The sequence below is a fragment of the Lepisma saccharinum genome, chromosome 26 (assembly GCF_977018435.1).
Source record: "Lepisma saccharinum chromosome 26, izLepSacc3.1, whole genome shotgun sequence".
Classification (NCBI taxonomy): domain Eukaryota; kingdom Metazoa; phylum Arthropoda; class Insecta; order Zygentoma; family Lepismatidae; genus Lepisma; species Lepisma saccharinum.
The window spans coordinates 29,961,240-30,104,724 of record NC_139254.1 but is presented as its reverse complement, the minus strand read 5'-3'; the positions used below and the strand labels follow the sequence as shown (position 1 = coordinate 30,104,724).

Genomic DNA, 143,485 nt, shown 5'->3' with positions numbered 1-143,485 from the left:
GCTTATGAGTAGTATGCAACGGTAGGTTCTGGCGCCCTCCTTTTCCCTTAAACTTGGCAACGCTGCAAATGCTAAATTATTGTAAGGCGAAATCACCGTAGCCTTTCTTGCTTTAGTTAAACCTAAAGTCTTACTGCTAAATTATTGTATGACAAAATCACCGTAGCCTTTCTTGCTTTTAGTTAAACCTAAACAATTTATGAGATGCTACTACTATATCTTAAAGATGAAGATCTTAAAGATTAAGATTTTCTCGGGCTCCTAATTAAGCTTGCTGCAAGAGATCAGCATAGCATGTCTTGGGGCTTAGTTAAACCTGAACAATTTTAGGAGTTTGGGCAATACTGTTGTGCAACTTATACTATATATAAATTTATGAGGCTGGGGGTTTTTATTGGCAACGTTGCTAAGTTTACTGCATTTCCCAATATTTTACTCGAAAAATCACCAAGCTTTGTTTTTGGGTCTAACCTAACCTCAAGCAAGGAGCTGGCAATCTTGCTTGAGGCTTGAGGCTTGCTTTAATTAATTGCATAAATCAAGGTTGCCAACCTACTGGTATTTCTACCATGGTTTTTTTTTACAAAAAAAAAAAAAAGAGAGAGGGGGAAGAGTTAAACAACCGACAATGCTGCCAACACCTACCTACAGTTTTTCTTACTTGATAAGGGTTTAGCCAATTTATACACTGGCGTAACATACACACACTGTGCAATAGAGCCGGCAACAAATATATACTGCCGTAAAAGAGAGATGGCAACACAGTATGTGTGTGCGTGTGTGCGTGTATAATATGTAGCATTATTAACTAGAGTGTGTTGGCAACCCACCTGCAACTAAAAAAAGATAGAGATGCCAATATTGCTGTAAGATAAAGAGACAGACTAAGCTGACAATAGTGGTGAGTGAATATGCCTTATCGTAAATTTTTTCCAAGTCCCGAGTGCCAACGTATCTAACCTAACCTAACCTAACCTAACCGACAACAAACACACACAGCCGTAAAAGCGAGAGAGATGAATGGATGGTAACACAGTATGTGTGTGCGTGTGTGTGTATAATATGTAGCATTATTAACTAGAGTGTGTTGGCAACCCACCTGCAACTAAAAAAATAGAGATGCCAATATTGCTGTAAGATAAAGAGAGAGACTAAGCTGACAATAGTGGTGAGCAAATATGCCTTATTTCTAAGTCCCCGGCGCCAATGTATCTAACCTAACCTAACCTAACCTAACCTAACCGACAACAAACACACACTGCCGTAAAAGAGAGAGATGAATGGATGGTAACACAGTATGTGTGTGCGTGTGTGTGTATAATATGTAGCATTATTAACTAGAGTGTGTTGGCAACCCACCTGCAACTAAAAAAAAGATAGAGATACCAACATTGCTGTAAGATAAAGAGGGAGAGACCTAGGTCGCGTCCGAATCGACAGCAGATGTCACCTAGAGCACTGTTCTATCTGGGGACTCAGCCAACCTCTGTTATCCGAATTTGCGACAGACGTGGTGTCGGAGGGGAGAGCAGAGAGGTACGACAGATGCACGCTTGAACTCGCTGTGACCCTGCGCTTGGCAGCCATATTCTAACTTTTACTTTGTACAGACAATATTTACTGATTAGACGATGTAAAACTCAGTGATATTTTAATATTTTATCGATAATACTGAATGTAGAAAAATTGTAAATGATGAAATAGCATGTTATATTTTTAATATGAGTAGTAAATAGGTGGAAATTATTGTGATGTTTGTTTGGCGTCTGCCTTCTGCTTTCGTGCAGTGCGCCTGCGCCTTAGAGTGCGGTGGGTGAAGTTCGGGCTGACATCTGGCGGGAAAAGTGACAACCGTACTACAAGGGGACATGTAGATTCGGACGACTTGGACGTGACTTCGACGGCACGCGAGAGCAACGGGAGAGAACGGGACGGAGCTCTTGCCAATCCGGACACGGCCCTAGAGCTGGCAACAGTGGTGAGCGAATACGTATTATTTCCAAGTCCCGGGCGCCAATGTAAACCTCTCTCGGGGGAACACGATCTGCCACACGCGCGCGCGTGCCTCTTATTATTTCCGTATTGTGACGCAAGCAAACAAATAATAATTGTTGTTTTTTAGGATTTCTTAGGTTGTATGCTTTGTTCTGGCGCAGTTTTTTGACATATTTTTTATTTTACGATGTTTTACGGAATAAACTAACCTACAATGAGAGAAAAGTGGACAGAAAAAAAAAGCTCTGACATTACTTTTTAAGCTATTTTTTTACCTCTTGCAAAATTTTGCTCTTATGCTAACTTGTTTTTTGACCTACACTTTTGAAATGACTTACGATATTTTTCTATAAGGAGGCTGTCTCCTCTCACTGTAAGGTCTCTTAGTGTAATCTACTACGACCTGCTAATATAGGCTTCTGCTTTCAGTGTAATCTGTTTTACGGACTAAACTAATCTACAATGAGAGAAAAGTGGACAGAAGAAAAGCTCTGGCTTCACTTTTTAAGCTATTTTTTACCTTCTGCAAAATTTTGCTCTTATGCTAACTTGTTTTTTTGACCTACACTTTTGAAATGACTTACGATATTTTCTTATAAGGAGGCTGTTTTTTTTACTGTAAGGATCCTCAGTGTAATCTACCACGATTTTGTGCTCTCAGCGTAATCTGCCACAACCTAATACGATGTTTTTTAAACTCATGTGTGATTTTTTACAATGTGTGGCCCCCTGCTACGACCTAACGGGACCTCTCCTACGATGTTTTGGGCCCTCTGCTACGATGTTTTTCTCCTCATGTTGCAAAAATTGTATTGTAGTGGTATTTGAAATCGACTGTGCTGTGTAATAGACCAATCAACCCGGTTCTACGCCCGAAAGTGGGGGGCCAGTGGGGCTCAACCCACCCTAAGAAAATTTCACTATGTGATTTTTCACAGGCGAAGCTAACCTACCAATAGGAGTTGGCAACACTGACTAGTTGCTTCACAAACCTTTTGTTTTTTAAACATATGATATTTTCACAGGCGAGGCTAACCTACAAGTTACAAGTTGACGGCGTAATCTTCTATAAGATGAAGAAGAGGCTAACTGGCAATAGCGGTGTTAATGTTTCTAGCTTTCTACCCCTACCCCATAGGGTGCAATGGTATTCAAGGGTTCGATACTTGCACATGTGGTTCTTGAAACTGTAGGTCCAGCCAATATTTTGAACTTACGGCTTAATTAATCTGCATGAATGCTTAATATTTGATTTTTTTATTATTTTCTAGTTCGACATGAGATACACACAATTTTATTTTTGAAGTGCAGTTAATATTACCTAGTTTGGGTTAAGCTGTAACATACAACTAGCGATCGACACGACACACAGACAGAGAGAGTGTGAGCAAATTCAAAGTGTGATCTATTGTGAACTAAACTAACCTCACTCACCCACCGACTTATAGTTTTACAGCTAACTCAAAAAGCAGAAAGTAGTACATAGCATGACAGGTCGATCTATCGTAAACTAAACTAACCTCACTCGCCCACCCACATATAGCCTTACAGGTGACTCAAAGGCAGAAAGGCAGCTATATCACTTGTAAGGGTCAACACACAAGATCTATTGCAAACTAAATTAACCTACGACATAAGCTATGGACACATCTTCTAGATAGGGTATAAGCAACTCACCTCTTGCAATTGTATAACGGGGAAAATTAACCTACAGCTGGCAACACTGTTTGAGTTGCTTTCGACGAGCAAAACTTACACTTATTTTGCAAATAGGCTCTACAGCTAGAAGCTTGAAACATATACTCTCGTAGAGTATGCTAACTTACCTTATGTAAAAATATTACCTAGTACGGTTAAGCTGTGACATACAACTAACGATCGACACGACCACCTGACACACATACGGAGAGAGTGAGACAGCTTATACGTATTATATTCCTACACATGTACTGGGTTTAAAAGGTAACTTGTAACAACTATTTCACTCACTCCCTATCAAAATCTCCTAATCACATGTTTTTGATACTTGCTGCATGATGCTTGCATTTGGAATATTTAATTCTTGGCATACGGTATTTTTGCGTGCTCCAGTAACTTTGTGCTCGATTCACGGAAGCTATGACGTGTATTTCCTGTTTCGCGAACATGCGAGAATTTTTCACAATAGATAATATATTGCAAAAGCGAGTTGTTTGTGTATATAAATCTAGTTTTGGAAATGGACATGAATATAATGTCAAAAATTATTGCACAACTTAAAAATATTGATATTTATTGTACTAGCAAAGGTAAATGTGGAATGCCCTGGCCCCTCAGCTGTTAGGTTAAACAGCATAAAAATTTCATTACTGATAGCAAGCATTGTCATATGGACAAAATAGATCTAGTAATGAGCTGTCTTGCAAGTTTCTCGAGTGAAGGAATATGATGCCACTATAAACTGTAAACAAGATATGCAGTCGCTGGCATGAGATGCACGAGGCTAATGAACCTCAACCTATAGAGTTGTACAATGGATGTTTTTTTTTTTTTAAGCATAGCGGTGTGTTTTCGCTTATTTCAATGTCATCGAGTGTGTATGTAAAGAAGGGGAGAGAAAAAAAAAGAGGAGGAGGGGTTATAACGGATAATTTATATTTCGATTTCAATATTTTTGCTAGTCACGATTTACCTGCTATCTAGAAGGACACTGGACGATGGCTAAAAGCGGGGGAAGGAGAGAAATGTTATTTTTTACTTTTTTGATTGTGTGTGATGAAATAGTTTTAGATAATAACAGCAGGCTAATAGAATTGTAGAAAACGGCTGTATTGTGATGCGAGGCTGAAAGCAATTTCGAAAGCAGTCTCGGGCATCTTCGCGTTCAGCCAACAAGGAAAATGCACATGGAGGGCGCAACGGTATTGTCTATGGATAGTTTTTCTGAATAAACATACATATAAGTTTTTGCAGTCTCCAGATGGGACCGGAGCTTTTGTTTTGCTTGGACAAGGGGGTTCGGATAAATGCATGGACATCAAAATAAAAGAAAAAAAAATTACTCTACTGCTCACATGTATTGAGTCTTCCAATAACACACCTCGCGGGGCGTACCTACATGTATGCAAAATATAGTTAATGTCTTTTTTCTCGAACCTGTGGTCTGTAGATTTGCTTTTGTTGGCAACAGAAACAGAAAAATGGCACTATGTTATTGTATACTGATATGGGTGTACTGTAATCATAACAATTTTCTAGTTAAAAATCTATGTCGAAAAGCAAATGTTGGGCTGTCTTGTCTGTGTTGGGTCTTATTAACAACTTCACAGCTGTACCTGCACAACTCATCGACTACAAGGCAACAATGTTAGGAAATGTGTGCATGGCTCCGAGAATACAATTTAAAATCACTAATGTGGCATGAACCCCCTTCACTTGTGTGTATTTGAATATGCGAAAATTAGATACTTTGAATAATCGAGGAGAACAATCACAAAAACAGCTTGCACCGGTATGACGTGTTCAAACTTCAGACAATTTTTGTTAATCTACAAAAGCCAAGTGCGAACGGAGATCACTACGAAAATTGTGAAAAAAAAAGAAGCTAGGCTATTTTGGCTAATGGCAATGATGAGAATGAATAATAGTTGTTTTGATAAAATTGACGAAGTGGGGCATGTTGAATATGCCTAGCCTAATATAAAATTCAACAATTAATGTTAAACATTTGCCACTCTGAAATGGCAACGGTTATTATCATAACATCACTTGTTTCTAACCTGTCCATATTGACCCTCTCTCTACCCCTCCATAAATTTGATTCGAAAGGCACAATTATTCCAATTCTTGAATAAGACTTGCATATGCCCTCAGAAAAAAAGAGAAAAAATAAATAAATCAAGTCATGTATATTCTTCATCCCCGAACTTTCTTCCACAACACCGCACAAAGCCTCGAGTTTCGGATATGTTGTTGTGCGACAGGATAGGATAGATGAACCGTATGTTTACCGAGGACCAGACGTAATCAAACATTTTTTTTGAAAAGATAGTTGAAGAGGTTGAAACCATTGGCAGCCTCTTACGCAAATCGAAACCAAATGCTTCTATTATCCAGCGATGAACTTCAATCTCGCAATAACATTGAAACGTGTCTGGTGTGCGATCAAAAATTTCACTGACGAGAACCGGAAAATTATTTCACTATAATCACTTCACCGGAAACTACATAGGTGGAATTTGTAACATAATGTATTCATGTATGTGTTTGACAATCATATATCACTTATTAGAACAATTTTCATATTGTTTTCACTACGTGAGATGATATTTTATTTATATTTACGATAAAATAGAGGTTTTGGGTGTAATAACAGTTTTTATTAATTAATTTAGAGATGAATTTTTATTTGTTGAGTTAATGATTAGGTTAATTTGTTATTTCTCGCGAAAAAGAGAACCACAGCTGAAAGAAAATACACAACTTGTATTATTGAGGTCAAGAGTTTGTTTTAACATTATTTTTTTTGCACACATAGGCTAATCACGACTCGGGATATGTTTAAAAAATGGAATCTGAAACATTATGCGACCTGACTGGAACTCGGAATAGAACACACTGATTACAAGACGCTGATACATTACCACTTGGTTTCATATTTTAATATTTCTCTGTCCATCTTATTATCCTACTTAGGAACTAGTTAGTATTGTAGAAGTCATATTGAAAAGAAATCTCACGTGACAATGACGAGAAATTTTAGATTTTGTGGAATAAATAGTTTTTATATTTTTAAAACCTCGAAGGGTTTATTTTTAACTGGCAACGAGGTGACCTTGGTCAGCACGACGAACCCTCAGCTGTTATAGAAGATATCTGAAACCAGCTTACACCAGTCACTCGTAGCTCCCCCAATTTTCTCACGATGGTGGGTTGCTACCGGCCCTATACGTAGGCCGAATAAATTCCGACCAGAGTCGGATTCGAACCTATGCCGTCTCGCAGCGAACAATCTCAAGACGAGTGAACGCCGTAACTCGTTCAGCTACGAGGAGGACTCTCTCTCTCTCTCTCTACTTTTTCTTCTAATTTTCATCATCATAGTTAAAATTAATCCAAGAGAAAATATATATTTTCTGTTGACATGGGAAATATGCAATAAAAAAATGCATGATTAATAGTTAAGGTTAAAATCTGAATAAACAGTGAGGGTGATACACGCAAACTTCCAGGCATGTGATTTGCACAGAATTAAATATAGAAATGAGAGATGGAAGGCTTTTGTTACTATTAGAATTTAAGGACGGAAAATATGAACTGCGAATGAATACTACGTTTGACTAATCGAGAAGGTGAGTATCACAGTACGTTTTTATTGTTTAACGTTTCAACGTTTCGGTAAACGTTCTTATACGTTTAAAAACGTTGAAACGTTGAAACGTTGAACATTCAACGTTTCAACGTTTCAACGTTTTTAAACGTATAAGAACGTTTACCGAAACGTTGAAACGTTAAACAATAAAAACGTACTGTGATACTCACCTTCACGATTAGTCAAACGTAGTATTCATTCGCAGTTCATATTTTCCGTCCTTAAATTCTAATAGTAACAAAAGCCTTCCATCTCTCATTTCTATATTTAATTCTGTGCAAATCACATGCCTGGAAGTTTGCGTGTATCACCCTCACTGTTTATTCAGATTTTAACCTTAACTATTAATCATGCATTTTTTTATTGCATATTTCCCATGTCAACAGAAAATATATATTTTCTCTTGGATTAATTTTAACTATGATGATGAAAATTAGAGAAAAAGTAGAGAGAGAGAGTCCTCCTCGTAGCTGAGCAAGTTACGGCGTTCACTCGTCTTGAGATTGTTCGCTGCAAGACGGCATAGGTTCGAATCCGACTCTGGTCGGAATTTATTCGGCCTACGTATAGGGCCGGTAGCAACCCACCATCGTGAGAAAATTGGGGGAGCTACAAGTGACTGGTGTAAGCTGGTTTCAGATATCTTCTATAACAGCTGGGGGTTCGTCGTGCTGACCAAGGTCACCTCGTTGCCAGTTAAAGATAAACCCTTCGAGGTTTTAAAAATATAAAAACTATTTATTCCACAAAATCTAAAATTTCTCGTCATTGTCACGTGAGATTTCTTTTCAATATGACTTCTACAATACTAACTAGTTCCTAAGTAGGATAATAAGATGGGCAGAGAAATATTAAAATATGAAACCAAGTGGTAATGTATCGACGTCTTGTAATCAGTATGTTCTATTCCGAGTTCCAGTCAGGTCACATAATGTTTCAGATTCCATTTTTTAAACATATCCCGAGTCGTAATTAGCCTATGTATGCAAAAAAAAATGATGTTAAAACAAACTCTTGACCTCAATAATACAAGTTGTGTATTTTCTTTCAGCTGTGGTTCTTTTTTTCGCAAGAAATAACAAATTAACCTAATCATTAACTCATCAAATAAAAATGCATCTCTAAATTAATTAATGAAAACTGTTATTATACCCAAAACCTCTATTTTATCGTAAATATAAATAAAATATCATCTCACGTAGTGAAAACAATATGAAAATTGTTCTAATAAGTGATATATGATTGTCAAACACATACATGAATACATTATGTTACAGATTCCACCTATGTAGTTTCCGGTGAAGTGATTATAGTGAAATAATTTTCCAGTTCTCGTCGGTGAAATTTTTGATCGCACACCGGACACGTTTCAATGTTATTGCAAGATTGAAGTTCATCGCTGGATAATAGAAGCATTTGGTTTCGATTTGCATAAGAGAGTGCCAATGGTTTCAACCTCTTCAACTATCTTTTCAAAAAAAAATGTTTGATTACGTCTGGTCCTCGGTAAACATACGGTTCATCTATCCTATCCTGTCGCACAACAACATATCCGAAACTCGAGGCTTTGTGCGATGTTGTGGAAGAAAGTTCGGGGATGAAGAATATACATGACTTGATTTATTTATTTTTTCTCTTTTTTTTCTGAGGGCATATGCAAGTCTTATTCAAGAATTGGAATAATTGTGCCTTTCGAATCAAATTTATGGAGGGGGTAGAGAGAGGGTCAATATGGACAGGTTAGAAACAAGTCATGTTATGATAATAACCGTTGCCATTTCAGAGTGGCAAATGTTTAACATTAATTGTTGAATTTTATATTAGGCTAGGCATATTCAACATGCCCCACTTCGTCAATTTTATCAAAATAACTATTATTCATTCTCATCGTTGCCATTAGCCAAAATAGCCTAGCTTCTTTTTTTTTCACAATTTTCGTAGTGATCTCTGTTCGCACTTGGCTTTTGTAGATTAACAAAAAATTGTCTGAAGTTTGAACACGTCATACCAGTGCAAGCTGTTTTTGTGATTGTTCTCCTCGATTATTCAAAGTGTCTAATTTTCGCATATTCAAATACACACAAGTGAAGGGGGTTCATGCCACATTAGTAATTTTAAATTGTATTCTCGGAGCCATGCACACATTTCCTAACATTGTTGCCTTGTAGTCGATGAGTTGTGCAGGTACAGCTGTGAAGTTGTTAATAAGACCCAACACAGACAAGACACCCCAACATTTGCTTTTCGACATAGATTTTTAACTAGAAAATTGTTATGATTACAATACACCCATATCAGTATACAATAACATAGTGCCATTTTTTTGTTTCTGTTGCCAACAAAAGCAAATCTACAGACCACAGGTTCGAGAAATAAGACATTAACTATATTTTGTATACATGTAGCTACGTCCCGCGAGGTGTGTTATTGGAAGACTCATTACATGTGAGCAGTGAAGTAATTTTTTTTTCTTTTATTTTGATGTCCATGCATTTATCCGAACCCCCTTGTCCAAGCAAAACAAAAGCTCCGGTCCCATCTGGAGACTGCAAAAACTTATATGTATGTTTATTCAGAAAAACTATCGATAGACAATACCGTTGCATTCTCCATGTGCATTTTCCTTGTTGGCCGAACACAAAGATGTCCGAGACTGCTTTCGAAAATTGTTTTCAGCCTCGCATCACAATACAGCCGTTTTCTACAATTCTATTAGCCTACTGTTATTATCTAAAACTATTTCATCACACACAATCAAAAAAAGTAAAAAATAACATTTCTCTCCTTCCCTCGCTTTTAGCCATCGTCCAGTGTCCTTCTAGATAGCAGGTAAATCATGACTAGCAAAAATATTGAAAACAAAATATAAATTATCCGTTATAACCCCTCCTCCTTTTTTTTTCTCTCCCCTTCTTTACATGCACGCTCGATGCCATTAAAATAAGCAAAAACACACCGCTATGCTTAAAAAAAAATATCCATTGTTCAACTCTATAGGTCGAGGTTCATTAGCCTCGTGCATCTCATGCCAGCGACTGCATATCTTGTTTACAGTTTATAGTGGCATCATATTCCTTCACTCGAGAAACTTGCAAGACAGCTCATTACTAGATCTGTTTTGTGTATATGACAATGCTTGCTATCAGTAATAAAATTTTTATGCTGTTTAACCTAACAGCTGAGGGGCCGGGGCATTCTACATTTACCTTTGCTAGTGCAATAAATATCAATATTTTTAAGTTGTGCAATAATTTTTGACATTATATTCATGTCCATTTGCAAAACTAGATTTATATACACAAACAACTCGCTCTTGCAATATATTATCTATTGTGAAAAATTCTCGCATGTTCGCAAAACAAGAAATACACGTCATAGCTTCCGTGAATCGAGCACAAGGTTATTGGAGCATGCAAAAATACCGTATGCCAAGAATTAAATATTCCAAATGCAAGCATCATGCAGCAAGTATCAAAAACATGTGATTAGGAGATTTTGATAGGGAGTGAGTGAAATAGTTGTTACAAGTTACTTTTTAAACCTAGTACATGTGTAGGAATATAATACATATAAGCTGTCTCACTCTCTCCCTATGTGTGTCAGGTGGTCGTGTCGATCGTTAGTTGTATGTCACAGCTTAACCGTACTAGGTAATATTTTTATATGAGGTAAGTTGGCATATTCTGCGAGGGTATATGTTTCAAGCTTCTAGCTGTAGAGCGTATTTGCAAAGTAAGTGTAAGTTTTGCTCGTCGAAAGCAACTCAAACAGTATTGCCAGCTGTAGGTTAATTTTCCCCATTATACAATTGCAAGAGGTGAGTTTCTTATACCCTATCTAGAAGATGTGTCCATAGCTTATGTCGTAGGTTAATTTAGTTTGCAATAGATCTTGTGTGTTGACCGTTACAAGTGATATAGCTGCCTTTCTGCCTTTGAATCACCTGTAAGGCTATATGTGGGTGGGCAAGAGAGGTTAATTTAGTTTACGATAGATCAACCTGTCATGCTATGTACTACTTTCTGCTTTTTGAGTTAGCTGTAAAACTATAAGTCGGTGGGTGAGTGAGGTTAGTTTAGTTCACAATAGATCACACTTTGAATTTGCTCACACTCTCTCTGTCTGTGTGTCGTGTCGATCGCTAATTGTATGTTACAGCTTAACCCAAACTAAGTAATATTAACTGCACTTCAAAAATAAAATTGTGTGTATCTCATATCGAAGTAGAAAATAATAAAAAAATCAAATATTAAGCATTCATGCAGATTAATTAAGCCGTAAGTTCAAAATATTGGCTGGACCTACAATTTCAAGAACCACTTGTGCAAGTATCGAAGCCTTGAATACCACTGCACCATATGGGGTAGGGGTAGAGAGCTAGAAACATTAACACCGCTATTGCCAATTAGCATCTTCTTCATCTTATAGAAGGTTACGCCGTCAACTTGTAACTTGTAGGTTAGCCTCGCCTGTGAAAATATCATAAGTTTAAAAAAACAAAAGGTTTGTGAAGCAACTAATCAGTGTTGCCAACTCCTATTGGTAGGTTAGCTTCGCCTGTGAAAAATCACATAGTGAAATTTTCTTAGGGTGGGTTGAGCCCGACTGGCCCCCACTTTCGGGCGTAGAACCGGGTTGATTGGTCTATTACACAGCACAGTCGATTTCAAATACCGCTACAATACAATTTTTGCAACATGAGGAGAAAAACATCGTAGCAGAGGGCCCAAAACATCGTAAGAAAAATCCCGTTAGGTCGTAGCAAGGGGCCACACATTGTAGAAGATCACACATGAATTTAAAAAACATCGTATTAAGTTGTGGCAGATTACGCTGAGAGCACAAAATCGTGGTAGATTACACTGAGGATCCTTACAATAAAAAAAAACAGCCTCCTTATAAGAAAATATCATAAATCATTTCAAAAGTGTAGGTCAAAAAAAACAAGTTGGCATAAGAGCAAAATTTTGCAGAAGATAAAAAATAGCTTAAAAAAGTGAAGCCAGAGCTTTTCTTCTGTCCACTTTTCTCTCATTGTAGATTATTTAGTCCGTAAAACAGATTACACTGAAAGCAGAAGCCTATATTAGCAGGTCGTAGTAGATTACACTAAGAGACCTTACAGTGAGAGGAGACAGCCTCCTTATAGAAAAATATCGTAAGTCATTTCAAAAGTGTAGGTCAAAAAAACAAGTTAGCATAAGAGCAAAATTTTGCAGGAGGTAAAAAAATAGCTTAAAAAGTAATGCCAGAGCTTTTTTTCTGTCCACTTTTCTCTCATTGTAGGTTAGTTTATTCCGTAAAACATCGTAAAATAAAAAATATGTCAAAAAACTGCGCCAGAACAAAGCATACAACCTAAGAAATCCTAAAAAACAACAATTATTATTTGTTTGCTTGCATCACAATACGGAAATAATAAGAGGCACGCGCGCGCGTGTGGCACATCGTGTTCCCCCGAGAGAGGTTTACATTGGCACCGGGGACTTGGAAATAATACGTATTCGCTCACCACTGTTGCCAGCTCTAGGGCCGTGTCCGGATTGGCAAGAGCTCCATCCCGTTCTCTCCCGTTGCTCTCGCGTGCCGTCGAAGTCACGTCCAAGTCGTCCGAATCTACATGTCCCCTTGTAGTACGGTTGTCACTTTTCCCGCCAGATGTCAGCCCGAACTTCACCCACCGCACTCTAAGGCGCAGGCACACTGCACGAAAGCAGAAGGCAGACGCCAAACAAACATCACAATAATTTCCACCTATTTACTACTCATATTAAAAATATAACATGCTATTTCATCATTTACAATTTTTCTACATTCAGTATTATCGATAAAATATTAAAATATCACTGAGTTTTACATCGTCTAATCAGTAAATGTTGTCTGTACAAAATGAAAGTTAGAATATGGCTGCCAAGCGCAGGGTCACAGCAAGTTCAAGCATGCATCTGTTGTACCTCTCTGCTCTCCCCTCCGACTTCACGTCTGTCGCAAATTCGGATAACAGAGGTTGGCTAAGTCCCCAGATAGAACAGTGCTCTAGGTGACATCTGCTGTCGATTCGGACGCAACCTAGGTCTCTCCCTCTTTATCTTACAGCAATGTTGGTATCTCTATCTTTTTTTTAGTTGCAGGTAGGTTGCCAACACACTCTAGTTAATAATGCTACATATTATACACACACACGCACACACATACTGTGTTAGCATCCATTCATCTCTCTCTCTTTTACGGCAGTGTATGTTTGTTGTCGGTTAGGTTAGGTTAGGTTAGGTTAGGTTAGGTTAGGTTAGGTTAGATACATTGGCACCGGGGACTTGGAAATAAGGCATATTCACTCACCACTGTTGCCGGCTTAGTCTCTCTCTTTATCTTACAGCAACATTGGCATCTTTATTTTTTTTAGTTGTAGGTGGGTTGCCAACGCACTCTAGTTAATAAAGCTACATATTATACACGCACACACATACTGTGATGCTATCTATCTATCTATCCCTCTCTCTTTTACGGCAATATATGTTTGTTGCCGACTCTTCTTGCTCAGTGTGTGTATGTTACGTCAGTATATAAATTAGTTAAGCCTCAAGTAAGATAGCTCTTGCCAAGTAAAAAAAAAAGCTGTAGGTAAATATTAGCAACACTATCGGTTGTTTAAATTTTTCCCTCTCTCTTTTTTGTAAAAAGCTATGGCAAACCAGTAGGTTGGCAAATTGCTTTATGCACTGTAAGGCCTCAAGCAGTATTGCCAGCTCCTTGCTTTAGGTTAGGTTAGACCAAATAAAAACCTTGGTGATTTTTTTCGAGTAAGATGTTGGCAACGCTGCGAGAAAAACCTCAAGCAATGTTGCCAGCTCCTTGCTTTAGGTTAGACCCAAAAAACCTTGATGATTTTTTCGAGTAAGAAGCTAACAACACTGCGAGCCTCACCGAGCCCCATTTTCGGTTGGCAACACTGCGAGAAAAGCCTCAAGCAAGGTTGCCAGCTCCTTGTTTGAGGTTAGGTTATACCCAAAAACAAAAACCTTGGTGATTTTTTCGAGTGAGGAGTTGGCAACACTCTCGGTTAACTCGTCCTCCTCTCTCACTCTTCCTTCCTCTCTCCTTTTTTGTAATAGGGTAAAAAATAGCTTAAAAAGTGATGTCAGAGCTTTTTCTGGCCATTTTTTTTTTCATTGTAGGTTAGTTTAGTGCATAAAACATCGTAAAAAAAAAAGTAGGTCAAAGGACGTCGCCAGAACGTAGCATTCCACCTACTGCCCCCTACAACACTTTTTTAGCCGAAACAAAAAAACACGTATTTCTTACTCTATACACCTGCCAAGTTTCATGCAAACGGAGGGGGACACTTAAATAACCTCCCTTGTTAGTCTTACACTTTGTAATTATATAACACTGCATATATTATAATGTTTTATTTTAATTTTTAAAACTGTAACTGTAGAACAATTGTATAATTTTTGTATAACATTTCTATCTTTAAAGGTTTCATCCTGGAATGGAATGTCTCACATTTATGTGTGTTTCCATTTCCAATACATTCGAATGAATACGTATTCGTTTCAATGGAATTTACAAAATCACCTCTGACATTTTATGTTAAACAAGTAATATTATTTTTGTGCACGAGTGTGTTAGCCGATGAGTAGCAAATTATTTTAGGAACAACACTTGAAAAAAAAATCTTGTAGGACTAACAAATGAAAAATTTATTTGTAATTGAAGATCATAATACCTTTTAAGGTGTGGTAATATTATAATGGGATTGAGATACGAAACTATCGGATCCAGATCCGGTATTTTGGACCCGGATTCGGAACTTTTGGATCCGGATCCGGAACCCGAACTTTTGGATTCGGATCCGGATTTTTCGGATCCGGATCCGTTTGGCCATCCCTACTTCACACTCGACTTTTTACTAGCGATGTACGAAAACTATATCACGTAGGGTATTATGGCGCAAGTTGCGCCATCGAGATTTTGGGGGGGGGGGGGATTTGTTCCCTTCAAATAATATAAAATTCAACATTTATATCTTTTTCCAAAATATGTGTAAAGATTTTACACCTTAAGTGCACCATATTTAATCCATTAGATCAGGCATGTCCAACTTCAATCAAGTAGTGATTTACTTTTTATTGTCACGACAGGCAGTGAGCTACTATTAATCGTTAAGCACCGTAGGGTAAATATACAAATGACACAATAAATAATACAATAAAAGTAATATGTACTGGAACCAGCCTGGATAACGATAGTCGACTGGGAGCGCGGTCGTCGGAGAAACGCCATCTGATTGGCTGCCACCTACGACGGACCCCTTCCACATCTACGCTCTGACTTATCTCTGCACTTCATTCCCTGAAGATGAGAGTGACGTTAGCTCTCGAAAGCTCGGAAGCCTTTCCGGAAATCACCTGACTGATTGCCCGAGAAAACCTCTTTAATATTCGCCGCCAGGAACGCTTCAAGAATTATTTAAAAATAATATGTGTTGAAATGAAATGGCTTAACTTTTGGTTAGTGAGACGTCTGAGCCTGCATGTCGCAGTCAAACAGACGTACTCTAAACCCGCGAGCACAGCAAGGCGACTGGCAATCAGCGCGAATCCTTGCCTGCACGGCTGAGTCATACCTGCTGGCGCCGGTAAGGGAACAAAAGACGATGGGGTTCAAAACTGCACCACTTAAAAAAGGGAAAGAATAGCAGTGATAAATATTCAGAATCTCAAATTTGCATTAAAAATGGATCAATCAATTATACATTATAGAAGTCGAATTCAAATAACGTATATTCGTATAATTAGAATAGATAACTGCTATCGACCAAAAAACGTCCCACGATCGACCGGTCGATCGACATGCCTGCATTAGATGAAGAAAAGAAAGTGTTTAAGGGTATTATCGAAGGGGGGGGGGAGAGATCAAACTTTTACATATTAGGTCTTAATTCACATGTTGGTTCTGGGGGGATTCTGAATTAAATTTTTTGGGGGGGACAGTATCAAACTCTAGGTCTTATATTATGGCGGGTATTTTAGTTAGAGGGGGATTGAGCATTAAATTGATGGAATATCCAATTCTTGTATATTGCTATTGTCTGAGACTGTTGAGGAAATTCTGGTGTGGAGACTGAAAATTAATTTTTTGGAGGATATAATATCCGCTCTCCAATATCAACAGTAAGTCTAAAATTGATTGAGTATTAAATTTAAAGGGGGAGATATGAAGCTCTTGATAAAGTGTTAAATCTTAGATTGTCAAGGGATTTCTGTAGAGAAGAGAGAGTTCGAACATTAAATTTTGGAGACTTTATTTAGCGATCCACACGCTTTCGACTCCGAACGTGCCAAAGGAGAAGCTGGAAAAGACTAAGAAAGTATTGACATGCTATTAAATTAATATTCTTCAAAGCGTGGAAAGAAATGGATGTAAAACATTTCTTGCTCGCTTTGCTCGCAATAATGAGTTGCTAGGATGCGTGTTTGGTGCTTTAATGAGTTGAATGTGAAGTTTTAAAACTATAGCTGGATTACAAGATAAGCGACATTCTCGATTATGATGAACAATTTTAGGGGGTGGGGGTGTTGACTGATGGTGATGGGCCCCCTGTTATCGTAATTAAATCGTGCGGATTGCGATATGGTTTGAGGGAGCGAATGATATGATTTGGGGGGGGGGGTGGGCGCCCCTGATATCACGTATACTAAGTGATTCTACCCTCTCGCGTTTACAGAAACTATGTAACAACGAATTACTCGAGGACCACCAAACCCCTACTTCACGATAGTGAACAATTGTCCAGAATCGGGTAAAAAGCGGGAGAGATTTCTTGGAAAATGCGTGGAAACTTTCTGAGGAACGATGGGAAGTCAGAACATTACAAAGGGTTATTACTTTGCCTCAGTGGAAGAAATAAAACTCCAACACCCATGGCTTGTGAATGAACCTGGAAGAACTGCATAAAACGGCTTGTCTCGTTGCTATCAAGAGTTTCGTCTCTTGACATTTCAATAGCAATGGTCCTTACCGAACCATAAAATAATTAACCCACAGAGTTCTAGCGGCGTATCCGTAATCCACGTTTTCAAAGATCCTCCGAAGAAGTGAGTGCGATCTCTCAAGAGAATATGGACAGCTGTTACCAGTTAACTGGTAGCCAGGAAGAGATAGTGCATATTCAAAAGGTCTCCGACATCCCTGAGCGGGCTGAGCCATAAAACTACTACAAATGCATCTATTTTTGTATTGGACGAGTAAGATACAGGGAAATGTGGGGCACAAAGAAGTGGTTTGCTTGCAGGTCATGCAGGAGAACAATTCAAGAACAGTGTTTCAAACTGTAAGCAAAACGTACTGAACTATTTTGCACTATTTATCACCGAATTCAAATTTCCAGTATAATATGACAACAAATTTGCCGGGGCAACGTAGAAGTTTGCGGGGGGCCGTGCCGCCCTTGGCCCCACCCTAACGACGTCCCTTGAAAGCAAATATAAAGAATAAATACCAAGTTCTAAATAATATACCTTTTCTTAAAGAAAGACATTAAATAAAACAATCCTGCAGGGAGAAAATATATAAAACTAAACTTAAATTAGAAATGAATATAATGGATGTTAATATCGAGATCTACAAATCGATATACAGGGTGGTCCATCTATGTTCATTACTCTGGTGGAAGGGTTAACACGATATTTTTCAAAGTAGTCCTCCCTAAACTTGAATGCACTTATGACAATGTTTCTGCCAATCTGCAAGCACGTGGTATAAGTAATTCTTTGCGAGATCCTCGATAATCGCCTCACATTCTTCAGCACTGCTTGAGTGTTCACAAAACGATGCTTTCATTTGAGTGCTGGAACAGAAAAAAGTCACAGGGGCCTACGTCTGGGATATGAGGTGGATGACATACACAGGCGATGTTGAATTTCGCCAAATACGTATGCCATGACATGATTTGTCACATGAGGTTGTACACATGGATGTCCGCAGGATTTTTTCCAGGGAGGGGCAAGGAAGGTATTTTTTTCCAGGTGGGGCAAACAAGGCACATTTTCTCCAAAAATAGTGTTGTTCCCTAAAAAACATTGCTTAAATTTTAATTTATGATGTTCATGCAATAATTAACACATATTATTGTGGCTAAAATGAAATTATATGTGTGAAATACATAATTTTTTGTTGACTTTCATTTTCCAGGGGGGGGGGGGACGGCCCCCCTTGCTCCCCCTTCCGGACGCCCATGGTTGTACATTGTCATGATGAAGTCGCCATCCATTCCGATGAAGTTGTGGTCGGTCGGCCAACACTGACGTGTAGTATTCTACTGTAATGGTAGTGTGTGCGAGGGAACTGTGTGATGGTAAAGCATTCATTCCCTTACAGTCAAGGAAAGTGATCACCATCACCTAAACAACTTTCGCCTTTTTCAGTGTTGGAGACCATGGCGATTTTCAGACAGCGATGGCTTGTTTTTCCTTCTTGGTCGTAGTGGTGCACCCATGACTCAGCCACCACTGGTGATAACTGATTCCAGAAAAACATCACCAAAGAGACATAGCACCTCACATGTGTCCACTTCATTGCTGCATACTGCTCCTCACCTCCATTGTGTGTTACGCGAAACACACACAGTGCCTAGAACAAAGAGTATTACCACACAAAGGATCCGATGGGGCTGCGATCTCTGGGTATTACGTATGAAATCACACTCTTGTCCACTATGCAAACTTATCACGACACATGATGCTGTGGAGAAGAAAAAATAAAACTCTCTTTGTTGATAAAACCTCGAAAGTTGAGATATGTATAACCCAGCCATGCTGCAAATATAGATCTATAGGCAAGAATTATTTCATAATTAATGAGCAGTCTAGTTCTCTGGTAGTATTGGTGCAGGTGTAATGCATTAATGTAGACCAAAATATACAATTTTTATGATAATTTCCAAAATTTTAGTGCATATAAATCTTGCCGCAGTTACTATAAACAACTACAGTTTTGTTTAAGTTTGTGGAGATAAGGCAAGGGTAGACACACTTATAAGAGGTTTAATCTAGGAACTGTCTTACGAGAAATTTAACCACTGTTACACAGTGGCAACTCGTGGCTTGCTCGGGGTGTAGGAAGAAGTTATGGTAAACGGAGGAAGGTTTGAATAGTGTGTTCAATTACAGTCACATGTATCACTTGTACTATCCTTTAATTGTGCTAGGATTTTTTTTCCCGGATAAATGTAATTCTGCATCTACTTTTCTAGAGTTTTGAACTTGCCTTAGTTATTCTTAACAGTTATGTAATAGTGTAAATTTTCTCCCAAAATTGTTAGAAATGGTGCAACAAACGACATGAGTTCAACATAGAACTTAAAAAGGTTTGAGAAAATTGTTTACACCCAACTTTCTACCCATTTCCTACCATAAAATTTCCTGGCAGGATGAAGAAAATATAGATGATGGATCGTGGCATGGTTGAAAAAAGCTTACTGCTGAATCGGCATACTCCCTTTCGTTTTACGTCTGCTGGTGAAGTAGAAATAATATTTGGTCATAATTTTATTTCTATTTCCTGAAAACATATTCCGATTAATTTGATTTCCCTCTCCCAGGGACTGGCGTTTGCAGATTATGCTTAATTTTACCATTATGCCAAAAGGTAGGATGCTAACTGTCAACAAAGATCAAACTTTGCTTGGTTTAGTACCATTTTGCTGGGGTTGGCATTGCTGATTGAAGAAAAACTTGCTGGTTCCTCAGCCCTCACCAATCTTCGCAACCTCCTATCGCCTCCATTCACTGTCCCTTCCACCCCTCACCCATCTGTCTGTAGGATGGGCACCTATGTTCCGCAGCGAGCGGCAGCAAGCCTGTAACCATCATGTTTGGGCAGCTGAAGGAGCGAGCGAAAGCAGTCAACTTTTGACAGTAGCTAACCTAGGCAATTGTACATACATGGCGCTCATAATTTTATAACACGCGTTAAAGTCCTAAAAGGTAGAGAACTCGAAATAAATACAAATGAACTGTAGGAAGTTCCTCACTTCCTACATGGAGGAATCGCCCCTGCTGTTACATGAAGTCAAAACAAGAAAGACTGATAGATTGATTTGGTTTATTTTACTCTTCTGACACTTTTGGCTAATTGTAAAGATGAGGTTATATGATGAAATTGATAACGGAACTCTCACAAAGAACACCCATGCCCAGGCTGGTATTCGACCTTGGGACCTCTGGAGTGAAATGTGAAAAAGTGTGTGTTAACAAATATTTCACCATCTATGAACAGTTATTGCTCGGAGTTTATATTACAATTGTATTATTTTCTTCACTTTATTTCTCTTTTCAATAATGGAAATACTTTCTTTTGAAGGAATGACCATCACAAGCAGGCAAAACAATATAAATACTAATCTTAACAACTTTATTTTTAATTTAATATATATGACACTATACACGAGATTTAAAGATGCTGCCTTACACATGACAAAAACGAAAAGCTAAATTTAACACTTGCAACTAAAAGTTATTGTCATTTCGTTTTGTCAGATACTACAGTATAATTTCAATAACCTATATGCTTCTCTTATTATTATTTTATTATTGCTATTGATATTATATTTCTAGACAAATGAAGAAAAAAGCTGAATTTGAAATTAAAAGATTCAAAATATCCTCCTTGAAATGTCAAACATTAAAAATAATATATATATATATAAAAGAGTTTTACAATTTTACATTAGTGATTTACATATTTATGCTTCTCAATACTCCATTGAATTAATTATCTAGAATATACTTGCTATACTGTGGATAACAGCAACTCTACTTTTATTTGTAATTTATTTATGATCTTTCTCCTTCTATAAGTTTTCAAACTGCAAGAGAATGATTAAACATTACATAAATAATATAAAGTATGACATCAATGCAATGTTGGATAAAAATATACACAGTACAGATGTACTAACTGATACGCCTTACAGAAGTCTTTTCTTCATGTATTTACACACTAACTGTATCACCAGAATCTCTCTCTCTAATATTGCACTTAAGAAAGAGTTTAACCCTTAAACGCCAGATCAGGGCAATCAGAATAATCTGGAATTTACTCCAATGCCAGATCAGAACAATTAAGTATATACAACTTTGGGACCATACTGTGGCTCCATTAACGTCCAAGATATCCATGTCTGTATTGATTCATGAGCTTTAAGATAGGTCATAATAATTTTATCACCAGCGTACTCATACAACATACTAGGTAATGGGAAAAGATGCTGACTTTCAAATGCACTGTTTTTAAATAGTATTTAACTGCAACTGGATGACCTCTTGTTCAGTGCAAATATGACCAGCTGATACGTCACTACCGTTTACAACACTAGACTTCTGGCAGTGTCACTATTTTGTAGTGCTGATGTCCTAATTATTAACACGTATGCATTGTTCATTACTATGGCATTATAGCCTGATCTAAATTGAACAAAATGAGGTATCATTCATGACTCTGTTTCCGAGACAAAGTTACAGTAATACATAATTTCAAATTCCACACTGAAAACAGCCTCGGTATTGAGGCTAATATTTGTGGAAAACAGGCTGGCGTTGAAGGGTTAACAAAATAGAAAAACTAAATTTTGATACAGGACAAGCACAACTGAATTTCCAACATTTATTGGAAAAAATATTGCTCTCAAGAGAGTAGGAGTAGCATACATAAAAATTGTGAGCAAAACAAAAAAAATGTAATTAGTGGCTGAAATATCACATGTGCAGTCAATATAATGTAGTTCCTTAATTGAACCTGTTTCCGAGAATCAGGTCATGTATTTTTATATGCATGCAAAAGTTTTACTAAGCTGCAAACTCATTGTGATCATTCAAGAATGAAAATAATGATATTGTGTTGTCTAAGTAGTTCCGACAATATTTTTCACAAAGAAACCAACTTGTGTGTGCTTATGCAGGGCCCCGCAAAAACAATTAAGACAATTTAAAGGGTGCTATGCCTGCAATTTGGTAGGTAACATGCCGGTAAACACGTTCAGTCTTTAGTTGCTATGAGTGTTAGTTTACAGAACAGAAAACATCTGCAGTAGCTGCGTTAAAAAAAATAATACACCATGCATTCCAGCACACTAAACCATACTGAATTGGGTTAAAATTAGCGATGAGCCGACAATGATGTTGATATATTGGTATTAGTTGGAATTCATTCACTGATACTAGCAGATGATTTATGGAACATCTAGTATGTTATAATAAGTTCGTATGTCAATGTTCAATTGTTTTGTTTAGGGCTGAGCCGATACTGATACTGATGTATCAGCCAATACCAGCGGTATTGGCATCGGCAATTATCGGTTGAATTTTTTCCACCGATACCATTCGATAGCAAATATTTTGAGTGGCTAAGAAGAGCGGCCAAATGTAACAACTAAGTCTCGACATTTGTCCTTTTCAAAGTTTCGTTCAATCTTTCTTGCGACAGGTTGGGAGCACAGCACAAGTTCCACAAATATTCATGGAAATGCTGGATAAAGCCCCATCCTCCTGGGAAGCAGATGACAAGATCAAAGGTGTGGATAAAAGTGAAAGCTGAACTCAAGCATAACTGCTTAGTTAACACTGTGGAAATAAAAGAAACAATTCATTGCCACTTCTTGCTTGAAAGCTTGTGGGGGTAAGATAGGTGGACGTTTTCAAACAACATGCCATGCTAATCCTGGGTCAGGTGGTTGCGGAGTTCTTGGAAAAGAGGGATGAGTCATGGTGAAGTATGCTTTGTTTTATTTATGTTCAAGCGTGAAGTGTATTCAGCAATTTCTTGTATTTTTCCCTCCCATGTAAGTCTTTTGTGTTGATGCTGGAATCGACCATTCGATGGTTATTTACTTACACAAAGATTACATTGGGACCATACAGCTTAGAATGATAATACTAAAGAAAACTTACGTACGCTACTACTTATAATAATATACATAACGATATTATAAGGAAATGTACTTTTCATCAACAGGGCCTAAAATTTTTTGGTTGCTCAATAAATATTCAATTTTTACTTTGTGACATTAATTTCCTTGTCAGGATGGTTGTTTTTATACAAATTTTATCAGTCTTAACTACATGTAAGCTAGATGATGTATCTGATCTTATAGCATCTTTTTACTATTCATGTAATAATTGATTGATTGATTTGCTATATTTTACTTCGCTTCTTGTGCCACTTTTGGCTAATTTGCGAAGCTGCGGATGAGTGATGATATGATGAAATTGATGAATGGACACTCACAAACATCCATGCCTAGGCTGGGATTCAAACCTGGAACCCCTGGAGTCGTAGCACGATGTGCTAACCACTCCGCCAGGGGGGCGGCCTTCATGTAATAATAATAATAACAATGACAATATTCATTAATTAATTTACATATTATCATGAATAGATATATGTATTGCATTAACATATTAATTATAAACACCTATATTATTATGATTATTATTATTTCTGAGACACTTGGTTCAGAACACACCACAATTCATATTATAGTGTATCTGGTGATGTGATGAGTTAGTATGACTTAGTAACTTGTTATTTTATACTGGAATTATACAAGTATAGGTATCGGCAAATGGTGGTATTGCTTCAGCCCTAGTTTTGTTCATTTTTGTTGTCAAGTATGAAGTAATTGTGAAGTTGTACCTTTTTTCCAGACAAGGATTAAATTGTTGTTTAAATGCAAAAACAAACCTGCGTACATTATAATACCATGGTTGGAAATACAGCAATACTGGCTGATACTTTTTTGGCATTTGGGTATTTCTGGGGAGTCTGCAAACATGTGTTCCCTGGAAATTACGAAAAATTTGAAGATTTCACATATTTTGCACCAGTATTGTGTGAAAAAAAAAAGGACTTTGTGATTAGATGACACAATGATTAAAATACACTGATTAAACGTTAATATCCCAATGTAAATCTTGAGTATTTTAAATCAAAACTAATTGCGGTAGCATATTTACGTGTTAACATTAATCCATATTTTGAACAAATTTTAATTGTTACAATTTTGAAGAGTCTGTGTCAGCATTGGTGAGAATCAGGAAGAATATTGTCTGTTTTCGTTTTTAAGTCCATTCTATGCACAGAAGGCTAATCGGGACAGGACCTAAATTTTAAAGTGGGATCAGAACCACTATGTGCCTCTACCGGGTATTGAACTTGGGACCCCTTGATTATAAGGTAACGACATTACCAGTATTCCATCAGGGAGGCCCAGCAAGAATACTATCAGCGCAGCTGTAGTCAAATGTTTAAGACTACTGTATCCGTCACCTGGACATCCTGAAACACTACAAAGTCCAGATAATTTGTTATGAGTGACAGACATTACAGTAGAGTTCTCACTGTTCTACTTGTCATCACTCAACCACTTGGAGTTTTGACTAGAACTGCTCCATGCATCTTGCCGACAACAAAAGCAATTCAATCTAGAATAGATTCTCTCGGGCTATCGACCAGGTGAGTTGTGGAAACTATTCCAAGCTTTCGAGAGCTAATGTCACTCTCATCATCACTTCAACCCTGAAGATGAGAGTGACGTTAGATCTTGAAAGCTTGGAATATTTTCCACAACTCACCTGGCCGATAGCCCGAGAGAATCTATTCATCTTTCGTCACCAGGAGAGCTTCAAGCCTTACTTCAATTCAATCTAGTTTAGTGAGTGGAAACCTTGCTATTTCTTTAAGCCCACTTTTATGTTCAGACCAAAGGTCGAAGTGAGGATGCAGGGTAAATGCTATCCAGCACTTAAGAAAATTTTCATGAAGCTCTCCCCCAGATATGATAATTTCAATAAGGAACCCCCCCCCCCATCCACTGTATTGTCTCCCTTCCTATATCAAAACTCGACCAAGAATCTCACCAACCAGCAAGAAATTTTCACTTTGAGCACTGGCTCGGATAGGCTAATTGGGAATGGACCATGTCAGTTTAAAATATGATCTGACCCATTGTGTGCAATGTGCCTCCATCAGGGATCGAACATGTGACACTTTTCTTACAAGGCTTCTTATGCGCTACTACATTAAATGCCGTCTGTTCTCTCAATCAATGCTCCATGATAACTGAAGGCTATGGATCACTCTACACACGTGTGTGTGTGTGTGTGTGTACTGGCATGCCACTTATTAAAAAGCAGGGGAACACCCAATTGAAATCATGCAACTGTTTCTATCCCACCCTGCATAAGTAATTGCTAATCTTTTTTTACTTTGAAATGGGTGGCATAAATACACACACAAAAACTACAACAGTGTGAAATCACCCTGAATCATTTAAATCAAAAGACACCTACTCTCACCTAGCTAGGTCAACATGAAATAATTTTTGTTAACTAATATTATTTTTGGTGTTGGTGTTTCTTACTATTTCACTCTTCTTACAAGGTAGAAAAATTAATGCAAGCTCAGTGGAAAAGTAAATAATTGTGTGCATACATTTAACTAATCTCTCATTACGGTTCTGCGAGATTCATCAGAAATATACTAATGACTGTGTATTTTGTATAGACTAGTGGCAATGAAGAGTCATGTATATTCATGTAGCTGCACTGAAATAGTGTTTCTCTGAAACAATTTCAATCCACGAGGTACACATAACATGTAACCGCAGCACAACAGCTAAATAGATTCCATGCTCTCTCAGCTGAAACATACATCAAGCAATTAAACTCACGGAACACACAAATTTGTCAGAATGGAAAAGAACTTAAGTTATAGTCAGTCATATACAATAATTACACTTGTGACTTAAATCCAAACTATTCCAAAGAATGAACACCACAGCAAAAATACAACAAAGATTCTGCTAATGACTACATAATGACTACTATGTGCCTCAAATTAAATTATTGCTCTATGTTGCACACAAAAAAGCTGGACCAGTTACTTCGTTTCATATGACAGCGACACTTACACTCAACATGAGCACTTTATCAACATTCTCTTTTACACCGAACACTGCACACTGTGTACAGAACACACCAAAGGCACTTTAGTAATGAATTTACCACACAGCTGAACCCTTACATAGATATTATTACAACATAACATCTCCGTTCCACGTCCATGTAATGCCCTTATAATAATGCACACATGATGTACATGCAGATCACAAAATCAAAATCAGCTTCTACACTTCGGGATACAACATAAGTCAACATCTTGCACTGGACAAAAAATACAAACACTGTAAATTATAAATCATGAAACTACAGTGACTCTGCAATCTGGTTTTTGTGCTTTCTTTATACAATGACTAGTGGTATTATATTATGTATAGAATTACACTTCCTTGATCAGAACTTCTCTTGGAGAAATATAGGAACGTATTCTGTACATAGGATCAAATTTCCTATGTATTCCTAGATAAGATTCATTATTATCTATATCACTGTCCTACCTCAATAGCTAGTTTGGTTTATTACATTTTGAAAAAAAAGACCCTATTTTTACATTGTAGAGCTTCAATTTCCTATAATTTCAATTTTTGTGTATAAATACATCAGTCTGAGCACTTTAAAAAAGAGAGAATTAAAATAGTACAAATAATTACATTTCCTAGCTCTATAGTTAATCTTAAAGTATAAGTGAGAGAGAGAGTCATAGACTGACAATGTCTGCACAACTTAATGGATGATATACTCTACATGCTTTTACATGAATGTAAAAATAATGTACCAACATTCAATGTTTTAACAAAACACATGGCACATCCTTTTTGTCAAATATAACAATGATCTATTAATATATTTATAATGAATGTACTATCCTGTAAACATTGAAAACTATAACAATTAGAGACAGTGCTACATTTGCTGCCAACCTTACTTGGAGATTTGTCAAGACTCATTTCTAAAAATGTCAACCATTCACACAGTAAACTTTTGTCTGAGTAATGGTGTTGAAGTGTTAGTGATAATTTATTTTTATTACTGTTTTTTTTTGTAAATCTTGTCACTGTGAAGAAGTTACAAGGTAAACATGACAGACATTGTTACTATAGTGAAATGCAACAAATGATCAAAATTGTATATGGGATTGCAACATATCTTTGAAAGAAGCACAATCATTTTCAATACCTGAAAATACAGGGTTAGCCTAAAAGAAATAGACAGTCTAAACAGTTTATAAATTGAAATTTGTTTGTTACATCAGAAAGCATTCAGTACTGTTGTATAGAGAAAGTCTTCAATTTATGACCTCCGCTTTTGTTTGTCTTCATGACGTCAGCATCATGTGAGCACCCTTGATGTAAGTCGAACAGTATGGCTGCTAGCCAGGTGGAGAAGGATTTCTGCATGTTTGAATTTGCAAAAACAAATTCTGTTACTGTCGTACAGAGTCATTTTAGAACACAGTATGGCAAACAACCACCCACAAGACAGTCCATCTATGATTGGAGCAAGAAATTTGATTAAACTGGTTGCCTGTGCAAGGGGAAAAGTCGTGTCTGGGGAGAAGTGGACTATCGCATTGATATCTGCTGTGTTACAAAAGGGTCAGAGATAGAACACTTGTAACTTACCAATGTAAACTTCAGAACGAACTCTTCAAACCATGTAAGTATTTGAACCCTATTATTAAAACTCCTCTTTCTGTAAAACTTTGAAAGTGTCTATTTCTTTTAGCCTAACCCTGTGTAGTTCTACTTTCTGGGCTACTGTACAATACTATGTATAAATCTTTATATACACATGGTAAGTGAAGTGATGTGCATTTGCATATTAAGAATAACAGCCAATGACATTTTTATTGTATGTGGGGTTATCAGAAAAAATGTTACAAAGACCATAAATTTCAGTGCAATTTAACCTCACACTGTAACGAGTGTTTAGACAGGAACGGAAATTATGTGGAGCAGGAGGGCCATGTACCCACTTTCACCACACATACTCATTTCTACACTATAAACATTAGCCTGTCACTTACATGCTTTGTTACCTTTCTTATTTCTGATCACCCCATGCAGATCAAAATGTTCACTGCAGACTACAAGATTGCCAGCCATTGCTGAAATAGGGAGAAAAACTCTGAAAAGCCATCGGCACCAGGCAAGCCCAGGCATTTGGCCAATTCGTTGAGAATAATGAGGCAAGGAAGATTATTTGCATGTTTCCTGCTCCTCCAAAAATATACATTGATTAGGCTGGATAGTATATAATAGTAACAATTTTCTACCTCATTCAAATAAGGTTACAAAACACATCAACTCAGAAGCAAACCTGTCATTTTCTACAATGAGAGGCACAGACGATAGTGATGGGCAAACATGCTGTTTCTTTAACTACCCTTTTGAAAAGAAATGTTGATACTTTCATGTGAACATTTTTCAAATGGTCAGTCAAAGAGGCCTTTGATCAGTTCATATTTTCAATTAAAACCTACCACATTAAACATACAAATGTAATCAATATCATCTGCTATCAGGCAAGATTTTACGTCCTACCTCAACAATAACTGTGGCCATAATTCTGGGTTCTCACGCATGCTGATTGCTACATTAATTTGCATAATGAAGTTAGTCTGTCAGTGTTTACATAACTGCCAAGATAGGTTTCAATCAAATAGCAATAGAGTATCAGAAATAAAAAGCTACTGAATTGCACATTAATTCCCATTACTTTAAAATTTCCACTCTCTGAAGAGAATTTTTTTTTTCTGTTTTTAATTACAAACGATTTTCACATCACCAAAAAAGAAAACACAGAAGTCCAAATTTCTAACATGTTAATAAAAGCAATGTCTATATATTTAGTATTATTATGCTTACATTATATTTCATCTACTCTACATAGATGACAATTTATCACATGCTACAAGCAGTACCTTCTTTTCCAATAAGAGGTTTCACAATTCACTTTCATCTAAACAATAAGAACTTGCAAGAATGATGCATTTCATTTAAGAAAATGCCAAGGAAGGAGTGTAGTCCCAAGAACTTTTAAGATCCTCTTTTCTATTTGAGGTTGAAGAAGCAAGTTTCTACAAAATAATTAATATACATACTCAGATGAACATACACATATACTCCGAACTTCTCTTCTCCTCATTCATGTGTAGAAAACCAATGGTACTTAATAGGATAAAGATGGTGAAAATTACCTTCAAGTAAAGTGGCCCTGTACTCCCTCTCGCCCTACTTTTGTGCAATTTTCATTGGTCAGTGAGTGTTGTTTTGCTGAGGGTTAAAGAAGCACACTTAAAAATGTGATCTCAAAATTCATTTGCTTCGAAGAAGCAGGAGGTCAGCAAAAAATATGGTTGTGCAGTTTTTCAATTACGCATTGTCAGTGCTCTAGATCTGACTATTTAACATTGTATCCCTTTATTAGGTGTAAAGCACACACACACACACACAATCAGCATATCGCCTCAACTATACTGCAATTAACTGACATGCAATTGCCCTCTAAACTCAAGAATTTTGTCATATTGCATCCTTCATAAAGGTTCTTTACTATTATCAATCTACCATAGTAGTCCTTGTTGAAACAATAAAAATATTCCCCATTTCACTTGTCTCTTCCATTGTCTCAAACAATTACAGTGTGGCGCTTACATTGAATGAAAAGTCCTTCACAGTGACAATGCTAATGTTTATGTTCAAGTGAAGTTAATAAACAGAATATGTGACACTTGTCATCTGATGGCAAGATATAGAACATAATGGAATATTTATTAATCAAATTGCAAAAATTGTCCTTATTGAAATATTTAGTACAGATAAATGCAACTGAATATTTGTGTCCATAATATGTATCTTTTTTTGTTTGTTTGATTGTACAAGTTTTGCAGGTTATGTGGTAGAGTAGTCACAGGCTGAACTTTGCAGATGAATGATTAATTTCCGAAAACTTTGCTTCATACGAGATGATGTCTTGTGCAGAAAAATACATAGCCTTCCTAAATAAAAATGAAAACAGAAATACAAAACACCTGCAGAAAAGACAACTGATGTTTTTGGGATTTCTGAGTAACATTACCAGGATAAAATTCTTAGTCCAAAGAGAATGGGAATTTGCAGAATTGTATTTTGTGTTATGTATCCTGATTTAGTGCAGGTAAGATTATGGACATTTTAAAACATTGTGAAAATCAGATGCTTTCATTATTTAATAATTTAGAATTAATTCCTGTAGACTGGAAGGTTGCAATAGTTAAATTTTAACATTCATTATAAATTCTAAAAAAACATTCTCTCCGATGTTTACTTTAGAATCATTTCAAAACTAATTCAATGTAATTTAAATTTACTTTTGAACAACAAAAGAGAAAATCCTTGATCTCTTGAAAGAAAAAATGAACATTTAATTGCAAATGGCCAACAATCAACATCAGTTGCAGCCGGAACCTGCAATAATACAGCCTGGGGTTGGTTTAGCTTTGGTTAAAATACACGAAGTTAAACAAAGTTTGAATCTCATCCAAATATATACACAGTTATTCCTAAAAAGCAAGTAAAATTTGCATGTCAAAATGTCAGATAATGGTACAATGTTTACAAAAGCAATTTTTATTACTTCCCTGAAGCAATTATCCACAAGTACTGCATCAGTGAAATATTTTGAGTGCTATGACAAATGTGTATCTAACCATAATTAGATTTAGACAGCACCCTGAATAAATCTCAATACTATGTTTGAGATGCATTATGATAATGGAATTAATCTGGACAAAAAATGATGATAATATGCTGGTATGCATCGATTGTAGGTACAACTTTGATAATGTGGATAGTAAGGACTAATGAACAGACTAGATTGTGCTATATGTATGTGTGTGGTAACAATTAAGTAAAGCTCGTAAGAAATGGTACAGACCCTGTTTAGTGTTTTCATTCTCTTTTCTTTCATAACCTGTTTTGTTTGATTGGACGCACATTGTCCTCTGCTAGGTACTTTTTTTTAGTTCAATCAGTCAATTCTTGAACCTAGAATAATGCAAAGAAAATGAATGTGGTGAAGGAACACTATTTCCCAGTATTACATTTACACCAGTACAATTGCAAAAGTAACAAATGTTAAGGAAATCATTAATAAATTACATAATATACATTTTACTACGTCACTGTTTTCAAAAGCTTCCATTAGATTTTGAAGGACAAACAAAATAACAATTAGTTTTGGAAGGTGTTATTCAAAAGCTGATCAATAATTTTTCATAAGGTAATTACTCTTACTCTAGAGAGGTCAGTATAAATATTTAAAGCTGTCTGTCATTTTCTTCTTAAATCTAAAATATAATCATATTACAGTAACAAAATAAAATATTAAATGTGAAAGTAAGAATTCAAAACTGAAAAATCTTACAAAATATTGAATTGTAATAAAATGTGAAAGCAATAGTAGATCCTTTAAATCCAACATATAAAGAAGAAAAAAGGAATGTGAAATATTACGAAATATTTTATCAATATAATTACACAGACAGAACTCACCCTTTGTAAGTATATACTTTTGATTTAGGGAAGACAAATATATCAATAACTTCAAATTACATCTAATGAAACAGAAATAAGTCGGACAGACTTCACAGAAATTAAAACAATTTGAAAATGTTAAGTAATTACTTGAGATCGTCAACTATTGTCACAAATTATCAGCTTCCATTTCAGAAAGCAAATCTTCTCTAATACAAACATTATAGTGCAATAATGAACTGCAATGAACTCCAAATATCATCTGTTTGCCAAAGTTTATGAAATGAGAACAAAATAAATATCTACACAAATATACTTTTCATAAACATCCTAACAATAAACATAAGTAAACACAACCACATGACATCTGTTCACATGTAACCAAGTACAATAATGGCTGCCGTGTTTTTATAGCCTTAACACAAGAGTAATAATGCCAAAAGAAATACAACTTGATGAAAAAAAAATAGCTGAAATTAACAACTAATAAATTCAGAAGTAAGTGGCTTCGTAACTTTTGAAGCAAATAACTTTTATGAGGTAAAAAATCATTTTAAATCTCAAAGTTGCAAGGACTGAAACATATAAGATTTCTGTACCTCATTATATTTTCAATTGAGACAAAAATCAGTATCTTCAATTGTATGAAAATGATCAACTGAGGCATAATATATTTAGTAACTGTGCGCATAAAAATTAAATATCTCCCAGTAAATACATACAGGAAAAATATTGAAAAGAAGCTGCAGAACAACTGCTTTCATTACAGAAATAATACATGGGTTTCATTAACTTTTTTTAACTGACCCATTTATCATAATTTCCACGTTAATTAATAAAAAAATGAAAATATCACATAGCAGGCAGAGTAATCAATACCCTTGAAAATCCATAAAGACGAAAACGTAACTGCTGCCCAACGGAATTATCACAACATTTGTACTAGACTGGAATCATATGCAAGTGTATATACAAACCAGGCTGCAATATGCAGAATATGGAGTTCACAAACTAAAATTAGAGAAATTTGAGGCTCTACAATGTCAAAATTATCTTTCTTCCTTTAAACAGTCAGTTAATTTAATTGGTAAATCTTTGGTATCAATATGAGCAATGTAGTGCTGCATCCTTCCAAAAATTTATCAAGTGCTCCCTTTTCTTTCTTACGTTAATATCATTCAAATTGATCAAGTTACACAAGACTCCTCACTACAAAAATAACCATGTTCATCAGACCTTCTCTTCTGCAGCATTTCTTATTGAGTTTCACATTTGTGAGATTGCGAGTTCCAAAGCAAAGGAAATGTAATGAGCTCCCTTACTGTAGAACCAACCCATTCTGGCTTAATATGTTTCTCTTCTTCAACTGTGGATTGTGTAACACTTGAATCTTCATCCCTGTTTGGCCTGAAATGTAAAGTGCAATAGTGATGGTTCATTTGTTTTCTTCTGCATTAAAGTTTTGCAAAAAATTACGCCTAAAATTTTGATGGTGGAAGCGTGGGTAGTGTCTCATGTGTTGTTTGATGAAATATATCTGCGTTGCATCATGTTAATTCATTGAATAATAAAGAAAAGTTTATGAAGAAATTTAAGTGAAAAATGAAGGCTCAACCAGGACTCAAACCGGAGTCTCTGGTATGCCAATGGTTTACCAACTGAGCTACCAAGCCAGTATTCTGTTGCTTTATATGTTTGATTGATTGACTGATTCAGTTTATTTTACTTCACTTTTGTGCCACTGTTGGCTAATTGCAAAGATGGGGATGAGTGATGATATGATGAAATTGATGAATGGACACTCACAAACAGCCATGCCCAGGCCGGGATTCAAACCCGGACCCCTGGCATCGTAGCGTGATGTGCTAACCACTCTGCCACGGGGGCTGGCGTTGCTTTACGTGTGTGGAGAAAGTCTCCGTCAGTGATACTGCAATGGTGCATGTTGCCTTTGAAACACAGATCCCCACCAGAGATATTGGGGCTCAAATTTTGAAAGAAAGAATTGAAAACGAACATTATCTCTGCTGAAACTTTGGATATACAGTTGAACCTGAGTTATACGTTTGCAAGGTGAAGAGAAAAAAATACGTATAACTGAGAATTACTTACAAATCAGATTTAGATACCATGTCATATCATTATTAAAATGTTGTAATTGTATCTATTTTGAGGAACAAGATACAGTATAATCAAGGACGTATTTAGGGGGGTCCAGGGGGTCAGGACTCCCTCCCCTGAAAGATTTATTAAGTACTAAAATTAAATAATGCAAAATGTATTTCTTTAGCCGTTGTTATATAAATTCCTCTGAACTTTTTGTAAGACAAGGATTATATTGGGATCATACGGCTTTGAAAGACAGGAAGGACGTATTTAGGGGGGGGGGGGGTCCAGGGGTCCAGGCTTCCCGAAAGACTTACCAAGTACTAAATTAAATAATGAAAATATTAGCATTTGTTGCATAGTCGATTGTTATTAATTTCCTCTGAACTTTTTAGAAGGCAAGGATTATATTGGGATCATACGGCTTTGATTTGATTGATTGATTGATTGATTTGGTGTTTTTTAGTCCACTTTATGCACAGTAAGGCTAATCGGGACTGGGCCTACAGTTTAAAGTGGGATCCAAACCACTATGTGCTTCCACCGGGTATCGAACTCGGGACCATGACATTACATAGATGATTTATGTACACTATTACTCAAAATTTTAATCAGAAACTTACTTTTCTCCAACTACATATAACATCATTTTTTTTATTCAATAAATATTCAATTATTCATCTATTTGACATTAATTTCATTGCCATGGCACTTGTTTTTATGTTTTTATTCCGATCTTAACTACACATAAGCTACATAATGAATATGCGCTGTTATATCTCTATTCTTATAGTCTTTTGACCTAATCGTGTGATAATAATATAATTTAAATTTATGTATTGTAATTAGTATTAATTTGATTTAATATAATTACTTTAATTTAAACATTATTATATTTTATTATTATTATTATTCCTGAACACTTGGTTTGGAGCCCCCCCCCCAAAAAAAAAACATATTTCTAGATACGTGCCTGAGTATAATACAGGTTATTTCTGTCACAAAGTGGTAAAATTAGCGAATATAAAAGTTTGATTCTTAAATACATTACATTTGCCATTTTCATAGTTTTCTTTCAAATAGCATCATCGATTTCCTGTATAAATTTTACTTTCTGGTCAAACGTATAACTTCTTCCCTCTTTATTCTCCATACTGACCAGTAGCAACTGAAAATGTTTAATGAAGGAACCACTGTTCTGTTTTTATTATGGAACATGGCAAACTTCAGCTATTGGCATATTTTTAATATATGCACTTTTGTATCACGATTACATACAAAGAAAAATGTGTCTCATGTTCTGAACAACTGCGGCAAATCTTTCTCTTCTGATTTCATGCCACCTCTTCTTGCCTTCTCTGTGATTCAGTCTTTCTTGCAATTAGAGACTGACCGTCTATCCTGTTTCGTATTTGAAACTTGCCTTGTGTTTTTGTAACATCAAGAAATGACATTGTGTAGCTTGGTTACGTACAAATCAACTGTATTTTATGAAAATTAGTACATATAACACAGAATTACGTATAAATGCATTACGTACAAATAAGCTTTAATTAACAAGTTTTTAAACTGTATTTTGCCGGGACAAACAGTAATTTACATATGAAACAGAAATATGCAGAACTGAGTTACGCATAAAACAGTCTGAATTGTATATGTTTCCTGTAAAAAATATATATAGCTCTGATATTGTATTACCTCTATGCTAAATAAAAAATTCTAAACTTTAATTTTTGTTCAACATCAAAAATCAGTTTTGGACCTAAATTTCAGTCATTTGCATTAGAGATGGTAAAAATAGGTACAGAACATAAAATGTAGCTTGAAATGTGCTGAAAACAATGTATTTTACCACAGCTTTCTACCATTTTTCTTACCTGAGTTATTATAATTATCGCAAGTAACTGCAAAGGCCAAAACTGTTTTGATAATCAGTTTCTTACGATCTGATTTCTCTTCACTTAAGAAAACATAAGTGTTTTCTCAAATCAAGTACTTGAGTACTGGAAATTTTTTAATTGATTCTGATAGCCAATATGAGTTTTTTGACACTCTATTGAAACCGATTGTTCAATTGTAATGAATTGTGATCTATTGGAAAGTGTTTTATTGTTTTCAGTGTTAAGTAAGGAAAAATTCTTACCTATACAACTGTAAATGCAATGAAGAAATCAAATAAAGCAACTAAAAGCATGTGGAATTTGCTACTTAGGAATACTTTCATGTACAAAAAAAAATCATATGTATATGAACACGTTTTCTTAAGTCTGCAGCTCCATTGTGTTTAACACACTTAAAAAATTTAACACAAAATCGAAAAACTGTTTCAGTCATAAATACATGCAAAAACAGCAAAAAAAATAAGTTAAACAAAGAATCTGACCCACAACACTTGAAAAAACAAACAAAGCACTGTCAAGGTGGATTAAGTTGATCAAAAGACTTATCATTTTTAAAATTGCATTACACAGATATAAGAAATTCCATATTGAAAACAACAAGAACTAATACGAAGGTTAATTCCAACTACTAGCTGCTTTAAGGTTGGGTTAGATGTTAAAGAGTTATTTTTACTTATTCATTAAGATAAATCTGACTTCAGTAATATGCACTAGAATTCCGAAGTAATTCAGTTCAAATGTGCTGTTTTTCCAATGAACTTCTAAATCACAGAAATGTGGTGTCAAAAATTAAACTACCTATGATTTGAGTCAATAAATTAATTTATAACATATGGAGATACAAACTTACAGGATACAATTCACCAATTGGAAATTGTCCTGCATTTCCAATAGGTTTCAGTTAAGATTGCGATTGAAATCAATTCATTCAATTACTAACCATTGTTATAACTGTATCTTTAGTCAAAATGAAAATAAATGTCTGATGAAAGGAGCGTGTGTTCTCCTGAAACGTCACAAAGAAAAACTGTTTTCTTATGCTTGTAATAACCGTAAACTACAGGAAAATAATTCATTCTGATTCCTGATACTTTCATTAGGCATCCAATTTCATTGAAACCAATTTAATCCAAATGACATTTTAATTGCAACAAACAGATATTTCCAGCTGTGTGTACACAAGAAAGAAACTTTTGCAGGGTGTCTACCAATCAAGAAGAAATCAACAGGTAGGTAAATAAATCAAGAAAAAGTCAAGAAAGTATATTTGTAGAAAATAATTTTTGCTATCACAATCATTGATTTACTTTATTTCACTTTTCTGGCATTTTTGGCTAATCATGAAGATGAGTATGAATGGAGGTTGATGAAGGTATGACTAAGCACAAACATATATGAATAATACAACATGAGCCTCAGAGAGGACTATACTGGCTGCAAGTCCAAATGCCAGAGCCTCACTAGTGTGCAAAATGCACTCCAGAGTGTACTACGTAGAAGGGAGGTTGACATTTAAGTGTCTTCAGAAAGGGTTGCCCTAAAATCTTGCAATCACAAAAATTTCAAGCTGGATTGCTAGACACCATCTTTTGACATTGGAAGCTGCAGCCCTTCCCCCCTCCCCAGATATGGCATGATGGCAATGCAGCAGCGAGCCACTACCTTTGACGAAGGAAGCATGAGCATTGAATTTATATTTATTACAATATCGCAGTGGTTGAATGTAAGGGAATATAAAATAATTACAAAAGTAATCAGAGACATCAAATTTGCATTTTTGCAGATCCAGAATATTCTATTTCATATACGAGAATCACAGTATCGGAGCTTTTCTTCTGATCACATAAAAAATTTTCATTGTTCTACAGTGAATAATAATTTCCTGGTTGTGGAGAAAGGACTTGTCTGCAAGTTCTTCATAGAAAATCATTTCATACCTTACCATTTACAGTCGACTGAAAGTCACCTTTATTAAGTGTACAAAAATGTTAATTTTCTTAATTTCTGGACACATACTATGTAGAATGCAAAAATATTTTTAAGGAACCGAAAAGAAGGCATTACAACAATTACAACATGGGTACTACCTGCGTTGTCATGAAATGGTCAGTAGAATGACAAAAACCCAGATATGAGACACAATTATTATAACTTTCAAGAACAAATATGTCTTAGTTTAAATGTCAAAATTTTTCAAGAAGGCAAGTACAAGGAACACTGATGTTGCCAAAATCATATTTACTATATTGAAGAGTATGACTTACCTTCAATTGTCACTTAAATATTCACAGCCTTTGAGAAATGCAGATAAAGGAAACAAATGAAGATTCTTGAAAGACTAGCATGATCAATGTTTACAAATATGAACTTATTTATTTAATTTTGCATTTTTAAAAAAATCAATATATCTTGTAACATCAGTATTTTACTGCACATATACAGGACAAGGTAAGAAAGTAAAGAAGAATGTACAAATGAATAACATGCACTTGACACAATACAATGTGAAACACAAAGCTAATAATAAATGGATAAATATGTTCTGATGAGGAAACTAAGACTATACCACTAATGGGGATATTTTTGTTGATACTATGTAATTATCTGATCCAATGACAATTTTTTGATACAGTAAAAATATTATGATAAGACTAAAATATGTGCCAAATGTGTTACATGTACCGCAGTGTGTATGCACAATTACAATTTAAAGAAATTGAAAATAAACTGATCTTGGAGGAATTTTTTGTACCTTAAAAAGGAATGGGAAAAAATGTATGAAAATGAATTACCACCCTCTCATATTAGTAGGAAAATGAAATGAAGACACCTGAAAGGCAGATAATTCAGCACTCAATACGAAAACACACTTAAAAAAGCATTTAAGAGTGCATATTGTCACATAACCTTGGTCACATGAGAGTATCTGATCCAGGTCTAATTCTCATTATCATCACTTACCGTTACAATATATTGTACACTAATACACATGGGTAAGTGTATGGGTTAGAATTGTTACAAGAACCCCTTTGTTTGTGTAAAAGAGTTTATAGGGATTGTACTGATTTTGGAACATGATTTGTCATAACAATGTTCTTTGATTTGTAGGGTGGGGTGAATAAAATGCTCTCTATTCTCATATAACAAATTATAAAAATTCAAAGCTCATGTTAGTACCAGGATGGAATATTTTGCAAACTACATTAAGTAATCTTGAATTACTTGTAAAATGTATCCTACTTATACTTACCACCTGCATCTCCTGTTTTCTCCATGCTGACATCAGAAGGTAAATCATCCAGGAAAGGTTTACATGGAGAAGCTTCCCTTGACGATTCATCTTGATTCTGATAAAACAATGGAAATATGCATTACTACGGATCGAAGTTTTAGGTAAATATTTTCTTATCTTTTAGGTATGAGCACATGAATGAGTAACAAATTGTGATCATGATAACTAGATTCTACATAAATTTTATTCAATACAAAAACAAATATTTTCAATTTTTTAACATAATTACTGGGGATAGGATGGGATTCATCAGTATGTGCAGGGGTATCGAGATCCACAAGCCTATGGTCTAATGTGAAATACAGTAAAACCTCGTTAATCTGGACTAATGGGGGGATAATTTGACCTGTTTAACGAAAGTCCGGATTAACTGAAATAACCGAAAAGAACAGTAGAAAGTGTTAAAACTCCGTTTATACAACAAAACATGTTTATTATGGTGTATTTAAAGGGCATAGTTCTAAAATACACTATACAGTACAGTAAAATGTAAAGCAATACTGTACATACAATGCAGTATGTACGATGAATGCGATTGTTGACTTCTACCCACATTTAGAACCTTGCATTCTGCTTTCTTTTTTCTTTTGGTCTTTTGCCTGACCGGATTAAGCGAAGTCCAGCTTAACAAGGTTTTACTGTATTTCACATTTTGTATGTTGGCCATTTTGTTTCTTTAGCAGTTTGGAGAAAAATGCATCAACATGTAGAGTAGAAAAGAAAAAAACATTTTCGGTGTATCAGCTTATCGGGATAATTTTACCAATCTGATGCTGCTATAAATAGCATGTGACTCGGTGCACAAGTCCACCATTTTGTTATTGCTTTTGTGTATAAAGAATAATAATTCATCTACACTGGTTCTGAACAGTAAAATTTCAAAATTCACTATTTTTTAACGCCCTTTTATCTCATTGCAAATAATTAAATAAAATATTACAATGACGGAAAGGGAAGGAACCATTTAGAACCTTTGTGGAATATTTCATACAGTGAAACCCTGATTTTACATTCACGAATTTTACATTTTCTCGCATTATACATTCAATCTTGATGGTCCCAATATAGTAAAAAAATATTGAATTTTCCTCTATTTTACATTTCCTCGCATTTTAAGCCTTTTCAGCTTGGTCTGAAAAACGTAAAACTAAGGTTCCGCTGTATTTACTATGATATCATTAGAATTTTGCTTATCAGTATTTATCAATTTTATATTGGCGATTTATAGGTACTGGTTAAAATTTCATGTCATGCCACTACAAGTAAATATACATTTCTTATTATTTAATTTTGAAAGCATTTTGACACAAAAATTCAAAATATTATTTTAATATTTCGTAAAATCTTTTTGCAAGATTTGCCAGAAAGAAACTGAACTGCCACATTATCTAAGTGAAATAATGTTTCATAGAAGTGATCATGACACAGATGTAACGAACTACATTTGAAGTTCATACCCAGACCTCTCCGAAAACGTGTGTGAATCTCTGTAGGGCACCTGTAATTTTCCTAACACAGTGCTCACAATAAGGCAAATGAGCACAGCTTTAATATGAGGCTCAGACTACCTCCCATAGCAACAATAGGTTAGCAATATGTGAATAAAACAGGTTGGCAATAATAATAATAATACAATCTTGGACATTTTCCATTTCAAGTCATATATCTCAATGTAACAAAAACAGGCAACAAAGAAGCTTTACAAATACCAGTTTTTTTTTTTTTTTTACAAATACAGATAAAACACAATGTGGACATAGCTCCTATTACACTTCCAACATTACAAACTGTATAAGTAAGACTCATGACTGGAAGTTATGAGCAAATCATTCTGTAGGTCTCCCCATGAACAATATTAAGGAGTCTAACATGTAATCAGTATTTCTTTTTTTTAAACTTTTGACCGTTCTGTAAAAATAATATTTTGTCCTTGTATCTTTAATCACACGCCACTATGGTGCAAGGTCACTATCAGATGAAATCACAGAAATTCGGGAATATTGATCAAAAGTAGTTTTCTGTAGTAAAGCACATGCCTCTTACTATCAACTGGTTTCAACTGTTTTGTCTCTATCACTAACAATAATTTCAGAGCCGTTTATGAAAACCATGCACTGGATGTACACTTGCATGCCATACCACCATTACAAGGTGACTGCTCTCTAACCCCCAGATAACATTCATGTATAAGTACAAGTTTTAAAGGTGAATATTCCAAAAATTCTAAGCAATAATAATAATTGTTACAATAAAATTAATTGATATGTATTACCATCTTACACTAAACACTTATGAAAAGTTCCTTATTAGAGTTCTGCATTCGATCACTTTTGCTCGAAAATACTCTATCGAATCTCCCATGCTCGAGCGCGATTCACTCAAATATATAGAATATCAAGTATCATTTCAAGGGGACAATAATCGTACCAATATATTTGTAAAAATTCATAGTGGTAGTGTCAGCCCATAATCATTATTCATTTTCATATATTGCTATGTATTGGTAAGATAGACTAAATTACATTTTAACATGGATATGACGACTATGTTCACATTAGATTCAATTTCACTGTGTTTTTCACTTCACTATCCATATTTGAAGGTCCATTACCACAGAACAAGTCACGGTTATACAGGAACGAGTGTATACCGATCGTCTGCCTGTTCAAGCTTTATTTGCTCGAGCAAAAAGGCCTCGATGCAGCACTCTATTCCTTATACATCTTACTATGTGTATAAATAATATACGAACCTCCTGCCACCCAATACATAAACAATTAACATTAGAGTAAATGACAATCAAAAACCATCTCCTGTACCCATGTAACAACCAAAGTTAAGCAACCACCTCACTCAAATCATCTAAACTATCAAAAGAAAGCCAATGTATGTGTTAATGGCAATCTTCCAGAAGCTGATCACCTCCCTTGAAAATCTAGAATTACTAATTCTTTCCCTCGAGACTTACAAGTGATAATGTAAGAGTAAATAGCAATCATCCCCTTTTTGTCGTCTCAATGTGATTTTATTCAACATCACTTTTCTGACACTTTTGGATAACTGCAATGAAGATGAGTGATGATATGATGAAAATGATGAAGGGACATTAAAAAAGATTCAGGCAAGGGATTCGAACCAGGAACCCTTAGCATTAACACGTTGTGCTAATCACTCCCTTCCCACCTCAAAAAAACTACATTTCAGAGTAATAGTATAAACCTTCACTGTAGCTCAAAAGAAAGAAAGAAAGAAAGAAAGAAAGAAAAAAAAAGAGAGAGAGAGAGAGAGAGAGAGAGAGAGAGAGAGAGAGAGAGAGAGAGAGAGAGAGAGAGAGAATGAGTGAGTGAGTGAGTGAGTGAGTGAGTGAATGAGAGGGAGGGAAAGACACATCTCTCAAGAAAATTCATGAAAAATTCTTTTTCCTAAAAATTCATTCATAGTTTCTGGATCAACACAAAAATTTTGTAACTCCAAGCAGAGATCGAACCTGGAACTGACTGCACCAAAGGCGACAGCACTAACCATTGAGCTCTGAAGGAGTTCTAAATTGTGTCACATACTGGGACATGTATGTGTATGTACAGGGTGTATCAGAAGTTACATGAAATCTGATTTCAGATTTGCCATCCTGACGAAATTCTAGCCTATGGTCACGTATCCCATAACCTACCTATCATTTTAAATAAAAGAGTTGAATTCAAGATGGCAGAACCAAGATGGCGGTTGTCCCCGTGACATACTCCAAAAGGTGTCCCCCTAGGCCTATTTTGTATCGCCCATATCAAATTCCATGAAAATACATCACTGTGGATTTTACAAGGGCTGGTAAGAGAATTCTGATACACCCTGTATATTCTAAAGGGTTTTGGTACAGTGTCTCTCAAAAGTTTTAGGACAACGACATTTTAAACTAGGCAACCCAATTTACACAAGGTGTTGGTGGGTTGCATGTAGAGTTAGGCTCAATTTCAGGGTTGCCACATGCACATTAGGTATTTATAAAATACGCGAAAGAAAGATATCCAAATATTATTGCATAAAACTAGAAAAAAATCAGTATTACATTTGTTGCAATACTCTCAGAAAGAAACAACATCGATTTTATAGTATTTCATTGTTGATGAGTCTACACAAAGAAGAATGTGGAGAGAGGAAACGAAAGGGAACAAAGGAGAGGAGAAAAGAGAAAGCAAAAGGAGAAGAGGAAAAGTAAGGAAGGGAAGAAAATAGAGGACAGAGGAAGTGGATAGGAGAAATAATGAGCAGAAAGGAAAAAGATGCGAGGAGAGATGAGGAAAATGGAGCAAAGAGGAGGGAAGAGAGGAAGGAAAGCGAGGTGATAGAAGAGGAGGAAAGGAGTTTGGAGAGGAGAGGAGTAGACGATAAGAGGGGAGTGGAGAGTAGAGTAAAGGAGAGAAAAAGAGAAGAACGAAAAGAAGAGGAGAAGAGTGCAGTGGAGTCGGAAATATAAGACAGGAGAGGAGATAAGAGGAGTGGAGAAGAGTGGGATGGAGACAAGAGGCGAGAAAAGTAGGGAAGGCGGTATGAGATAAAAATAGAGGAGAAGGATGGGAGAGAAGAAGGAGAAGGAGAAGTTAAGAACAGAAGGGACTGGAGACGAGAGGTGAGAAGGGGTAGTTGCAGAAAATACGTCTTGGCGTCAAGAACTGATGCATTGATAAAATTATCGACATGAAACATTCATTAACATTTTATAATGTATTGGAGAATGTATTAGATCAGTGCGAAATTCCTTTTGGCCGAGTTCAGAGCAAGATAAAATCTTCCACGTAAGATCTTTGATTTTACCTGCGATTATACCACTAAAAACATGAATGTAATTTTCATATTTATCCAATTTTTCTCCTCTTCTCGGTTCGTTGACATTTTGTTATTTAACATTTCCCCTCCCCCCATAGTTAATTCCAATCTGAATCATTCCGTTTCATACGGCGTGGACAATGAACGCAATGGGGCATGTCCAAAACGTACGAAAAGTTTCTGCCACCGAAGGGGTTTGAACCTATGACCATCAGATTATCAATCCTTAACGGTAACCACTACCCCACAAGCTTTCGCTCCTGAACACAGGTAGAAGGAGCTGACCAATGTGAAATGCAGATCCAACCCCCCTCCTACATGTCATGTGCAAAGAATACTTGTTTGGAACAAAGAAAACGAAGGTAATACGACTGGGCGAAAAACATTTAATGGAGAATTGCACATGATGGAAACTTTTCAGTCGATATTTGCAAAGGTATCTTTGCATTGAACTCGAGTGGAAAAAGGGGTAATATTAGTGTGTCCTGAATTGACACAAATATAAATGGTTATTTCATTAATATTTGTCAATGTCTTTGAAGCAGAACACAATTATCGTTAGAGTATCATAATCCAAGATCTGATACGTGAAAATATCCCTTTAATCGTGTGTCAATTCATTTATTTGTTTATTTTTTTTTTAGTAAATTCCAGTTTAAGGACAATCTAGCCACTATACACTATTATTACAAATAATGTTGCCATGCTCTTGTTTAATAGAAGGAGAATTAAATAAAAGAGAACACCTCGTAAGGAGGATCGAACGTGGGACCGCTAGCAGCCTATATCATTTCATTCAATTCTCAATTTCAGGACAGACAATCACAAACATCAATGCCCGAGCCGGGATTCGAACCCGGGACCCCCCCGCGTTGTAGCGCAATGTGCTAACCACTCCACCACGGGGGCCGAAAGCACTACACCACGCCCTTACCTTCCGTTGAATCAACAATGTTTAAGTATTCTGTTCCTCCAATATTGTAAATGTCCTTGGATATACATGTAGTTGAATTTTACTTTAATTTTGAATTGTTTCTTGTGGTATAGCAGCTATCTTCGAGAATATATTTTGGAAGTGATGAAGAAAAACAAGAATATTGGTAGTTGTTGTGAAAATGCTAGTTACTTCTTCTAACTTATTATGTTGATTAGACATTATTAATGAAAAATATCTTGAGCCTTGAACATTGCAGGGCGATGTTCTCTTCTTGTGATACTGCAAAATATGAAATGCTTGTTTTCTGACGCAAGTCTCGTGTCCAGAACAGTCTTATGAAATGTATTTGCTGTTACGTATGGTAACATGAAATTATTACAGTGTTTGCAAAAACGTTTGCGAACTGCTAAATGTGCGAGACGTTATACGTAAATAGGCGGAAAATTGTATTCATAAAATCACATCACATTTGACAGTGTTAGTCAATAGAGAGTCGTGGAACAGTGTGTTAAGGTGTTGGATTAAATCCTTCTTATTTTACTATTTCGAAGAACAACAATTTTTAAGGTAGAACAACAGTCATTCCGTTCCGCTCTTTATTTCTTTTAAATTCTTACACATTCCTTTAATTGATTTAAAGAATAAATAAAAGTATTGCTTGCTTTTCTGTCATTGGCCTAGACAGTGGAATTATGCGTGCAAAGTTCCTGAAAGCTCAGATTGGTTAAACTGTTTATTGGCAATCGTGAACTTTTCGTTTAATAGATAATATTTGGTTTTATACGACGGGAGAACATTGGTTGAATTTCCTTTCTTGCTCTTTTGAGATAATATATATACACTTCTACAGTAGCAATCGCGTTCGGAAAAGGTTAAAAAATGACTTGGTATTCAAAGGCAGATAAGCTTGGTAACCTAGCTTGTTCGCGTTCATGAGTCACGCTTCACAAGGCCGCTTCTTATCGCAAAACAACATTGTGCGTCGATGCCCAGCGTCTACACCCATCCAGCCAATTACAAGTGACCAGAGTCGAATTTTAAAGAAAATCTGAAGAATAATAGATTTCATCAGAGGCGGCTACGTGGGCACTATCTCAACATGCAATAAGTAATGATTCCTGCAAACAAAAATGCTTATTGAATGAGTATTCGGATAGTAATATGTGCTTTATCGTGTAACATGTAAGATACTTATTGGGATTACCGCGTAGTAGGGCAACCGATCCATGAAAAACAAAATAAAATTGAATGGTTGGTTTAATATAGATAAATATTTTTTTATTAATTTTTCCTCATTCCCTTGTTTTTCTTATTTTAATAATAACAATAACGCATGGCTCAAGAACTCTCGAAGGGCCCTGGCCTATCTCCCGACTGCCAGTCTCCCTCACACAATCCTTCCTAGTGATCTTCAACCAGATGGGGTGACGTGGGATCAGCACGTCGAACCCTCAACCATTATGGTGGTTATTCACCTGATGTTTACATTTTCGTTTCTGTTCGGCACGGTCGGGACCCTACTTCTGGTTTTGAAAGAGTAACATGGATTATAAAGATGTAAGGGTAATATCTTGCAGAAAATACAACAATCATTGCGTGGCTGTTGGTTGCAATATGAGGTCCAGAACGAATAATTTTTCTCAAGTATCTGTGAATCTGTTTAATAGAAGGAAAAATATTTTTAAAAAGAAAAAGAAAGAACACCTCGTATGGAGGATCAAACCTCGGACCGCTTACAATGCTCTCAAGAACTCTAACCAATACACTACGTCCTTAATTATTCTTTCGCCTCAATATTGTATACGTTATCTTGCCAAAAAAAAAAAAAAGTTCAATACTCTCATTTGCTCTATACTTCTATAATTACTTTATACACTTAACTAAACCCACAGCGCTACAGCCCTTGAAGGGCCTTGGCTTACCTACCGACTGCTGGTCTCCCTCCCACACTGTTCCTCCGTCACCTGTTATACCGTGGAGTTCTTAGACCTTACTTTATACACATGCATTTGAAATCTTACTCTGAATTACTTTCTTCGTATTAGTATATCTAAGGTTGTGAATATATTTTATTTGTAATTTTATAACGGTTACATGAACATCTACGAAATAGTTCCTTATAACTTGGTATCTGTAAAGAGATACATTCAAGATTTCAAGTGATTTTAGACCACTAGATCCGTGTCCAGTCATCATTGCTCAAACAAATGTTTGAAATCTCTGTGGAATTTTCATTCTGAGATAAGTTGCCTTACTTGCTACATGTATGCGAACTACACTCTGTCCCACTTATCTCTGGAGCAGGTGAACAAAACAAGTATCTGAGCAGTGATGAACACATGAGAGTAACGGAATTGCGTGGAGGGAGGAGATCCACGGCAGTTGCCAGCCTTTCCAGCAGCGTGTACTGCCTCGCTCTTTCCACTCGATCCCCTTCCTCTCCTCCCCATTCTCTTCCCCTATGCGCGGCTTTGCTCCAGGCATGCTGGGACAGGGCACAGTTAATTGTTTTCGCAAGAAGTATCTATGTGTGCCACACATTTAATTCTTACTCACATGAAGAAAGAAAAAAAAACATGTTGTCAATTTGCATTCAGAGGGTAGTTTCACAGTTACAAACTATTTTGGCCTTGATAATAAGTTTAGTGTAAATAGTAATTTTGTTTATATTTTTTTAAAAAAAAAAATTGAGGTCTAAGGTTGAAATCCTCATATTTAGGGCTTGAACTCGTCACCTAAGAGGTTGAAGACCCATCCTGTTTTTTGTGCGTGACCTTCTTTTTATTTTTCTATTCTTTATTCATCCTCATCCTCTCGATTAGCCAAAAGTAAAATAAGAAAATTCCTCCTCCGTGATCGTGCGGTCTAAGGCGCTGTGCTTTGGACTCCGACTGCCGGACGGCATGGGTTCGAGTCCGCCTGGGTTCAGTCTCTGGGTTCTCGGTCTGAATAGCCTATAGGACCGGTGGCAACCCACTATCATGAGGAAATTGGAGAGCTACGAGTGAGTAGCGTAACCCGGTCTCGTAAATCTCCTATGGGGGATGTTCCTGGGTAAACAAAAAATAGTCGATCAGACAATTCGATTGTCGAAAGCGATAAAATAACTTCCGGTTTGACCAAGTTTCCAATATAAGTTAGTGGAATACAGACTGTCTTCGAGCTTACTTTGTTAAAAAGGAGCGGATACAAAATGGATCACTTGAAATTTTTAAGTGACAGAGAATTAAAGATACCTCGAAGAAATTGACCAGTTCCCGGAGTCATTGGATGATGATTTATGGAACAATAGAAATCTTTACTGAGACAATGTTGATCCTCTATACCAATGTTTTTTTTTGTTTTGAGTTGATGTTTTAAGTTCACTTTGTGCACAGTAAGGCTAATCGGGACTGGATCTACAGTTTAAAGTGGAATCCGAACCACTATGTGCTTCCACCGGGTATCGAACCCAATGGTTTCGTTGGTATATACATTAAGCAAGAACGTTCATTCGCCTATAAATTAAGCTACAGATTTTTTTTTATTAAAGAAGAAGTAAATAATAATAAATTCTTAAAGGCAAAAGGAAGATTAAATACACCGATGAAAAACAAAGATATTCTACTTAACCTAATAGTTATAAAGTGCACATTTTATTTCTCATTAATAAAACCACAGATCAATTTTTACATAAACGTGTATTTTAAGTTGGCTCTAATTTATATTTGGCCACTTCTCATTCTTTATAATTATCATTCGAATTAATCATTAACATATATAGCTACGCCAGTTGATTTTTAATTCCACGAAAACGAAAAAAAACAAAAAACAGGCAATTCCACACATGATACGAATATGCAGGAAGTTGGAGGATTCAGCAGGTTGAAATAAAGCTTACATTATTTATAAACATTCAAATACTTCGAAGCCTCTCAATGGCGTAGCTGTAACGTCGCTACCTTGTAACCAAGGTGTTCCAGGATTCGATATCTGGTGGAGGCACTTAAACTCTAGGTCGAGTCCCGAATAGCCTTACTGTGCATAAAGTGTACTTAAAACAAACAAAAAATGAAATGTACTCTGATTATATCAGAACGGATCATTTTTCGACATTGTGTATCTACTAGAACACCGCTCTCTTAATTGTTCTTTCTTCCACAGATAATAACATGCATGGTTATAAAAATTTACGTTTTAAATTTGTTATGCCAACATATGTGCGTTACAAAATTATAATTTAAAAACACTTAAATATTTCATTGGGTTTATTTAACGGCGATGAAGTGACGTGTCTAGGGCGTAGTTTCTCATGTCGTGGTTCGTAGTCTTTTTGCATTACTGCTTGAATCCACTGAGTTTTCGTATCTGGTGTGTCGAAAAAAGATTCACAGATACTTGAGAAAAATTATTCGTTCTGGACCTGGAAAGGCTGGCAACTGCAGTGGATCTCCTCCCTCCACGCAATTCCGTTACTCTCATGTGTTCATCACTGCTCAGATACTTGTTTTGTTCACCTGCTCCAGAGATAAGTGGGACAGAGTGTAGTTCGCATACATGTAGCAAGTAAGGCACCTTATCTCAGAATGAAAATTCCACAGAGATTTCAAACATTTGTTTGAGCAATGATGACTGGACACGGATCTAGTGGTCTAAAATCACTTGAAATCTTGAATGTATCTCTTTACAGATACCAAGTTATAAGGAACTATTTCGTAGATGTTCATGTAACCGTTATAAAATTACAAATAAAATATATTCACAACCTTAGATATACTAATACGAAGAAAGTAATTCAGAGTAAGATTTCAAATGCATGTGTATAAAGTAAGGTCTAAGAACTCCACGGTATAACAGGTGACGGAGGAACAGTGTGGGAGGGAGACCAGCAGTCGGTAGGTACGCCAAGGCCCTTCAAGGGCTGTAGCGCTGTGGGTTTAGTTAAGTGTATAAAGTAATTATAGAAGTATAGAGCAAATGAGAGTATTGAACTTTTTTTTTTTTTTGGCAAGATAACGTATACAATATTGAGGCGAAAGAATAATTAAGGACGTAGTGTATTGGTTAGAGTTCTTGAGAGCATTGTAAGCGGTCCGAGGTTTGATCCTCCATACGAGGTGTTCTTTCTTTTTCTTTTTAAAAATATTTTTCCTTCTATTAAACAGATTCACAGATACTTGAGAAAAATTATTCGTTCTGGACCTCATATTGCAACCAACAGCCACGCAATGATTGTTGTCTTTTCTGCAAGATATTACCCTTACATCTTTATAATCCATGTTACTCTTTCAAAACCAGAAGTAGGGTCCCGACCGTGCCGAACAGAAACGAAAATGTAAACATCAGGTGAATAACCACCATAATGGTTGAGGGTTCGACGTGCTGATCCCACGTCACCCCATCTGGTTGAAGATCACTAGGAAGGATTGTGTGAGGGAGACTGGCAGTCGGGAGATAGGCCAGGGCCCTTCGAGAGTTCTTGAGCCATGCGTTATTGTTATTATTAAAATAAGAAAAACAAGGGAATGAGGAAAAATTAATAAAAAAATATTTATCTATATTAAACCAACCATTCAATTTTATTTTGTTTTTCATGGATCGGTTGCCCTACTACGCGGTAATCCCAATAAGTATCTTACATGTTACACGATAAAGCACATATTACTATCCGAATACTCATTCAATAAGCATTTTTGTTTGCAGGAATCATTACTTATTGCATGTTGAGATAGTGCCCACGTAGCCGCCTCTGATGAAATCTATTATTCTTCAGATTTTCTTTAAAATTCGACTCTGGTCACTTGTAATTGGCTGGATGGGTGTAGACGCTGGGCATCGACGCACAATGTTGTTTTGCGATAAGAAGCGGCCTTGTGAAGCGTGACTCATGAACGCGAACAAGCTAGGTTACCAAGCTTATCTGCCTTTGAATACCAAGTCATTTTTTAACCTTTTCCGAACGCGATTGCTACTGTAGAAGTGTATATATATTATCTCAAAAGAGCAAGAAAGGAAATTCAACCAATGTTCTCCCGTCGTATAAAACCAAATATTATCTATTAAACGAAAAGTTCACGATTGCCAATAAACAGTTTAACCAATCTGAGCTTTCAGGAACTTTGCACGCATAATTCCACTGTCTAGGCCAATGACAGAAAAGCAAGCAATACTTTTATTTATTCTTTAAATCAATTAAAGGAATGTGTAAGAATTTAAAAGAAATAAAGAGCGGAACGGAATGACTGTTGTTCTACCTTAAAAATTGTTGTTCTTCGAAATAGTAAAATAAGAAGGATTTAATCCAACACCTTAACACACTGTTCCACGACTCTCTATTGACTAACACTGTCAAATGTGATGTGATTTTATGAATACAATTTTCCGCCTATTTACGTATAACGTCTCGCACATTTAGCAGTTCGCAAACGTTTTTGCAAACACTGTAATAATTTCATGTTACCATACGTAACAGCAAATACATTTCATAAGACTGTTCTGGACACGAGACTTGCGTCAGAAAACAAGCATTTCATATTTTGCAGTATCACAAGAAGAGAACATCGCCCTGCAATGTTCAAGGCTCAAGATATTTTTCATTAATAATGTCTAATCAACATAATAAGTTAGAAGAAGTAACTAGCATTTTCACAACAACTACCAATATTCTTGTTTTTCTTCATCACTTCCAAAATATATTCTCGAAGATAGCTGCTATACCACAAGAAACAATTCAAAATTAAAGTAAAATTCAACTACATGTATATCCAAGGACATTTACAATATTGGAGGAACAGAATACTTAAACATTGTTGATTCAACGGAAGGTAAGGGCGTGGTGTAGTGCTTTCGGCCCCCGTGGTGGAGTGGTTAGCACATTGCGCTACAACGCGGGGGGGTCTCGGGTTCGAATCCCGGCTCGGGCATTGATGTTTGTGATTGTCTGTCCTGAAATTGAGAATTGAATGAAATGATATAGGCTGCTAGCGGTCCCACGTTCGATCCTCCTTACGAGGTGTTCTCTTTTATTTAATTCTCCTTCTATTAAACAAGAGCATGGCAACATTATTTGTAATAATAGTGTATAGTGGCTAGATTGTCCTAAAACTGGAATTTACTAAAAAAAAATAAACAAATAAATGAATTGACACACGATTAAAGGGATATTTTCACGTATCAGATCTTGGATTATGATACTCTAACGATAATTGTGTTCTGCTTCAAAGGCATTGACAAATATTAATGAAATAACCATTTATATTTTATGAGTGTAAAACTTGGTCCCTTACATTGAAAGAGGAACATAAATTGAGAGTATTTGAAATTAGGATCCTTAGGAAAATCTTTGGACCTAAAGGGGATGAGGAGACAGGTGAGTGGAGAAGGTTACATAATTTAGAACTACACAATTTGTATTCATGTCCAGATATTATTAGAATAATTAAATCAAGAAGACTTAGGTGGGCAGGCCATGTGCCACGAATGGGAGAGGAAAGAGGAGTTTACAGGATTCTTGTTGGGAAACCTGATGGTAAGAGACCTGTAGGAAGGCCAAGACGAAGATGGAGGGACAACGTTGAGATGGACCTAAGGGAAATCGGTAGGGATGGAAAAGAGTATATAGATCTTGCTCAAGATAGGGACAGATGGAAGGCCTGTGTTGCTGCAGCCATGAATCTTCGGGTTTAAGAAGGCTAGAGAGTTAGTTAGTTAGTTAATTTATATTTGTGGCAATTCAGGACACACTAATATTACCCCTTTTTCCACTCGAGTTCAATGCAAAGATACCTTTACAAATATCGACTGAAAAGTTTCCATCATGTGCAATTCTCCATTAAATGTTTTCGGCCAGTCGTATTACCTTCGTTTTCTTTGTTCCAAACAAGTATTCTTTGCACATGACATGTAGGAGGGGGGTTGGATCTGCATTTCACATTGGTCAGCTCCTTCTACCTGTGTTCAGGAGCGAAAGCTTGTGGGGTAGTGGTTACCGTTAAGGATTGATAATCTGATGGTCATAGGTTCAAACCCCTTCGGTGGCAGAAACTTTTCGTACGTTTTGGACATGCCCCATTGCGTTCATTGTCCACGCCGTATGAAACGGAATGATTCAGATTGGAATTAACTATGGGGGGAGGGGAAATGTTAAATAACAAAATGTCAACGAACCGAGAAGAGGAGAAAAATTGGATAAATATGAAAATTACATTCATGTTTTTAGTGGTATAATCGCAGGTAAAATCAAAGATCTTACGTGGAAGATTTTATCTTGCTCTGAACTCGGCCAAAAGGAATTTCACACCGATCTAATACATTCTCCAATACATTATAAAATGTTAATGAATGTTTCATGTCGATAATTTTATCAATGCATCAGTTCTTGACGCCAAGACGTATTTTCTGCAACTACCCCTTCTCACCTCTCGTCTCCAGTCCCTTCTGTTCTTAACTTCTCCTTCTCCTTCTTCTCTCCCATCCTTCTCCTCTATTTTTATCTCATACCGCCTTCCCTACTTTTCTCGCCTCTTGTCTCCATCCCACTCTTCTCCACTCCTCTTATCTCCTCTCCTGTCTTATATTTCCGACTCCACTGCACTCTTCTCCTCTTCTTTTCGTTCTTCTCTTTTTCTCTCCTTTACTCTACTCTCCACTCCCCTCTTATCGTCTACTCCTCTCCTCTCCAAACTCCTTTCCTCCTCTTCTATCACCTCGCTTTCCTTCCTCTCTTCCCTCCTCTTTGCTCCATTTTCCTCATCTCTCCTCGCATCTTTTTCCTTTCTGCTCATTACTTCTCCTATCCACTTCCTCTGTCCTCTATTTTCTTCCCTTCCTTACTTTTCCTCTTCTCCTTTTGCTTTCTCTTTTCTCCTCTCCTTTGTTCCCTTTCGTTTCCTCTCTCCACATTCTTCTTTGTGTAGACTCATCAACAATGAAATACTATAAAATCGATGTTGTTTCTTTCTGAGAGTATTGCAACAAATGTAATACTGATTTTTTTCTAGTTTTATGCAATAATATTTGGATATCTTTCTTTCGCGTATTTTATAAATACCTAATGTGCATGTGGCAACCCTGAAATTGAGCCTAACTCTACATGCAACCCACCAACACCTTGTGTAAATTGGGTTGCCTAGTTTAAAATGTCGTTATCCTAAAACTTTTGAGGGACACTGTACAAATATCTATTTGGTATCTGCCTATTCCGAACGGGATTTAAGAGAGATCTCACATTGAAGCTGCAAGTGACATGTGGCATGTGTTACTTGGGAACAAATCGATCAACATTTCACACCATAGTGTCATGACCAGAGTTAGGATTTTTAGGTGCACACCTTTTTTTCATAGTGAAAGTGAGACCTCTCTGGAAGGACTCAGTGTGTGAAATGTTGCCTCAACGTGAGAATGGAGCTAATTTGCCAGCACCTTTTTTCCCCTTTTTTGATAACCTTTCCCCTTCCCTCCCTTTTCCGGGACATTTATCTATTTCCCCCCTTTTTCGTGTTCTTAATCGCTTTTCCTCCCCTTTTTGTGTCCTTTTACTGGTGTTGTTAAATATATTTCCTCAGCAAAACATTGAATTTTTATTTTCTTTTTCGCGACACTTTTCTCTTTAAGATGTTTTCACATTGTTAACTGAAATTGAATGTATTTAAACTGTGCTTGATTGTTGCCTATTTGAAATCAACAATGGAAAGACCGCTACTGATATGCACCAGATCGCAGTTATTATTTTTAAGATAGAAGGAAGAAGAAAACGCAGTTTGGTCTTGGAAGCAATGAAGCAACAATGTGTTTCTGAAGTGGTGGGTTTCACGTTTCATGTGTGCGCAGTGGACAGATATTGTTTGTGGATGTAAGTTCCTTACCTGCTTTTTCACTTTGTTAGATGCTGTTAGTGCATGTGCCCAGATCCCGATTTCTCAATCTGGCTCAAGAATTTAAGCACAACTTCATAGAAAGTGATGGAACTGTTATTCGATGCACGGTGTGTGATACGGGAATCACATTAGATAAAAAACACCAGAGAGATCGCATCCAGCAACATATGTCCAGCTCTAAGCATCAAAAGAACAAGAATCTGCAAGGAAGTAAATCTCGGCAGCCTCTCTTACGCAATGCATTTGAGCAGTGTTCTTCCAAGAACCAAAATTTAAAGAAATTTAATGTTGACTTGTGTGCATCTTTTACACAAGCTTCTTTCCACTCAACAAGGTGAACCATCTGGCCTTGAAAGGGTTCCTTGAAAAGTACACACGGTTGTCAGTGCCCGATGAGAGTATGTTAAGGAAAAACTATATTGAACCTGTGTATGAAGAAACTGTTCGTAAAATTAAGGTGAAAGTGTCAGATTGCGATATAGGTGTCATTCTGGATGAGACGACAGACTCAATGCAACGATATGTTTTGGAACATTTTGGTTTTTCCTCTGACAGGTGAGTAAGTTAAGCTCATGTTACTAAACATGTATGAGTTGCAGGAAACCAATGCCAGTACAGTGATGCAGTCATTTATGGATTTCTGTCAAAAACTGTGGCCCGGTGGAATTCAGTTCGAAAAAGTTGTTCTTGTAGTTACTGACCAGGCTCCCTACATGCTTTCGGCATTTAACCAATTGAAGCCGTTGTTCCCTAAGTTAAACCATGTAACCTGTTTGGCTCATGCCCTTCACAGGGTTTCTGAATCTATTAGGAATGAATACAACATTGTAAATGAGTTCGTATCTGATTTGAAGAAAATACTCCTTAACGCATTCTTGCCTACAGAGAAATTACCTGCCTGCTCCTGCCACATTTCCCCATCATGACTCACTGGGGATCATGGGTTGAGTGTGCTGCATTTCTGTGTGAAAATTTTGAAAAAAGTAAGGAGTTTGTGCTTTCCCTGGATTCAACCGACGCAGGTGCAATTTCCAAGGCACAGCAACTTCTCCTCCCAGACAAGATAGATGATTTGCAAAAAGAACTGTTTTGTGTACATTCCTACAAGTACATGTCAACAGCCATCAAAAGCTTAGAAGAAGAAGGCGTCGAAAATAAAAAAACAATGGGATATCTTTACTACTGTGAAGGGGCTGTTAGATGGTTTTGCCAGAGACAAACTTGAGGCTAGTCTTGACAAGAATCCGGACGTTGTGGAATTTGCCACTTCCACAGAGTTGCCATTCCGAGTGAATACTAAGTTTGCCCCACTTGTTTCTGTGGATGTAGAGAGAAGCTTCAGCTTATATAAAGATATTTTATCTCCGAAAAGAAACAAATTCACTTTTAAAAATTTAGAAATGCTTAATGTTGTAAGGTACAACAGCTTTGTGTTTTTCCCAGACTCTGGTGAATAACTGTGACACAACCTATGTGTGTGATGTGTACACAGCTTCGAGTGAATAGCTTAGACTAATAAAATAGGAGGGAAAGTTTTAATAAGTAGTATAATTATCAGCACCTTTTTCTTGCCCCAATCAGCACCTTTTTTGTCCCTTTTTGGGTCTTATTTTAGCACCTTTTCCCTTCCTTTTTCCCAATGAAATTTTCCCCTAAAAATCCTAACTCTGGTCATGACATGCCACACATTTGTATTTGATTGGTGGACCACAACACATGTTAATTGCCACATTGGTGTAAAATCTTCCTCAGGGTTATTAACCCCTTAAGTGTGGATGGCATATATATATGTCCTCCACATTGTGCTGCTGTAGTGTGGAAGGTGTATATATATGCTTTATGTTTGTTAGAACTATATTTGATTTACTGTGGCGTATATAGTCATACAGACGTTTGGTGAGATAGTTTTAGCTGTAGTAGAAACAAAAAATAGTACCAAGAGAGAAAAAAGACAAAAAAGAAGACAAAACTAATTTTTCCCTTCTTCTTCTTTCTTTTTGTCTTCCACACTACAGCAGCACAATGTGGTGGGCATATACTGAATTTGACGAAAAAACCTACATTTTCCAGTAGCAACTTGTTCAACAAATTCCACACTTAAGGGGTTCATTTATGTAATCAGGTGGTTTCCTAAAAATAACAACATGGTATAATTTTGTACTGTAACACAAGCTATTTACAGAAATATTGAATTGAAAAGATTATCTGTAATTTTACTTCTAAAATGATATGCCTATACTGACCAATGCTGTTCCATCCTTTTAATTTTATTTACAGATCCTGCAAATACTTTTATGGACATTTCAGTGTTTTCATGCTTGAAACATGAAATAATAATCTGTAGTAACAGTAATGGTGGTAATAAAGTAATTTACGGAAAGATTGCTGAAAAAAGATGACGTTCCCTTGGGACAATTAATGATTAGTTTAATAACAGATATTACAGAAAGTTCTCACATACCTGGAAGTATCTATGCCACAGTACACATCCATAAACACAAACAACAGAGAGCAGAAATTGGCACAGAAGCCACAGTATAATGTTAATTGCTTGCGTTCTTTCAAACAGCTCCTTTCCATTCTTTATGCACAATATGGCCTCTGTAAACATTATGGCACCATACACCCAGCACTGCGTTCCTACCCTTTTGCATCGAGTGTCTGTCACATAACTGTAGTATTGCCTGAACAAGGATATACAAAGCATTATGTAACAAGATATATTCGTACAAGGATGTAATTTTACACACATTTTGCCAAAATAATTCCATTTTATATTTACAAAATTATTTGTCCATTTCTATCAATAATATTTCTAGTCCATTTTTATCAATAATAAATCTTGAAAAATTATGTTAGTTGCAAACATCTTATTTTTGCTCATTACAACTGTATGTATAATACAGAGGGGAAGGGGATTTGTAATGGAAATCAAGTGAGTGTACTATCATGTACTGCACGGTAACAGCTTCACCTGAATTTGTGGCATACTGCCTGTTTAAGAAATCCAAGTTGACTACCATCAAACACACTCTCTCTCTTATTTCTGTCCACAAGCCCTTAAATTGTACTGTATGAAAAAATGTTGTGCATCTTTTTATGTTCAGCATAAAAGGGAGCAAATGTTATTTGACATTTTTCAACGTTTCTTATATTTTATGAGACTTGTCTGTTTTATTGAGTTGCCACTGAAAATTTGTTTGCAATATTGATTTTTTTAAAGATGTTTCATGCAAACATTTTGTAAGTTGTATCTTAGCTGTTGGATGGAGTGATACTTGGTTTGCATTTAAGCAGCATTCATGACTGATATTTTTGTCAATGCTTATTTTTTAAATCCACTTTATGCACAGCTGGTTTGTATTTACTGCTTCTAGACACTGTGTTTAAATGTGCCACAAACTAAAAATGTCTCCACTAGAATTCCTGGATTCTGGAGTGAATCATAAAGCATTAAAATACAAAAATTTCAATGGAAAAACTTTATGAAAAGAGCATATTTCTGCTTATTCATACATATATTTCTTGGAGTCACTTTTGTCTACGCATGCATCCACCCATCCATCAGTCCATTTTTCTTCTTCTATTTCAATTTGGTCAGGTGGAAGAACAGTAGCAGGCTGAACCTTCACCATTAATGAAGATGTATTTGAAGTGACTATGAAATTATTATGCTGAACATGAGAGAAAGTTTTGCACAGGCCTCTCTGCATTCTCCATTCCTCCTTCTTATCCTTGACAATGAAAGTGAGAAACAACCAGTCTTACTATGTTTGTATTGCATGCTGTTTTTTTTTTGTTTCTTTTTGCAGTGGTCATGAACTGTAACAAGTATGATCATTACTGCAATAAATCAAACACAAAATTCCATCAAAATTCTCCAATCATTAGATTATTAAGTAAACATAATAATATTGTCCCGAATGGAATTGATTTGGATTTTGCTTTTAATATTAAAAACTACCTATATAGTTTAAACAACATATTAGATATAATATACAAATAAAACATATCTAATTCTAGAGTGATTTATTTATAGTCTCAAATACAAGTAATAGCTTTCTAAATTTTGTATACATATAAACGAATTCAAATTTGAACTTTTGCTTTGTATTGATTATTCCTGTTTCCTATTTAAATAGTGCTATTCGTATAATTTCTTTATTCTTCTCAAGCTTTTATAGTTTGTTACTTGTTTATGTTTTGTTTCTTCGGTCCTTTAGTTTTCTCCTCTGTTCTAAATTTGTAGTATGTATATGTATGTAATTTTTTGTATTTGTGCAACTTTTGTATTTGTATAACTTTTTGTATTCATATTTATCTAATGTTTTGTGTAATAATTACTATGTGTTTGTATTATATATTTATTTATGTAAATTATATTGTATATAGCAAATTGTAATGCCTATTGTAATTGGAGCATTCGCTCTGTTATAGGCGATTGGTTAATAAATAAATAAATAAATAAATGTTCTATCCAGTTCATGCGTAAGAAGTAACTGAAATGGAATATTGTTTTCCTCTATTTCCAATCTTTTTTTTTTCTGTAAGTTGTTTGGCAAACAATACATATTAAGTTCATCTCAACCCACGTTGCTCAGGTAGCGGTTCATAGACACTTAGGCCAGCCACACAATGGATCCGACAGGATGCAACGAGGCACAAAGTGACATGAAGCAACGCAACATGAGGAGTCACAAAGCGACACGACGAGACATGTTGTTAGTTAGCTAAAATCTGATGGCAGATTTCGTCCATGTAATAGGTCTAGATCTGTCTTTTATAATTTAGGAAGCGGGTTAACGATGCATAATACGAGTTTACAGCAGAATCAATGCATCAATGTACAAGGATTTGTAGAATTAATGTATCATTTTACATGATGTGAACAAAGTTGTAAAATTCTATTAATGTACATTATATTTCTTTCATGTCATGTATATCATCAAGCACATACTTCTTGTATACCAGAACATGGCATGAAGAAGTAAGTGAATGTCCTCTACTGTGGCTAAGATGTAAATAAGACGTGACTTTTGCACCTTGAAGTGCACAATTTCAGACACCATATGCACAATATTAGGCTTACGGATATTCAAATCACAATAAACATCATTTTCATATTAAAAAAGGAATTTCTAGTAGTTAGATGTTAGAAATCCATGTGATCAGCACTAGCAATCATCCAGGTTCACAAATTCTTAAATGTCGCACTTCACGCAGGTTGAAAACACACATTCTTTGCATTAATTTGGTCATCCAGATTTTCTGTTTCATGATCTCCTGTGTCCGAATATAATCACGTTTAATTTGCAATTAAATAACAATATCGCTGCCATGATACTGTTCTCGAGATAACAAGTCAAATGTTTCATCCGGTGTGCGGCTGCCCATAAGAGCCCCATGTTAACCTTCCCAGACTCGGTTTGCAACAAAAAATGACTCGTCATGTTGGTTCCGGTGTGCGGCTGGCCTCAAAAGTAGGCTGAGACAAGAAAGATACCTGATACTGGCCAATAATCACAGCGGTCTGCAAAAATACCGCAAGGCACTTTTGAGGAGTCTATATATCCTGAAACGTATACAACATACATCATGATCATTAATTTGCAATGGAATTGTGAGATTTTGTGTTAAAATGGCACCATGTGAAATTGGAAGCAAAACTTTGGTAGATCAATATAGTTACAACGTAATACTTACATATTAAAAAATTTTGATATTGGTGGGATTGGTAAGAGTATGGGTAATGGTGTGGGTACTGGTTCAAACTGTTGTAGGCTTAGCCAACTTGAATAGTAAAAGTATGGAGGCTCATGGTGGCTGTGTTGCTGGATGGTACTGAAGAGATCACATTTAGTGATCACCATCTTCTGATTTACACACTCCTCTCTATCTTGTCTATGATCTTCCTCATGACAAAAAAATGGGTTCCACTGTAGTCATCTATAACGACGCATAAGCACCATTTTCAGAATTTCAACATTGTTGTTATGACGAAGTTTCATGTGTAGAAATTTCAGTGTAAAATGCAGGCTCAACTGGGACTCAAACCCGGTCTCTGGTACACCATGCAATTTATCTACCAAATGATATATCAAGCCACCACTGATTTTGCCTGATTTTTCGTAGCTGCTGTTTTAACTGTGTAGAACTTTGTCACTGATACTGAAAACAGGTTCTCTTGCCTTTGAAATACTGCTGTCGCCAATAGTGTCTAGTTTCCCCCAGCATGGAGTTGACAGTAGTGCCAGAAAAAACTAGGCATGGCTCGTTTGGTAGCTGAGTTGGTAGATCAATGGTAGGGTGCGACAGGAACTGGGTTCAAGTCCTGATCAGCGGCACTTGACTACATATTAATATGCACAATGTTTTATTAAATTATCCTTATCACATATATTAGTATTAAAAGAAATATATTTGTGCATTGTAGTCTGTTATGTGGTGTAACCCTTGACAACAGTGCTTTTCACACACAGAACCATCCACAAATGCAGAGCTCTAGATGGAAAGGATATATCCCTGCACACCAAGGTAGATGTGTTAAATTGCTTGCCATGGCAACCATGACATCACTCTTGTTCCGTGACTGAAGAGCATGTTTGAGGTGAATCAGTTCTCTGCAGTTGGCCTATGAGGAGTTGAACTGAGTGTATATTGTTGCCCCTGTCATTTCCTTTCATGCAGTTTTAATCCTGTTTATGATTTTGTGTGTGTTTTGTTTGAAACTCCATTTTCTTATTGGAAAGACTAAGATAAGAAGGATGTTTTACATTGTGGGCATCCTACCAAATCACTACCAATCTGTGTTAGTAAAGAAGTTAAGAAATACAGTAGGTGATACAAACCTCAGGAATGCAAGACTTTCTTAATTAGTGAATATTTCAATTCAGAAAGAACTGTAATTTAGCTAATCACAATTCATGAAGATATGACTAACAGGTTTGTGGCCTTTCAGGGCAGAAGGATTGATCTGATATACAAGAAATATGTTCCATTGTAAAATAAGTATGTGTAACTATATATCTAATTTTCTCTATTAACCTATTTTATTTTTACTAGCCTTTCACCTAACTTCAGAGGGACCAGCCACATTAGCTCTGTGTAGTTCACTGCACTTTTTGACACTAGGTGTATCCTGGTGTCAGGCTGGTGCAAGAAAATAATCTACAACTAGACAGATGGCGGTGTTCAAGTTCAGAAAATTCAACAAATGCCTGTCTGCTGCTTTAAACTTTCATTTGATTAGTCATCATCCACCACATGACCATAAACCATATATTACACTGCTCCAGAACGTAGTGCAAATGGTGCAGACACCATATACACTACTTAACACCAAATCAATGAAGTCCATGTTGCACCCTGTAACCAACTAGATGCACGGGTGCAGAGACAATTGAAGAGTGCAGTGAACTAGGCAAGGCTAATGACACAACAAGCTGCACTTGAATGCATACCACACAGATTAGGCTATTTTCTCAATAGTGTGCATTATGTTGCCTTGGTGTGCTGGCTGAGCATGAGCAGAATGTTCTTTTAAACACTGGATGGGGTTCATAAGCTTTAGTATGAAACTCCCATGCTGTGTGTCTTTGTAGATGGCAACATTGTCTTGCACCTACAGATTGAATATTTCACCTGCCAATCTACCAGTCATTGCCAATAAAACATTTAATCATGACATGTATGAGAAAAAAGAAGAAGAAAAAATGAAAAAACCTACAGACTCACCTCACTGACGGTGCAACAATGACTCCAATCAGAACTAGCCTTCCTATAACAAAAGGGTGAGCTGGTGGCATCTCAAAAATATGTTTAATGAAGAATGTATTCAATTCGGAGACCTGCCAGAATATAACCATCTGGCACACAGCAAAAAATCTCATGTATGTACAAGCTGGATCTAACCATCTGACGTGAGTCCAACTTTCAGGAGTAAACTGCAGAACAGCTCGCTTTATCTTGCCAGATGTTGTGTGTATATCCCTAAAATTATAAGAAATGTATTACTAACTCAAACTGAAACAACTATCAGATATAATTTATACAGAGGGTTTACTACAACTCATGGAAAATTTGTTAGAAAATTTGGATGGCAGAAATTATTCAGTATTTTATTGATGTTGGCTGATATACGAGGTGATATCAAAACGTTTCGAGACTAGTTCGATAACATGCCAACAGGTGGCAGCCGAAGGTTGCATGCAGTCTCACAGAGAGCACCAACCTTCATGAGTCACTGTGCTAAGAGACATTGTTCTGTGTACATCAGGAGATGTGGAACTGGTGCTATTCTGACCATGTGCATTAACACGTCTGACATTTCATCATGGGCAGCAAGTTAGGAAAAAGAGGGAATGTGAAATTCTGCATGAAATTGGGCAAATCAGGAATTGATTCAGCAAGTTTACAGTAATACTGCAATGAGTCGTTTGAGGTGGTTTGAGTAGCACATGCGCTTTAAGAGCAGAAATATCACTGAAAAACGACGAGAGATCAGGAAGGCTTTAAATGAGCGCAAGTCCCGAAAATGTCGAAACCATTCGGCAACTTGTGCATGAGGATCATTGTAAAACAACATTGCAGCCATTGTGGGTGTGTCATATGGAACCAGATTTGGATCCTGCAGACTTTGCCCTCTTCCCGAAGATGAAGATCCAATTCAAATGTTCAAATGACTCCATTGTGGAGATTCAGCTTGAATCACGAAGGTGCTTGGCACGCTTCAAAAAGAAGACTTCCATGACACATTCCAGAAGTAGTAGGAACGCTGGATCTGTGCAAGGGGATTATTTTAAAGGTAATAGTGTATAAACGTAGATAAATAAAGTACTTTCCTGTAAATCAGCTAGTCTCGATACTTTTTGATACCACCTCATAATAATCAGTGTATAGGTTTATCAGTAAATTTAACAATACTTTTACCAAAGTAAAGGAGTCTAGTCAGTAGGGCATCTGACTGTCATGTTCAAAGGTTCAATTCCCAGGCTGGGTGATCTATGGCCTCGAAAATGGCTGAGATCGAGAATGTGTGGGGCCCTGCCACCACATCCCCTAAACGTGCCTTCATGGTATGGTGCTATATGCACAGGGAACCCTTTTATACCTTACTTTTACCAATCTGATATTTCTATAGATAGCCTGTAACTGATAAAAAAATTCTGCAATTCTTGTTTTTAATGATCAAAGTAGGGATGGAAAAATGTCAAAGTTCAAATGATGCAGATAATGCATTGATATAAAACTTATCAATACTGATATTCGACCAATCCAATATAAAATTGCTGTTACTAACCAGGTGTTTGTAATGAAATTGTCTTACAAAAAGAAACAACTGCATATTTTGACATTTACATTACAAAACATACTTTTATATTCATAAAAATAAGGAAAAGTGGGCTAGTTTTGCACTAAATTACAGGCTATTTATAGGTATATAGAGTGGAACCTCGATTTTATGTTTTTCGGGGGACCAAGCTGAAAAAAACTTAAAATGAGGGAAAATATAAAATCGAGGAAAATTTTATAACATTTTGCTATATTCGGATTATCCTGGTTGAATGTATAAATCAGGAAAATGTAAAGTCCGGGAACATATCATATATATCAGTTTCTTTTTCTGAGGCAAAACTTACTGCAGAGCATTTGGGTGCAAACATTAATATTTCTCTTTGCACATCATATTGGCAGATTATCTGTAATTGGTATCCGTAAATTTTATTTTTTATTCAGGGTTCACACATGAACTATAAATGTATTTTCCCCGAGTTTTACAGACTTCACAATTTTTCCAGAGTACTCAATACACAGTACCTTACTATTTTGAATTTATTTTGCAACAGCCTACTCTATTTTCCCTCATAGTCATACAACCCTCACCTTCTTCACTATTATTAGAGATGGAACAAGGGTTTTGACCAATAAAGGCACATCACTACATTGATAATACAGGGTGATTCGAAAAGAATATACATATATCTAAACCAATATGTTGCCAAAACCACTGATCACTGAACAGCACAGTACTCCCTGGTGGAAGATAATGTTGTTTAGTTTCAAGTTTCAATCAATTGCCGCTAGATCGCTCATGCAACTGTTTGTCTTCATGATGCCATGATGAAAATGACGACTCAGCAGCAGAAGGTGTTTTGTGTTCTTGAGTTTGCTAAATGAAACTATGATTGCAGTGGAAAAAAGTTTCCGTGTGAAGTACCAAATTGATCTTCCTAACGAATGGAACATTTGCAGATGGTATAGACAGTTCGGAGACACAGGTTGTTTATGTAAACAAAAGAGCCCTGGGAGGCTGTGTCTGAAGAAAACGTCGCAAGAATCCAAGCTGCTTTCCAAGACAGCCCTTCAAAATCAACTCGTCATGCAAGTCGGGAGTTATAACTGCCTCAGACAACAGTTTCGCGAGTTTTGAGACGTCAGTTGGTCATGAAGCCCTACAAGTTACAGTTTTTACAGGCTCAGCATGATGACAAAGAAAGAAAAGAGTGCAATTTGCTGCCAGATACTGGATGCTGTTGAAGAGGACAAGAGCTTCACGGGACGAACTGTGTTCAGCGACGAAGCAACTTTCCACCTTAGTGGCAAGGTAAATAAACAGAATGTTCAAATTTGGGGTGTACAAAACCCACCTTACATTATGGAAACTGTTTATGTACCACCACTACCAAATGACCTTGAAGAGCTGAAAAATCAAATCACTACTGCTGTAGCGTCAGTGACAATGGACATGCTTGCTCGAGTTTGAAATGAATTCGAGTACCGCTGTTATGTTGTTCGTGCAGCTGGTGGAGGACATATTGAACATCTGTAGATATTCGTAAGTAAGTGTCAAAACTTTCAGAGTTGTACTACTTCTATTTTCTCAAATATACCTGTTTGAAATACATATATTCTTTTTTAATCACCCAGTATTACTAGTATCTTCACCAATCAAGTATATTTTAAAATAGCCTGTAATTTAGTACATTATTTTGCCATTTTTGTTATTACTTTATGAATAAAAACATATAATTCATATGTCATGTAGAGTAAATGTTTAAATTCGCATTTTGTTTTCCAAAGGCAAAACCCTTCCAATCACTTAGTTACATGTATTAAGAAGAAGGATGAAGAATTCATGTTCCCCAAGGAAAATTTGCAATTTTATATGATGTCAGTAAATATCAGTTGTCAATATCAGTAAATTTTGTATCAGTAGTTGATTGGTACTGGCCAAAATTTCACATCAATTCAGTTTCTGATACCAATAATAAAAATTATTGAAGAATAAAATGGCATCTCTGTGCTTATAAATATGGACTAAGGTTACAGTTTTTGTGGTACTTAAGTACTTGAAAAGCATTAACAAAAGTGCCTTACGTGTGTGATGCTTTACAAATATAGCTTATTATGACTTCATTTGTCTGTGAAGCATACAGGCTGCAGCTTCTAGTAACTCTTATTTGTGAAATGTGCAAATTATATGCATTCACAAACATCTAAACATTAATTCAAACAAAAACAATACTAATTTCCAGATTAATTCATTTCGCTATTTACATGGAGTAGGACCAATTTCCATGGAATGCCCCATGTGTGAAAAATGCAAGAGAAAACTCATAAAATTACAGGAATTTTATTCTAAAGTGCATGGAAAAATATTCACAATGGAAAATCATATTTCAGGACATAAAATGGCTCCTTAGCAAAAACCCTATATGGGGGTCATGACAATACTCTCATGACAGTATACACCTGCTTAGTAGCTCATGACTTCTCTACTGTTGACTTGCCCTGTGGAACAGAACAAAGTGCTTTTAGTTTTTTGTGGTCAAAGGGTGTGAAACCTGAAATTTACAGAAGAATGAGGGTTCATTATAGAAACATTTACGAATAATGGATGGAAAAATTTTAAAACCGACAACAAAAAGTCAGTGAACAACAATGAAGTGGGAAAGAAGTTAGCATGGCAACTGAGACAGTAAAACAGCAAATCAGGCAGCGAATCAATGAATGCAGGCAAGTCACTATTGGTGAAACTGCAGTAGAAGTTAACATAAGTCATGGGCTCACGGCTCTGCATACAAAGATGACCTTGGGTGTAAGAAAGTGTGCAGCAGATGGGTGCCAAGACAGCCATCCGATGATCACATGCATGCACAGGAGAATTGTCAGGAGCATTTGGACCATTATGCCAATGAAGATGTTTTTCTCAATCAAATTGTGGCCGGAGATGAGTCCTGAGTGAACAATTATGAACCACATTATATGAAGTGGAAGCATCCATCATCTCTGCCCACGAAAAAAATTCAAGACAGGGGAAAGTCATGCTGACCATCTTTTAGGATGTCAATGGGACTATATTGGTGCATTTCCAGGAAAAGGGTCCAACTGTGACTAGTGGTGGATACAGTGACATGCTGGTGAACAAGCTGAAGTCTGCAATATGGTCAAAATGCTGGTGACTTTTCTCAAAAGGAGTATTGTTGTTTTACAAAAATACCCACCCCAAATGGATGGATACACATACATACAGTGGAAACACTATACTCTCTGAAATTTTAGGTGTTCAAGTCAAGCATCCACCACACAGTCTTGACTTGGTGCCATCAGACTTTTGTTTGTTTGAATAAGCTTTTTGTAGAGGGCATCCACAACTTTGTGAACAGGTGGACATGTGTGTTATGAAGCAGGGTAACTACGTAAAAAAATAAGACACAAACAATTTCTGTAAGTACTCTCGTAAAAAGTTATTAATAAAATTCCCATTTCCTCGATGTTTAACATGTCATTTTATCAATTTGTAAGCAATTTATGACAATGATTAACATTTTTTGGTGTTATTGTGATTGTGTAAATTAAGGTCTCTCCTATGATGCAACGTTGGATGTGGCTTCAGCTACATTTCCTGGTATTACACAAAACAAGAACCAATCAAGAACGGTAAATGTAATTTTTTTTAATCCAACATCTCAAAATGTATGCATGCACAGATATATGGGTGTTTGCATATGTATGCACATGTTTAAACACTGTACATCAATGTAATTTGATTAAATTTCAAAAGATGTATGGTCTCAATGAGCCCATGCTGGCTACACTAACAATTATATGCTATGAACCTCTGGAGCTGAAGTGCTATAATAATTACACTGTCAACATTAAATTTGTTACAAGGAATGTGAATGGTGTTTTAAGGTAAGTCGATGGTGCTGAATTCAAAAATGAAATCAGTTTTTTTCCTATCGGGCTCAGTTTTATTGTTACACACTAACCTGTACCTAATGCAATTCATGAAAAATCTGCCTATTTGGCTGTGGTTTAACCTATATTTACTCTACAGATATTGTTGAATAACAGTCATTATATGACCATAGAATGACCAACACGTTCCTAAGGCCAGGGACCTTCCTCGAATTGCAACAAACCAAATCGTAAATAAGAGAGAGGCATGGCAACACTGTCGATGAGTCATGTCCGAACACGTAGAATCACAGTGTTGTTTGTTGTCACGTGCATCTCAGCATTGTAAGTTCTGACGGAGTGATTTGAAGTTTCAGAAGTAGTGTGTAGTGTTAGTGCATAAGAAAATGCCTCGTACCTGCATAAATAGCCCCAGTTCGTTTTGTTATATATGTGGAGAGTTGACATTTAAGTCACAAAAGCGACGAATTACCCCTCTTATAAAGAAGTGTTACGAACTTTATTTTGGGTGTAAAGTTGGGGACCAGGACAAAACATGGGCCCCCCACATATACTGTTTGACCTGTGTTACACTTCTGACAAGCTGGTTAAAAGGATCACGTCACATGTCGTTTGCTGTTCCCATGGTTTGGAGGGAACCATCAGATCACACAACAGACTGTTATTTCTGCCTGACCAAAATAGATGGAATCACGTCGAAAACAAGGAACACTGTACAGTACCCAAATTTACTATCAGCCATGAGACCTGTATGTCCCAATGAAGAATTGCCAGTACCAAAGCCTCCTGAGAATGTGACTGTGAGTGAAGATGAATGTCCTGACCAACACGGGAAAGAAAGTGCAAGAAGTGAAGAAACTGCCGACCCAACATTTAAAGTGTCGGGTTCATCAATGGAGCCACACTTATTGTCACAAGGGGATCTGAACGATCTTACGCAGGATTTAAATTTGTCTAAGCAACAGTCTGAACTCTTAGCATCGCGACTGAAAGGTTGGAATCTCCTCGCTTGCGATACGAAAGTGTGTTTTATTCGTGACCGCCATATAATTTTCTCAGAATATTTCTCCCACGAAGGAGACATGGTTTTTTGTAATGACATCTCATCCGTTATGGATTGTCTTGGCCATGAATACAGTTCACACGATTGGCGTCTTTTCATCGATTCCAGCAAAGTTAGTATGAAAGCTGCACTTCTCCATAATGGAAACAAATTCCCATCAGTACCAATTGCTCATGCTGTTAACATGAAGAGAACTTGCAACAGCTTCTGACAAATATCCAATATGAGAAATACAAGTGGAATATATGCGGAGATCTGAAGGTAATTGCAATTCTGCTTGGCATGCAGCTTGGGTACACAAAGCATTGCTGCTTCTTATGCGAGTAGGACAGCAGAGACAGAAAAAATCACTATTGTGGGAAAAAATGGCCTCTTCGCAGTGAATTAGTGCCTGGACAGAAGAATGTGGCGAACACTCCTCTTGTTGACCCCAAAAATGTGTATCTCCCTCCTCTGCTCATAAAATTGGGACTAATTAAAAACTTTGTGAAAGCCATGGACAGAACTTCACAAACATACTGATAATGTGCTGATTGCTCACAATTAAATACCAACTAAAGGTTAAAAGATTAAGAATCAGCAAGTTACGTGTGTGAGCATGAGATTTTTCGAACTACGTTTCGAAGGTTATACTACCTCCTTCTTCAGGTTGAAACGATGTTTTCAGACACCTGATAAGGTGCCTCGTCGAGAAAGTGATGGTTGAGGACTTAGGTTAAAATGGTATAGGAAAGACACTTTCTAAAAAAGAAATGTAAAAACACATACTAAAACCATGCAATACTCTATAAAAACAAAAGAACGTTCAAAGCTGATGAAGGCGAACTGCCGATTGGTGCTCGGGGTAAGCGAATGCACGGTGTCAGCTCATACCTGGAGAAGGAAAACTCCTCCCCCCTGGTCTTTCCTCAACTGGGGCTCGTGAGTCACCAATCCAAGGTGAATTCAACTTCCACCTCGGCGGCTTTCCTAACCTCAGCGGTAACATGGAAGCCCATCTCGTCTCTACTCCCGGCTGCTTTATCCCATTTTTTTAAAAAAGTTTATCCAGCCGTCTTCCAAATTCCCATCATCCCTATTGAGTTTATTCCTATTATCCGCGCATATATAGGCTGCCTCATACACATTCCTGTCCAATTTATTGTTAATCTTCCTAATGACTTCGCTTTTGGCGATCTTATGCCGGTTAGCTAATATGTGTTCAGATAATCCTGTCTTGGGTATACCCTCCTTTACATCTTTATCGTGCTCACCCCACCTAATTTGCATACTCCTCCCGGTCTGTCCCACGTATTCCTTTCCGCATTCACATACTATCCTGTACACTCCCTTTTGCTCTTCAGGGTTATCGCGCCTATCTCCCCTCCCTTTCTTATAAGACATGAAGTGTTTTTCAATGCTCCGAGGTGCTCTCACACCACATTTTATCCCGTATCCCCTTACGGATTTTTCAATTTTCTCAGAAACACCCTTAAAATATGGAATCCCGACAAAATACGTGTTCTTTTCACTGTTTCCTACCTCCGTTTTATCTTCATCTTCATTTTTATCCTTTTGTGATAGTTCTTGTCTAACAATCTTTTTTGCTTTCCTAGCTACTTTTTCCATGTCGCGGATGGTATATCCATTCTTTATACCCACCTTCTTTATCCATTCTTTTTCTTTTTCGTTCTCTTTTTCGTCATTGCACAGCCTTTCGGCACGAATGAAAAAGTTAAGAAAAACATTTAACTTAGTTCTATTCGAATGTTGGGATCTCTTATGGAGGTACAGTTCGCCAGCCAACGGTTTATGAAAGACCCCGGTTACAATCCGTTGTCCGGTTTTAGTAAGGCATAAGTCTGGAAAGTGGATCTTTCCGTTTGCCAGATCTTCTCTGGTAAAACCAATTCTGGGATCTTGCTTGCCCAATTGGTTGAAAATGCTATCAAGTTTGGTTTCATTCCCTATGATGAGGATGTCATCTACGTATCTCCCCTAGTATTATACCCCTCCCCCCAAATGCTCCATGGCAGCTTTTTCTACATAGTGCATGAAGATGTTGGCCACGAGGCCGGAAATGGGGTTACCCATGGCCAACCCTTCTTTTTGTCGGAAGATTTTATCGTTAACGTAGAAGTAATTGTACCCCGTAATGAGAAAGAACCACCTGAAATATTCCCAGGCGACCAAGATTTCAACATTTTGGTCTATTAACCATCTATACAAGCAATCCCCGGCTTTGTCCTGGGGGACACTAGGATACAGATTAATAACATCAAAACTACAGATTGTGTCTCGTTCTTCTATGGTTTCTTTGACCATAAGGGAGTTTTTGATACTACTCTGAGTGTCCATATTAATTTTCCCCATCCTCTTGATCATTTCTTTAGCTAGACCGTAACCCGGATGTGCATACATGGGGATGATGGGTCTGAGGGGTATCCCTTCCTTATGGGTCTTTGGTATCCCAAAGGCTGTGGGAATATTCCCTTCTTTAACACTCCTAAGTAGTTTCTTTTTTTCTGCGCTTCCCAAAGTAAAACTGGTTTCAATGCCTTTTTTAAGTTCTCGTTTAATCTTATTGATGGGGTTCACTTTGGTTTCATCGTAGTCATTACTCCTAAAGCTATCTTCCAACTTGCTATGGTATTCCTCTTTCCCGATGATAACCATTTTATTTTCTTTATCGGATCTAATCAAATACACATCATTATCCTTAACCCATTTTTTCACATTGTGAAGACTCCCCCTAAGCTTACTTTCAATTTTCCCCTTTGGTGTCCTATGATTGGTTGCGGGTGGGCCTTTTTCCCTTATGCTTAGGTGCATTTGTTCGTCAATGATGTCACGTATTTTTACCCCGACACTAGATTTATCCTCTTTTTCGTCTAATTTTCCGGCTATTTTTTCAGCCGCAATAACGAATTCTTCTTTTTCGAAGTTTTCATCTCTTATGGCAAACTTATGTCCCATTTTCATAATTTCCGCTAAAGCTTTAGGGGGTTGAAGTTTTGTTAAATTTAAAATGTTGGCTTTATTTTCATCCCCTTTTCTATGCCTATTCTCTCCCTCCTTAACTCTCTCTTTAATTCCCAATTTAATTGATTTCTTCCTAATTATTTCAATGTCTCTGGGGCGTTACCCCCACAACCCCTATACACCTTCATGGCGTGGTGCTAAGCACAGGGGAACACTTTACTTTACCTAACTTTAGCCTGTTCGACTGTTCTGGAATGTCACTCCTCGATGCGCCCCCATGTCACCTGGTCTAATCGTCCTCCATTTCTAAATGTAACATGTAACACATTTTATGTAGAAAAAGCCGCCATGGAGCATTTGGGGGGGGGAGGGGTAAAATACTATGGGAGATACGAAGATGACATCCTCATCATAGGGAATGAAACCAAACTTGATAGCATTTTCAACCAATTGGGCAAGCAAGATCCCAGAATTGGTTTTACCAGAGATGATCTGGCAAACGGAAAGATCCACTTTCCAGACTTATGCCTTACTAAAATCGGACAATGGAATGTAACCAGGTTCTTTCATAAACCGTTGGCTGGCGAGCTGTACCTCCATAAGAGATCCCAACATTCGAATAGAACTAAGTTAAATGTTTTTCTTAACTTTTTCATTCGCACCGAAAGGCTGTGCAATGACGAAAAAGAGAAAGAAAAAGAAGAAGAATGGATAAAGAAGGTGGGTATAAAGAATGGATATACCATCCGCGACATGGAAAAAGTAGCTAGGAAAGCAAAAAAGATTGTTAGACAAGAACTATCACAAAAGGATAAAAATGAAGATGAAGATAAAACGGAGGTAGGAAACAGTGAAAAGAACACGTATTTTGTCGGGATTCCATATTTTAAGGGTGTTTCTGAGAAAATTGAAAAATCCGTAAGGGGATACGGGATAAAATGTGGTGTGAGAGCACCTCGGAGCATTGAAAAACACTTCACGTCTTATAAGAAAGGGAGGGGAGATAGGCGCAATAACCCTGAAGAGCAAAAGGGAGTGTACAGGATAGTATGTGAATGCGGAAAGGAATACGTGGGACAGACCGGGAGGAGTATGCAAATTAGGTGGGGTGAGCACGATAAAGATGTAAAGGAGGGTATACCTAAGACAGGATTATATGAACACGTATTAGTTAACCGGCATAAGATCGCCAAAAGAGAAGTCATTAGGAAGATTAACAATAAATTGGACAGGAATGTGTATGAGGCAGCCTATATATGCGCGGATAATAGGAATAAACTCAATAGGGATGATGGGAATTTGGAAGACGGCTGGATAAACTTTTTTAAAAAATGGGATAAAGCCGCCGGGAGTAGAGACGAAATGGGCTTCCATGTTACCGCTGAGGTTTGGAAAGCCGCCGAGGTGGAAGTTGAATTCACCTTGGATTGGTGACTCACGAGCCCCAGTTGAGGAAAGACCGGGAGGGAGGAGTTTTCCTTCTCCAGGTATGAGCTAACACCGTGCATTCGCTTACCCCGAGAACCGATCGGCAGTTCGCCTTCATCGGCTTTAAACGTTCTTTTGTTTTTATAGAGTATTGCGCGGTTTTAGTATGTGTTTTTACATTTCTTTTTTAGAAAGTGTCTTTCCTATACCATTTTAACCTAAATCCTCAACCATCACTTTCTCGACGAGGCACCATATCAGGTGTCTGAAAACATCGTTTCAACCTGAAGAAGGAGGTAGTATAACCTTCGAAACGTAGTTCGAAAAATCTCATGCTCACACACGTAAGTTGCTGATTCTTAATCTTTTAACCTTTAGTTAGAACTTCACAAGGATTCATGTACTTGCAACAGAAATTTCCAAGAATAAGCGATGCCAAAAATGAAGAAGGAATATTTGTAGGGCCTCAAATAAGGGAATTGATGAATGACGAGAATTTCATTCAACATTTAACAGATGTTGAAAAAATAGCATGGTTGTCTTTTACAAGTGTATGTAAGAACTTTTTAGGCAACCATCAAGCAGAGAAGTATCGCAATATTGTACATGGACTAATTAGATCATACCAACGTATGGGATGCAACATGTCTCTAAAATTTCATTTCTTGAATAATCACCTGGACTTCTTCCTAAGTAACCTTGCTGCCGTTAGTGTCAAACACGGTGAACAGTTTCACTAATGGAAAAGCGGTATCAAGGCAAATGGAGTGCCTCTATGCTGTCCGACTACTGCTAGACCTTACGAAGAGATGTTCCTGGGGCAAAGTTTCGTACGAAATCAGGAAGGAAAGATTTTTAGGTATGTTTATACATTTTCATGTTACTCATTTACTTCATTCCTTTGTATACTGACACAGATTTATTACCTTTCACGTTTGTAGCACTTTTGTGAAAGCAAGTCCTTTCGACCAATACATATAGAACATAGGCTGAGGTAGGAAAATACAAAAAAACATTTTTACAGGAAATCTGAGCCTGATGGAGAAATTCTGAAATTAGATCTGCATTCAGAGGCTCAGCAACTTCTAGAAACAGCTTGTTTTGTTTTTGTAACATTCACAAATATTTTTTTGTAGACCATCTGAGTGAATGAAACAACATGAGTGCATGTACGAAGTTAAACGGTGGTGTCACAATATGAAGGTATGTTCCTGAGAACGTAGCAACTAAAATATGTGAACATGTCACTAGAGGGCAGTGTGATGAACCACACAACCACCGTTCCACAGCATACATCAACACAGCCGTTCTTCGAGGGAGAAATGCCAGAGAATGCCACCGGGAGCTGGTGGAAACTGTGCGGAATAGTATGCAACTTTATTCGGAATAGTGTTCTACCATAGTATGCACCTTTATTGTTCATGTAAAGCTAAGCTAATGTATGCTTTATGACTTGTAAACAGAAGTGGCATGATGCTACCTTTAAAGATGTTGTGTTCGCTTCTCTATCTTACCTACACCTGGTAAACATGATCTGCATTGTTCATAAATTCCACAGAACCATACACTGCCTTCTTCCATTTGTTTATTTCGGATTTTCGTGTCGGTCCGACATTCTCGGAGAAAAAAAGTTGCCATGCCCCAACACTCGTATCAAGTGGAAATGATGAATGGATTCGCAATTGTTAAGTTATGAAGACAATTTGGCCTTTAATTTTAGGAGCAGCAAAAAAAGACATTAATATACAAAGAAGACTTAAGAATTAAATGAATCAAAAGATAAAATTTTTCACAAACTAATTCATACTGACAGAACAAAGATTATTTATGGTGAAGTGAGGTAAGTAAAAAGTAAAAAAAAAAAGTAAAGTGCTCCCTTGTGTATAGCACAACGCCGTGAAGGCGTATAGGGGGTGTGGGGGTAATGCCCCACTTTCTTGATCCGGTCGTGAGTGGGGGTGATGTGATCAGCATCATGCCCCTGACCGCCTTTACCCCCCAGGGTTTCCCCCAGAAGACAAAAAGTAAAGGTAAAGGAGAGGTAAGTCAAAGTCTGTATCAAGTCTACTTATGCTCGGAGAGGTTACTCGGGACTGGACCTACAGTTTAAAGTGGGTTTGATTGATTGATTTGTTTTACTTCACTTTTCTGCCTCTTTTGGCAAATTGCAAATATGAAAATGATTGGTGATTAGATGTAACTGATGAAAGGACAATCACAAATACACATGGAATAGACACAACACAGGTCCTGCAGAGGGTTCTTTTGGCTGTGGGTCCAGATACCAGAGCCTTATTAGTCTGCAGAAATGTGTACCAGGGTGTACTACATGGAAGGGAGGTTGGCATTTGGGCACCTTCTTACACCCCAGTTTAAAATGGGATCCAAATCATTGCGCAAAGTGCTTCCAAGCGTATGAATTCTAGATCCTTTCATGAGGTGAAGTAAGGTAAGACATGTTAAGGAAATGAAAAGTGCTCTATGTTGGTATAATTGCTAGAAGAAAATGAATCTTAAATATCTGCCACTATCAAAGCATTAGCATCGGAAACCACTCAGTACTGAAACATACATATACAGGATAAGTCTGTAACTTCACAACAGGATTAATAGCTTCAAAACAACACATAATAAATTGTGTAAACTACAAATGCAAGTTCATGAAAACACATTGAACTTAGTCGAGAGATGGTATTTTGAACAAAGGTGGTTTCACACTAATAACGTATCCTGGAGGTGCATGCAAATTTCTGGTGTCTCCAACAAGGTTACACATGCACCTTTATGTACACTGAAATAAATATTTCATGTAGTCAGGTTTTCAAAGCAAATGTCAAAATACACATTTTCTTTTTCTAAGACAACCCCGTTGGGGTCACCAGCATGCATTAAAAAAGTAGGTGAATGAACCTTTCAGGTTCTACAGGTGAGATTGTAATTTTATACCTGATCAGTACAAGTCAGTTAATGTTACCAGGAACTTTACAAGAATAAGATACATTTGACATCAGTACATCACTAATATACCTGTCACCATACATGCAAATTAAAAATAATTGTTAATCAGATCAAAGGACTAAGCAGAATGTAGTACTCGCAAAACATACTTACTTAATGCTAACCCATTTGTATTCTCTCATTTCCAATATTTTGCATATCTGCAGTCCAACCCAGATTCCAAATCCATTGCAAAGTAACACATCCAGAATAAGAGCATCCCACCAACACTCAAGGAAGTTTGGAAGAAGATGTGCAAACGCAACCTACCAAAATTACACAAAATGATACACATTAAAATAGTTAACATATACAGCAAGTCTCACCGTCGACTTGGACACAGAGCAGCAGCCAGCACGCTGGGTGGTGAGAACGCATCTGCTGTACACTGACTTGCCACTGGATGCATCAGTACTTCAGTATGCAGATAGCTGGTGTCCAGTTTGCACATGTTTGTGAAGCAGCCCAGCCACAACCAACCCCCAGCGACCAATATAAATGGTTTGCCTTCCCCTACCATCCCACCACTTCCAACCGCATAGCCAAAGCCCTTCTCCCATTTGGCATCAAAGTAGCGCACAAACCCAACTCCAAAATAACTGATAAACTGAACAAGCACAAACGGTACTTCCTCTTCCCCCTGGACAACCCAGGTGTATATGATGCAGAGTGTGAATGCAAGGCTCATTACATTGGCAGGTCCATCAGATCTGTCAAGGAAATAATCCAACAGCACCTAGCAGATGCGAAAAAAGCCCAACCCACTACTGGTCTTGCTAGACATATCAAATACAATAGCCATAAAATTGAAAAGGTTCGAGTCAAACACACTGCCTACACACTCATAGACACCAAAATCAAGGAAACGCAAGCCATAATGCACTTCCCGCACGAACTAAACAACATCGATAGCGGGCAAGCGCACCACACTTGGATTCCACTACTGCAGCAGTTATCGCCCGGAAATAGCAGACGACGCACCAAGATGCACAGCGCACCTGACGGCAGCCAGAGAAGTACGAACAAAAGACGCACGCCAAGCAACAGCGCAGCAAGTTCCAACGAGGATGGTGGCAGTGGCCACTGAAATTAATCGAAAAAGAAGAAAAAACAGCTTCGCGGATAAAAGTGAGTACTAGTTTCTCCGTATTTATATACTACCACGTCTCTCTTTTCCCAATTATGAATAGTATTTTAGATTGTTTTGTTTTAGTTCACATATTACTGGTGCTTTTCTGCAGTCTAATAATGTCACGCTATGTGTACAATTTTTAAAAAAACAAGTTTTTATGTACGACTCTTATGTCATTACAAATTCTTGTAGCAGCAGAATTCACAAATGTTCCCCTTCCACACAAAGAGTGTGTACAGATCCTTGTGAACAAATGTAGGGAAACAGGGTCCGTTCTTGATAAAAAGCAAAGGGTAAAATGGTGTGTGCTTACCGAGAAGAAATTAGATGACGTTGAAGAACAATTGGAGCATACTCCTCAAACATCCCTCCAGTGCCTTGCACAAGAAATAGACATTTCCAAGTTATCTGCGTGGCGAGCTACTAAGCTTTTAAACCTGAAGCCATACATTACAAAAATTGAAAGAAAATATCAGGAGAGAAATTGAAGCAATTTCGGAAGATGAACTGATTAGTGTTAGTGAAAATTTCCTAAAAAGATGTCTCGTAAATGTGTGGATGCAGGAGAACATATCCAACACCTCTTGTAACAAGGTACGTGCTCTCATTTTAATTGCAACTGTCCATGCAAGTACGAGCTTATTTCATTACATAGATAGCGGTTCCAGTTATGCTCGCTGTCTGGCACGCTGGTCGCCGCCCTGCGGCCAAGTCGACAGTGAGACTCACTGTATAAGTATTGCACTGAGGCAAATGTGTACATATTTATCATAAAGTACATTGTAAATTCAAAGATTAACTTGGACATTTATGCATAAAGATGTTCAAAGTACTGAATTTTTCACGCAGTACACCACCTATAGGAATCAGAATATTATTAAAGTAACTAGAAATTGTGCAAGAATGAAACATACAATTTAAAAGTACATACGTGTTTTATCTGTTCTTTTTTCAAGTATGAGCATATTTTCTTTCCTTTCTTTCAACTTTGAAAGAGCATTACATGACATAGGAAGATGCCTAGACAAAACATAGAATGTTAGTCATAAAAAAAATAAACAAAGTTAATGGTTTGGAATATTCCAAATAAATCACTATTATATCATAAATAATTCATGTCAAATAGTAAACATTTAGAAACTATGGTACCAATCCTGATCATATGATTATGAGCTTACATGAGCAACCAGATTACAATTAAATTCAAATTGATTGGCAAACTGAGAAAACACTCCAGATTATGTGTAATAAAACTCTAACAATATCATTAACAGGAATTGTATTTTCTCTCTTGACAACTTTCAGCACTTACCCTGATGTTTTCATGATGTCAAATGCTAATATTTAATATTTAACAATACCCTTTAAATTACTTGACAATGCATTTTAGCAGTAATCTAAAGAGATATTTCCATTATTATCATCTGAACTATTATAAACAAGGCAAATCTACAACAAAGTGCCTTCATTTGGTATCGTGCTGAAAGATGCATAGCAGCTGGAAGCATGGTGCTTGCCGGTGAGATCGGATATAGATGTCCCCTCAACTCAGGCACATAGCACATTTGGTAGCTTTCCAAGCCAAGGATCCGCCAAGATTCTCTTTCATAAGTACACTGCAATAGCACTAGCTATGATCAACAACATGTTATCAAGAACATATCCATGTCGTTGGAACATGGCACCTCAGTATGCCGTGAATGTCAGTATTTGCTTTCATACAGGTGGATGTGTTGCGTTGAGAAAGGATTTATAAAGGATGACCCAAAACAAACGGACAATTTCATTTAAGAAAGAAAAAAAATATTTATTAGTTGGCAAACTTATTAAATTAATTTAAAGGGTAAACATTGCCATTAACCTTTAGCCACCCGAGCCTCTTTCGCATGTAACCCCCTTGCCGTCTGAGCGGATTTTCAGCAAAATGCAGAGTTTTATAAAAATGACTGTAGATCGGACGCTAATTGCCCTAGACAGACAAATGATATATACGAGGGGTGACTGAAAAGTTCTCGGCCTATCCATGATGCATTTATCGTAGCTGAATGTTACTTTAGCTAATCATAATATATGAATTTGCAAAGCCCCATACCAAATTTCATAGTACTATCTTTTTTTGTTTTTCAGATTTTGATGTTTGAAGTGAAGACGGTGAGCATTTTCTGAAAAATGGATAAAGTGAGCATTCGTGCGGTTATCCAATACCTCCTGAAAAAAGGCATGAGTGGACAGGACATCCACAAGGACATTATGGAAACATTGGGGGAGGATGCCCCATCGTATTCTACTGTGAAAAAGTGGGTGGCGGAATTCAAGAGGGGGAGCACCTCTGTCCAAGATGCACCTCGCAGTGGAAGGCCGGCAACAGCCTGTACTGAAGAAAACATCACAGCAATACAGGATCTTGTTATGGCAGACCGGCGAGTGACAGAACGTTACATCGCAGAGAAAGTGGGGATGTCCCAGGAACACGTTGGACACATACTAACAGTTGTGCTGGACATACACAAGGTGTCATGTCGATGGGTCTCGAAAATGTTGAGTGCTGAGAACAAACGTCAGAGACACCTCTTGTCTGCAGCAAACTTGACCCTCCTTCAGGCTGATCCTGAGACATTTCTCCAACGTTTTGTAACCATGGACGAAGCATGGGTCCACCACTTTCAGCCAGTGTCCAAAGTGCATTCAAAACAGTGGAAACACCCCTCCTCCCCCACCCCCAAAAAGTTCAAGTCAGTGAAATCAGCTGGCAAGGTGATGGTCTCTGTTTTTTGGGATGCGAGGGGTGTCATCCTGGCTGAGTATCTAAAAAAAGGTGAAACTGTGAACGGTGCATATTATGCTGCTCAACTGAAGCGTTTGAGGGAGGCCATCAAGGTGAAACGTCGTGGAATGTTGAAGAAGCGCGTCCTTTTCCACAAAGACAATGCACCCGCGCACACGTCCACCATTGCAATGTCCGCCATCGAGTCCTGCCGCTTCGAACTGCTTCGACACCCTCCCTGTCTGCCAGACTTGGCTTCCTCAGACTTTCATATGTTCCCTAAACTCAAGCAACACCTCGGTGGAATCCATTTTCCATCAGATGATGACGTCATAGCTGCGTTGGAGGACTTTTTTGCAGTGTAGGATGAAACGTTCTACAAGGAAGGTATCATGGGCCTGCAGCACCGGTGGCAAAAGTGTGTGGCGCTGAAAGGGGACTATGTTGAAAAATAGCCATGAACGATTGAGCTCCTGGCAACCCTTCATGGGTAGGCCGAGAACTTTTCAGTCACCCCTCGTAGTTTTACTCGGAATGAACCATAGATACGGACTATATAAAATTTATGTACATTCGGCATATATATAGAGGGAGGTGGGGGGGAGGAAACTGAAAATTCCAAAATTCTTGACAAAAAGCACAAGACATTGTAACAATACACATGGAAATAATCGCTGGAGTGTTAAATTTGTTTGTCTTCCCACTTGGAGTCCGTGTCCATTGCCTCAAGCTCATCTCAAATTTCATCCGAACGGAGATCACTTGGAGAAGCCATGGTCCACTATAAGTTTTTTGGTGTCAAATCTTCCCCTTTCTTGCATCTGTGGCACCTTTCTATTTTTAGACAATGCAGGTCACATTGCAGCAACTTGAAAAACTTGTGGTTGGTAACAAAGACATGTTTTCCTCTTGCTTTCAAACTTTTCTTTGTAATAGCCCAGTTTTCCTCAACCCCTCTTCCCCCTTCTCCCCCTTGTGGCAACACAGGGAAAATTCCTTGTGACCTTGGGTATCTGAGAAGCAAACTTTTCACCCGTCTACTTTCCAGTGGTGGAAGAAAAGAATTGCTAACAAATCTGGCCTTTGTTTGTCGGAATTATTTTTCCTTTGTGAGGAAGCCGCACAAAAAAAGCTGCACCACCTTTTTTGTTCGATACCAAGACGTGCAAGAGTCATAATTGTTTAATATGTGTGTTAACAATAATGTAAAAGAAGAAAATCGCAAATCCAGCCAAAAATAGTGACAATATAACGTAAAAACTACGAGCATGCTAGAGGATCTCGATCGAGACGCTCGGGATGCAAGGGGTTACATGTAGGAACTCGATCGAGATGCTCGGGATGCAAAAGGTTAAATGTGGAATACAATATCTGACAAAATGTCCACCATGATACATGGTGCTTTTTGAAATGTCCAGTTGCAGTTACTAATGGAGCACTGACGTTTCAGGACACTCCACCACACTTACCGCTCACAGCGATTGGTGGTTTTATTTTTCGTCGTTGTCTCCTACCGAAACTGTGTGTTCAAATTTTAAAAATAGTATTTTCGCAGTTGTTTCATTTGGGCCCTTCTGCAAACAGAAATGTCATAATTTGCACACAGTCCCAGCAAAACATTTGCCATACATGTAATGATTTTTAACAATCGTCAGATGCTTCTCTGTCATGTAGCGCTCCATATTAATTAACCGCAACATGTTTACTACATCACGGGACTTCGCAGAATGCTGCCAACCTTGCATAAAAAAAATGGCGCCCAATTTAAATCCTGCGTTAATTTTGGGACATTCTCTATTTTCTTCTCTGTTGTTTGCTAAGGTGACAAGTGGTAAATCGATAAGTGTTGAGTATTGACAAGTACTATTATTGTTGTTACAATGCAGTAACCTAAGTACATTTAAGAACAAAGAATTTCTATGTAGAATTCTTGTGTGCAAACAAACTCCTACAGAAGAACTAATGCACATAAATGAAAATTATGTCAAAAGATGTGAAAAATATGTGGCAGTGCAAGGGGTTTTCCAACATCATCTGAGACAAAAGTAAGTGATTACTTGTAATTGTTGAATATTTTAATTAAAATAAATCTATGCACTTGAGTCGAAAGGTTACATACATCCAATCCTGTTGGCAAGTGGTGTGCTTCCAGCTGCCACGTTCTACCAGCACAATAACCAAATGAAGCCAATGTAACTTATTTTGTCTTCCGAAGTTTGGAACTCGCCTCAACCATTCTTCAGGGGTGGGTGAAAATAATGTGTGGCAGAAATGTCAAAACATGGTTAAAATTAAGTTATTGATTTAATCAATTTATCAAACTGCGTAACTGATCAATTTTAATATTCAATTCATCAATCAAATATGTTTAATGTACTGTGAGGTGGAGGGGAACATGAAGGCAGTGTATATCATTTGGTGATGTAAACTCTTCGGCTAGGATTGGAAGGTCATTAGCATGAACTAGTGATTCTTCCCTTGTTGCATAACTTCACCATCCGAACTCCAACAAAATACTGTATTCAGCATGGTTTGACTGTTGTGTCTTTTTCTCACCTCTGAATGATTGATTGTTTGATTTGGTTTATTTTACTTCACTTTTGTGCCACTCTCGACTAATCACGAAGGTGAGGATGGGCGATGATATGATGAAACGGATGAAAAGACTCTCACAAAGAATACCCATGCCCAGGCCAGGATTCGAACCTGGGACCCCTGGATTCTCGCCTATGAAGGGTTGCCTTTTGCTCATTGATAATTTGTTCACTGATGCATGTATTGGCACTGAAGATGTTAGGTTTACTCTACATCTGACTGCATTGCACTTTAGTTGTTTTGCAGAACACAAAATTGCGAGAGCTCAGCTTGTTGTTACTCAGATATCAGAGCATTGTAGATCTGTGAACTGAATTGTAAATATGAGTTTAGAAGTTACGGGTTGGTCGTGTGGGTAAAAGAAAATTGAATTCACAAATTACATATTCAGTTCTGATTTTGGGCAGGAATTTCATGCAATGCAGGTCATCACCAGTACAAAGAGAATTAATATTTGGAGCACACATAATGTACAGCTTATGAAGATGTCACAGACCAGATTCCTACGGCAGATTATGAGAAAGAAGCTGAAAGAATATCAACCCTAGAAAGAATAGTTTTATAACCTATGACCTGGAAAGAGAGGCATTATCAAGAACAAGGGAGATCAAAGATTTGAAAAATAAGTTTATAGATCTTATTATTTTTTTTTTTTTCGAGAATGCTTTATGTAGTAAAGCACAAACAGTAAATTGCAAGAGAACATATGAAATAGCACTATTTACCTCAGTGAATTCCCACATTACACTGATAGTCCATAACAATCCATAATGTCGAACCAGAACTGCTTTAAATGCCCATCCGAAGAAATGTCCAGATGCAAAAACATCGACATGGCTCCACACCCTTTCCAGTGTTATGTCTGAGCAGTTGACTCCATATTCCTGAAATAGATGTACATTATTAGCAACAGAACATGGAACTTAATGATACTTTTTCCTCATTTTTCACATTTTTAAAAGCATTGAAACTTGGCACATTGGTATTTTATGTAAGGCCCCTTTTTATGCACGAAGATTTGTGTCCCAACACCAAACATTGTTTGTATGGACATGATACATTTGAATGTCTGCATCACCAGAACTGCTTGCACTATTAAAATAATACAGTGAAACCCAGATTTTACATTTTCTGGTATATACATTCAATCGTGATGGTCCCAACATAGCAAATGTAAAATTTTCCTCAATTTTACATTTTTCCAGATTTGAAGTTTTTTCAGCTTGGTCCCATGAAAAATGTAAAATTGAGGTTCCTGTGTTTTTAATATACAGTAACTCCCCCTCCCCAATTTACATAAGTAATGCGTCCGGTAAACCATTACCTAACTTGCATTTTACCTTAGTCGAATTTATAAATTGCTTAAGTGTAACTTCATAACAAACTGCAACATTTATTATTATAATATGTATGTATGTATATGTATATATCTGTGTGTGTGTGTGGTAGTAGTATTTACTCAGATATAAACTATAAAAGTATGAAAAATATATAAAAGAATATAAAAACAAACTGACATCCATGGCAGCCGCAAACATGTTCATACACGTTAGTAGTTGTAATTTTCGAGATTTATTACATAACTGCAAATTTACGTAAGTTGCATATTGCGTAAGTCGTACTTAATGTTTTAGTATTATTAAGTTTCCATTGCAATCAATTTTGTGAATATTTACAACTGTAAAATACCTCAGCAGCACCTTGGAAGCACCAACCCAATCTCATTTTGGCTACTGTACAGGAAACCAGTGCATCCAAAGCATTAGATAGCCAAGGGAAATATCCCCTTGGAAACCCGAACATGAAGATGATAATTACTTTATAATACACATATTATTATTGAAATGAAGTTATGATAACTGTTCTCAATTCCATGTAGATAAACATTGCAGCTATTACATTGAGATTCACAATTTGTAAAATGTGTCAATAATGTAGACATTCAGGGATTAAAACAAGGATCATTACCACAACATTGGAAAGTGTAGAAAATCTTGTAGTTCTGTCGACAACTACAAAATTACTCACACATAATAAATGGAAGATTCATACATGAAACTTGGGAGGTGAAGAAAGCTAAAAACAATTTTCAGAGGTCTGCAGACAGCAAATGCTATGAAACTCAAAATTCTATTTTTATTAACATAACACATTATCATGCAAACACTGTGTGCTCAGAAGGTGGTAGAAAATGAACAGGTGTAATTTCTTTAGTTTCTAGAATCACGGTGGTCTACTCAGAAGGGCATCTGTTCGATTCCCAGTGTGGGTGATCTAAGGTCGGAATTCTTCTGGCCTTGTCCTCACATAAAGCGACTCTGGGGCTCACCCAGCCTAAAACCAATGGGTACCTGGTGGAAACCCTGGTCGGTAAAGGCAGCTGGAGCATGGTGCTGATCGCAACACTTCCAAAATGGCCAAGATCAAGAATGTGTGGGGTTCTACTAGGGCTGTGCGATATTGAAAAATCAATATTCATTGAATATCAATATTGAGTTGATATATCGAATATCAAAAATATCGATATCGACAATACCGAAAATACCGATATCAATGCAACCAAAAATAGATATCAACGCAACCTAAAAATACAGATATCGACAATCCATACAATACCAATATCGACAACAGACACATCTATATCTTTCAATTTGAAGTTTCGTCTCTGCCCTCTTTTGGAGCTGTCCTTGTTCGTATTGTCGAAACTATGCATCAAACAGAAAAATGTTATTACAAAATATTTTGTGCTGTGCATATGCTGTATAGCGAGGCGAGACCAAGATCAAGACAAATCATTTACAACTTGAGAGCGAGTCCTTGCCAATTAGTATTGTCTTGTATCGTATCAATACCATCCCTATACTTGAGCAAACAAGCGTAACCAGCAAGTTCTATAAAGTAGGAACCTTGTTCTTTTTATTGGTTGTTGCACGTATTTGCTTTCCATGTTAGAGGCAATCTCTCATCATTCACATCCCAAGTTCTGTGCCCTTGTGGTGAGTGCATTACTTGTTATCTTAACATCCTTACGCTTGACTTCAACTTGTACATAAGGAATGCAACACCACCATACGTGAATAATATCGATATTGAATATCAATATCGAATATAGATATAGACACATTGAATATCGATGTCAATATTTTCAATATTGATATATGATTCGATATTTTAAAAATATCGACTCGATATCGATATATCGCACAGCCCTAGGTTCTATCCCCACATCCCCTGAATGTGCCTTCATGGCACAGTGCTCCATGCATGGGGACCTTTACCTTTTACTTTTTACAGTTTCTTTCTGTTCTAATGATTTACGATTTGATTGATTTGAATTTAAAATTTTGGGTGCGTCAGCACTAAGGCTATTTTGCACCTGTCACATTATACAGGGTCCAGTCCCTTACGTGACACATAACTCTAACGTTGCATAACTAAAATCATAAAATATTAAAATCTTCTGACTTTCGTTAAAAGCTGTAAAGGAGCACTCAGTACAAATAAGGACAAAACACAGGACAACACAAACAAAATTATACTGGCTATGGGGCCAGTCGCCAGAGCCTCCTTAGTCTGCAGTCCAGGGTGTACTTCGTGGAAGTGAGGTTGACTATTGGGTGCACTACGTGGAAAGAGCACCCTTACACCCCTAATGACTTATGATTTCATAGCTTAATGTTTACTTTTAAATTTAAATTTGCATATCCAGAATTTCTTTACTCTCCTGTGAGCATAATTTAAGCAATGATGTTGATACAACTTTTCTGTTACTTTCAGAACATTTTGGAATGTAGTTAGGGAAAGAACATGTAGCGTGAGTGTTCTCTCTGTTTGTGTTATGAATTTTTCTTTTAGTGCATGGCCTCTTTGGTACATTGTCATCTCGAGAATTGTCTCCTGTGCTTGACATTCTTCACACAAGCACACGACACACTCAAGCAGTACACAGAAAATTATGTACAAAAAATAACACAATAAAACAACATGCTATATACAACAAATAATACTCTAAATTAATAAACACTAAACAAACGGACCGGTTAAAATATCACAGCAATCCAACGCAAGAAACAAACAACATGTCCTCTCCCAACAACATGAAAACTGATAGCAGGAAGAATCGCCCGATAAGCGGCAACACCGAGATAAACATTTTCTGTTGCTAGGTAACCAGGGTTTGGGTGAACCACTGGGAAGATTTTGATTGGCTCGCATGCCAGCAACCCACTCTCTCGCAGTGACGTGGACCAGCTTTCTCCACGTGCTTCACAAGCGTCAATACCAAACTAATTTTGCAGCAGGTATAATGACTAATTTTATAGCTGGCATACCCATGTAACATGGGAGGAGCCTCAAACTTTCACATGCACAGGTCCCTATATGGCTTTTAACTATGCAGCTGATCTTATCTATTATCAGAAGTTTCTGTTAAATGGAAATACAAGGGTTAGGTGGTAGAGCAGCCTACGGCTGAACCTTGCCCGCTAAATAAAGGAATTATTTTTATTATTATATTAAGCATAGGAATTCTTTTAAATATGTAGCAGCTAATGTACGAGGGGCATGTCAAAAAAAAAAGGGTTGATTGGTTATTACAGAGAACTAAATCAAGCGAGAAAATTTTTATTTTGATGCTATACAAGTGCATATTTTATTTACTGCTTTTGAACCCGAAATAGACTGTTTTGTACCAAAATTTTGCCTTTTTATTTACCAAAAATATGTGCCTATACTAATTGTATATAATAATATTAATAAAGTGAACATACCTTCTCCATATCAATATGGAAGTCAGCTAGCGTTGGATCCATCCACAACAGCAAACCTTTCACGGTTTTATACCCTTGGAACAGGAGGAAGAGAAGAGCTAGGAGATACAGGACACTCAGTCCAAACACCATCCGCCATAGTGCTGGGTGTGGTCTTGTGAAAGGACCATTTGGAAAAGCCAAGACGGAGACTATTAGGAAGAAAAAGATAACACAGCAGATCCCAGCCCAGATGTTTTCTTGGATATTTCCTTCATCTCTATAAAAATGAAAAGAATGATTTCAACCAGAAATTACTTATTTCTTAGCACAACATATAAATGTATTACAGTAAACTCTCCAAGTGAAATCTTACATGGTATATCAAAATCAAATCTGCCCTTGAAGTTCATTTAATACTATGAGGTCAATAAATAACGAGGCAGAAAATATTACACCAAAACTATGGTAGTTAGAAATGGGTCGACGGGCCTGAAATGGAGGTGCAGGTGTAACAAAACTGATTCGCATGCATTTTCCCGCTAGATAGTGTTACGTGTCTGGCAAGGTATGCGCAAAGGCTGCTAACCGGGCAGCCGACGTGTCCAGTCATTCCGTGTTTGACTGTGTCAACGTAATGGAGGCATCCCCTCCACCAAAAAAATTCAAGACCCTCCACACTAGTGCCGGTACGGTCATGCTTTCGTTCTTCTTCGATTGCAAGGGGCCACTCCTCAATAACTTCCTGGAGCATGGATTGATTGATTGATTTAGTTTATTTTACTTCGCGTTTTGTGCCTCTATGCTAATTTGCGAAGATGGGGATGAGTGATGAAATGATGAATGGACATTCACAAACAACCAAGCCCGAATGGGATTCAAACCTGGGATCCCTGGAGCATGGAGCTACGGTCAATGCCGAGCGGTATTGTGAAATGTTAATGAAGCTCAGGAAGGCAATCAAATCGAAACGTCCCAGTCACCTTTCTCGTGGTGTAGTCCTATTGCACGACAATGCTAAACCACACACATCCAACACAACAAAGGAATGTCTGAAAAAATTCAAGTGCTAAGTCCTGAGCGCCCCCCCTCCTTTTATAGTCTAGATTTGTCCCCGTGTGACTTCACATCTTCGGTGAGCTCAAAAAAGCACTGCGGGGACAATTGGATGATGACTTCAAGGAGCGCGTGCGCAAAGGAGTTCTACGAGCATGCCATTTTGCGACTGGTGTCACAATGGGATAAATGTCTAAACAGTGGCGGACGATACTTCTGAGGTTCGTTACGTAAGTACTGTGAAATATCCTCTGCCTCGTTATTTAGTGACTGAGCCTAATACAGTCCCTACCAAAAGTTTAAGACCACCAACTTTTTTCATATAAATGAATACTAACAAAGTAGTTGGTACAAATATGGAGTCATATTGTATGGAAGTATGTAATATAGTGTGTGAGGCATATATTGCCGAAAAAATATTGGTATATGTTTTGTAGTTCTTGAGATAAGAAAGTTGAAATTTCTTAACTGAAAAATCCAGCATTTTGAAGTACAGATGAATGTGTATACACGTAACCGACGTCGTTATGACAGAACTGATTTTTTTCCAGTATTGTGGAACATGAACTAAGGTTTTGGCGGAAAAAAAATATCCAAAAAATGTTCTAGTCTTTTATATTTTTTTTTCCTAAAATGCACAAAATAAAAAATACAGCGAAAACTGAGAGGTCTTCAGATAACAATAGTTTCCTCAGTGACTGAGCTGGAGTGAACAAATTTTATCAGTCATTAGTTGAAATATGTGTCAATAGATGGCGCAGAAAGACATATCTCGAGTAGCAGCATTGTGCAAGTCCAAACCTGTTTTCATTACGCGTGATAATGAACAGACTATTTGAATCACAAGCTACATGATAATGGGTAAAAACTCTGTGCCTGTGACCATAAAATGGCAAATAATTGGTATGTACAGATGCAATAGATCTCATAGAGAAATTGCAGTCGCATTGAATGTGAGTAAAACCTGCGTGGCGAACACAATAAACAAATTCAAGCAGCAAGGTACAGTGGTTGAAAAACCACGCTGCGGCTGCCCCAGGGTAACTGGATTATCGCGAGACTTGCCACACGTCATCAGCAACAATGGCCTGAATTCAAGCGAGGGAAATCCCATTGTTGCCTTGGACAGCATGAAGTCAGGACCTGAATCCTATAGAAAACCTATGAAATACCATTGGCCTTCGTGTAGCCAGACACCAACCAAGGAATGTCCAGGAACTTCATGAACAGATCTCCAAAGTATGGAATGAGATTACGCCCCAAGAATTCCAGAAATTGGTCCGCAGCATGAGAAAACGTGTGCAAATGTGATTCAAACTTAAAGGTGGACCTATTGACTATTAAAATATCACACTTCATTCATCTAATTTCAGGAGAAATGTTTGTTTCCAATTATATTTTCAAAGTTCAGATTTAATGATTTTACAAATTGTACCTTTAGTTGCATCTATTAGTTATAAGTGCATTAATATGCCCTTACACTTTCTTCATCTTGATATACCTTTCAATAACATTACATAATAATTCCAATTTTGTATTAAAGTGTTTATTTCATGAAAAGCACTCGCATATGTACTTTTTTTGTTTGTCTGAAAAACACATGACAAGGTGGTTTTAAACTTTTGGTAGGGACGGTACATTGCTCTAGCAGAATGGAACATTACAACTGGCATTTCCTTCAGTATCTTTTAAATTTGGGCACGATCTCTTGGAGATTGATTGATTCTACAGGGTTATTATAAATGATTGACCCGATTTCATAAGTTCACTGTAGCTTTATTATTTGACATATTGTCAATAAACTTTGCAGACATATAGAAAAACTCAAAAAGTTTTTTTGTGTTGCAGGTTCGCTTCTGATTTCTGCCACGAGAGTGCAGCAGTGAAAATTTATTCAATATGGCGACAGGCAAAGAGAAAGCTTGTGTTGTGCTCGAGTTCGTAGCATATGACTTTGTCATCAGGCATCAGGGCTTGTAGTAATTGCAAGCGGTAAGGCTTCTTCTTCAATCGCTTCCGTAAGATCTTCCAAACGGTAGGTTATGGAATGTTCAGCTCTCTGGTTACTTTGTTCGTCGACTTCTGTGGGCTTCGTGCAAAACTTGCTCGCACGCGCTCAACCGTTTCTTCAGTCACTGCAGGCTGACCAGTTGAGTTCCCCTTACAGAGGCATCCTGAAGCTGTAAATTGTGCATACCATCACCGAATGAACTTCGTTCGGAAGTGTCGTTGCATTGTAACGACAGACTGATGTGAATGAAACTCGAGCACAACATAAGCTTTCTCTCTGCCTGTCGCCATATTGAATAAATGCTCACTGCTGCACTCTCGTGGCAGAAATCAGAAGCGAACCTGCAACACAAGAAAACTTTTTGAGTTCTTCTATACGTCTGCAAAGTTTCTTGACAATATGTCAAATAATAAAGCTACAGTGAATTTATGAAATTGGGTCAATCATTTATAATAACCCTGTATTATTTTATCTCACTTTTCTTCCACTATTTGGGTGATGATTTCATAAAGTTGATGAAAGGACACTCAGAGAACACCAATGCCCAGGCTGGAATTCGAATCTGGGTCCCCTGGAGTCCTACGATTTGTGTAATTCCTGCTGGGCCTCGCCAATGTCATAGTGATATCTCTATTAACTTGTCATTGAGGGGACCCAAGTTCAATACCCATTGAAGGCACTTTGCAAAGTTGTTCAGATCTCACTTTAACCCTTAGATGACGAGGCTGATTTTCCAGATATTTCCACTAACACCAGGCATGTTTTCAGTGGGAAATTTGAAAAACTGCATGCTTCTAAATGTAATTTTATATTTCCGGGACTAAGAACGTTAGACGTACAAATGATACCTTGTTTGGTTCAGTATACTTTGGGCTATAATCCTGATGGAAAAAAAACAGTTTTCCGTAATCAGTTAGAAGAAGAAAAAAAAAGGAAAAGTAACTGTTTTTTACACTAAATTTGAAATTCATCGGACCCCCATGCAGGCTACTCCAGGATGTGAATCTCCAAAAGGTACCCACATAATGAATGGTATGTTTGCCATTGCTGTGGAAAATTTTATGCACTTATTGCTAACACTTTCGGAGAAAAAAATTGCCAAAAGTGTGTTTTGAAACACCAAAATTGAGAAAGAAGCAATGTTTTCAAAACCAATGAAAAAAAATTGCAAAAAAATCAAAAAAGAATTCACAATTTTTCAGACATCGCCCAAACCCCCTAAACAGTAACAATGAAATTAAACTTTACTAATTGTTAACTACATACCTATAGACTCATGCAGAAGTCAAAGCGTGTATCTCTGATTACACTGATCGGCATTAAAATCCTCCCACGAGGATGAAAGGGTGTACCTTATAGATTTCGAGTCGCTCATTATGAATATCGCATTGAAAAAGTTCCAGCACGTAAGGTTTTTTTAGGGGGCATTTTCCATGAAAATTTACCGAAAAATTGTATTTTTTAATGAAATATGTGTTTTTTATGCTTGGAATGCATAATTGTGTATTTTTACCTCAATCCAAGAATTGTTACTATATCCTAGGAACATTCTTTCCCCTGCACCCACAACACCACCCCTCCAATAGAAAAAAATACCAAATACACCCCACCCACCCAAAAAAACAGTGAATTCGGCCACAATGCACATTTTTTTGAGCATTCCAGATAAATGTCAAAACAAAACTGTGAATAATATTGCATTTTAACATTACTGCCTGCTGGAAGAAATATTTTCACAATGTCCCACGAGCCATAAGTGACTGGCTCTAAAATGAATGGTATCTTACAGTTTTTAACTGTGTGACAGGCTTATTTGTGTACATTGGAGTTTTATTTTCATTACACTCTTCTGACACTGTCACCTCGGCTTCCTTCAAGGTAAAAGGATTCGTAATCAACTTGTGGTCATTCGTTGGCACCCCCTTGTCTAGACGACAAACCGGATGTGGCAGAAAAAGGTGCCAAGACATCCACCTCGTTGTTACATGAAGCAGATATTTTACTTCCGAGGTGATCGTGGTGTAAGAAAGTCGTGTTACTCTGTGTCTGTGTATACCGTTAAGGAAAAATATTTCTGCATGAAATATTGACATTTGTGTTAAACCAACATGCCACAAACTTGCAAAAACTTGGTAGATTCATTCTGCTACATATGTGGGGAAGTGGTATTCAAGGGACAAAGTAGGCCATTGTCACCATTCCTAAAGACAGCGTACCATCTGTACTTTGGGTGTAAAGTCGGCGACCAGGATCGCGATTGGGCTCCCAAACAAAGTTGTAAAGTTGTAACTCGTGTGTGCATACTCTAAAAGGATGGTTGAAAGGTACACATAAATTGATGCCATTCGCCATACCTATGGTTTGGCACAAGCCCTGGGATCATGTTGCAAACTGTTACTTCTGCCTGGACAATATTACAGGTTTCTCAAAAGGTACGAAGCATAAAATACAGTATTCTGACTTGGATTCTGCGAGGGGACCTGTCCCACATGATGTTGTTCTGCCTGTACCCGTACCACCAGACTCATACACACTGAGCAGTGTTTCATCCGACGAAGAACCTGTGGCTTGTCAGGATATTGCACAATCTTCGAGTACGCATTCAGATCCCAAGTACGCCCCAGTGTCTGACACTAAGGAACCACATGTGATAAGTCAGGAAGAACTGAATGATCTGATCAGAGACTTAAACCTTGCGAAGACCAAGGCCCTGTTGCTTGCATCACAACTTCAACAATGGAATCTACTTGACCGAGATGTGAATATATCGATGTACAGAAAAAGAGAGGTGAGCCTAGTTCCTAATTTTACAAAGGATGGTGATTTGGTGTATTGCAGTGACATTCCGTCGCTTATGGAACAACTGAAATTTGACTACATCACTGAAAAATATAGACTGTTCGTAGATTCATCGTGGACTAGCTTCAAGGCAGTGATACTACACAATGGCAATCAATATCCTGCCATCCCTGTTGCTCATGCTGTGCATATGAAAGAAACATACGAGAACATGCGGAACCGTGGTGTATATGTGCTGACCTTAAGGTTATTGCCATCCTCACCGGTTTACAAGGAGGTTACACCAAACACTGCTGTTTCTTGTGTCACTGGGACAGTTGAGCCAAAGAGCTGTACACCATCCCAAAATGGCCACCAAGGAACCAACTGGTCCCAGGAGAGATGAATGTGGCTAATGGATCCTCTTGTGGATCCGGAGAAAGTATTCTTACCACTTCTCCATATAAAATTAGGTCTAATGAAGGTATTTGTCAAGGCCCTGAAGTGGGATGGTGAAGCATTTACTCATCTCAGCAAACTGTTCCCAAGACTTAGCGAGGCCAAGGTGAAAGAAGGTGTTTTTACAGGGCCTCAAATCAGAGACGTTTTAAAGGATCCTACATTTCCTTCTAAGCTGAGTGATGTGGAACATGAGGCTTGGGAGGCCTTTCGAGATGTGTGCAGTAATTTTCTCGGGAATCATAAGTCACCTAATTACAAAGACATTGTGGGCAGGTGAATGACTTCATTTCGTACCATGGGGTGTAATATGTCCCTCAAGTTACATTTCCTGCATTGTCACTTGGACTTCTTCCCTCAACAGTACAGCTTGGGGGAGGTCTCTGATGAACACGGTGAAAGTTTTCATCAACAAATAGCTACCATGGAGACACACTACAGTGGGAAATGGAGTGTGAATATGTTGGCAGACTTCTGTTGGAATGCGACACGCGAGACACCCTGCACAAATTACAAGAGGAGCAGGAACACCAATTGACATGTAAGTGTTGAACCTTTACTCTTTATGTAGTTGTATCTGCTTGTTTTATATTGAAATTATGATGATAGCGTGCAAATTTATATGGGGGGAGAATAGCACCTATGCGTGGTCATTGAAACCCCCCCCCCCCTCCCTCAAAACTGGTACGTCCTGGAGAAAAATGGGTTGCGGATTCGAACTCAGGAGCTCGAAATCTACAAGAATCACCTATTTTGGTTCATGAGAGTGACAAAAAGTTTAATTTTGCCGGAAAGCATTATTATCCAAGTTACAGTATGTTAGAAAAGTAACATACTACGAGAAAAAGCTGCTTGTGACACTGGTGTCGATGATGTTGTCATGTTCCGAAGCGACGCATCTGAATGTCAAGTGGTGTGAATTATCAACAATAATAAAATGTTTGAACAAATCTTGTAGTGCATTCAAATCCACATATGTTAAACTTGAAACAGATTTCCTGCAAAATTAGTGCAGATGGACATACAACAAAACAGCATTCAGCTGGTGATATTCACAGCATACAGATGTAAGAAAACTATTAAAAAATGTGCTAAGGGCACACAATCACATCTGAAGAGTGACCATAATGTATGTCTTTAGGAACGTGTACTACCTGTAGCCTGCTACCGAGGTTTTTGGCTGGTTGAGAAATGCATACTTCAGAGAAGCTACATATTTAGCAAAACAAGTGCCTAAATCGCAATGATTCTTCCTGTTACTTAATCTATTACTTTAGTTCCCGTAGATCCTAAAAGGGATGTAAGGTTGATTCAAATATAAATTTCTCCTCCACGTAGTACATCCTGGGCTGCTTTGTGCAGTCTGGTTGTGTTGCTATGTGTTTTTGAATGTTCATTCATTCATTCAGTGGGGGCTGGTGGCTACTATGATGGGTAGTAGCCTCATCTAGTTGGCTGCACTTTTTGACACTCGGTGCAGAGCAGGTGTATCCAGTGTCAGGGTAGTGCAAGGAAATTACGTTCAACCAACTAGACGGAAAACGGTGTGCGAGTTCAGAAGATTCAACAAATTCCTGTCTGCTGCTTTAAACGGTCATTTGATTAGTTAGCATGCACCACGTGACCATACACCAAACATACACCGGTCCGAAAGGTAGTGCAGACGATGCAGGCACCAAATACACTACTTGACTCGAAATCAAAGAACTGGACGACTAAGTGTTGCACCGTGCAAAGCAAGTCAAAAAGTGCAGCAAACTAGACAGGGCTAGTGTCAACATGATCAAGAAAAAAAAACTCCGCAATGCCCCCCCCCCCCCCCTTTCGCCTGCTTGTGGTTGCCTCACTGGTCAAAATGTTTAACTTCTAATTTATCCTCATATGGTAATGTGAAAAATGGTGTATGTAAAGTAATGATGCACTAATCCGATTCATCTTCAATCATTATCCTATCTTTTATACACTATAGGACACTACAGACTCTAAAGCGAACACAGAATTAACGATTTACTTTGTTTCTAATTCCTCCACACCAACAAGGCACATCAACAACCAGTGTTACAAATGACTAAAGTATGATTAGCACTCAAAAAGCAATGAAACAAATTGAATTATATCTCAAAGTAAAATTCATACACATATAATTATAGATTTTCTGCAATTCTTTAAAAATATAAAAGTCAAATATCCTATTGTGATGCGAGTTTCCTTTGACATCTCGACAATTTCTTTTACAACAAATGTCTAGGATACTTTCGACATCCAGTTGGAATACGTGTTCATGTATGTACATGAGGGGAAAGAAGGTGAGAGGAAGGGATATATATTTTCTTAAAGAACAAATTGATAACAAAAGTTTGGATGACCCTTTACACACATCTATCTTATATCTAAATGTTCATATAACTTTGGAGTATCTGTTCAGCGGAGTGACAGAAAATGCTTGAACAAGCAAAATTGTTAGAATAAAACAGGCTAAATACGGTATAATGTGGTTGATTTTTTAGCAATATACACCATTTGAGGCGAAAAAAGGATCATTTGAAGTCCTTTAACTTATCTCTCAAGCATTTTCTGCCGCTCCGCTGAACGGATACACTTTGGAAAGATACAACGTTCGTTACTAACTTTCTCACGAATTACTTCCTCAACGGGTCTTACAAATGTCATATTTAGCAACTTATCTATACAGGTGGCAACTATGTTAACACTGCGAAAGTTCCCTCGTCATGCCAAGCGAAAATTGGTTCAGCTGGTGTCTTATGACCAGCATAGCTATCCCCCCACCACCCTGATCCCCACTGAGACTTCTTCAACCCTCTGCACATGTGTCAACTTTGTTGGGCCAGGTCGTGGACCGCTCAGACTGTTGCCTCGCGAGGAGGTTGGGCCGGTTGTCAGCTTGGCCGATTGCGAGATTCGAATCTCCCTGTCTGTAAACTATAAATACATTAATTTAACAATATTTTGGCAAGGAATGCATTTCTTCTGAGGGTAGTGCCATGGCACGTCTACTCTCCCCTTTGAGCTTCCACTGCAGACATCACATTACCATCCACCCCCATCATTGTGATTAGCCAAAAGTAGCAGAAAGGTAACTTAAAATAAACTACTTCACACAAAAATAAAATTAAAAATATACTTTGGGTAAAGGTCAAAGGTCAGATTCCATGATCTTGAAATCAACATTTTTATATTTTGCCAATTTTTATGAAAAAGAGCATTCCTTTATCTTAAAAACATGCCTATTGCAATTTTTATAAAAAAGAGCATTCCCTTATCTTAAAAAAACATGGCTAACATTACATCTCTGCTACTGACAGTTTGCATGTGTGGAACCACGTTCAAAGCCCACGGGTGCCAGAAATCTGAAAATTTGCATGTATACAGTGGAACCCTGATTCTATATTTTCCTGCATTATACATTCAATCTTGATGGTCCTAACATAGCAAACCATTATGAAATTTTCCTCAATTTTACATTTTCCCATATTTGAAGTTTTTTTAGATTGATCCACTGAAAAACGTACTTACTTCATATTTCTCACTAAATGTAATCAAATTTGGAGGGGAGTGTGATTTGGCATGGAGGACACTGAAGTGGAAATTCTTATGTGGATGTTTGATCGATTCTTGAGGCTAACTAAGGAATGCTCCTATGGTTTAACATGGTAACAATGAGACAATTGGGGAATTTGTATCTTAGCTGAGGGATATTATTCATCTGCATCTTTTCTGTTACTATTTTAAAAATACTGCATGCACTTACAGGCACTGATAATCAAAATGTGCATTATCAATTGGAAAATGTAATTTTATGCATGAAATCATGTGAATCTGTTGACAGGAACAAAAGTAAGCGTTTAAGACAAATATCTATGCTCTTTTTATGACACAGAGTCATTCATGATGTTCCTCATATACATTGGTTTCTTACAAACTATATGTCTTGCTGCATTGGTCTCTGCCAATATTTGGTTTAACAAATTCTGGGTAGTGGGTGAACTTAGTGGTTGCATATATTACAGGCATTACCTAGCTGTTTAGTTTATGTTGCAGATGGCAGTGAAATTTTGTTGCTTTGGTACAATTATCATCGTATGCTGACAGTTACATTGCAATTCTGTTAGTAACTTCATAGGCTTCCCTTGTATCTGTGAAACTGAAGTGAATGAACACAAAACTGGAGTCAAAAGTGAGTGGGTGCTAAACATTACAGACATCCCTTACATTATATTCCAGTAATTTTAGATGTGTCTAAATTTATTTCTACACATAAAAAAAATCATATATTGGTACAGACAGAGTAGCTAATTTTATTTTGAAAGGTAATCAAGACGTTCTGCTTCCAAAATAAATATGGAAAAGTAAATTATGTACAGGCCAAATAACCATTTTAAATGCAATGGCTAAAGTGCCTGAACATGTACAGATTTATCACAAGCTTTTGATTCAGTGAACCATGCATTACATAAACTGGGTATTCTTGGAATATCACCAAGATTTTTTAAATAGTTTGAGAGTTGTGTAATGAATAGAATTGTTAGTGGAAATAGAAAAAACTTCTTCAGTGAAAGAAAGAAAACTTGTGGACTGCCACAAGATCCCATGTTGGACCAATATTATTTGCAATTTTCATTAATGCCATCATGTATAATGTTATTGATTCAACTCGTCTTTATATGCAGATGATATAAAAGCATTTAAGGGAAAATGAATTAGTTCAGATGTCTTAGCTTTACAAAATGATTGTCAGAGAATGGTACATACTATTGTGTCCAAAGAATAGAATGCTAATACATTTTAACAAATTCAAAGTGATGAGGTACACAGAAAAAATTCACAATATTTGTTCCAATCATTTTATTAAAGTTTATCACCACCTAGTGGGTTCAAATTATAAGGGCCCTTTTGTTCCTTTTGTTTTATTGAGATTTCATCATGCTATGAATGCAATTTTTACATGGTCCGATTTCGATGTACGTCTGTTAACACATACTGTGGAGTTTTAGCGATTACTTAAGGTTTTTGTTCAATATTTGCTTTCGTGGTTAGGTTAGGCAGGTTAGGTTTGGTTCACTTAGCATTAAAATAAAGTCCCTAAATGCATTATACTAAGGTTCCGATTTACTTCTACATTCATTCCCACGCTTCTACGATATTTACTGTCGCTTGTCGACGGAGAATATCTTGTCCATGAGAAGTGTCCAAGGTAATTTTCAAGTTGTTTTTTCAACATAAATAACTTTTTTTAGAGTCCAAACAGTGCTCATTACTTTAAGGAAGGTTCAAATTTCGTGTGACAATGATTTCCAAAATTCTAAGATAATTAGTATTTGTGCTAGGAGAAATCATAAAACAATTGGAACCGTCACCGAATATTGTTTTATCTCCTTTTATTTGAAGGATGCATAAATCAAATTTGTAAAAAAACTTTAAAAACTATTAAGTTCCTTATTTTTTTTATTGGATTTCTTTAAACAAATTGGAGACTTTCAGAGCTTTTATGTTACAATTGTACATCCAACAAGCGGCGGCTCTACAGGGGAGAGCCACCATACCATGGCTCCACCTCAGTAGTAGTGCACGGTTTGTCTAAACATAGTTCAATTAATACATTTACAGACTCCAATTATATTTATCCACTCCAACATCCCCCGAGACCCTTCATGGCAAAGTGCACAGCCTTTCCCTTTAATGGAATAACAGTACAATTTTCAAAGAAAATTGTATGAAAAGCAACCCCTGTGCTCCTCAGGAATACACAATTCAAATGTCTGAGCAAAAATCTGAGAGTTTATGTTAGTTCATAACAGCTAAAGAACTACAATGTATGGCAACATATAATTTACACGTAAAATAAACAACTACTCTATAATTATTACATAAATACGTAGTTGTAAATAGAGAATAGTGCATAACACTAAAAACAACTTTCTACTGTATGGAAGAAAATTTATCGGTAAATATGCGATAACGCCCGGACACCTTTAACTCATTTATTTCCTTAATTTTACCACTGGTACTTACCTTTTCTGCATTGTGAAACATTCTTTAAGGTGAAGTTATGCCTTTTTCCATAAAATAGTGTCAACTTTTCATATTACGAGTGATTATTTGTCTTCCTTGTTACCGCTTGGGTAACAGACAATATGGTATGCACTCATCATGGATCATCGCGCCGTGCTTGTGTTTTGTCGTGGGTATGCAGTGTTACAACCTTCTTAACCGAAAAATACCTACTTTCGTGTTCATTATGTCATCACAAACCACTGACGGATAGCCCCAAAAACCCATTCACGATAGCCCCACAAACCATTGACGGATAGCCCCAAAAACCATTCACAATAGCCCCAAAAACCATTCACGTTAGCCCCAAAAACCATTCTCGATAGCCCCAAAAACCATTCACGATAGCCCCAAAAACCATTTCTGGCAAGGTTAGGTTAGGTTGGGTTAGGTTAGGTAAGCATAGTTAAAAAAAAAAAAGGAAAAACAAATTCTCGTAAAAAAATGCACGTTTGGAGACAATGACGAGACCGTGTGACTTTCGACGCTCTCGCCATCTGCACGCACACAATGGAAACAACGGTATAATATGGCAGACAATGCAAGTTTCTTACGTAAAAAGTGATTAATTCTTGTTCGGCAGCATTCAAATACGAGGTTTTTAGTTTCCCGTGAAAGAAAATACCTCCAAGAACGCCCAGAATGCTAAAGAAACTCATTTCAGTAAGTACTTTCTCCTGTAAATTTGAAGAAATCCGTCCAGGCGATATCGTATATTTACCAATTTATCATTTAAATGAGGTGAATTATGCAAACAATAATTTCTAATTTTGAGCATGCACATGCATGAAATAGGTAATAGGAAGTGAATTATAAAACTACGATTGTAGCTAATTACGAACCAAGGATCAAAATGTCCCGTCATTCAAATTATGGTATGAATGAAGAATATAGAGACTGTCTCTAATTACGTTAATATTTGTTATACTAACTAAATTTAGCCTTCTAATCACGAATCTGGTGTTAAAATGCCGCGGAGGCGTGTGAAAATTCACGGGTAGCCCCATGAACTATGCACATTAGCCCCACAAATCATTGACGGATAGCCCCACGAACAATTTCCGGCAAGCATAGTTAAAATGTTGTTAGTAAAACAATGCGAAAAAGCTTTTTTTTAAAAAAAAAAAATTCTACTTGCATCAGCTTTTTTCACGATTTCCAGACGTGTCCTTGGCATTTTAACAACAGATTCGTGATTAGAATGCCAAATGTAGTTAGTATACCAAATATTAACGACATTAGAGACATTCTCTATATTCTACATTCGCTCCGAAATTATTTGTAATTCGTTTATACTTAGGATACTGTTGTTTTTACCGGTATACTGTACATACAACTTGCAGAATTGTTAGTCACGTGATTTTTTTTCCCTGTTACTACAATTGTAGCTTCTAACTGAACATAAATATGCAGTTACCTGAACTCGGTCAACATATTCCTCAAGTGTAAACCCAAATCATTAAATAATATTTGCTATCTGTTCGCATGCAAACTTTCATAATTGGTTTACCTTGTAAACGCAGTGTAAATTACTGCTGCTATTGAAACTGTAAGCAGCGTGATTGTGTGTGGTTTATAGAAAAACTCCAAAGATATGTCATCAACGGGCCTTTCGTTTATTGCGAAGAAACTGTCCTGACTCATTACATTGTCTAAAGAATTCCTACGAAATACTGGCATTCCTATTTTCTTCGCCATACCGCGCTGTACAGTTCCATGACTTGATATCCTCGATACCACCATTATTATTAGCTCTTGTAGCAGAAAACAGCAGTGTTGCCGAATGACTGATCACAAATTGACAAATATCGCCCATGTCAACACAAATCAGAAATCACGTTCATTCGTCTGCAAGCAATTTTTTCCCCAATCAAACTGTTGTTTGTTTCCTTTTTCTTTTTACATTTCGCGTTCAATTCTTTAAATAACAGTTTCAGCGTCAACAGTAACATGATTTCCAGATACGATCACGGCAAGTGAGAAATTTCATTTCTTGAAAAATGTCATGAAAATGTTGACTTGATTTATTCCTGCCGGAGTACTGATGCTGCTGTGTTTACTAGGGTATGCAGAATCTCGAAAAGTAAGTACCGGGATCGGAAGAAAAAACATCGTAACGATCTCAACCAGATGGTAAATTCCAAATTATTAATTAAAGTGTTCGTGGTTTCTGCACATTTCATGGAAATGTCCGTTTTATTTCAGAAATGAAAACATAAACCACTTGTGTGTACATAAACACAATTCGCGATTAAAATTACCACCTGAGCGCTAGTGTCGCTTCCAATATGGCCGCTCTAAGTAGGACAAATCTTTGTTTACATTCAGCCAGTGATCGCAACGCTACATTTTAAAAGTAGCTTCGCTACAGCTACAGCTACTCTTCCAAAATGTAGCTTCGCTACAGCTACAGCTACATTTACCAAAAAGTAGCTCGCTACGCTACTCCTGTTCGCTACTCGCTACTTTTTGCGCTACTTCTGCATAAAAAAATGAAAACAGCGATATGGGCAGGGTATTAAAAAATTCCCATACTACTGGTAAATAGATTCTGTTATTTATTATCATGATTCCAGTCATTCGATAATTTTGATAGCAATGTTTCTTCAGTTACTTATTTTTACAATAGTTTTTCAGAATACCATACCTATGCAAGTGGCAAATCAATTCAAATTTGATATATGAATATTGCAATTAGGGTGTTACCCAAATTAATTATTACAACTATACACAAATAACATTTGGTAGGATTACGTATTTATGTTCACATCAACATATTTTTCTTGAGAATAAATATTTCATTTTTTATAGACTGATATGAAGTCAGCATTTTGAATGAAAAGTGCTTGGAGCCCTTTGACTACAAAAGGGCCCCAGGTTCGATACCCAGCAGAGGCACATAGTTGTTAGGATCCAGTCTCGATCAGATTATCTATGCTTAAAATGGACTCAAAACAAAAACTAGGAAAGATGCCAAGTTGGGAGGATGAGATCCTCCTGCTTCTCCATTCCCCACACTGCTCATCATTCATCATTCTTCCTCGTTCTCACAATTAGCCGAAAGTGGCAGAAAGCGACTATAGATAAGAGAATAATTAAATAAACCATTCATCCTCATTGTCATGATTGAGAGAAGTGGAAGAATAGATGAGGAGGTAAACAGAATAGGACAAATGAATGGTGGTGGACTATATCAAAGCGTTCGAAGAATAATATGGAATAGGGATGTACCTATGAAATGCAAGAAGGTAATATGTAACATACTATGTGCCAATAATTACGTATGGAGCAGAGACTTGGACAATGATATAGAGAGACAAAGAAAAGATGCAGGCAGTGGAGATTAAATTTCTAAGGAGTCTTTTGAGGAAGACTAGAAGGGATAGAATAAGGAATGAGGATATCTGACAGGCAGTGGGTGTGGTGAAGCTTCAAGACAGGATAGATCAGGCACAGATGAGATGGTTCGGACACATGAAGAGGATGGATGCAGAAAGACTACCAGTAAGGGCTTACAATGCACAAGGAGTGCGAATAAGGCCAAGGGGGAGACCAAGATGTCGGTGGAAAGAGCAGATAGTAGAGAGTGTTAGGGGACAAGATTGGAACACCTTGGAAAGAGTGGAGTTGTGAAAGACCAGGAAAAAATGGAGAGGCTTGACTTCCATGCCGACCCAGCCAGAGGCAGGAAACAGCGAAGGATGATGATGTCATGATTAGCAAAAGTTACAGAAAAGTGACGCAAAAGTAGGAGAAATACATAAATTTGAAAACTATGTATATTAACTAAAGAAAATTGTCGTTTCTGCAGGAAAGTCAATAACTCGTACATACTTTTTGCAATATGATAAAATTATTGAGGAAACTATCGTATAAACCTGAGTTCTGAACGTATTGTAATTTTAAAATTTGTGAACAAATACTATCCCGAAAATAATTGTAATTCCAGAAACTCTATCATGCTTGTAACAATAATTTCTTGCTGGTGAGATCCTATATACTGACGATGATCAATGCTGTTTTATTGCTGGTACTATTCCCTTGTCAGTGCAGTGGATATTCCATTGCTCGTTTTTGTGCTGCAAGTTGTGTCTTACACAGCAATTAATGACATTTTGGTGTATCTTAAGTAGTGGGATTTGTGCTATTATAAACTCGAGAAAGTATGAACCCCCCTCAAGCAGATTTGGCCACACTTAAAACAAGCTCAACATGCCCATATGAGCTTTTTGCTCAAGTGTGGAACCCTGTCTAATCCAAGATTTTTGTAAAAATGCCCTCATGGATTCCATGAGAAAGTATGACCCCCCTCAGATTGATTTGCCTACACTTATAAAAGGCACTTCTGTGAGATTGTTGTCCATAAATTTGTTAAAAATATGCCCCTCTTGATATTTTTTTTGGCCACACTTAAAGCTAGGCCATGATACACCTACCCACATACACACCTACACCCACCCACACCCACCCACACCCACCCACACCTACACATATTTACTTCCGGTTCACTTCCGGTCCACTTCCGGTCCACTTCCGGTTCACTTCCGGTTCACTTCCGGTCCACTTCCGGTCCACTTCCGGTCCACTTCCGGTTCACTTCCGGTTTGCCTACTTCCGGTCCACTTGTGGCCAAGTTGTGGCCTATTTCTGCTTTTTTTATCCAGCATAGAGTTTTGATTTGAACCCCAAGAAATTGTATATAAATACCAATGCCAAAAATATCAACACACATACACACATACACACACACACATACACACACACACACACATACACACATACACATACACACATACACATACACACATATACACACACATATACACATACACACGCACACACAGTATAGTGCTGAACCCAGCTGATATTTTTTATCCAGCATAGAGTTTTGATTTGAACCCCAAGAAATTGTATATAAATACCAAAGCCAAAAATATTAAGTGTATACACACATATACACATACACACGCACACACAGTATAGTGCTGAACCCAGCTGATATTTTTATCCAGCATAGAGTTTTGATTTGAATCCCAAGAAATTGTATATAAATACCAAAGCCAAAAATATTAAGTGTATACATACATATACACATACACACGCACACAAAGCACAGTGCTGAACCCAGCTGATATTTTTTATTCAGTATAAAGTTTTGAATTGAAACCCAGGAAATTGTATATAATAAACAACAACAAAAATGCCAAGTAAAAAATATTGTAATCAATGCAATAAAAATATATCCAGCCCCAATTGGGCTAAGCACCAAAAGATTTGTAATCCGGACAAATACAGAACTCCCACAAAAATATGCCCCAAATGTAATAGAAAATATAACATGGAATATTTCACTTATAAACATAAAGATACTTGCTCTGCACAGTCATCAACATTGCCCTCACAACCATCCACATCTGGTCTGAAAAGAAAGCATGAAGCACCTCTTAATGCCAGAGCAGCAAAGCAGCCACGCCATGCACCTATCCATAGCAGTTTTAATGCCCAACTTAGGGATTATCGGTTTGTATCAGAGCCAAGATGTGGCATTGAGAATTTTTTGAACAGTATAAATTCTGATCTGCAGGCAATTCTAAATGCACAAAATGGCTCTTATAAGCTGTCCCTCAAATTGTATACTCAATATAAGAAACCAAATGGCACAAAATTTACACAGCCCCACATAACAGAAACTGTACCGGTATATTCAAATGCAAATTCAGACAGAATAATAAGCAGGTTGATAGAACAATTGAATATTAAACACTCTGAATTTGCAGCAAAAGAGTCTGGATGGAGCCTATGCGGCTCTCCACACAAGTTATATGTTAATATTTCTGAATTCAGCCCATTGCAAGGATCTACATATCTGCCATTACCTGATAATATTAAAAACAGAAGAGCCGTGGTTAATATAGAAAATACCGACCAGAAATGCTTTTTGTGGTGTATATTAGCTGCTTTGTTTCCAGTTTCAAGGAATCCTGAGAGAATAACTTATTACAAACAACATGAACACAAATTTGATGATGCAATGGAGGGTTTAGAATATCCAATGTCTGTTCAGAATATTGATAAATTTGAAAAAAAGGCCAGGCATATCAATGGCAAACAATTATCTATTAATGTATTTATTTGTTCCACTGGCAATTGCTTGATAGAACCTCTCAGAATCAGTACATTTGATGATGATTCTGCTGTTCCGATTGATTTGCTCTTAATTGAAGGGGATGGCACATATCATTACACTCTGATACATAATCTTGAAGCTTTAGTGAGAACACAACTAGACAAATCTAATAGAATATTTAAGTTGTGCAGAAGATGTTTAACTGTACTTGATGGTCGAAAAATGGTGAATGGGGTTCAGGAAAAAAATGCAGAAATTGCTAAAAACAAGTTAATTGAGCATCTGAAATACTGTGGCAACCATAAACCTGTTCATATGGTGATGCCTAATCCAAGTGAAAATTGCAAATTCAAAAAGTTTGAAGCCTTGTTGGAACACCCAGCATATATTGTCTGTGATTTTGAATCGAACCTCAAGCCTCTTGCATTCTGCAATCCAGATCCTGAAGAATCTTCAATTACACCATACCAGCTACATGAACCTTCCAGCTTTTGTTATATAGTTATACGGGATGGTGTAGCTAGTGAACCACACTTATACATGGGACCAAATGCCATCAAAATATTTGCACATAGAATAGAAAATGAGTGCCGTGACATAGCATCTAACATCTTATTAAAATCAAAACCTATGTTGCCTTTAACAGAGAAACAGATTGAGGATTTCAACAATGCAGAAAAATGCCCGGTATGTGATTCTGAATTTTCAGATACAAATATCAAGGTGAAACACCATTCTCATACAGATGGTAAATTCTTAATGGCCCTGTGTAATAGCTGTAATATTAAGATCAAGAGACCAAAATTTGTCCCCATATTTTGCCATGGAGCATCCAATTATGATTTCCATCATCTGATCAGGTACGAGGGGTTTGAGAAGCAGAATTTAAATATTTTAGCTGAAAATGATGAGAAATATATATCTATTAGCAAGATAATCAAAGTTAATGGTGTTCCTATTCATATAAGATTTCTTGATTCCTACAGAATTTTATCTGCTAGCCTGGCTACACTGGCCACTCAATTATCTGATGATCAATTCAAAATCACATGTGCATTGTTTCCAAATCAGGACCTGAAATTAATTAGGCGGAAGGGTGTATATCCATATGACTATGTTACAGATTTTTCTAAATTTGATGAGTGTTCTCTGCCACCACAAGAAGAGTTTTACAGCAAAATCAGAGGATCTGGAATCACTGATGATGATTATCACCATGCCCAATTGATGTGGAACAATTTAAAATGCCAGACATTTGGTGATTATCACATGGCATATTTGAAACTTGATGTCACACTCTTAGCTGATATATTGCAGGCATTCAGAAAATCATCAATGCAAAATTATAAACTGGACCCAATGTATTTTTTCAGTGCCCCGGGCTTAGCATGGGCTGCAATGTTTTTCAACACTAAAAAACAATTGGAACTGATCCAAGATCAAGATATGTACTTGTTCATGGAGAAATGTATAAGAGGGGGGATGGTGCAATGCTCTCAGAGATATGCCAGAGCAAATAACAAATATATGCCTGATTATGATCCAGCACGGCCATCAAATTATATAGTGTATGTAGATGCCAACAGCCTCTATGGTTCTGCCATGATGCAAAAACTGCCATATGCAGGGCTTGAGTGGGATGATTTGAATATTGAAGGTCTTAAGGACTTTGATGACAGTAAATATGGCCTATTATTAGAGGTTGATGTGATAATTCCTGATGATTTGCACAACAAATTTTCTGATCTGCCCCCAATTCCCGAGGTTCAGTGCTCACCTGGCTCTAAACAGAAGAAGCTCATGATGACACTGGAGCCAAAACAAGGCTATGTCACATATTACAAAAACCTCCAGTTCCTGATGAAACATGGTGTCCAAGTGACCAAAGTTAGAAAAGTTTTGAGGTTCAGGCACTCAGAATGGTTGAAACCATATATTGATACAAACACGGAGCTTCGAACATCTGCAAAGAGCCAATTTGATAAGGCATTGTTTAAATTGATGGTCAATTCTGTATATGGCAAAACAATTGAAAATGTCAGAAAACATACCGACGTTAAAATAATTACTGACCCCAGCCTGAGCAAAAAATTGGTTGCAAAGCCTAATTTCAATTACAGAAGAATTTATGATGAGCACATGGCACTTTTCAACATGAAGAAAACAAAGATTAAGTTTGATAAACCTATTTATGTAGGGGCTGTGATATTGGAATTGGCCAAATTACATATGTTAAAGCTCTATTATGATGTGTTGAAACCTTTTTATGGTGATAATGTAAAATTGATGTACATGGACACGGATAGTTTTATTCTTGATATTAAAACAGAAGATGTTTATCAAGATATGACCCAACCTGAATTGTTTAAATATTTTGACACCAGTGAACATACAAAGATTCAACACCACCACAACAAAAAGGTGCCTGGCAAGTTAAAAGATGAGACACTTGGTGATGTTATTGTGGAATTTGCTGGGTTAAGTGCCAAGATGTACAGTTTTAAAACATGTAGTGCTGTTGTCAAAAAGGCCAAGGGCATTGGCAAAGTAACTGTGGAAAAAGAGCTCCAATTTGAAGATTATAAAAATTGCATCAAATCCCAGAATTTAATCAAAACATCAGAATCCAGAATTCAGAGTGTGGATCACTTTCTGACTAGCAATATTGTAAGAAAAGTGGCTCTGGACCCACATGATGATAAGAGATGCATTTTATCATGTAGCATACATACTTTACCATGGGGTCATTGTGATTTGAAAAATGGGAATCAATGCCCAATTACAGAGCATGATTTGAAATAAATAAACATGCCTATGAACGTATTTGGGATCAAAAAACAGGCTATTATGGAGCTGCCAACACCACAAGCCTCTCCTGATATGCTGTCTAAGCTGAGTGGCTTGTTAATTATTCATCTGAACAGCATACTTACAGATGTTGATGATAAAACAGGTAAAACATTGTACATATTTAACAATAATTTGAATCATTACCAATTACCTGTAGGTGGGCAATTACAATTTATTACAACCCCTGAGGGTGATGTTAAAATTTCAGTAGGGAAAAACATTTATAGAATTAAGCACTCAAACATGGTTTCTGGCACTGTATATACTGTTTCTGCTGGTGACTGCTTATATATTGAGGTCCCTGGATCCTATGATAAGCTTATACCCTTTTTTATAGAATTAAGAATTAGATACTCTATAATAAATAACCAATAAAACAAAAATGCCTAATGATATATTTGGCCATACAAGACATGAAGATCACAGTGATGAGATTCTGATGCTTGATGTCAGAGTCAAGAAATTAAGAAGTGATTTACAAGCTTTACAAACTACACTCAATGCCAGTCTTCAACTAGAAATTACAAATTTGCAATCACAATGCATGGACCCTCTTCTTAAAATTGATTCTGAACTCAAATTGCTGCTTCAGAAATATACTGACCTGGCCACATTGGATAATTTTCAAAGTTTAGAAGAAGCTGTAGCAGCTCTTCAAGCCAAATTTAAGACCCAGGCCACCAACTCTGAGCAATTGAAACAACAATTGGAAGAGCAGATAAATAATGCCCAGGCACAGCTCCAAACAATTGTCAAAAGCATAAAATCACAAGACGATTTTGATCTAGTGATTTCCACTCTAAAAGAACAGATTCAGTCACTCCAAATACCTAATCTGGACCCTCTGAATAATGCCATAGCCGAGGTTAAAGAAAAAATTGAGACACTTGAAAATTTTATGAACAATTTGCCATCTTCTGATGCTTTGAATGCAATAACTCGGAGTGTTGCAAATATTAAGCTGCAACTTGAAACATATGAAGATTTTGGAAAAATTCAAAGTTCCATAACCCATCTTGAAGGTACAATAGCAGCAGTGCAAAGTGATTTGGCAAATGTACTAGAATCCAGATTGCCTGGGATTGTAGATACCCTTGTTAGTGTCCAGCAACAAATTACAAAGCTTGAAAACCTCAACACTGAATCTGAACTATCTCATTTTCATCACTTGATTGATGATATCCAAACAAAGCTTGAAATTTTACAACAATCCACACCCACTCAGGCAGATATAGCCCTGCTCCAAAATGCTATGCAAAATGTGGCTGATGCTTCTGAATTAAACAATGTAAAATTGGCACTTGAATTTTTGCAAAATACAGTATCAAATCTGCCTACATCACAGGAACTTAAAAATATAAAGAGAGCTGTGAATAGGATATTGAAATCAGAAGATATCAAGAATATCCAAGCAGAGATCAAACAACTCACTCAGACAGTTGCCACTCTTCCAACCAATCAACATATTAATGAACTGCATGCCCTGTTTGAGGATATCAGAAGACAGGTCCATGATCTTACTGCTCAAAATTCAAAATTGGCAATTGTTGAAAATTTGCAACAAATTGTAGCTAACATCAAGCAACAGCTAGGGACCATGGAGTCCAATCAAGCAAATGCCCTGTCTGTTTTTGCCACCCAGCTTCAAGAAATTGTGCAACAATACAAGAAACTTGTTGTGGACATAAAAATCAAGCCAGGCCATGATGATGTTGTTAGGACCATCAATGAGCACCTTGAATCTGTAACAAGCAGATTGCTCACAGCAGAAAAGGAAATAACAGCCATAATCGAGAATCCAAAACATTCAGTAATTCTTGAATTGTACAGCATCCCCAACAGAGAATATGATTCTCCATTTACACCAGGTGGCAAAATATATATGCTGTCCCCTGCACAATTTTATTACCAATTTTTTGTTGGGGGCACATTGAGACCAATCAAGATCAAATATTGGCATCAGCCACAGGCACACCACTACCCCACCTTATCAATAACAAATGCTGACAACAAACCAAAGGTCACCAGTGTGGAATTGGAGGATTTTACAGACCCCAATTCATTAGAAACAGCCTATACTGAGGATGATGGCACTTTGGAATTTAAAATACATATTGGAGACAAATTATATTTAGAAAATCCTGCAGTCTCAGCTGCTGAACACCCCATAGTTGCAATATTCTTGTTTACATATTATGTCTAGACAAATTATTGTTGATGAATTACACAGACAGGCCAGACATAATTTTAAGAGGCTCCCAGTAGTCACAAAAGGCATAGATGATTTATGGCAGAGCGACTTGATTGAGATGGCAAGTGGACAGCTGAAAAACTTAGACAAAATCAACAAGAGCTACAAGTATCTACTCACTGTAATAGACACATTTTCAAAATTTGCCTGGGCTGTGCCACTCAAATCCAAGACTGGAAAATGTGTTACAGAAGCCCTCAGGACAATCATCAATCAGAGTGGAAGATCCGCGCGCTATTTGCAAACAGATAATGGCAAAGAATTTTATAATTCAGTGTTTCAACAATTTATTAAAAGCCAGGCAATAAAACATTATTCGAGTTACAGTGATCTCAAAGCCTCAATTGTAGAGAGATTCAACAGAACCTTAAAAAATCTTATGTATAAACAATTTACCCTGCAAGGTAATTATAAATGGATTAATATTCTTCGAGAACTTCTACATAAATATAATAACTCGGTCCATTCCACAATCAACATGAAACCCTCTGAAGTAATTTCATCTGATGAGCAAAAATTGATCAGCACTGTTTATTATTCTAGATACCAGCCAACAACAAGAAAGGCCAAATACAAGATTGGTGATCAAGTAAGAATCAGCAAATATAAGCACTTATTCAAAAGAGGCTTTACAAGAAACTGGAGCACAGAATTATTTACAGTGGTTCAAGTTAAACCTGGGACCCTTAACACATATATAATAAAAGACCACCGAGGAGAAATTCTCAAAGGCAGGTTCTATGAACAAGAGCTCAGCAAAACTAAACAGCCTGACACATATCTCATAGAAAAAATTATCCGCAGAAAAAACAACAAGTTATTTGTCAAATGGCTAGGACTCCCAGAACACAGCTGGATCGATGCAAACAAAATAATAATATGAACACCTGGGATGTTATAAAAAGGCTGCCAGAACCTGAACAGCAGAATAAGAGAAATGGCAAATTGCTACCTGATAATATTAGGTGTCTTATTGTTGGGCCATCTGCTTGTGGTAAAACTACACTAATGGTTGATAATTTTTTATTGGCACCCAACTGGTTAGAATGGAAAAACAGGCACTTGTATATCTTCTCTAAGAGCTTGGAACAATTAAAATATCAGCAGCTGATGAAGCTATATGATGGATTGGATATAGCCACTTTTGAACCAGATGTTAAGCCACTTCATGAATGTCTCGATAATTCTGTTGTTGTGTTTGATGACATTATACTGGATAATCAAAACAAGGTTAGAAATTTTTTTTACACAGGGCCGACACAAAAACATTGATTGCTACTACCTGGCACAGACTTTTTCAAAAATACCGAAGCAACTGATCCGAGACAACAGCAATTTTATATGTGTGTTTCATCAAGACCATACCAACCTCAAACACATACATGATGAATATGTAGGTGGGGGCCTGAGCTACAATGATTTTTCCAAGTTTTGCAGCAGGTGCTGGAACCAGGACAGTTATGGGTTTGTCACAATTGATATGACAAGAACACCCAATAGTGGCAAATACAGAAATAAAATCAACAATTTTCTAGACGTAGAGACGTATATAAATAAACATGAAAAGGCCAATGATTGATGATTTTAAGTTAAGAGATTATCTTGTAAAAAGATTTAAGGGATGGAAATCAGAGAACCGGGGAATTTATGAAAAACACAAACAAACAGAACAGCCTGTAATTGATGCTATTAATAATTTAGGTAAGAATATCAAAACTGTTACAGAACAAAATCAAAACTTGATCACAGAGCTTGTACCTGTAGCTGCTAGGAACATATTAGATTATCCAATCACCCCACTTTCCAGTATTCATACACCTAGTCCTATTGCTCCTAGAAGAATTGAAGCTACTCAGGATCCTATTGAATTGGGTCTTCTTGCTCAAAAATATTTAACAACACCTAAAGACAATAAAGATGAGGTGTTTGGCTTATATGCTGACACAGAGCTTGATGGCAGCATCATACATAGAATTGGCAATTTCAGAGTAACATTTATGGGAGATGATATAATTGTATATTCAGAATCTCGTCTCGGAGAAAAAGGTGCTTTTGTTAAGTACCCCGGCACACCTGGATTGTGGGAATTGATGACTAGGAAAAGACCTGGCAGCTATACAGATCAAGATTATGAGGATTACAAAGAAATATTAATAAAATCAGATGCTCTATACCAGAACAATGATCCCACACAAAACAGAGTCAAGTCGAGCAGTGGAGCAAAATACAATAATTTAATCAAGCCCATATGGTCACAGATCAAGACAGGCAGTGGGATCAAACAATACAACACCCTGCCTAAAGAATTTGTGTGGGTTGATGATGTCAGGAAACTTGTAGATAGGCTGCTGGTCATAGCTGGGGAGGAAAATGCTGGGAACCACAATTTTTACAATGAAAAGGTTGGAATTATGGACATGATAAGCACCAAATTGTCTAATTTTATAGTGAATGACACTAAGGGGATTGGATATCTTATAAAAATTATTAATACTCTACCACCTAAATTTTGGAATATTTCTGAGGGTCGGGGGCTGGTTAATGACATTATAAACAAGCTGCCATTTGAACTACACATTCCAGGTTATCAGTATTGTGGTCCAGGTACAAAACTAGATCATAGATTAAACAGAGGTGATCCTGGTGTTAATCCTTTAGATGCTGCTTGTAGAGACCATGACATAGCATACAACACACATTCCGATCTTGACAAGAGACATGTTGCAGACAAGAAATTAGAAGAGGCTGCATTTGGTAGGTTTGTAAGCAAAGATGCATCTTTGAGTGAAAAAATAGCAGCATTGGGAACCACCATAGCTATGAGCACCAAACAAAAACTGGGGTGGGGGTTGTGAATATGTATATAATAAACCTACAATGAAGGCCAAGGGTGTTATGTACCAAATACCTTATGCAGGTCTCAAATCTCTTGGGCCTATTGACAGCCTTTTGACCAAAAAACAGCGCAAGAAAAAAAGCTCTTGTATTGCAAAGGGCCATGGTATGAAATTGTTGCTTAGCACCCCCCAATTAAAAAAATTACAGCAATCAAGAAAAAAATCACATGTGGGGGGATTTATATTTACCATCCCTGCCATCTTAGCTGCTCTCGGGGCTGTTGGGAGCTTGGCTGGGGGATCAGCTGCCATAGCAAAAACAGTAATAGATGCCAAGAAAAATAGGGCAGAATTAGATGAGCAGAGGCGCCATAACCTGGCAATGGAGAAACAAGGCAAAGGTGTTAAGAGAGCCATGAATAAGTTTAAAAAAAACAAGAGCCGCTTACAAACCAAGATATTGAAGCTTTAATCAAGCCACTGGGCATCAAACATTTTAGAGGTGTGTACATGTCTGATTCTTTACCGGAACAACCACTCAACAAAGAGTGTGGCATTGTTAATTTGGATAAGTACAAAAATCAGGGCACTCACTGGATCTGTTATCTTAAATATTTAAAAGATGAGGCATTTGTGTTTGATTCATTTGGGGGTGTTCCGCCTGAAAATTTAATAAAATATCTAAATTCAGTTAATCTTTATTACAATAATGCCCGTGTTCAAAACTTCAAAGATGTTAATTGTGGACATTTGTGTTTATCTGTTCTTAGATATATGTCTCAAATAAATAAACCATCAATTGAAGATTTTCAAAAAGCCTTGTGGTATCTGAAACATCATGGGGGTATTCCATCTCACCAGCCAAAATTCAATATTGAAACTCAAATTACATGATGATATAGTGTATCCCAAAACAATAGCTCTCAGAGCATTTTACGGCATGTACTTGATCCCTAATATTACACATCACAACAACACAATTGCAGTAGGGGATCAAAAAATTATCATTACTCCAGGGCAGTATAATCTATCCACTCTAAATGCTCAATTACCCAGAGGTGTAGTGTTAAGTCAAAATTCTGTCACTCACAGAGTAGAGATTGTGTCTGCTACAGAAACAGTAGATCTGGGTACTATAGGAGAGCTGTTGGGCTTTGAGAACAACACAAAACTTGAACCAGCCATCAAACACACTGCTATGAATATACCTAAATTCTTAGCCATAGAGACTCTGAATATTCACTGTAATGTGGCTGAGGGTATGATCACCAAATCAAATGGCATAGGCACTCACAAACAAACCGGCATCATTGCAACATTCAAACCTAATTCTGAATTCATGGAGCCCATCATCTACAATCCATCCCCAACATTATATTTTCCTGTGTGCCATAACAGAATAGATTATATTGAATTGATGGTCACTAATGAAAAAGAAGAATTAGTTGATTTTGCTGGAGCCACAACAACTGCAATCATAGAGATTAATATTTAAATAAAAATACATACAAGAAGAAAATGGAAAATATTGAGAGTTATGAGCTACAATCATTCCCCCCAAACAGGAGGACATTTGCAAATTTAAATCAACCCAACACAGAGATTGAGGTTGATCTTGATGTAGGGGATGGATTTATACACCCCCACAGAGCAGATCTATACATCAAATTTGATGTTGTAAAGCTCGATGGAACAGATTATCCGGCAAATTCTAATATAAGACTTGTAGATAATTTTGTGCCACATCTATTCTCTGAAATTGAGATCAGAAAGCATGGTGTTGTTATAAACAGAGTGGATTATCCCGGAATTACCTCCACAGCTTTGGCCACATTAAAATTATCCAAAACCGAGGCTTCTTACTACAAAATCGGTGGATTTGAGGCTGGTGATAAGATATTATCTAAGAACCACACAGTGCTGTTCCCGATGCGCCTATTGCCAGGATTCTTCTCGGATTACAAAGATATTATGTGGAAGGGTGGGTTAAGAATTACATTTAGAAGAGCTGCCAATGATAACAATGCTTTGATGAGGTACAGCACAATAAACCCTACAGGAGAAGCTCTGCCTAATACCCTACCTGATGCAGGCAAATGCATTATTCAGACTATGGAGCTAAGAATCCCGGTTGTTGAATATGAAGCCAGTTATGCTCTTAAATACAAAGCAGATATAATAAAAAATCCACAGGTTCCTCTGCAATTTTATACATATCAATGTGTACAGAAGCCCGCATCTGGTACATATTATGAGTTTGATGCTACAAATTCATTCTCCAGCATACAATATGACATGCCTGATTTTGTAGTGGTATTGTTTCAGACTGGAAGACACAATAATCAGGAAAAAAATTCAAGTAAATTTGATAACTGCAACATCAAGAACATATATCTTAAAAATGGCAGAAATGAGGTCTTTCCTAGAGAAAATTACAATTTAGACATGTCCAAGGATGATTTCCTCAAATTATATGAGGCATTTACATCATACAAAAGGGTCACTACTGGCAATACTGACATGTATTACACACCAGATGAATTCAAGGCGCAGAGACCCATGTTTGTCATCAACACTTCAAAAAGAAAACAGGTTGTGGTGAATGACAGGACAAACATTAAAATTATCTGTGAATTCCATGAGGCATTACCTGATGACACCATATGTAGTGTTATTCTCATAGGTGAAAAATCATATGTTTATGGTGTAAGAAATGAGAGAATCACAGAGCAATTCTAGAGGGTCTCTGCGGAAAACCGGAAGTGAACCGGAAGTGAACCGGAAGTGGACCGGAAGTGGACCGGAAGTAAATATGTGTAGGTGTGGGTGGGTGTGGGTGGGTGTGGGTGGGTGTGGGTGGGTGTAGGTGTGTATGTGGGTAGGTGTATCATGGCCTAGCTTTAAGTGTGGCCAAAAAAAATATCAAGAGGGGCATATTTTTAACAAATTTATGGACAACAATCTCACAGAAGTGCCTTTTATAAGTGTAGGCAAATCAATCTGAGGGGGGTCATACTTTCTCATGGAATCCATGAGGGCATTTTTACAAAAATCTTGGATTAGACAGGGTTCCACACTTGAGCAAAAAGCTCATATGGGCATGTTGAGCTTGTTTTAAGTGTGGCCAAATCTGCTTGAGGGGGGTTCATACTTTCTCGAGTTTATAATAGCACAAATCCCACTACTATCTTACACCATGAATATCCACAGGATTTGTTCCGGGGGTGACGCAAACGAGGCACTTTTTTCCAGTGGTGCAGCAAACGAGGCAAAATAGCGATGCAGCTAAAAAAACGTAGCTGTTAGCAGGAATATATTCATATATGTCAGTTAGTTATCTGGATATCTGAATTCTTCAGATACTAATTAAATAAATTACGCAGATATCTATAATCTACAATCTAGATAATCTGTATCTCCACGTAATAGACTGTCTTTATGAACCTCCTGCAAAATTAAGGGTTATTGTCGATTTTTTCTGACCCTGTTGCCACATTCAAAATTCACCTCAAAATGCTGAGAAAATGTAGCGGTAGCGAAATTTTCGCTACAACTACAGGAATTTTGTAGCTTCGCTACCGCTACAACTACAATTTTCAAAATGTAGCGTCGCTACAGCTACAGCTACAAATTTTGTAGCTAGCTACAGTAGCGACGCTACAAGTAGCTCGCTACTTCTGACCACTGCATTCAGCAGTAGTACAAAATAGCAGCGTGTTGTCATGACTGGTATGGTAGAAAACGTTTAAATTACGCATTATTTTTAAATATTGCGAATACGATGTGAATTCCAGGTACTCTAACAAACGTGAAGCTGTACTGAGAACGAAGGATTTAATTATGATAGGCAAAAATAACACGGAAAATGCAGACGAAACTATGTTTACGCACTGGTTGTCCAAAGCAGTTCTGTATCATCTGCACGTCATGTTGTAACTGGGGTTCTCGGAAATTATTTGAAAATAAAGGAATTGAAATTGACCTGTACTTGAAAAGCTGGGACAGGAGAAAATTGCGAACATATCGTTGCAGTTCTTTCTCGAAAGAGAAAGCCTGGTTTAATAATAATATTCACGATTTCATGACCAGGCTATACTCACTGAAAAAGGACATCGTACTGAATGAAAATTAGCATGTCCACTTTTTTTTTCTGGTTACATTTGACATTAATTCGTTCTCAAACTATTTTCATCTTCTCTCTTAATCGACTTGCACCTGTTCCAAATTTCACACATACGTAATACCGGTAATACATGGACGCATTGGGTAAGACGCTTCATGATTTTTCGGGAAAAAAGGCTTTATTTATAAAGTACAATTTAAAACTTTACTTTCATGAAAATATATATATATATATATATATATATATATATATATATATATATATATATATATATATAGCAAAAAAATAATGTAAGCAGACTCGTGCATTCTTCGTAATTTCCTTGCCGAATTACAGTGTTATATCCCCCATACCAATCTTCTGTCAATAACGTTTTCCTTGATTTATTAACAAATTTAATTTTGTTGATTCCACGGGGTGGAAACACATGAAAACTTTTAATTTGTTCTGACCCATAAAACGATTTAGAGCAAAAAAAAAAACCTGAACAGTAGACCTTACTCTCTTGCATATTCCCCATGCTTTAAACGACTTCAGGCCGGTTTTTCAATGTCCAGTGTAACGGTCGGATTGACCATTACTGGTTTTGGTATATTGTAATAATTAATTGCTGGCCAGCTACAAGGTGTAGGGTTAAGTAATATGTTTCCATGAGTGTACTTTTATGTTATTATTGCATGTAAGTGTATATGCTTATTGGGTTGTGCTTTGCTGGATGTTAGATTCCCCTGATTTTTACCTCCCCGGTTGGGGGAGCTAGCTGTCTTACAAAGACCGTTGGCAGTGGAATTTTCCAACGCTACGGGTTCCACGTCCACGGACGTTTACCTCGGCTATAAAAAAGGCCAGTGGGCTTTAGTACAAAAACAGTGTTTCCCCATTGATCGACGAAAGAGGAACGTCTCCTCAAGTTTAGTCCACTTATGGTGGCTAAACTAGATATCATAATGTAGCATCTGGTTATGCCAGCCCCTGTTGCTGTCCCAAGTCCCCTTTTAGAAAAAGCTTTGATTATGTGGATATTTCCGTATTTGATTAATTGATGCCCAAAAGAAAGAGAGATGGCGTAAGGAAACGCATTTGTAACGGAATATCATTTAAGCTGAGGATAGGCCCACCGAGATAGTTTTGCTAACTCGGTGGTAAGGGAAGTGCCGATGGTTATGCCATAGGTGCGCAAATATATTGATTTAGAGATTTGGTAATTTGGTCTATGCAAGACACTCATGGAAACGCTCTGTAAAATATGTATATATATAACTACGTATAATAAACCAATATATCCTACGAGAATGTTATAATTTCAAGAACTACGGTACTGTCCATTTAACCAATTGTATATTCACTTGCTGTATATGAGTAAACGAACCAGGGACATACAAATATAAATTGTTATGTGAACCCCCCCCCCCTTTTTGTAATTCCGGCGCAAATATAATCTGCTCGCTTGGCACCCAGGGTGAGGTGAAAGGAGAGATTGAGGGATGAAAGTAGGAAGTAATCCAGAGGGCCGGATAGAAACGAGGGATAGGGGGGCCGACGACTCTCACATATGGGGGCTCTATTGTCCAGGATATATCTTGTTGTATAAATTGTCGTCAGGTCTATGAGTTTGAAAGATAGACGGACTGACGGACGGATAGATTTTTTAATTTTTACAACGAAGATCGTACAGAAGTGAATGTTATTACGTAGTGGAAAAAGTAAAGTAGAAAAAATGGCAGTACAAATTGATAGAGATTTGCTTGGACAGCTATTGGGTAATCAGGATATAAGCGATAAATCTCAGGAGGAATTTATTAGGGAATTAAATAATCTTGCTTTATCTCGCACTGAACAGCAGAGTGCTAAGGAAGAGGAGAAAAAAGTTCAGAAAATTCTCGATAAGTCAAATTTACCGATTCCAGTCTTCACAGGGAGCGATGACAAGATTTTGCCGCATGATTATTTGCAGGAGTTGCGGAATTATAAAGATGTCATGGGCATTTCGGAGAAGTCATTGTTTGGGAAGATTCTTCCGTTTTCGCTAAGGAAGGCTGCAGGGGATTGGTTTAGATTTTCACGCCCGTTTGAAGATTTCAAGAGCTTTGAAAATGCTTTCTTAGAAGAATATTATTCTGTAGATTATAAGAATGAGTTCGAGAGATTGATTCTGAATCGTTTCCAAATGAGCGAAGAATCTCTTGTATTGTTTATTCGTCGAATGAGAAAACTGTTTTCTATGAGGCAAAAAGAGACAGACGAATGTGAAGTAATAGAACATATTCTATCTCATGCACACCCTAGTTTCCGAAGGCATTTGTATGGAATGCAATTTCAGAATTTGAAGGAATTGGAATCTGAAGCAGCCATTGTTCAGAGAAGGTTGTATTCAGAAAGGCTTTATTATTCACCACTCGCCGGTGAGACGGAATTATCTTTTTCTGAAGTTTGTAACACTGAAGAGGACACCTCGCGAAGAACAGGAGTAAAACATTTGGCTTTGTCCGCGAGGACAAGCGAGGGGGGAACCGAGAGTGACCAGCTACCCTTATGCTCTCTCAATCCAGGTTTAGGAAAAAGGATCAAGGGCTGTGAAACAACCGTTTTACCAAGAAGGGGCATTGGCTGTGACGCCACCGTAGGGCAAAAGAGACCCTCTTTTGATGCAACTTTTGGACAAGCGGGGGCCAATAAAAATTCTGCAAAGTTAATTTGTTGGGGCTGCCGTTGTGAGGGCCATAAACTTCAAGAATGTCAACAGACCAATAAAAGGAGACAACCCCCTGGAAAGGGAGATCAGCAGCGTCCCCAAATAAATATTCTGTCGCCCGCCGGGAGAAAACGCAGAAACAAAGGCCGTTTTTTGAATGGAGAAGGCTGTTTTCAGCAAGACCTCGAACCTCTCATTCAATGTAAGATTAACAACAAACGCTTTGTATTATTTGCAGATACGGGAGCTTCAGCTTCTACGCTAAGTTTGGAGACAGCCAAGTTGTTAGAGAGGGATGTAAATAAATTCATGAAGACGAGAAAATGGAACATTTCGTTAGCTGTGGGCAGCGTTACATCAGTTGGCGAGATGTATGCTACTGTTTGTATTAATAACATGAAATTTAAGCATAAATTTATCATCCTTGAGAATTGTTTCCGTGACATAATCGTTGGAAGGGATTTTTTGAGGCAGAGTGGGATAATTTTGCACATTGAGGAGAACGGTTGGTCGTTCAAGGATAGCGACGTGATTTACACGTTCTCGAAGCGTGCATGTAAACGAGAATTCGCTGTTACAGTTATGCAGAGAAATAACGTGGTACAGGAAAGGAATAACTCGTCAGATCACTCGCGCCTAGATGGATGCAACACACATGCACAAGAGAATAGCGGGAAGTCTACGAATGAGAATACGGGCCAATTAGTGGATTCCCAAGGACTCGAAGTTCAGAAGACTGCAAACGCTGGTGCATTATGCTCTCTGAAAATCTCGAAAGAGGTAAAGAGAAAACGGAGGAAGGGAATAAAAAGGGAATGCAAATTTCCTCGAAAAAATTCCATTTCTACGGACAAGAAGAACCATGCATTATCATTTTTTGCCTTTTGCTTTAGAGGACAATGAAAATGATGAATTACTGGTTTCTGAGAGGCTACAAGAAACTTCATCGATTGTTTCAGAGCAAATGAGAGACAGTTTGTTATCTCAGATAATGAAACAACTGAAGGGAGAGCATTTCTCTGGGAGTAGGAAGTATAAGGAGAAAGTTGCTAAGTTGGCCAATCAGTCGTTTTTGGATGAGGAGGGAGCTTTGTGCAGGAGGATAGACTGCAAGCAAGATTCTAAGGGAACAGCCAAGATATGGGTCCCGTTGAGTTTGAAATCTCAAATATTGACGTCACATCACGATTCTGAATTTGCAGGACACAATGGGAAGCAGAAAACTTTGTCGAAAATCAAGGAGAAATATTCGTGGCTTGGAATGACACGAGATATCGCTCGCTACGTCAGAAGTTGCGTTCCCTGTACTGTTTCCAGCGAAATGAAGAAAGAAGTGAGACCGAAATATAAGAAAACGAGCCCAGCCTTACTTCAGGTGTTGCAGGATGAAGAGAACGAGATCAAACGTAAGCCATGTAAATTTCGCATTGGAGACGAGGTGTGGCTGAAGGAGCACACTACATCTGGTAGATTGCGTGGCGTGAATGGTGAACTTGAAACGGAACACTCAGGTCCATGTTTAATGTCTGGAAGGATTAAAGAAGATACTTTCAGGGCAAAGAATGGGAAGGATTATCCGATTGTGGAAGGTGAACCAGGCCAGTTGTCCAGCCATAAACCACCAGCTTTTGCTGTGAGGTGGAGGGACAGAAAACAGCCAAGAGGAGCCACGCGACAACTCCTAATGAGGGTTAGGAAGACTACCGTCTGGCCGCCTAGACAGCAATCCCAGTTGTCATAATAGCTGACCGCCGATCTTCTTTTATTTTTTATTTTTGTTTTCATTTGTATATAACTTACCCCATTTTCTTCATTTTCACAACACTGTTTATTTATTTGCGTGTCTCCAAGTTGTAAACAGAAAAACAATTTGCGGATTTAGGTTCGAGAGTCGAACCAGGACTCGGTTGAGAGTCAAACCAAGGACTCGGTCAGGAGTCGAAGCCAAAGGACTCGGCCAGGAGTCGAAGCCAAAGGACTCGGCCAGGAGTCGAAGCCAAGAACTCGGAGAAGAGTCGAAGCCGGACTCGGTGGAGAGTCGAACCAGGAACCAGAGAAAACCAACTTCAAGGAAGGTGCTGCCAGAATGACTTCATCCTAGAGAGGATACTTCAGTGGCGGACTTCACAAGGAAGAGGAAGCTTGGTGAATCTGTGAACATTGTGGACAATGTGATAAAGTGAATTAACTAGTGACTATTTCATTTTTCAGATACTCTGAGAACAGTTGAATACTTTAGTGGGTATTGTATAATTGTGTTGGATGATTTTGTAAATATGGTGATCTTGTTTTGAGTGTATTGTTTTTTCTTGTTCCTCTTGAAGGGGGGAACTATGTAACGGTCGGATTGACCATTACTGGTTTTGGTATATTGTAATAATTAATTGCTGGCCAGCTACAAGGTGTAGGATTAAGTAATATGTTTCCATGAGTGTACTTTTATGTTATTATTGCATGTAAGTGTATATGCTTATTGGGTTGTGCTTTGCTGGATGTTAGATTCCCCTGTTTTTTACCTCCCCGGTTGGGGGAGCTAGCTGTCTTACAAAGACCGTTGGCAGTGGAATTTTCCAACGCTACGGGTTCCACGTCCACGGACGTTTACCTCGGCTATAAAAAAGGCCAGTGGGCTTTAGTACAAAAACAGTGTTTCCCCATTGATCGACGAAAGAGGAACGTCTCCTCAAGTTTAGTCCACTTATGGTGGCTAAACTAGATATCATAATGTAGCATCTGGTTATGCCAGCCCCTGTTGCTGTCCCAAGTCCCCTTTTAGAAAAAGCTTTGATTATGTGGATATTTCCGTATTTGATTAATTGATGCCCAAAAGAAAGAGAGATGGCGTAAGGAAACGCATTTGTAACGGAATATCATTTAAGCTGAGGATAGGCCCACCGAGATAGTTTTGCTAACTCGGTGGTAAGGGAAGTGCCGATGGTTATGCCATAGGTGCGCAAATATATTGATTTAGAGATTTGGTAATTTGGTCTATGCAAGACACTCATGGAAACGCTCTGTAAAATATGTATATATATAACTACGTATAATAAACCAATATATCCTACGAGAATGTTATAATTTCAAGAACTACGGTACTGTCCATTTAACCAATTGTATATTCACTTGCTGTATATGAGTAAACGAACCAGGGACATACAAATATAAATTGTTATGTGAAACCCCCCCTTTTTGTAATTCCGGCGCAAATATAATCTGCTCGCTTGGCACCCAGGGTGAGGTGAAAGGAGAGATTGAGGGATGAAAGTAGGAAGTAATCCAGAGGGCCGGATAGAAACGAGGGATAGGGGGGCCGACGACTTTCACACCAGTTAAGGTCCATGTTAGCACGTAACTGGAAGTTTGTGAAAATTTCGGTTTTTCAATGTACAGTTAGCTCGTAACTGGTTCTCTGGTGGCGATTATCTTTACTGGTACTTCTTCTTGCAGTTACCAGCCTAACTGCAAGTTGCGAAGCAACATGGCTGCCTCATTAGGCTATCGAAGTTACACCCTCGCAACTTCACTGCCACATTCCAGAAGATATGATTCATAAAACTGTTAAATTGGTACAGAAGTAGACTTGTTTTGTTTGGCAGAGCTTACCGATGTCGATGCAAATATGGAAATTAAGCATCGTAGTTGCTAGAATTCGCTTGGCGAGGTTGTGTTGGAGAATTTGTGACCAGGATATTCGGTCTACCAGCAAGCAATCTCCAAATGGTAATTTGGTGCAGTGGTTAGCGGCACCAACTTTCGGAGCGTATTGTGTTTTGTAATACGAGTTCGAGTCCTGGTCACGGATCTTTTTTTTCTTCTTCTTGTCAATTATTTATTTCGTGTATTGCCTTCAATTCATGCTTTATTGAATTATCTTTTTGGAGAAATACGATTACAGTAAATTTTAAAATTATTTTCACTCGTACCATCATATTTTTAGAACCCATACAAAGCATGCTCAGTAATGTGTTCTTTTTTCGCTCCACAAACATTCATACAGAGGTAGTACAAAGCATGCAGTCAAATGTCCAATGTGTACATATTAATAGTGTTTATAGGAACAGACAGGTATTATTAATATTTCGACTTCTTCTACAAGTTGCGCCTCATAACAGCATTTCCCCAATATGAAATTGAATTGACCTTTATTCGAAGAAAGCCAAATCTGTAGTGCTTGCTTTCGTTAATTTATTTCGTAAGCATACAGAATGGATACACAGCCATTGTTCCATTCGTTTCCTATGCTATAACATGCTTTCGAGCGGGGCGCGCTTGTATTGGTTTGATGTTTTAAGTCCACTTTATGCGCAGTAAGGCTAATCGGAACTGGACCTACAGTTTAAAGTGGAATCCGAACCACTTGTGCCTCCACCGGGTATCGAACCTGGGACCCCTTGATTACAAGGCAATGACGCTACCACTGCGCCATGTGGGAGGCCCAGGGGCGCGCTTGTAGTTCTATATTTAAACGTAAAGGCTGTGTGCCAACCAACGCAGTTTGAAACTATACTAATAGATGGCGCGCAGATCGATTCCCTATTTTTCCGCGCTTCAGCATTACCAACATACCATTTTGAGGTACAAAGTTACGATTTGCTAACTGCCAGTTACTTTCACATTGAAATACCCGGACCTGGTTAAGAGTGGCGATTATCTCCAACTGGCAGATAGTTAACAGAAAGAATAACTGGACATTGAAAAACCGGCCTTCCTGAAAATCCCACCAGATGGCACATCGGTTAATTTTAATCGCGAATAACTTGAAAGAGATATAGTGTGTAAAATCGAAATTTTTATATAGCCGCTCCGGATAGAGTTTGGACTTGAGGAAACCCTGACTTTCGTCTTCAGTTGTGCTACTGTGAACGGGGGGAATAGCGGTGTTGCCAAACGTCTGAGACTATGATTTTTTTTGTCCAGTCGTACAGGATATCTTTTCCTGTCAACATGCACCCTTCGCTCGCTCGCATTTCAGGCAGAGGCAGGGAGGCGGAGACCCACGCATTCGCTTGCTACACGGCCGCAACCGCCTTCGCCGTGCTTGGCCTTTTTGGGGGTGGACTCTCTCGTGGAAAGTGAGGGGGGGGGGGGACGAGCTGAAAACTCGAAATTATTGCGGAAGGTCAGAATTCTTTCTAGGGTATTGTGGATACTGTTCGTATGAACATCTCACTGCAATCAAGGTTTAGGGTTCAGTTACTTGTGGTGGCATATTTCGTTTCGCTCCCCAGTTAAAATTTGCACGTCGAGTTCAGATTACTCAACATTATCCATCCTTTATAGTTTATATTAATTTCATTGTTGTCTACACAGCGATATCAAATAGTGAATTGTAAATTGATTGGACGTGAACGAACATTGCGTTTTACTGATATCCCCACAAGAGTAACTACAGCATGTTTAGTAACATCCATGAATTTAGGTTGAATTCAGAATTTACGCAATATAGAATGGGTGGTCGGGTCGGGGGTGTGGGGTTCTCATGGGGCTGCAGTTCCCTCACGAAATTTTGAGAAATTCAAAAGTTTCAACTAAAAGACTAAAAAAGACGTTATAAAACTCGAGATATTACACGTTCTTCATAATCGAATATTTCATTTATGTAGTATTATTTAACAAAAGTAGTAATGAATGTAAATTTTGCTCAAAATCCTTTTCGAAAGGAGAAGGCGTTAATAGCTTCATATTTCTTATAAATCGAACAAAAACACACACATACAAATATCAATCACTATGAAAATATGAAACGTACCTTATTTGTTCTCAAGGGGAAATACTCCACAGTCTTCCATCATTTCGACGAAATTGTTTTGATCAGATTCCTCATCTTCATCTTCGTCTCCGCCAAGACTTATTATAAGTTTGTCCACATTTTCCTCAAGAAGCCCTTCCTTTAACCACGCGTCATTTATTACTTTTCTGGTATGTTGGACGGCTTTCTTCCAGTCATCTGCGGACACATTGACAAGAGCTTCCTGTGTGAGAATTGTCACCTCATTGATTTTAAAAGTTTTGTTTTTTCTGGCCACATGTCCCTTCACTTGCGCCCAAATGAGTTCGATGGCATTAAAGTGGCAATGATAGGGTGGCAGTCTTAGCACTTGGTGACCACTTCTTTTCGCAAGTTCATCCACGTAATATTGCGGGAACCGTGGCTTGTTTATGTTAACAAGCTCGATCAGTTCAGCTTTCTTCAATTCGTGGGAAGCCGGGATGTCATGGCGCAAAAGCCACTGAATAATTTCATCTTTTTTTTATGTGGCCATTGTTGGAGGTTTATCTATTTTCACCGTATGGTACGGAGCATTATCCATCACGATGACACACGGCCTTGCTAAGTTAGGGATGAGCGATTCCTCAAACCACTTGAAAAACCGAGCGTGGTCCATGTCTTCGTGATAATCGCCCGATTTCTTAGATCTAAACAATAATGTAGAATTTGGAATGAACCCCTCGCAAGTGCCAGCATGACACAAAATCAGTCTTTCCCCTTTTCCTGTAGGAGCTGGCATCGTGCCTTTCGTGGTGTCGTCAGTCCACCCTCGCTGGGTCGAATGACCTGCGTTAACCCAGGTTTCATCCACCCACACAATGTCTTCGAAATTTATCTTTCGCACTGCCCTCAAGAAACGACATCGGGAGGCAACGATGTCTTCCCTCTCCATCAAAATAGTTCGTCCGGTGTACTTCCCCCAGCGAAACCCTAAGTTATCCAGCACCACCCCCAATGAAGTTTTACCGCCACTGAACAACTCCTCCTCTCTTAACGATTTCACTAGTTTCCCAAGGGTAGGACGCTCTTTCCTGGCGTAATATCGATAAATATGCTGCCGGATTGCGTCCTCCTGAAACACGTCCAGTTTGGTGACAGGTTTGTCCCGTGGTCGTTTCTTACCTGGAGTGGACATTGTGGCTGCCACGTCTGTCTCCATTAAGCGGGACTTTTCCTTCCCGATGGACATCACGGAAGTTCTGCTAATTCCCAGAGCCGCTGCTGTTCTCTCAATCACTTTTTTAAACGGAAGCAAAGGGCCATTATTTTCTATTTCTTTTTCAAAATAATCTCGCACTGCACATACTAATTCACGGGTCTGGACATGTGAAAGTGTTCGTAAACCATTTTAACCCGGGTCGTTTTTCTTCACCCCCCACCAGGGCAAGTGACAAATTTTGTTGTTTGTTCCTAGTTATTCACGCCGCTCGGTTTGTTTGAAGGTGGTTCATAAAAGTCACGACTTTGGGAAGTAATCTTTGCTGGCTGCTTGTGGAAGCTCGTTGGATGACGTTCTGTTCCAGAGGGTCAAGCTGTTAGAGGGACAGAGGTCGTGATTCTGGGGAACCACACGATATGTGTCCCCCTCTTCTTTGCGTATTTCCGACATTGTTACAAGACCAAATAAATTCCTTCGACATTATTTTTTCTTTTTCAAATTCCCAATGCCTACAGAGGAAATAGTTAACAAAAAGCGGTTCTCTACATCTGAAACAGAAGAGGAAATTCTAGCATGTTTCAAACTCATTGAATATTACCCACTCTGTTTATTGTTTAGCTTTGTTTTACTTCGCTTTTTTCGCGCTGCGACGCCAAGGGTCCCGGGTTCGAATCCCGGTCGGGCTTGGTTGTTTGTGAATGTCCATTCATCAATTTCATCATTTCATCACTCATCCCCATCTTCGCAAATTAGCCAAGAGGCACAAAACGCGAAGTAAAATAAACTAACTCAATCAAACTTCGCTTTTTGTGCCACTTTTGGCTAATTTGCGAAGATGGGGATGAGTGAGGATTGGACAGTAACAAACATCCATGCCCAGGCCGAGATTCGAACCCGGGACCCCTGGCGTAGTAGCGCGATGTGCTAACCAATGCGCCACGGGGGCCGGCTGTCAACTCTGTCAAAATATAATTGGTAAACTTCGTGATAATTATGGAAGTACAGTAGAAAGTAGCGAATAAAATAATTCGTAATTACCTTTTTTGACCTTCAATATGTGTTCAAAGACAAAAATGTTAATCAGGGTGATTTTAAGGTACGTTTAAATTTACCATCTTGGTTTTCCTGAATTCTTTACTGTTTTCCTTTGTAACTTTTGAATTTCTAAAAATTTTCAGGAGGGGTTGTAGCCCCATCAGTCCCCCGAGTATGCCAATTCATAGATGATGATCAATGAGATAGCGTAGCTTCGATGTAGAATCCAGGATATCTGCGTTAGAGTCTTGTTTTAATCACACTTTATGCACAAAAGGGCTATCCTGGACTGGACCTACAGCTTATAGTGGGATCCGAACCATTGTGCAATGTGCCTCCACAGGAGATCGAACCAGGTTCTGCTTGATTACAAGGCGACGCCATTCTCACTACGCCATTGAGGAAGCTTAATAGCATGTATACTATATTCTCTTGCCTAATATAATGTATTTGCATAGGCGTGCGCAGACCCTGTGATTAGGGGGGGGGCAAAAGCATTGATGAAAGTTCAGTTTGGAAAGAAAAAGCTTTTTTTTCTCACTGTTTTAGTTTTATTGCATGGATGGGTGTGTGTATATATACACCCCCACCCCCACCCGACCTTTTAGCAGTAGTACTTGTTCTTACTTCTCTCCCTGGTAATTTACAATGCAGCACAGAAAAGAAATTGTGAGCGAAGCGAGCAAGAAAATTTTTAGATCCAAATTTTTGCAAAATGAAAACAGTATTGATTTAATATGGCTCAAAAATTTTCATGGAGCGCCATGGCATTCTCTTTTACATTTTCTTTTTCATTTAGACCGTTCGGCGTCCAGGGCCAACTCCTGCCGACCCCCAGCTACGACTCTGAACATGACAAGACTTCAAGCAGACATTGCGACCGAAGCGAGCAAGATTGTATAAAATTTTAAATCCAGGGATCAATTGCAGCTCTGTGACCCCCTTCAGGTGCTCTTGGCCGTCTGGAAGAAATAATGCAAGATAGACGTGAAAACTAATTCCACCTTGAGTATTCTTTTGTCCTGCTACTCTTAGATTCTGCTAGTCTTGCTTTCTTTTACTTTCATGTTTGCCCCCTAAAATTTATTTCCGTCCAAGGTTGGGGAGCAATGCACCCTGTCCCCCTGTGGTTGCGCCACTTCATCTCCTTTCCCCGTAGTTGCTTTGAACTTTAATCGGCTTGAAAATACTTCAATTTCTATAAGAGTATAATATCGTTTAATAACGGCGATAAGATTCCTCTATCCTAAATTTCTGGGTGAAAATATAAATGGACATCTGGAAGGGGGGCAAGGATCTCCCTCTTTGCAATCGAATGTCAACCTAAAAGTACATTTTCACACGTATAATTTGATTTCAGTCATAGTAATCTACAACACTATAATCGGGGTAATATGCCTCATGGAAAAATACCTTGCTTGTCCCTCCCTAGAAAAAGTCTGCGGACGTCCATGATTAGGGGGGACATTTGCCCCCCTTGCCCCGCACGCCTATGTGTATTTGTATAATGAACAGACAAAATGTATCGTAGAATTTTGTATCACCCTGTGTGTGCTTGTGTATACGTGTGCGTTCTCAAGAAACATATCGAAAAACATAGAGGTTTCGTAAAACTGCTGAACATATAAGTCTGTGAATGTGAATGTGTTCGAAAAGAGGTTCATTTTTCTTCTGTTTCTCAATACATCCGCAAAATAACATATTAATAAGAAATAAACGTAAGGAGGAGGAAACATGGAATTTTAAACAATATCTTACAAGGGTTTAGCTAGATTTTATTCCCCCCCAAAGCACCTCGAGATTTATATTGGCAATGGTCTTTTGCATTTCTTGGATTCATTCATAGATGGCGCTGAATTCGATGACCTAATTTCGCTGCGTAGAAGGAGTTGCTCGATTATTGTGCGCGTGGGTGCTTGGTGCTGGTGTGTGTTTAAATGGCCGTTAAACGGTGCAATTCTTTTCGCTGATATTGACGTAAGAGCGATTTTAGGTAGTGTTACTTTTGTGTACTTATTGTACTAAATGATGTGCTTTTAGTGAATGAAATTTACAGTTGAAACTTGCATGTAAACGAAACCATTCCTGGAATCAACAGTGGGGTAAGTACATTAAAAATATATACATTTTATCTGGAATGTCATATTGTGTGTTTTGTTTTCCGCTATGTTCAACTCCATTGTGCACTATGAGAAGAGTATATTCGTGATGTTTACAACTGCGTTTCTGAATAAGCCTATTACTAACGAACCCTAAGGTTCTCATAATTTGAGAATGTGTAGCTAAGCCCCGCGACAGGTTAAGTTTGCAGCAGGTTTTATGTATCAATCCACTCTAAAACGGCACTCAGCATCCACGTGCCAGTCTCACCTTAACCGCCGAGCTGCTCATATCACAGATAGTGAGAAAATCCGCAGTATTGCAGCGGAACTATTTTCTGCGCGCACTTTTGGGTCTATATATGTGAAAAGTTGCTGCAAGGTTAACCTGTCGCGGGGCTATATACGTATTACAATGCGTTGTACCGCCGATATGTATTGCAATGAGCTGTGCTTATTTTCGTACCCTTGACCATCTGTACGCTAAAATGTGAAGAATTGTGCATGATTGATGAAGATTATGTTGTTTATGAACGTTTTTCGTTGTTTTAAGCTCGCGTAGATGCGTTATTGTGAAGTAAAGTACCTTGCTTACCTTAGCCTGAAGCAGTCCTCGGCACTGTGCGAATTAAACTTTTCGTTTTTTTTTGGGGGGGGGGGGGCGCAGGTTTTTCCCGCATAGTAAGATTTCATATCATGCCCTTAAGTCATAAAAACTTGTATATTCGTTATTATTTTCACTAATCTGTGAGTGTCCCAATTTTTTAAAAATTAAGAGTTCTCATTCCAGAAGTGCAGAAACAATCGTGAAGAGGATATAGTGTGCAAAATTCAAGATTTTCACCCGAATTTTTTTCAACGTGGTCGGGAAATGGATAATTTTTTCAGTCCCAAAGGTCAGAATTATTAATATTTCCTTCCCAATCCCATCCCGACCAGCCCTGCACATCCCTAGTAACGGCAGTCAACATTATTTTGTTGGACATGGCAGCTAATTTGCTGTAACTGGCAGCCCGTAAATTGCAGAAAACAATATTCTTTGGAATAAAATATCGCTACATTTATTTCAACCATTCGAATTACATGAACTTTTCCTAGATATCTTAGGTTGGAGCCAGTGTCCCCCACCTGCGGGCGTCGTTGGCCCATTAGGCCAGCTCACTAAACTAAACTAAACTATTGCCTTACGGTTCTAAGTATCAGAAAATATTGGTTCTAATCTAAGTCATTAACTCTTACGTAATATATTTTATGACGTAATTTAGAAACAGTGTATTTACATTCTAACTCGTACACAAGAAGAGCTATCGAACTAGGAACACCGAAAACTTACCCAAATTTCCTTGTAAACACTTGAATACATATTCGGTGAGGTTGATCAGTTGCAGAATGGTCCTCCTTTAATCCAGAAGGCTGCATGTTTTTTTTAAGTTAAGAAATGTTATATCATATCCTTTCAATTCCATTTTCTTTGAGGGGGATAAAAACAACCCTGGCAGGATTAAAAATAATTTTATTTTGCCGGAGATAAAATGTTCTGGTGGGGGGGGGGAATCCCCCCCTTAATTCGCAAAAAAATTCCGTTTACTTTTACACTCATTATGCAAATTAATAATCAATTTCCGCTCACTTTCAGCTGTCTCTTTCGCGTTGTGCCCCATATTGACTCTGTGTCGTAAGTTGGCACTCTCCCGTTGCATTTAGCTGCAGCAATTGCACAGAAGTCTTGCTCCTATCCGCACTACAGTAATCTCTTTCATCCCGAGTTCCTTGGTGTACGAATACTGTTTGCACGTGTTGTTTCCGGCCTAAGTACTGACACCCACAATTTTCAATTCGATCAATTAATCAATTTCCTCTTGTGCTTGCATTTACTTTAAAAAATGTCATATTTCGGTACAAATTAAAAGCTTCTATATCTTGTGAAAACGAGGAACAGGATCATCCTTAATCAACACTTGGTTATTTAAAGTATTATTGTTGATGCATCAGGCATTGTTATTAACAATGCAGCAAGGTTTCCATTGTTGCAACGTAGCCTGAAAACACACAAAGCTTTAGTTTAAGTTCCTTTTTTTTTTTTTTTTGAGGTTTTCGCACTATTCATAATGGCTTAGGAGGAATTGGTATGCAGCCACGGGTGACAGAACGCAGGCAGACCCCAGGTCTCCTGCGGGCTGTGATTAGAAGAAGACTGCTAAGTCCTGCGATGCAGGAAGCGATGAGAACAGCCCCTCGATCCCTCGTACGGAGAGCAGTGCGTCGGATGGTATTCCTCGAGGCGTACGAAGCTTTGTACAGCCTTCACCTATACAGGGTACACTCCTATACGGATATCATAGACGCAGCATCACAGTTCTATTTATCGCACGGCGGTGCAATCATCACGGAGATGCGGGAACTTACTACTTGGACGGCGCAAGAAGAGTGCGACAAACTTCTTGAAATTTCAAGTACCGAGTCGAACCAAACAATGCAAATTTTGGATGCCCGTAAGCAGTTTGTAGTTACAGTGACCACTTGCGAACGATTGGATTACACATTTGAAAGTTTCAGGTTCACACATTGGTAAAAGACAGAGATTGTATTAGGATGTGGAACGTACGGACTTTGGTATGCTGGATTGCGGGTTATGGTGTTTTCTGAGCGTTGTGAGCAAGTTCTTTGCATAGAAAGTGAAGACAGCTCGCAGAATGAAATATCTGGATCTTTCTGGAGCATTAGAGAAGTTATTGAGCATTACTATTCTTTGAAAAATGATGGTATGAATGTTAATCAAGTCAAAGAACGACAACAGGCTGAGTTGACCACTTTCAAGGAAAACAGTGACTGTAAGCATCGTACATTGAATAAAAAGATTGTATTAGAATTCCTTGGTAGAGAAGCACAGGACCGAAATAAACCACTAGGCCAAGGAGAAAATCGTGCGGAAATAGAGGATACAGTGACGAAAGGAAGAAAACCTGTCCACGGAATTGAAGAAGACATCACCATTTTGAACCATGTGCACGAGTCCACCCAGACAGACTTTACATGGAGAGACCAGTTTTACATGGAATATCATTATTTGAGACCTATCTTTCAAGGAATGAAAGAGAAGTTGCAAATATACGATAGGACAGATAAATTAAAATTGGGGAATACAAGGGTTCTGGTGGAGATATTACGCATAGAACATCGTAACATCGCGCCGAGAGTGACAAAAATAAAAGAAACTGCTGCGAAAGTGATCGAGGAGTCCACCACCATCACGAACACTGTAACGGATCTTGTAAGACACGCCGAAGGCCTGTATCAGGAGATTGGCACAAGATTAGCTCAGGATGTGAAGAAGCCAGGCAAGGTGATGCCATGCTCTCTGGATTGGCAGCCAGAGATAGACAGAGTAAAGGAAAAGAACGGCGAAGAACGTCCACCAGATAAGCAAGAATCTTTTATTCGTAGGTGTATCACGTGGAAGGAAAAGGCTGAGAAAGAGAAGGAGCCTGGCAAGGTGATGCCTTGCTCTTCGGATTGGCAGCCAGAGATAGACAGAGTAAAGGAAAAGAACGGCGAAGAACGTCCACCAGATAAGCGAGAATCTTTTATTCGTAGGTGTATCACGTGGAAGGAAAAGGCCGAGAAAGAGAAGGAGCCTGGCAAGGTGATGCCTTGCTCTTCGGATTGGCAGCCAGAGATAGACAGAGTAAGGGAAAAGAACGTCCACCAGATAAGCGAGAATCTTTTATTCGTAGGTGTATCACGTGGAAGGAAAAGGCTGAGAAAGAGAAGGAGCCTGGCAAGGTGATGCCTTGCTCTTCGGATTGGCAGCCAGAGATAGACAGAGTAAAGGAAAAGAACGGCGAAGAACGTCCACCAGATAAGCGAGAATCTTTTATTCGTAGGTGTATCACGTGGAAGGAAAAGGCTGAGAAAGAGAAGGAGCCTGGCAAGGTGATGCCTTGCTCTTCGGATTGGCAGCCAGAGATAGACAGAGTAAAGGAAAAGAACGTCCACCAGATAAGCGAGAATCTTTTATTCGTAGGTGTATCACGTGGAAGGAAAAGGCTGAGAAAGAGAAGGAGCCTGGCAAGGTGATGCCTTGCTCTTCGGATTGGCAGCCAGAGATAGACAGAGTAAAGGAAAAGAACGGCGAAGAACGTCCACCAGATAAGCGAGAATCTTTTATTCGTAGGTGTATCACGTGGAAGGAAAAGGCTGAGAAAGAGAAGGAGCCTGGCAAGGTGATGCCTTGCTCTTCGGATTGGCAGCCAGAGATAGACAGAGTAAAGGAAAAGAACGGCGAAGAACGTCCACCAGATAAGCGAGAATCTTTTATTCGTAGGTGTATCACGTGGAAGGAAAAGGCTGAGAAAAAGAAGGAGCCTGGCAAGGTGATGCCTTGCTCTTCGGATTGGCAGCCAGAGATAGACAGAGTAAAGGAAAAGAACGGCGAAGAACGTCCACCAGATAAGCGAGAATCTTTTATTCGTAGGTGTATCACGTGGAAGGAAAAGGCTGAGAAAGAGAAGGAGCCTGGCAAGGTGATGCCTTGCTCTTCGGATTGGCAGCCAGAGATAGACAGAGTAAAGGAAAAGAACGGCGAAGAACGTCCACCAGATAAGCGAGAATCTTTTATTCGTAGGTGTATCACGTGGAAGGAAAAGGCTGAGAAAGAGAAGGAGCCTGGCAAGGTGATGCCTTGTTCTTCGGATTGGCAGCCAGAGATAGACAGAGTAAAGGAAAAGAACGGCGAAGAACGTCCACCAGATAAGCGAGAATCTTTTATCGGTAGGTGTATCACGTGGAAGGAAAAGGCTGAGAAAGAGAAGGAGCCTGGCAAGGTGATGCCTTGCTCTTCGGATTGGCAGCCAGAGATAGACAGAGTAAAGGAAAAGAACGGCGAAGAACGTCCACCAGATAAGCGAGAATCTTTTATTCGTAGGTGTATCACGTGGAAGGAAAAGGCTGAGAAAGAGAAGGAGCCTGGCAAGGTGATGCCTTGCTCTTCGGATTGGCAGCCAGAGATAGACAGAGTAAAGGAAAAGAACGGCGAAGAACGTCCACCAGATAAGCGAGAATCTTTTATTCGTAGGTGTATCACGTGGAAGGAAAAGGCTGAGAAAGAGAAGGAGCCTGGCAAGGTGATGCCTTGCTCTTCGGATTGGCAGCCAGAGATAGACAGAGTAAAGGAAAAGAACGGCAAAGAACGTCCACCAGATAAGCGAGAATCTTTTATTCGTAGGTGTATCACGTGGAAGGAAAAGGCTGAGAAAGAGAAGGAGCCTGGCAAGGTGATGCCTTGCTCTTCGGATTGGCAGCCAGAGATAGACAGAGTAAAGGAAAAGAACGGCGAAGAACGTCCACCAGATAAGCGAGAATCTTTTATTCGTAGGTGTATCACGTGGAAGGAAAAGGCTGAGAAAGAGAAGGAGCCTGACAAGGTGATGCCTTGCTCTTCGGATTGGCAGCCAGAGATAGACAGAGTAAAGGAAAAGAACGGCGAAGAACGTCCACCAGATAAGCGAGAATCTTTTATTCGTAGGTGTATCACGTGGAAGGAAAAGGCTGAGAAAGAGAAGGAGCCTGGCAAGGTGATGCCTTGCTCTTCGGATTGGCAGCCAGAGATAGACAGAGTAAAGGAAAAGAACGGCGAAGAACGTCCACCAGATAAGCGAGAATCTTTTATTCGTAGGTGTATCACGTGGAAGGAAAAGGCTGAGAAAGAGAAGGAGCCTGGCAAGGTGATGCCTTGCTCTTCGGATTGGCAGCCAGAGATAGACAGAGTAAAGGAAAAGAACGGCGAAGAACGTCCACCAGATAAGCGAGAATCTTTTATTCGTAGGTGTATCACGTGGAAGAAAAAGGCTGAGAAAGAGAAGGAGCCTGGCAAGGTGATGCCTTGCTCTTCGGATTGGCAGCCAGAGATAGACAGATTAAAGGAAAAGAACGGCGAAGAACGTCCACCAGATAAGCGAGAATCTTTTATTCGTAGGTGTATCACGTGGAAGGAAAAGGCTGAGAAAGAGAAGGAGCCTGGCAAGGTGATGCCTTGCTCTTCGGATTGGCAGCCAGAGATAGACAGAGTAAAGGAAAAGAACGGCGAAGAACGTCCACCAGATAAGCGAGAATCTTTTATCGGTAGGTGTATCACGTGGAAGGAAAAGGCTGAGAAAGAGAAGGAGCCTGGCAAGGTGATGCCTTGCTCTTCGGATTGGCAGCCAGAGATAGACAGAGTAAAGGAAAAGAACGGCGAAGAACGTCCACCAGATAAGCGAGAATCTTTTATTCGTAGGTGTATCACGTGGAAGGAAAAGGCTGAGAAAGAGAAGGAGCCTGGCAAGGTGATTCCTTGCTCTTCGGATTGGCAGCCAGAGATAGACAGAGTAAAGGAAAAGAACGGCGAAGAACGTCCACCAGATAAGCGAGAATCTTTTATTCGTAGGTGTATCACGTGGAAGGAAAAGGCTGAGAAAGAGAAGGAGCCTGGCAAGGTGATGCCTTGCTCTTCGGATTGGCAGCCAGAGATAGACAGAGTAAAGGAAAAGAACGGCGAAGAACGTCCACCAGATAAGCGAGAATCTTTTATTCGTAGGTGTATCACGTGGAAGGAAAAGGCTGAGAAAGAGAAGGAGCCTGGCAAGGTGATGCCTTGCTCTTCGGATTGGCAGCCAGAGATAGACAGAGTAAAGGAAAAGAACGGCGAAGAACGTCCACCAGATAAGCGAGAATCTTTTATTCGTAGGTGTATCACGTGGAAGGAAAAGGCTGAGAAAGAGAAGGAGCCTGGCAAGGTGATGCCTTGCTCTTCGGATTGGCAGCCAGAGATAGACAGAGTAAAGGAAAAGAACGGCGAAGAACGTCCACCAGATAAGCGAGAATCTTTTATTCGTAGGTGTATCACGTGGAAGGAAAAGGCTGAGAAAGAGAAGGAGCCCGGCAAGGTGATGCCTTGCTCTTCGGATTGGCAGCCAGAGATAGACAGAGTAAAGGAAAAGAACGGCGAAGAACGTCCACCAGATAAGCGAGAATCTTTTATTCGTAGGTGTATCACGTGGAAGGAAAAGGCTGAGAAAGAGAAGGAGCCTGGCAAGGTGATGCCTTGCTCTTCGGATTGGCAGCCAGAGATAGACAGAGTAAAGGAAAAGAACGGCGAAGAACGTCCACCAGATAAGCGAGAATCTTTTATTCGTAGGTGTATCACGTGGAAGGAAAAGGCTGAGAAAGAGAAGGAGCCTGGCAAGGTGATGCCTTGCTCTTCGGATTGGCAGCCAGAGATAGACAGAGTAAAGGAAAAGAACGGCGAAGAACGTCCACCAGATAAGCGAGAATATTTTATTCGTAGGTGTATCACGTGGAAGGAAAAGGCTGAGAAAGAGAAGGAGCCTGGCAAGGTGATGCCTTGCTCTTCGGATTGGCAGCCAGAGATAGAGACAGTAAAGGAAAAGAACGGCGAAGAACGTCCACCAGATAAAATTGAGAACCTTTTATTCGTAGGTGTATCACGTGGAAGGAAAAGGCTGTGAAAGAGAAGGAGCCTGGCAAGGTGATGCCTTGCTCTTCGGATTGGCAGCCAGAGATAGACAGAGTAAAGGAAAAGAACGTCGAAGAACGTCCACCAGATAAGCGAGAATCTTTTATTCGTAGGTGTATCACGTGGAAGGAAAAGGCTGAGAAAGAGAAGGAGCCTGGCAAGGTGATGCCTTGCTCTTCGGATTGGCAGCCAGAGATAGACAGAGTAAAGGAAAAGAACGGCGAAGAACGTCCACCAGATAAGCGAGAATCTTTTATTCGTAGGTGTGTCACGTGGAAGGAAAAGGCTGAGAAAGAGAAGGAGCCTGGCAAGGTGATGCCTTGCTCTTCGGATTGGCAGCCAGAGATAGACAGAGTAAAGGAAAAGAACGTCGAAGAACGTCCACCAGATAAGCGAGAATCTTTTATTCGTAGGTGTATCACGTGGAAGGAAAAGGCTGAGAAAGAGAAGGAGCCTGGCAAGGTGATGCCTTGCTCTTCGGATTGGCAGCCAGAGATAGACAGAGTAAAGGAAAAGAACGGCGAAGAACGTCCACCAGATAAGCGAGAATCGTTTATCGGTAGGTGTATCACGTGGAAGGAAAAGGCTGAGAAAGAGAAGGAGCCTGGCAAGGTGATGCCTTGCTCTTCGGATTGGCAGCCAGAGATAGACAGAGTAAAGGAAAAGAACGGCGAAGAACGTCCACCAGATAAGCGAGAATCTTTTATTCGTAGGTGTATCACGTGGAAGGAAAAGGCTGAGAAAGAGAAGGAGCCTGGCAAGGTGATTCCTTGCTCTTCGGATTGGCAGCCAGAGATAGACAGAGTAAAGGAAAAGAACGGCGAAGAACGTCCACCAGATAAGCGAGAATCTTTTATTCGTAGGTGTATCACGTGGAAGGAAAAGGCTGAGAAAGAGAAGGGGCCTGGCAAGGTGATGCCTTGCTCTTCGGATTGGCAGCCAGAGATAGACAGAGTAAAGGAAAAGAACGGCGAAGAACGTCCACCAGATAAGCGAGAATCTTTTATTCGTAGGTGTATCACGTGGAAGGAAAAGGCTGAGAAAGAGAAGGAGCCTGGCAAGGTGATGCCTTGCTCTTCGGATTGGCAGCCAGAGATAGACAGAGTAAAGGAAAAGAACGGCGAAGAACGTCCACCAGATAAGCGAGAATCTTTTATTCGTAGGTGTATCACGTGGAAGGAAAAGGCTGAGAAAGAGAAGGAGCCTGGCAAGGTGATGCCTTGCTCTTCGGATTGGCAGCCAGAGATAGACAGAGTAAAGGAAAAGAACGGCGAAGAACGTCCACCAGATAAGCGAGAATCTTTTATTCGTAGGTGTATCACGTGGAAGGAAAAGGCTGAGAAAGAGAAGGAGCCTGGCAAGGTGATTCCTTGCTCTTCGGATTGGCAGCCAGAGATAGACAGAGTAAAGGAAAAGAACGGCGAAGAACGTCCACCAGATAAGCGAGAATCTTTTATTCGTAGGTGTATCACGTGGAAGGAAAGGGCTGAGAAAGAGAAGGGGCCTGGCAAGGTGATGCCTTGCTCTTCGGATTGGCAGCCAGAGATAGACAGAGTAAAGGAAAAGAACGGCGAAGAACGTCCACCAGATAAGCGAGAATCTTTTATTCGTAGGTGTATCACGTGGAAGGAAAAGGCTGAGAAAGAGAAGGAGCCTGGCAAGGTGATGCCTTGCTCTTCGGATTGGCAGCCAGAGATAGAGTAAAGGAAAAGAACGGCGAAGAACGTCCACCAGATAAGCGAGAATCTTTTATTCGTAGGTGTATCACGTGGAAGGAAAAGGCTGAGAAAGAGAAGGAGCCTGGCAAGGTGATGCCTTGCTCTTCGGATTGGCAGCCAGAGATAGACAGAGTAAAGGAAAAGAACGGCGAAGAACGTCCACCAGATAAGCGAGAATCTTTTATTCGTAGGTGTATCACGTGGAAGGAAAAGGCTGAGAAAGAGAAGGAGCCTGGCAAGGTGATTCCTTGCTCTTCGGATTGGCAGCCAGAGATAGACAGAGTAAAGGAAAAGAACGGCGAAGAACGTCCACCAGATAAGCGAGAATCTTTTATTCGTAGGTGTATCACGTGGAAGGAAAGGGCTGAGAAAGAGAAGGGGCCTGGCAAGGTGATGCCTTGCTCTTCGGATTGGCAGCCAGAGATAGACAGAGTAAAGGAAAAGAACGGCGAAGAACGTCCACCAGATAAGCGAGAATCTTTTATTCGTAGGTGTATCACGTGGAAGGAAAAGGCTGAGAAAGAGAAGGAGCCTGGCAAGGTGATGCCTTGCTCTTCGGATTGGCAGCCAGAGATAGACAGAGTAAAGGAAAAGAACGTCGAAGAACGTCCACCAGATAAGCGAGAATCTTTTATTCGTAGGTGTATCACGTGGAAGGAAAAGGCTGAGAAAGAGAAGGAGCCTGGCAAGGTGATGCCTTGCTCTTCGGATTGGCAGCCAGAGATAGACAGAGTAAAGGAAAAGAACGTCGAAGAACGTCCACCAGATAAGCGAGAATCTTTTATTCGTAGGTGTATCACGTGGAAGGAAAAGGCTGAGAAAGAGAAGGAGCCTGGCAAGGTGATGCCTTGCTCTTCGGATTGGCAGCCAGAGATAGACAGAGTAAAGGAAAAGAACGGCGAAGAACGTCCACCAGATAAGCGAGAATCTTTTATTCGTAGGTGTATCACGTGGAAGGAAAAGGCTGAGAAAGAGAAGGAGCCTGGCAAGGTGATGCCTTGCTCTTCGGATTGGCAGCCAGAGATAGACAGAGTAAAGGAAAAGAACGGCGAAGAACGTCCACCAGATAAGCGAGAATCTTTTATTCGTAGGTGTATCACGTGGAAGGAAAAGGCTGAGAAAGAGAAGGAGCCTGGCAAGGTGATGCCTTGCTCTTCGGATTGGCAGCCAGAGATAGACAGAGTAAAGGAAAAGAACGGCGAAGAACGTCCACCAGATAAGCGAGAATCTTCTGCTCGGCATGAACATGCTTACAAAGAGAAGAAGCGTTTTAAATGGGAAGATATAGAAGTTTATTTGTATGACCAGGATTCTTTTGAAGATGATTGTCTTATTTTGGGATTGATAAGATGCTTTCTATGTATTTTTTATCGTGTATATATATAGTTAACCTGAATTAAATTACAGTACAAGAAGAGTTTTAAAATGTTATTACTAATAGTCATAACACTTTCAAATTATGGTATATTCTGTTTAATAATGTATTGTATTTCCGAGCGTATAAGACGCACTACAAATATTCAAAAATAGGTCTGGATATCAGGAGAAAGGAAGTATAGGACTGGGCCACATCTTTATGGGATGCTGTGAAAATGAAGACAGTGTTAATCTTTTAGGAAGTGTGCGTTGGTATTGCATTGCATGGTGCAGAGGACAATTGGTTGTATGAGGATTCAGATTCTGATTTAGAACCGGATTCAAGTGACTTAATTTAGCTCTGGAGATGAATGCCTTTTTTTTTTTTTTACCAAAAAGATAATAATGTATTATTTCCTAGTTAGATTATGGAATTAATTTGTTGAAATTAGACCTTCATATTACTTTAAATTTGTCATCCTCCGTGGCCGTGCGTTCTAAGGCGCTGTGCTTTGGATTCCGACTACGGGACGGCATTTGTTCGAGTTTTTCTGGGTTAATTGCCCTGTGTATAGGACCAGCATCGTGAAGAAATTTGAGAGCTACGAGCGAGTAGCGTAACCCGGTGTAGGAAATCTCCTACAACGGCTGAGGGTTCGACGTGCTGACCCCACGTCAATGCATTACCGGTTGTAGATCTCCACACCTCTAGGTAGGATTGTGGAAGGGAGACTGGCAATCGGGAGATAGGTCAAGGCCCATCAAGGGCTGCCGAGCCAAGCATTATTTTTGTTATATTGTCAAAGCTTTCTTCTTTAAAACAAATGAACAAAGATGCTGGCAAATCCAGTAAATAGTAATGTTGCACAGACTCGAAAAATAGGTAATGGTGAACATTCTCTCCCCCCCCCCAATCTCTCTCTCTCTCTCTCTCTCTCTCTCTCTCTCTCTCTCTCTCTCTCTCTCTCTCTTCACCATTTGCCGTTACCGATACCAAATTTGTATAATTCCAGTGTAAAATAACAAAGCTAGTTACCATCCAAAGGCGTCACATCACTAGGCACGTATCTAGAGATATAATTTCTGGAGCCGGCCTGAGCAAAGTGTCTCAGAAATATAATAATATAAGTTTCTATTTAATACGTTCACATATTTTTACATCGATTTGTAATAATATGTAAATTAATTATTTACATTAATTGCTTAATTTCTCCGTTGCGTATGGAGTAATGTTGTATGTAACCACAGCAGTGGCGTAAGCTGCGTTAAAAATCTTGGCTATCTCATCATATCTCGTATCATAATGTTCAAATGCTAGGTTCTTTTTCGTTCAATTTCTTGGATTTTGAAGTGATGTGGCATTGTGATTAAAAATACATACATTAAAATTTACAAATAATTATAAATATGTTACTGTTTCATTAATATAGAAACAATAAGGAAAAATTTAAAAAGTGTTTCATGGTTATTTATAAAATATAGAGGCCCATATTGTGAATTATTCATGTAGGCCTACGTGGAAGAATGAAATATATAATAAACTTCTTATCTTGAATATTTAATTTAAACAGAAACTTTGTTCTTCTCTTGGCAACATCTGTGGTAAAATGGTTATTAGCACAGCGTACTACGACGCTAATAGTCCTGGGTTCAAATCCAGTCATGGCCATCGTTATTCTTTGTGAATGTCCCTTCATCAAATTCATCGTATCGTCCAGGCGCGTATATTCTAGGCTACCTAGGCCAGCACCGAAGCCCAGATTAAATACAGAAAATAATCGACTATTAAATGTGACGATGCTTCACTCTCAAACAACGACCGCGGGAAAAAAATGATAGTATAAAACCCGCGACTCCTGTGCACCGTACTCCCGCGAGGAGAGGAGGGAGAGAGTGGACCATGCTTCCTTATGGCACGAGGTGAACGGAAGAAAAGGCTGCGCCGGAATTTTTCGTCCAAGGT

At 38.1% G+C, this 143,485-nt stretch overlaps 2 protein-coding genes across 3 annotated transcripts; both read right to left on the bottom strand.

The window, feature by feature from the left end:
* Positions 1-28,210: 28,210 nt before the first annotated feature.
* On the bottom strand, positions 28,211-101,738 carry Pss (phosphatidylserine synthase 1 homolog l(3)77CDf). 2 transcript variants are annotated; one of them, XM_083112349.1, is made up of 8 exons: positions 101,503-101,738; positions 87,641-87,899; positions 83,597-83,755; positions 76,495-76,646; positions 62,466-62,720; positions 57,193-57,415; positions 39,078-39,174; positions 28,211-33,227 (listed from the first exon to the last, which is right to left on the bottom strand). In XM_083112349.1, exons 1-8 carry the CDS (start codon positions 101,733-101,735, stop codon positions 33,139-33,141), a joined length of 1,467 nt encoding a protein of 488 aa, XP_082968475.1. In that variant the 5' UTR covers positions 101,736-101,738; the 3' UTR covers positions 28,211-33,138. The 2 variants fall into 2 exon arrangements, with proteins under 2 accessions (XP_082968475.1, XP_082968476.1); XM_083112350.1 differs by lacking the exon at positions 101,503-101,738 and adding an exon at positions 101,410-101,501.
* Positions 101,739-127,123: 25,385 nt separating this feature from the next.
* LOC145979615 (uncharacterized) lies at positions 127,124-127,831 on the bottom strand. The gene has a single exon (XM_083112579.1). The coding sequence runs from the start codon at positions 127,829-127,831 to the stop codon at positions 127,124-127,126; it is 708 nt and encodes a 235-aa protein (XP_082968705.1).
* Between the last annotated feature and the right edge of the window lie 15,654 nt (positions 127,832-143,485).

Bases quoted from the DNA above. Each gene is read 5' to 3' on its own strand.
- LOC145979615 (XM_083112579.1), bottom strand. From the start codon at position 127,831: ATGTCCATCGGGAAGGAAAAGTCCCGCTTAATGGAGACAGACGTGGCA.
- Pss (XM_083112349.1), bottom strand. From the start codon at position 101,735: ATGGTGGTATCGAGGATATCAAGTCATGGAACTGTACAGCGCGGTATG. The intron at 62,721-76,494 runs GTAAGTATGTTT...TTATAATTTTAG, and splicing joins TACAAATGGGTTAGCATTAA to GGATATACACACAACATCTG. The intron at 57,416-62,465 runs GTGAGTCTGTAG...ATCCTTGTTCAG, and splicing joins ATTGTTGCACCGTCAGTGAG to GCAATACTACAGTTATGTGA.